Source organism: Cupressus sempervirens, chromosome 6 (genome assembly GCF_028749045.1).
Source record: "Cupressus sempervirens isolate cs-2001-9-10 chromosome 6, ASM2874904v1, whole genome shotgun sequence".
NCBI classification, from domain to species: Eukaryota; Viridiplantae; Streptophyta; class Pinopsida; order Cupressales; family Cupressaceae; genus Cupressus; species Cupressus sempervirens.
Genome location: NC_143123.1, coordinates 303,209,112 through 303,353,290, shown reverse-complemented (window position 1 = coordinate 303,353,290; position 144,179 = coordinate 303,209,112).

Below are 144,179 nucleotides of genomic sequence, written 5' to 3'. Positions count from 1 at the left end.
ATTTAATTAAATCCTTTGCCATCCCCTAGTTGATTAATTTAATTAATCATCTATAGTCCTAATTGATAAATCAAATAACCCACTATTTTTCAATTAATCCTATTCTCCTATCTAATTTCAAAACCCTCATTTATTAAATAAATCTATTTGATAAATAAAGACCTCAAATATAATAGCCCTTGAACTATCCTAAATCCTCCATTTAGCCTAATCCACCCCATCCACCCATACTAACTAAGCTTAGCCACTAACTCACCCACCCTCATTAATACCATCCACTTGCACATCTCTAACATCCCTAATCTAATCCTAACCCAAGCCTAACCCATCCCCTAATCATTTGCACATTCCTAAGCAAGCTTAAGACTTTCCTAAACCAAACCAAAGTCTCCCCTCAAAATATCCCAACCACCAAGCCATGAATGCTCTTACAAAGCCATAAATGGCTCTTACATCTTCACTCATGACTCTTACATACTCAACTACCCTCATCAAACCCTTGACCAACCCATTTCATATCCTCTCACACTCATCCTCCTTGTGACAAGTGTCACTTCCCTATTGGTGCTAAATAAGCACAATCCATGTGCTCCCCTTTGAGTGCATCCTAGCCCTCCCTCACCATCTTGCCATCCTTGCATCTTACCCCTCCATCCCTCAAGCCCTTAGCCTATCAATTGGATCCCCTCCCAAGCCATTTTTATCAAAATCCTTAAGCTAAAGTTACCATGTCAGTTTGAGAAGCCAAATTCATACCATTTTCACATATCCACACCAAAATTCCCAAATCCATCTCCATTGAAGCATTTTTAAGCTTGAGCATACATCTCAAATCCATATCAATGGACACATCTACTAATCAAGTGATCATCCTCATTGAGAGAGCCTATCCATGGCTCATATTCTCATTTGAGGACCTCACTTTGTCTTATCTAAAGTTTATACTAGTTTTGTTAGTTAATGCTTTTGCTTTTAAATGGATTAGTGTTTCTTGATAACATATTAGTGTACACATTTTGGCATGCCTGGTGGGACCCTGCAAGAGTCATTTTAATCTTGTTTAATGCTATTTTCAGATGCTTTTTCATGTTTTGGCTAACCATGGAAAACTAACATTAATGGCAATATCTTTTGTTTGTGTTGCTTTCTGATTTTGCTTGCAGGGTCACATTGAACACCTCAGGAACATGCTCCCAACCTTGTCCTCAATTTTCACCCAGCGAATGGTCAAAAAAACAAAACATTTTGCATCCCCGTGACCCTAGGTTCGCGATCCCGTAGTCTCGAGAATGCACCATCAGACTGGCGGGGACGCGATCTCGTAGCCTCGAGAACAAAGAAAGACCAGTGAGAACACCAAAAAACTAGGTCCAATTAACTCGCAAATGCCATAAACCCAACCAAGGAATCCACAGGCCAACCTTTCAGCAAGAACGTGCCTCAGAACGGCGAGATCGTCATTCCCGCTAGCAAGAACGCTAATTATTTTCTTGTCTTAACTTCTCATAATTTGTAATAAAACTTTGTCCATGGGATCGTCATTCCTACTCGCGGGAACATTGTAAGGGCATAAACCCGTGGGATCGCTCTGTCAATAAGAGCTCTCAAGTTTTTGGCTCGTATTTTTTTTACAGTCTTTCTTGTCATTCCCACAAATAGGAACTCCAGCGAGATCATGAACTGTCCTGCGGGAATGTGGGTACCCTTGTAGGAATGTTGTTTCTTACCTTTTCCCTACGGGAAGGTTGCCTTTATTTGGTTGTCGTGTTTAGTCATTGTCTTGAATTCTTCTAAGTTAGGAAAAATTGACTTGTTTGCATAATCACTAGGTGCAAATCAAACAATTCATTTTGGTGCTTTAAAAAAAAGAACAAACAAATATTTCTTTTGCATGCAACTTAGGAAAATTTGATTTTTGAACACTTACAAAATTGGTTAAGTTAAAAACAAATCAACTAAAATCAAATTAAGTAGTTTTTCATTGGACTCACCTTCTTTAATCACCCATCATTCTAACCATTGGTTGCAATATCAGCACCATATATGGGGATGGGTCTACCTAAGAGAGTGTTAAGTGTTCCATAATCAAATTCTACTTAATTAGCTTTTGAGGGTTTGTCTTAACTTATAAGATTTCTTGAATGTCCAAAAATCTAGATTAAATCAATAACACTCCATTTGGGGCATAAAAATTGAACAAATCTTGATGTGGAGGGCCTTCAGGTGTGCACTTGGAATTGAGTTTTTACATACATCTTTATTTTGGACTTAAAACAAAATCACACTCCATCTTCAATGCCTTAAATAAAATCAATCGATACTTGACACAGAGGGCCTCTGGGCGCACGAGTTTACGTTTTGTTGACCCTAAATCTTCTTGGTGTATTCATTCTTCGATCACTTCTCTTTTGTTGGCATATTTCAAATTGGAATTGAACCTTTGAATCTTAATCACATGTGTTTTCAAAAGTCTAGATCAGAAAACTTAAGCATTGGTTGGGAAAGAATTCTATCTTTTAGCCCAAGATCATCCAAGTCTTCTCTCCCCTAGTCATCTTTCGAGGCCATCTAGGGTGCATAAGATTAGGATCCAAAATCTTGTTTAAGTTTTAGGAGACCTGCTTGGGGATTTCATCACCCCTTGGGATGACCTCAACTCCAACATTCTGATGAAGTATAAAGATTAGGAGGTGAATCCAAAGACACCTCTCTTGGGATCAAGATTTTGTCATTTGGGCTAAGCCTTAAGGAACTTTATACCCTTGAGAAGTGAAAGAGGAGAAGTGGGTTACCACTCCTCTTGGCTATGTGACATATTTTTGGTTTCATCTACGGATTTGGGCCTCATGTACCTTGCATACATCGAGGACTCTCTAGATAAACCAACTATCAACTTTGTAGCCAACCATCTAGGATGTTCATGTGCTTGAAGTGATTGCTCGAAACATTTGTAAAAACATACACACTCCTTGGCACAAGTATCACATTCTAGGAATCAAAAATTCTATTTGGTTGTTCTTATCTATTGTTTGATCTTTTACTTTTTGAATGAATGTTACCAAACTTGGTCAATCCTAGCATAGGGCATACTTAGCATAGTCACTACCTCCAAAGAACCCCATGGTTGTGATTCTTAATCCTTGGAAGTATCTCATGTCAAGCCATCCTAAGACTAAGTTTAAGAAGGCTAAGCTTCCTCAAATACCAGCCTATAAGGAAATCAAAGCAAAACATAAGAAGCATACCCCCAACCCTAGGATTACTAAATTGGATCAAATTGAGAAAGACAGAGTTGAAGTAGCATTTCAAACTGAATGGGACTACAAAGTCCAAAACCTAACCCTTCGACGTGGTGTTAATACAAGCCTTATTGACAACTCTATTGTTACTCATTCTGATTAGGTCCTTCCTTTTTCCACACACACTTATACACTTATAGGTTTAGTCTCTCATCTAGTAATTGCACTATCCCATTCAAGCATTTGAAGTTAGACCATCTCCTCTCATCTTAGGTTGTTGAAGAAGAATCCTCCATCTAGATTGTTAAAATCTCAGTGTTATTTCCTCACTCACTTAGAAAAATCTTTGCATCACATCTCTCATCATCCCGAGTATCCTTGAAACACAACACTTTGCTAGGAATAGGTTGCTTTTGGTGTCCCACATCTACTTGAGCCAAATGTTAGGGTCATACCTTTTGCATCACCATCACATTTACCACATTCATTTTTTTTGGAACACACAGGCTTCTTGCACTTAGCATCATATCCTTTTAGCACCCTTACTATCATCCCTCACTGCATTTAGGAGAAGCATCCTTTCATGCCACCCACCACACATTTTGGTAGGAACACACAGAAAAAAGACATGGATCCTAGTCATAGTGGTAACACATCTCGAGCTCGGCCATACTTTGTGGTATCCATGACACCATCAGACCCACCATCGCAAATCCCAGAAGAACCAAGATCATCTATAGATATTGAGGCTTTCATGAACCAACCTGGTCATGCTACTATCGTAAATGCCATCATAGATCGCAACAAGGAAACCATCATGGCAAATTTCTTATGAGAAAATGTTGGTTTCTTCGAGTTTGGATGTCCACCACCTATCAATAGAATAGATCCTACTCACCCATTGTTTGGATGGCAACCACCTTAGGTAGAACCAGTGGACCCAAATATCCCCTCGACCCAGGTGCCAGTTCCCATTCCACAGAACACTCATCCCATTCTCACTCAACCATTAGTGCATACTACATCTCAACCAACCTCAAGTATACCATTTGCATCTGCTTCCACCACTCATTTTTCTGCTCCACTAAATCCTCCATTTGCATCTAGCAACACTACCTTTTTGTTTCCACCCCATATTGCATCTAGTCCATTTGCTACTCAAATACCACCATTAGGGTCCAATACCTCATCCTCCATTCCACCAAACATCACCATCAACCCCTTTGTAACTAGCCAAAGCTCTTCAGCCACTTTTCCTTTGGGACCTTGGAATTTTTCTGCAACATAGGCACCTATCATTAGTCTTCCCCCCTAGCATTGCAGTTGCGTTCACACCTTCGACACTTTCATCCACCACTTCACATAGCTATTCACTCCCACCCCTCACCAACTATTTCTCCATGCCACCTCTAGGCAATAGCCCAAATCCACTGCCACTATAGTTCTCTATAGTAAACACTTTGCCGCAAATTAACTACCTTGCACCTACTCCAAATCAGTCCTACTTTCAAGCAGGTGTGCAACCCACATATATTGGGCATGGTATATATTCCTCAAGCATAGCATAGGGATCATCTGCATTACCACTATTCCAGCTGCAATCTTCACATCAGCAGTATGCCCAAGCACCCACACAGAACCACCTCATAGGGCAGTAACCTCATAATTATCTACCACACCTACCTCAAAAAATGCAATAGTATGAACAACCCACATCCCAACAAACCATAGCATCTACTCCATCGGCTATGCAAACTATTTTTCCATAGATGCCATATGGTCATCAAAGTTCTCCATATCACACTTCAAATTTTGACACATATCCCACACGGGGGGCACTTGGATCAGGGGCACCCACTCCTCCACCTGTAAAGTCTAAATGGGAAGAGATTAAGAATGCTCTCAAAGCCCTTAAGGATGGGACAAACACCAAAACTTTCAAATTTGAAAATGATTTCCCATACCCTTTTGATAGGACTATCACATTGACTCCATTTCCTAAACATTTTGAGATCCCCAAGTTTGACAAATTTAGGGGGAAGAGTGATCCAGTCACACATGTTAAGGAATTCTATATGCATTCTTAGGAGGTGGCTTATAATGATGTGTTCCTCATGCGGCTCTTTCCCAAGAGCCTAGCAAGATCAGCCTTGGAATGGTTATGTCGCATCGCTCAAGGTACTATTAAAACTTTTGTAGAACTTTCTGAGGCCTTTGTTGCTCAATATACCCTTCTTGTTGAGACTAAATTATCTATAGTGGACCTTGTCCACACTAAAAAAAAGGGAGGAGAGAGTCTTATAGAGTACTTGCAACACTGACAGATCCTCACAATAAGGATCTCTTGCACCATCCTTGAGTGCCATCTTTTCAAGATGTTCATAAACAATGCACACCCTAGCTTTTCTCATCATATGGTTATGAACTATTTGCAAATATACAAGGACATCAAAGAAAAAGGAATGGGCCTTGAGCAAGACCTCATTAAGGATGGTGTCATCAAATTCTACAAAGAAAATACCCAAGACCATGGGTTGAGCAATGAAAAAACTTGATATTGGAACAAAAACAAGAATACAGTGATAGATGGTGCCATTGACACTCAACAAGTTCATATTTTCAGGGAAGCTACCAATGTTTCCACCACATTTTTCCAACAACAAAATTATCAACAACAACCTCCTGCGTATCACCAACCACCCGTGCAAACTCATCAAAAAATACAAGTTCCTCATAATCAAACTAATGCTATCACACTATCAGTAGGTAGTAAACCCCATGTTTAGATGCAACCACAAACATACACCCCATTGGGGGAACCTTTTGATACAATTTTCAAAAAATTGGCCAAAGATAACCTTGTTCAATGTCCACAAACACAACCCTTGGAACACAATCAGTCTAGATCATCCTGGTACAAAGATAATGAATATTGCAAATTCCATCGTGTTAAAGGGCACACTACCCTTAAATGCATGCAACTTAAGGATTATGTACAGGACCTCATTGACTGAAAAGAGATCATAGTGGGGGCACAACCCTCACCTAATGGAGGATTAATGATGTATCAAAATGCTTCTCCTCCCCATAACACCAACCTGGGAAAGGCACCTGCAAACCCTCCTGTCAACAAACCTAACAATGCTTTGAGTAAACAAACTGAAAAATGAGACACATCTCAGAATTATACCTCGGCATACTTAGAGTATGGTAGCTTAATTGGTTGCATATCCCAAGTTGAACCATCTATCAATGTCATCAATATCAAAGGCCTAGACACGCAGTGTGTAGTTGCTACCCATTGGATATGACTCAATATAGCTAGTCCACCTATATCCACACAAATTAGACCACCATCAGCATGACCACCTCCATCTCAAGCATCTCCATTAGAATCACCTTCACTAGGGCCAGAATATAACATCTTGGAACACCTTGGGAACACGCCAGCCCAGATCTCCATCCTAGATCTCTTACGGACAAGCCCACTTTATCAAGAGATCCTTGACAACACTCTACGTGAGTCATGCATCCCCTTTGACATAAACGCCACTGATTTTTGTAACTTGGTTGGCCATCTTTCAACCTCATGTGCCTTATCTTTCAAAAACACTGATATCCTAGCAGTTAAACCCGATCACATCCTCCCACTTCACATCACTGTTATGGTTTCTGACTTTGCAGTTAAATGTGTCATGATAGATAATAGATTGGCTCTAAACCTATGTACTCTAAAGTTCATCAAGTAGGCAGGATATACGAAAGCAGATATCATCAATGAGGTGATCACCATCAAGGCATATGACAACTTAGAGCGTACTACTGAAGGAACCATCTTGCTCCCTATCAGAGTCATCCCAGCCACTCAAGAAACACTTTGTCATGTAGTTAATCTTAATCTTCCATATAACATCCTCCTCAATCGTGCATGGATTCATGCCATGACGGCTGTTCCATCCACATATCATCAGTGCATCAAATTTCTGCATAATGGCATTGAGATAACCATCCACACAGATCTTGAACCCTTTGCTTATTGCAATGCGGTTGAAGCTTCATACACCAATCATTAGTCTGAGATTGAAATTGGCACCACCATGGCCATCTCCTCTGGCACCTACCATGATCTGAACACCATTTTAGCCTCCACTCTCTCCATAGTTAATATCAACTACCAAGGTTGTGGTGAGTATAGTCTCACAGATGCTTTTGCTATTGGCGCTCTACCACTTGACCCACATACTCAAGGACACCCAATACATCAAGGGCCTATACCAAAAACTACCTCTCGGCTCCACCAGTTGGGCCCTACCACTTTTGTCACCAAAGGTATCCTTGATGGAGTAGAAAATGCACCAGACATAAACACATGGCTATACAAAGAGCCACCTCCTAAAAGTGAAGCACTTCTTGATCACTTTAAATAGAAATATCCCTAGTCACATCGCTTGGCCACTGAACAATGGGATTATCAAGGAGGTGGTTTAGGCTACCAAGAATCAGGCATGAGACAACCTATAGAAGCACACCAAGGGTAGAAAACTAAAGGCTTGGGCTATGGACTCCCCACAACTGGGGGCACTACAATGGAAGGACATGCCTTTATGAACATCCAAAACACTCTTGTTGAGGTTGAAGACATCCCTAAGGAAGTTGAAAAGAAAGCTTACGATGATAATCTCCTTAACAAAATAATCCTCAGAGCCTCGGTGCTCTACCAGTTATCCCTTAATCTCATCGACCTCCCCCTCGCTCACCCCGAACTGATAGATTGGGACCAACCAAGTGTCATTCATGTTGATGAGTTTTCTATCGGGCACGTGCTCCTTAAATTCATGGGGGTAGAAACACCACATAAATGGCCACCTCCACCATCGGTGTATGTCTACAAGCTGGATCCTATAGGTTACTTCAAGGAGGAGGAAATCTCTAGTCACAAAAATGAAACATTAAAAGAAACAAAAAAGAAAAAAAAAATCCCATGGTGTAAACTCCTCTAGAGCACCATCGGGTGACTCAAAAAATGAAACAAAAATAAAGGACATATCCCACAGTGAAAACCTCTCAGAGGCACTTGAGGATGGAGATTTCATCCTCCCCCCACATGAGCATCGGCCTCCTATATCTTCAGTTTTGACAGAAGAAACTCGGCCTATAGATATCAGTCTAATAGAGATACCACATATCACATACATCGTAGCCTCTTTACCATCTGAACAAGCAGAGCTTCTTCTTGAAGTCCTCCATGAAAATATAGGCTGCTTTGCATGGTCATATTAGGATATGTTAGGGTTGGACCCCAAACTAGTTGTACACCATCTGGCAGTAGATCTAAGGGCCAAGCCCATCAAATAGAAACTCTGAAAAATGAAGCCCAAGGTGGCTTTATTAGTCAAAGCAGAGCTAGAGAAGTTGTTAGAGGCCAAAATCATTTGACCAATAGATTATTCTAAATGGATTTTTAATATGGTACCTATTACCAAGCCCTCTGGTGATATTAGAATTTGCACCAATTTTTGAGATCTTAATAAAGCTTGTCCAAAGGATGACTTTCCATTACCAAATATTGACATGATTGTGGATCTCACCGCAGGTCATGAACTCTTGTCACTAATGGATGGTTTCTCTGGATATAATCAGATTCATATAGTAGAAGAAGATCAGCATAAGATAGCATTTACTACACCCTGGGGCACATTCTACTAAAATATGATGCCCTTTGGGTTAAAGAATGCCGGGGCAACCTATAAGCGCACGATGATGGTCATCTTCCATGACCTAATCCATAAGATACTTGAGGATTACATAGATGATATTCTAGTCAAATCTCTCAATGCTCTGGATCACTTGTCTCACTTTGAGGAAGTGTTCAACCAACTAGAAGAATATTGTCTCATGCTAAATCCAAAGAAGTGTATCTTCGGTGTTACTTCAGGAAATCTCCTAGGCTTCATTGTGTCACAACGCGGTATTGAGATTGACCCTAAGAAGGTCAAAGAAATCATGGATATGGCTCCTCCTAAGACACTCAGGCACCTTTTTTATTTACAAGGAAAACTCCAATTAGTCCGACAATTCATTTCTGAGCTTGTTGATAAGTTTCAACCTTTCACTCACTTGCTTAAGAAAGATTAAAATTTCCAATGGGACCCAGCTTGCCAATGCAATTTTGAGCTCATCAAACAATACTTAGCTAATCCACCTATTTTGGTTCCCCCAGTTGTATGGCACCCACTCATATTGTACATCATAGCCACTCCCACAGTATTAGGAGCTCTGTTGGCACAACTTGATGATGTAGGAAAGGAACGAGCCATTTATTACATCAGCCAAACATTAGTGGGCTATGAGCTCAACTACATACTAATGGAAAAGGCATGCTTAGCAGTAGTATTTTCCACCCAAAAACTATGTCACTACATGTTGAGCCATACTATACAACTGATATCAAAGATTGATCCATTAAAATATATGCTCTCTTGTACAGTACTCACCAAATGCCTGGAAAAATGGGTAATGCTCCTTAGTGAGTTTGACATTCAATATGTTGACAGAAAGGTTGTCAAAGGCCAAGCTATTGCAGATCACTTGGCCGATGCCCCCTTAGTTGCAGATCAACCACTCATCATGGAATTTCCAGACGAATACCTCTATTTGATAGAAAAACAATCACTCTGGAAGCTATATTTTGATGGCTCCTATACATATCATGGTTCTGGTGCGGGCATACTCTTGGTTACACCTCAAGGAAATTATATCCCTAAATATTTCAAGCTACAATTTTGGTGTACCAATAACATTGTAGAGTATGAGGCCCTTGTTGCAGGACTAAAAATTACCATTGAATGGAATATCACAGAGCTTCAGGTCTATGGTGATTCTTAGCTTATCATCAAACAAGCTTTGGATGAATATCAAACCAAGGATGACAAGTTACTACCTTACAAAGATCTGGTTGATCAACTAAAGGAGCATTTCACTTAGATCCAGTTCATACAAATACCTAGACTCCAGAATAAGGTAGTTGATGCTATGGCTACTATTGGTTATCTCTTGGAAATACCACACAAAGCTATGCAGTATGAATTCTTGGTTGAGCAACTACATGAACCCGCATATGAGAATGATGAATCAACATGGGTCTGTATCTTGGTTGGTCCCCAATCTCCATGGTTCCATGAAATTCATGCTTACCTACTAAATGGTATCATATCCCCTCACCTCACACGAACCCAATGCCAAAACCTTATTCGTAAAGCTTCTCATTACACTATCATTGCCCAAACCCTAGATCATCATGGTTATCATGATACTCTCTCTTGATGTTTAGATCAAAATGAGGCTATGATGGCTCTCAAAGAGGTACACAATGGACTTTGTGGTGCTCACATGAGCGAGATGGTGTTAGCAAAGTAGATCCTTTAGGCTGGATATTATTGGCCTACTCTAGAACAAGATGCTTGTGAATTTGTGAAACAATGTTTACCTTGTCAACAACATGCTAATTTAATCTGGGCTCCAACACAGGACTTGTAACCCATTGCACCACCATGGCCTTTTGCCTGCTAGGGATTTGATCTTGTTGGTCTTATTGCACCACTTTCTTCAGAAGGGCACAAGTGGATAATCACCGCCACTGATTATTTCACTAATTGGGTTGAGGTAGTCCCCCTTGTTATGGCCACAGGAGTTCAAGTGTCCAAGTTTATATTGTATCATATCATATGTTGCTTTGGCATCCTAGCTACCATATTCATAGACCACAGAGGTAATTTTGAAAACCTAAATATGGAGAAATTGTGCACTTCCATCCACATCCACCACCACTTCTTGAGCCCATATTTCCCACAGGGTAATGGTCAGGCTGAGGCAACCGATAAAACCCTCCTCAAAATCCTCAAGAAAGTTGTCAATGACTCCGGGTGTTATTGGCATTTTCAAATTAATCCTGCCCTCTGGGCATACTGCACTTCATTTCATATAGCCACTGGCACAACTCCATACTCCTTGGACTATGGTGCTGAAGTAGTCCTGCCTATTGAGGTTGAACTCCCATCACTTTGAATTTCTCTCCAAAGACAGATATCTAATGAAGAATATAGAGTGGCTCAACTTACTCAACTTGATCTCCTTGATGAAAAAAGGCAATAGGCCTACGACCATCTCATGGTCTATCAAAGTTGGCTCAAGTGCAATTTCAATAGGAAAGTCCATCCATGTAGTTTTGAAGAAGGTGACATGGTCCTTAAAGAGAATATGAAGGTTCAAGATGACAGAGAAAAGAAAGACAAGTTTGAGCCCACCTGGTCTGGTCCTTATGTGGTCACGACATCATTTGGCTCAGGAGCTTATCAGCTATCTACCCTTGAAGGTGATGTCCTAAATGATCCTACCAACATTATTCACCTCAAGAAATTCTCCCACTAAGGACAAAATTTACAAGTCAAGGAAAGAAAAAAGGCATAAATTAAAAATAAAGCGTCCAATGGTGAAAACTTGGCAATTCAAGCACCTTGGATAGGTCCCTGGTGAAAACCCAGCAAATAGGGGCCAAGTGTACTACAACTCTTCCATTATCTATCACTGACACACACCCCTTTATCACCCCTCCATATTATATCACTCCTCCCACCCACTTTTCCAAGGTGTTCCTTATCGTTATTAGCCATGCTTTACCACTGCATCCTCTAGCACTTTGCACTATGCAAACATCCCACCTCATTCCTATATTATAGCATCCCGTGTATCATACTTGCTATATCCTACCATTGTATTCTATTAGATCTTCCCTATCACATGCTTTTTTATCCTTACCATATGTAGCATATACAACCCATATAATGTGTGTCTCATACCCCCTACACTAACCCTTGTCTCCCATATACCATACCTATGTGAATATAGCAGTATCCGAACCCCTGTACATAAATCACGCTTTACATAAACCCACCTCAACAAAACCATGTATTATAACAATGCTATCTCCTCATCCTGAGCTTTCCCCCATCACGCATATACCTACTACTATGTTTTGCTACCCAGTCTCGAGTTCCCATGTCCTTCACCAGTCTCACTTGTACATACTGTCCAGGTCTTGTTGCAACCCATTAGTAGCTCATCAGTTGATCTCTTTGGCAAAAGGTTTCTTTTTCACTTTGCAGAGTCTTTTGTTGTTTCTCTTTTTGGTTGATTTTTTCCACGTACCTTTCTTTGTTTCCTCCTCAAGATCGCCATGTTCATTTCATATCATGGTGTGTTTTGACTAGAGCAACTAAGGAGGTTGGTTTTGATCACAGTCTTTTGCTGCTTGAGAGTCAGTTGATATTATCCTTGCATATTTCCAACATGCTTTCATGTTTTCGATAAAACATGATGCACTTGGGTAATATCATTTGTTTGTGGATCATCCAGCATAATTCCAACATTGATCTCTCTGGGACTCATGTATGATGTTGGGGCAATCCTTGCGTGCCTGTTTGAGTCCATCCTATGGAATTTTGAGGAAAAGGCCTTGATGTTCTTAGTAACCTTGGTAGATCCTTAACAATCCTATATCAAATTAAGTGTTCACACTACATAATGGTACTTCCTCACGAAGCACCCCATGCTCAAGCTTCCTCCTCCTTGCCATCACCCCTCTCCCTTGAACTATCACTCTTTCCACCCTCATAATCATTTGATTCAAATCCTAGAACATAAATTCTTATCTTATTCTCATCATGATGTGATCCCTATCATAAGTTACTTACCTAGCTCTAAAATCTCTACTATCCTCTTGACTGTGAGTTTTTTGGTCACTCTTTTTGCAACATTATTATCCTTAGAGTCAGTATCTCCTATGATCACTTTTTCATATCGTAGAATGCTATCATAAGTCAAACATTGGTTATCTTATTCCACCATCATTATTTGTCTTGCATCTCCTAAAAACTCGTATGTTATATTATCATATCTTGTATCCTTTATCATATCACAAAATATTATGCATTCAGTCTTTTTATGTTGTTCTTGCATGATTATCATAAATCCTAGGTGTATCTTTTAGTTTGTGTTCTTTTAGCATATCATAAATTCACTGCTCTCTCTTAGGGTTCATTTTAGCATAGTCATTCATCATTAGATTATGGTTCATTTTAGCATTGTCATTCATCATTAGATTATCAATCATTTAGTGTAGTCACTCATCATTAGATTGTGATTCATTTTAGCATTATAGTCCTTTATCATTAGGTTAGGTTTCATTTTAGCATTAAGGTTCATCATTAAAAGTTGTACTTCATTTTGTGTATTTTCATCTTTTATTTTGTCAAAATTATTTGTTTTAATCTTTTCCCATCTTTAGTTAAACATATCCTAAGTGTCATGAGATTATATTCATTTTTCCATATCATAAATCTATTGTTTATCCTTTAGTTGGTAATTCATTTTACATTTGTCACTTGTTTTTATAGTTTGTGCTTATACAACATCATACCAAATACTCTCCAAAGAAATCAATTCTCCGGGATCACCTCACATCTATCATAAAGCAACATCACATTATCATGATCATATCAAAAACCTATCATACTACATGATATCTATCATACAAAAAATCTCATCACATCTATAATATCATAAGGAAAAACATGTCATCAAGGATCACATCAAATCACATCACATCTGCGATATCATAGATCAAAATCACATCACATCAAAATAATATTATACCATGTATAAAATGTCATCAAAAATCACATCTTGCATCACAAACTGTCAGCACAATCAAAACATCATAGCACATGTTGCATCCTGTATCACCAATTGTCAGCAATATCATCAAAACATCACTATCAACCACTATACATAAACCCCACCAGTCCATAACACATATAACACCAGAATCATCATATCTATATATCAATGAAAAAAATGAAAGAATAAAATTCCATCAATGAATAATGTCCATATAGTACAAACGGGTTTGAGCCCGCACAAAATCTCCATGTGTCTCAAAAATAGCCTATATATATAGAGTACTCAGTATCCCAAAAAGACACCTGCTCATCGATGGTCAACCCATCATCCCTGCATCATTAGTCTCCTCCTATGCCCCTCTCCCAACCCCTGGTGCTAGTGGTGGTGGAGGTGGTGGCCCCATCAGTCCTCCCCTTGTCCCAGAGCTCTCTGCCTCCTCTCCCATCCCATGCCGCTAGCTCGACCCTGCCCTCTGACTATGGCCATGCATCAGGACTCGCCTGCACTCTCCCCCCAGTGCTCCATCCACTCTCCCCTCCTCCCTACATCCCTATGTGGGTACCTACTATGCCTAACCAAGTCAGCCGCTTGTAATGCTCAATCTGTGATGCTCATACTACAACATGGTACCTCCCCTAGTAGAACCCAACCCTCTCCCTCAACTCCTCCATCTCTTCCTACAGTCTCTACAGCTCCTCCAATCCCCCTCCCACTGCCACCTCCACCACCAACCTATCTCGCTCCTACTGGAGGGCATCTAATCTTGCCTACACCCCCTACCGCTCCACTGTCATAGCATCCAACCTCTCCTCCACCCGGCCCACCTCTATCTGCAACCTCCCCACCTCCACACCTTCCTTGTCTGCCTGCCCTTGGGCTGTATCTCACTCCTATCTAAACTGATCTTGCTCTACCTAGAGTTGATCTCTCTCCTACTAAGTGTCACAGAGCAACTGGCTCATCACTATGTGTGCCTACTCTAGCGAGGTGTACTGGCCTGCCAATCTGTCATCTCCTCCCCTAGCCAATGATCCTCCTGCCTCTCCCCCTATTGCCCTCTGTCACCCCTGTGCCTCCTCTCCCCTCTCCTCTGCTCCCCTCTCCTCTACTCTCCTCTCTGACTCTGCTCTCCTCTCCTCCCCCACCACCCTCCTCCTTTGATGAGTGGTCTCCTCCTCCTGTGCAACTGCTACTACACGCTGCTACAACCCCCTCACCACATATCACCCCTGTCGGGCTACTCGAGCTAGCTCCCCTGCCATCACCACTGCCCTCGTACCCTATGCTCTCCCCATTGGTCTCAGCCTCACAAAAGTATGTCGATACTCCTATGTGGAGCCCACATCTGCTACCTCATTGAACCAATCCCACTACTATGGATCTAGCTCTCACCATGCCTTCAACAAACCATCCCTTTGCAGGTATGGCCCGTACATCAACACTAGCTTACGTGTAACCCATTGATACCAGTGCGGATCTCCCACTGCCACCTGCTGCCACCCGAACCATCGCAATGCCCTATCCAACCTGTACTACTCTGCAATGTGCTCCCATCTCCTAAACACAAAGCATGGGGAAATGGTGTAGGGGAGCTACTCTCCCTCCTCTGCCCATGGTCCTAGGCCCATGTATGGCCTCCACATCACTACTACTATCTCATCAATCTGCACTCTCCAGTAATCCACTGAATCCGTGTGGTGATATGTCAAAGGCTCTGCCCAACTGTATGCCATTGGCTCCTTTGGCTGCCTATCCCTATGTCCCAATGGCCTGAGCACTGCAATATGCTCCCATGCCCACACCTGTAATAGTGTCGGGAACCCAATGCTCCTCCCCTATCGACCGCCACCCTAGTACACTATCTGATGGAGGTCCTAGTATAGCTTGGCCAACATCAAAGAACCCCATGCTATTGGGCATCCTGCATCCAGAATTTGCATCACCGCTAGAATCAATGCCAGCATCACACTTGTACCACCTATATTTGGGGCAATATACCTTGACACCAGCCTTAGCACATAAAAGTAGATCTGCCTCTCTACCATCACCCGATCCAGGTGCTCGTCCAAAGCAAATTGTCCCCTCTGGATCTTGTACTCCACTCTGAGCCCCACCAATCTCTACACAGCTACCTTTACTATCATCTCTCTGATTGCCATGACTGGCGTCCCCCGCATTGGTAGTCTGAAAATGCAGTATACATCCTCCAGCATCACTGTCATCTCCCCTGTCAGTAGGTGAAACGTCACTATCTCACTGTTCCATCTCTCGCATAGCGCTGTAACCATCGTCATGTAGGTACGGGTATGGGGAAACCTTGCCAGGTGGCCTAGCCCGATCACCTTGACCCGCACCCTGTCTGCTAACATCAGCATCTCTCCCACATGAAACACTTCTACTCACTGCTCCTATGACACTAATGCATCCAACGACCACTACACACCACCAAAACAAATCCAATCATCAATTTTCTATCTCCTTGTTTATCCTACACCCTCCCTTCCCTCAACCCCAACTTTTTTTGACTTTATTTTTCTAAAAACCACATTTTCACGAAAATAGTGTTCCCGCAAAGCTTATCATCCCACGTTCCCGCAAAACTATATTCCAGCAGGATCGTGATGTTGACTCTGCTCTAAATTCCTTGACCTTTTCCCCCGATCCCGCTAGTGCGTTCTCGTGATCTCTCTAGCTAGCGATCCCACCGACCCTTGATCTTGTGGGATCTTGTTCCTACACTATCCTCTTTTAACCCCTTTCTCACTATCCAATGACCTTAACTCGTAGGGTCGTGTTCCTGCTACATGAATCACATTCCTCTTCACAGGGACTTGATCCTACTGACTCTATCCCGTTACCACATGACTTTCCATCTCAGGATCGCTTTCCCACAAAAGAATATTTAAACCCCCGCATCCTCCCACTCAATGCTATGTTTCACAGGATCGTGATCTTGCTGATCCCACTCACGTTCCCACTAGACCCGTGCTTGCAGGATCGCATTTCCACTTTTACGAGAATGATATAACACATGCATAAAAAAAATCACGAAGAGGTTTTAGACCCTACTAATCGATCAAGCGTCCCTCGTACTTGTACTCATCACACTATGTTCGTTTGGTGCTCTGGTCACCCAATACCCACTATCATAATCTCTGCTGCAGAGCTCCTAATCAATAATATCTCCTCCTCAATCTGACTACAAATGACCCCTTCTAGCCCCCTCTTTGCCCCTTATAGACCACCTCGGTGCCCTGCCTACCCCTCTTGGTCATCCCACCCTTCCAAAACACATTCTCATCCTGCAAAACCAACACCAAACACCTTTGTACACTTGTAACAAATCTTGATTAGCTATTCCACTACATCCTTTAGCTCGATCTCTTGCCCCCAAGGTGTTCTCCCTCAACTTAGGTACTCTCTGATGGATCCTTGTAGGATATAGGTTTCCTCCTGTCTGATCTTGGTCCGTTAGTACCTCATCCTACCCATCTCGTTGGCAAACTGTTCTCTTTTAAATTTTCACTTTATTTTTGATTTGGCTTCTTCCCTTTTTGGTCTTCACATATCTTTTCCAAACACTCTCCTTTTTCCCTCCTCACGGTTGCCATGATCTTCCCTATCATGGTACGCTGTGAATGGGGCAATCTGAGCATAAGGTCTTGATCTGATCTTTTGTTTGTTTTTCTTTTCTGCTTATGGGTTACCCAATATTGGTTCCACGCTACTTCCTCTGGGATTCATGTGCAATGTTGGGGCAATCCTTGCGTGTTTTTTTTGCGTCCATTTGTATGTCCTCTGGAAAGTTGGTAAAAAGGCCATGTTGTTCTTAGTAACCTTGGCCATTAACCAACATTCCTATATTAAATCTTATGCTCAACTATGTGGTAGTACTTCCTTTCATCTCCATTATCCCCCATCCACATCGCTTTATCTTCTCATCATCCATCCCTTCCTCCTCATCTCCTTTTATTGTGCTACACCCCTTCACTCCTACCCCCCAATCCTGGATTGTCCTATGCTTTCTTCCTCTTGTGCATTTGACCTCCCTTTATCATTCTCCCATCATGAGAGTTTGTGCTAATTTTTCCCCTTCTCTTTGCCAATCTGTGTCTTTGCTCGTCCTGAATTCTTGTATTTTTCAAGAAGCCATCGACCCTCGTCCTCTCTCCCTGTCGCCTTCTTGAGGGGGCATCTCTAAGTCTAGTCTCTCCTCTTCTTATATGATATAGGAAACCTTGTTGCTAAAACATCTTCCTCATGTCATCTTCATTTGAACTTCTTTGAAATAGTGTTGTCTTAAAACTATGTCAAAGAGGGGCAAAATGTAGACACCTAAATTTGATTACACCACTTTGATAATCCTATTTAGCTATCTCTAAAGGCATCATTAATTAAATTCTTATTTAATTAAATCCTTTGCCATCCCCTAGTTGATAAATTTAATTAATCATCTATAGTCCTAATTGACAAATCAAATAACCCACTATTTGTCAATTAATTCTATTCTCCTATCTAATTCCAAAACCCTCATTTATTAAATAAATCTATTTGATAAATAAAGCCCTCAAATTTAATAGCCCCTAGACTATCCTAAATCCTCCATTTAGCCTAATCCACCCCATCCACCCATACTAACTAAGCTTAGCCACTAACTCACCCACCCTCATTAATACCATCCACTTGCACATCTCTAACATCTCTAATCTAATCCTAACCCAAGCCTAACCCATCCCCTAATCATTTGCACATTCCTAAGCAAGCTTAAGACTTTTCTAAATGAAACCAAAGTCTCCCCTCAAAATATCCCAACCACCAAGTCATGAATGCTCTTACAAAGCCATAAATGCCTCTTACATCCTCACTCATGACTCTTACATACTCAACCACCCTCATCAAGCCCTTGACCAACCCATTTCCTATCCTCTCACACTCATCCTCCTTGTGACAAGTGTCACTTCCCTATTGGTGCTAAACAAGCACAATCCATGTGCTCCCCTTTGAGTGCATCCTAGCCCTCCCTCACCATCTTTCCATTCTTGCATCTTACCCCTCCATCTCTCAAGCCCTTAGCCTATAAATTGGATGCCCTCTCAAGCCATTTTATCACAATCCTTAAGCTAAAGTTACCATGTAAGTTTGAGAAGCCAAGTTCATACCATTTTCACATATCCACACCAAAATTCTCAAATCCATCTCCATTGAAGCATTTTGAAGCTTGAGCATACATCCCAAATCCATATTAAAGGACACATCTACTAATCAAGTGATCATTCTCATTGAGAGAGCCTATCCATGGCTCATATTCTCATTTGAGGACCCCACTTTGTCTCATCTAAAGTTTATACTAGTTTTGTTAGTGAATGCTTTTGTTTTTAAATGGATTAGTGTTTCTTGCTAACATATTAGTGTACACAAGCATCAACTTAGAAAATTTCTTAAGTGTGTTGACACTCAATTCTCAAAACCAATCTAAGATCAAAAATCTCCTCCTTTGACATGAGTGTCAAAAACACTTAACTATACATAATGAAACTAATCTCTTCGAGTATAATATACATTCTATTTTGCATATATATAAAACTTCAAAATTGTTCAAAATTTTTTGAAGAACTATACACCTTAAACTTTTGTATCTCCCCCTAAGTTGATGTGCCATATCTTTGTAACCAAAATATCTCTGAATAGATTGATGTACCTCAGTTGATACTCCTTGTCTTCAATTATGATACTCTTTATCTGATGTGTTCTTGTTATGCTCTATTTTTCTCTATTTTTCTCCTTGTCTACTTATTTTATTACTCCACCTTTTATTTTAGCTCCCCATTTCACATGTTTCCCTTGCAGTTTAAGTGTCCTTTTGGCTTTTCAATTTCTCCTAATTTGCCTTTAATTTCTCCCCTTAATTTTTCACTTTTTCTTTAATTTCTTCCCATTTTTTGACACTTATGTCAAAGGGTCTTAGACACTGACTAAATACTTAGCCAAGAAGTTCTTTTTCACTTCCATTACAATTCTCAAAGTAGCATCCCAATTTTGTATTGCAAATTCTAAGGATTTAATTTGGATGGTTGTCTCTATTGCAAGGTGAACTAAGCCATCTAATGTAGAAATATTGGGATCTTTCTTCATCACATTCTTTGCATAGGCTAGTTCCTTTTGTAAAATTTCCATGTGAGGGGTGAGGGAGGCTTGCATTTGCACCAATTTGGCTCTTGTGTTAGCATCTTCTACTCTTAATACATCTAGTTCCTTTTGAGTGTGAAGTGGTGTTAAAGTGCTTCTCACTTTGAGCTAGATCTTTAGGTAGTTGCATTCTTGATATCTTAAAGTTCCTCTCCCATTTCATGATTCTCTAGCTAGTCTCTTGTGTGAAGATTGAAGGATCACACAATTTTGAGTACAATGAGAATATGTTCTCAAGTACTATCTTCACCTTTTCAATTTTCTTAGCCAATTCTACTTGTAATAGTGCTATCTCACTGGATATTCTTTCATTCACCTTTGTTTGAAACTTCCTTTCTAACCATTCCATTAGTTTTTCATTAGTACCATGGTCTTCACTTTGCACCTAGTCCACTATGTTTTAAAGTTGGTCCATAATGGGCTTTGTTTCATTAGGTGTCTGCAAGCTAAATGCATCTAAAAAGATGTCCTTTATTTCAATTAATGCTTGCCTCTATTTATACTCATTTCTAAGTATCTGTTGCTTCTTCTTCCTCTCTAGTGTCTCTTGCACTCATTGATCTGATTAATGTTCATGGTTTCATAGTCATACTTAGGAATGACTATTTTCTCATATAGTGTAGGGTCTTCATAGTGAAGTACCCTTGCAACCTTTGTAGAGCTCAAGCTTGGTGCTGAAATTTGAAGTGGTATTTCTTCAATGCTTGGCTTTTGTGGCATTTTTGTTGGAGTCCTAGAGGTTGGCAGATTAACTAGAGTTTGAATTGCATGTTGTTCCTTCTACTTTGGGGTCTTCTTTTCCTTCTTTGATCTTCCTTGATCAATGACTATTATTTGAGGTGGTGCACCTTGTACTTGTGTAGTAGGAACAAAAGTATCCATCTGTCCTATTTGGTCCTTTCTTGGCTTCTTAGTAGTTGTAGTGACTTTAACTATGGAGTCAACCTTAGTTGATGTATCTTGTGAAACTTTCTCTTTAGGTTGTCCACTTATAGTTTTTGGGATGACATAAGATGTTTCTTGTGTTGCTATCTTATCCCTAGTCAAGTCAACTACTACTTTTTACAACTCATCTACACTGACCAACATTGGATAACTACATAATTAGGCTTGTAGAGTAAATTGGTTAAGGATCTTCTTGAGATCCTCTACAGTCAATGGATTTATGTTTTGACCAAAATTGTCAAGAACATCCTTTACTTTTATAGTTTCTATAGGTGTAGAAGTGTCATTTTGAGGACTTGGCGGTGGAAATTGTGTGTCTTGCACACTCTATTCTATTTGTTGCTCTTCAACAGTTGCCATATCATCCTTTTGAGTTTCCTTCTCCACTATATCATCTACCTTCTCTTTTTCACCTTCACCTTAATTTTCATTTTCATCCTCTTCTCCATTATTTCTCCCTTCAAAGGGATCTTCTTATCCTTCTTTTATAGTTTTGAGGCCATAGATTAATTTCTACATTTGAGTTGACTTTTTCACAACATCTTCGAACTTATTTTGGAGAATATTGAATGGTCTATATTTGGGTGCAAATTTCATCCCATGCTTCTTATTAGCCTTGGTTATTTGCCCTTTTGTGATCTCAAACATTACTCGAGCCAATGTTGACTCTCTTATTTCTTTCTCAATATTAAGGCAATAATGCCATTTATTTTCAACAAGGGCCCATTTGTTTCATCAAATTAGCAAAACCGGGTTTTGATTCAAAACCTAGTTTTGTCAAAACCATGTTTTGAATTTTAAAATTAGGTTTTGAAAAAAAGATTTATCCTGTTTGTTTATCCCAGAAGATGAGTGAGAAGATACATCTTCAGCATTTGGTTTGTAAAATTGGAATTGGAATTTAAAAATATTATTTAGATCTACGAATAGAACAATGTCAAGAGCTTCATCCATTCGAAGAGAATTTCATAGTTGTGTTGGGGTTTGGAGAAGCCCATCCAAAGAGGGTATGACTTAGTTTAAAATTTTTTCTAGGAAGAAGAGTATCTATCAAATGATCAAATGACTCTCAAAAGCAATCTCCATTTGTGGCAAGCACGACAAGGTTTCCTTCAGTTGTGATTATGGAAACATGTGCAAATTGATTTCCCTTTGATTTCCCTTTGTGTCACTTGTCCAGTTAGTTCCCTGAATGGCCAACCCATTTTTGACGATGGAGGATCAACTTACAAGTTCATTTTGGGCATGGATCAACACAACCCACATTATGAATTGGGCATGGATTCGATAGAAATGAGTTAGTTTCCCTCACTTATATCTCATAAATAATATTTTGAAATTAATCATTTGAATGAGTAGAAAAATCTTTAGAGCTGAACGAAACCAAAAACCTGTAAAAATGGCAAAAAAAATGTTTGTGGCATGGTAATATGGTAAAATATATTTTAGGTTAACAAAGGAAATGAACTTAAAAAATGTTTTCATTTTACTTTTATTCTAATTCTCAAAAATCCAAACCTTGGATTGAATTCTTACAAGATATGATTAAATCTTTAAACCAACTAGATTTTTGGTATTCAAACCAATCTACCTATGGGTTGGCCTTAAAATCAAAGTGATAATCTTACAAAAGCACTTAATTAGATCCAATATGCTGTTGTAAAAAAACCAGAGATGAAAAATAAAAGCAAATGGAGCTAGAAACTTGATTCAAGCCCCACGGTGGGCACCAAAAATGTACACTCGAAAGTGTCACACTCTAAACCCTTCTATCCAAATGATTCCATGAGTTGGAATGTTTGGATGCCAGCTTAGAGCTCCCTATCCACAAAGTGCAAGAGAGTATATTTCAAGAATAAGAAGGCTCTCAGATGAGTCTTAGAGATACTCTTCTTGCTAGTAAACCATGCAATGGGAGGTTCCAAAGACAAGATGCAAGAATGCAAATGTCCCAAGGAGTTCCTCAAGAATGAAATGCAACTAAAGATTAAACTAGAATGAATATGAAAAGTGTAGCTATTCTAAGCATGGATGAGAGTGTTACAATCCAAATATTAAGCTATGTGAGGTAGATTATTGCAAAATAGAAGCTAAACTAACATGCAAGATGAATCTAAGCTAAAATTCTATGGTATGAGAGAATGTAGACAAGAAATAGAAGTTCTCCACAAAGCTCCAAAGAAACCTGTTAGAAAATCTGCAGCATAACAATATTCAAAATGAGGATGGATTGAGGGGGAAAGCTCTCTCCCTTTTAAAGATGTATGGACGATAGAGATCAAGATGAAGATGGTGGATGATCAACAGTGGAATTCAAAAAGAGGAGTGATCCATGTGCACACACAAGTCAACCAATAGAATATAAGTTGACTTGTCATATATGACAAAAGTCACAAAGCCTTTTCTTTTAATTGCAAAATAGAAAAATGACTTTATGTGTGCACTTTAAGTGGGTTAGAAGAATGGGGTCTTTTATTTAATTAAAAGGGGACTTTTTCTTTTAATCAAATAATGAACTTAGGATAGCATAGTCAAACTATAGGTTATAATCAAATAAATTGATTATTAACAATTTGGTCTAGGTAAATGATTAAATTAATTTAGCCAAAATGTTGAAAAGGGGGCTAATATTCTAGATGACCATTTTTAGGTGATTACATTTGCCCCTCTTTGACTAATGCGTGATCGATCTGGGAACACATTATGTCAAATAAAATCGAAGCCAAGTAGGCGACGATAGATATAGATATCTGATTTTGAAGAACAAAATGTAGAAAAAGATAGCAAGTCCTAAATGTACAGCCTGATAGTGGTAGTACTGAACATTAGGAAGATGATGTTAGGATCTGAAAAGAATTCTAACATCTAGCAAAGTAGATAGATCGAGAGCAAGTGAGAAGGTCAAACAAATGCTCCTAAGAAATAGATAGTTGTAACAATCAGCAATAGAGTATTTCTGCCCCCTCGAGATCAAAATTGAAATGAGGTAAGGGGATGCAAAAACTAGCTAGACATGAGAAAATTAGAATATAGCAATGTCCAAGATGACAGATAGATGATTAGAACCCAAGAATGACTATAAGAAACTGATAAAATGCCCTAGTTTGACTAGAGTTGACCTTGAAGGACACAGTGTAAAATTAGGTCAAATCTAGTAGAAAGATGATTTAGATGTGAAAAGGTGACTAGAAGTAGATATGAAGCATAGAAATGATGAAGAAATGAAGAAATGAAGATGCCCAGTGATGATTCAAAGATTAGACCTCAAAAGGTCAACTAACTGCTCAGAAGAAAGTAGAATTTTTAAAAGATAATTTTAACCATCAAGATGAACTCGAATTTGGATTTTGATCCTGAAAATGAATCTAGGATGTCAAAATTATTAAAGAGGTCAAAACTTTATATAATGTGATGATAAGATAGAAAAGAGATGAAGCGAAAGATTAAGAAGGTGAAAAAACATGAACAAGAAGAAAGTAAAGAAATATATGAAAGGAGTTAGCTGATATGTCTTCGAAAAGATGAAGAGAGAGTTGTCCCCATATGCAAGAGTGCAAGACTAAGCTAGAAAATGAACCTAAAATGCAAGCTAATATGAAAAGTGGTTTAACAGCAAGAAGCACATAACATTTAGACTCTTAATTTCATCATTGAGCATTTATTAGGGACATCATGAGATCATACAACCATCACTAGTATAACTATGAGGATATGAATATGATCGATATCAGATAGGTATGTGGAAATCCAATCTAAGCATCAGAGACATGTAAGTCAAGATAACTACGCGATTAGATTCCCTAAGTTTAATTTAGCAATATTACACCTGTATCAAGGCATAAGCGCTAGGATAAACCCCAAGTGTGGTCTTGTGAAACAGTCAAGGATGATATGTTTATAAGTCAAAGTGTTGAATAAGACAAGCATGAATGCTTACAACACTATAGATAAACAAAGTATACCCACAAGAAGAAATGAAGAAAACATGCCCCATGCCCCCAATCTTCTAGTCAATGACATCCTTGAAAGACTGTTAGGGAGGGAACACATGGCAAAGAAATCATCATAAACAGCACACAAAGTAGATAAAGATCAGCATAGCTTAGTTGTTTAAGTGTTAAAGTGTGTGTGTGTAAGTCACTTGGCCATTTCTTCAAGACTTGATTTTGATAGTGAGAAATATTGCGACATCAGAGACCGTAGGTAAACTATCTAAAAAGTGTTGAGAAACACTTGATGTCAAAGTGGGTGGGGGTAGTGTTGAGAAACATTATTTTGTGAGTTGTCAAAGAAACCCTAATGCACAAGAATACCTCAATAGGCTAAGTAGATGTTCCCCCAAAATGAGGACAAGAAACAATTCCAAGCTAGGAAATGTGTAGCAAAGTAGGTGACTGAGACTGATAGACATGGGTGCAAGGGTTTCAAGTAGTGCTTGTTTCCAAGTTTTTACCACTTGACAAATTTTTTTCAGGATTTTTTTCAATTTTTTTGTATTTTTTAATTTTTTTAATTTTTTTGGTGATACATCAAAGCACCTATTGCTAGGTTTTCACTAAGATGATCATTTTTTAGGACATTTTTTTATTTTTAGGATTTTTTCAGCATCATATATGATTTTTTTGGATTTTTTAGAATAATTTAGAGATCACTATTTCTCAAGCAAGATCACATCATTTTCTCCCAATGTCTAGCAAGGTATAGGACAAGATGGAGAAACAAGCCGATGGATAAGCAAAGATGCATAAGAAAGGAATGTGAAGCAAGTGAAAGTGATCCTCAAAAACTGAATCCTCAAGAGTACCCAAGCTAGGGAAAGAGGTGAAATAGTCATATGAAGCATATTTTGGATAAGCAATGGAAGTAATGAGAAAGATAGCATGTAGGATAAGCAATGAAGCCAACAAGTGAGATAGCATGAAGTGTGTAGTCCAAAAGAGTAGCCATGTCAAGAGACCTATGAGAACCATGTTTCATTTATTATGATCAAGACCAAGGGGTCAACTAGATAGGATAGCGATGGGATAGAGCAATAAAAATAAAGCTCAACATGGAGGCTATGAGGGAATGAGAAAGCACAAATAAAGAATCTCATGGATAAGATAGCCAATATACAAAGATAGCCCAACATTGTCAAGATCAAAGAGAGAAGAGGGGATAGATGGATGATGGAAGAATTACGCATGATGCCTATTTGCCAGGTTTTCATCATGGTACTTATCCAAGGTTCCACAAGAAGTAGTTTTCACCATAGGATAAATTTATTTCTGTTTACTTTTGCTACCAAAGTGCCACAAGAAGTGGTTTTCACCAAGGCACATTTTCATTTTTTTCATTTATTTATAAAAAAAATAAAAATTTGTTGAATTTTTAGAAAGAGCTCAAGCTATTTGTAGATAGTGCTCCTATAGAAAAGATAAGTCATGATAAGCTGAGACCATAGACTGGTATGCTCAAAGATGTTGATGGGGTGATGAAAGAGAAATAGTAGTAGGAAGAATATATTTAGGATAAGAGTTCATGTATAGAAAGTAAGTGTAAGCTTTAGAGGATTTCATGAGGCCGGTAGCTAAAATATTGGACAAGATCAACATTGACACACACCTTGAAGGGTATTGGAATGATGGAGGAATCATGGATGAAATAGCTTGAGATTTAGATGTATGAGGTGGTAGAAGAGATTTGGAAAAAAGTGGAGTGTAAGGCTTTGGAATATTTTTAGGAATATATTTGGAAGAAGATGGAATGGAAGCCTTTGGAAGCTTGAATGTCAACTTTGAAGTATTTTCAATATTCAAGTCTTCTAAAAGAGACTTGGGAATCCATATAGCTTTAGATTTTCCTTTGGATACTTCAAAAAACATTTTGTCAATAATGGGTTTAGGAACCCATATTTTCTTTGATTTAGATTTTTTAATAGTGGACCTTTGTGGTCTCTTTTGTGCGTTCTCCTTCTTAGCATTCACATGTCGATTAGATGGGACATAGTGATATTCATTTTTCAATGGATTCTTATGTTTATTCTCACTTCCAAAGGACTTGGGATTTGTGGATGAATAAGGCTGATATGACTGGTTTAGATGGATAGATGGGTGAAAAGTCATCAAGGATGAGTGTCTTTCTTGATCTTGAGGTATTAGAGGAGAGCTAGGGAATGAGCTAGGAGTGAATGTAGGATATGGAGGAACATAAGGCCCCAATATGGATGGAAGGTTTGAATGCTTTAGCTTAGATGGATAAGGACCAAGGATAGATTTAGGAGATGCAAAGGGATAGTGGGAAGGGATATCAACATCTTTAGAATGAGCAACATGGTCAAAGCCATCAATAGACTCATGAGTACCTTTGATAGGAACAACATTTTTAATAGTATCACTTGAAGCTTGAGCACAATTTTGAAGTGGATATGGAGAAGTAGAACATGATGGGATGCTTTGATCTTGACAAGTAGCTTTGGATAGCATATGAAGAGAAATTTTTTCATAATTTTCAATAAGCTCAAGGGAGATAATGGAAGTGGTATCTTTATCTTTATCTTTCTTGACATATATAGCTTTTTCTTTTTGAGGGTCCTCTTGACATGGAGCCACTTCCAAGGACAAGGGAGAATGAAGAGTGAATGGATTAATATTTGGATTAGGCATAGTAGTGCATGAAGGTTGAGGATGTTTAGGATTAGTAGCATGGAAAAGGTTTGCAGCCAAGTGAAGGTTAGCTTGAGTTTCTTTTAGAGGTAGCCCTTGAGGATACACGTAGTCAATGTGGAAAGCATTAGGTTCTTTATTTGATGGAGGCATGTTGGAAAGATTTGAAGTGTTGGGAGATGCACGAGTGTTGGAAGAAGTGGAAAATGTAATAGAGATGCTACTAGACATAGGTTCATTAATGTAATCTTGCTCAAGAAAAGTATCTTCATCGCATGAATCATTAGAGGTATCAATAATTCCATTATCAATAAGATCTTGGATTTTATGTTTTAGCTCAATGCAATCTGAAGTACTATGCTCATTATATTGATGATAAGAACAATAGATATCCAAGAATGGGTTTCCATATGAGCTAGACTTAGGTAACATGATGAGCTTGTTGCCAAGAAGTTTTTGCAAAGTGTCATCATAAGAATTTTCCAAGGGAGCAAAAGTTCTATTAGAAACATGTCTAGGATCTTCTTTTTGTTTCTCAAGTGAATAGAATGCATTCATGTCTTCATCATTATCTTTGTCAAAGATAGGTCCATCATGAAATTTTGGAATAGGCTCAAAGTAGGTATCACTTTCTTGTCCTCTAAAGAGGTCTTTAGATCTAGAAGATGAAGACATTTGATGTCTTGAAGTAGAGCATGTAGACCTAGAAGAAGAGGATGACCTCAAAGAAAGTGACTCACATGCATGTAAAGACCTTAAGGAAGATTCATGTAATGATGCAATCTTCTCCTCTAACCTTTTCTCAAGTTTAGACTTCATTTCTGTCATGCACTTAGAGAGATGAAGGTAAGAAAGATCATTTGTCTCTTCTAGTTCTTTGTATTGTGCATATAGATCTTGAAACTCTTTAGTGACATGGAGGATATCATGATCATCTAGATTTGGTTGAAGTCTGGTAGCAAAAGTTTTAGATCCCATAGTTTTAGATGCAAAGCCAAGCATAAAAGAGCCTAGAAGATAACTTGATGTTGAAACTATAGGAGGTAGAGTGTTCACATGCCAAGATAGGAAAGAGAGATTAAAGTGACTTGTCAAACAATATGTCCAAGAAACTTATGACATGAATGACTCAAGTCAATAGCTAGGCAAGATGCCCAAATAGCCAAATAAATTGAGCAAGCAGGGTGACAAGTGAACAACTTTCCCAACCCAAGAGTGTAGTCAAGAAATCAAGGTAACCATTTTAGCAAATGGATAACTAGCAAGAAGGCATAGACCATGAAGACAAAAAGACCAAGAGCACTAAGACCAAAGAGCCACTTTAAGCATGTTTAAGCACTAGAGACATAGAAAATAAAAATCAAATGATGAGACTCCCCTTAGCAAGCAACACAAGAAAAATGTTAAGACTTGATGCTTTGACTTGGTTGACAAAGTTTGACAATAGTTGATAGCATAGCAAGTTTGATGTTCAAAAGAAATTTCTTTTCAAGAAAGATAGTGACACATGAAGTAGTATTCAAACAATAAAGCAAGGGAAAAAGCAACCTTGCATGATACAAGCATATGTGAGGTCTTAAAATAAATCCCTAGAACTATTGTCATGTGTATGTTCAAAAGATTTTCACAGGTTTACCACATTTGAGAACACATCAAGTAATATCTACCTAAAAGACATGGTTCATTACTCAAAAACTTGGCCCACGCTTGATGCTCCTTCGCCTCACACCAAGTGGTTTCCCACAAGAGATATTGGCTTTGTCATAGAAGTGCGATAAGCACAACTAAGGGAACACATATGGTGAGTGTAAAATCTTGGGGTGATCTGGGTAGTCCACTAAGATCGATCCTTGCACCAAGAAGTTGAGCGGCTAAAAAAGGTAGTTACTAACTTAAGGTGTTTATATAGGGCTTTCGTTCATAGTGTTCCTGTTGCTCTCAATTATGGGACACCTCACCTTGCGATGAGTAACCAATCTCGCGATCACAAGAGTACCTTAAGCATTCTTGCCTAGTGATCTCCCTATGGTCAAAATACCATAAGCGATCACACTAGGCAAAGACAAACACTATGTCTACCAAGGTTTTGTGTCCTTGATAGCTTTGAGTTTATAGTGGGTTGGAAGAGCTGGGTAATCTGCTTGTCCCCACTTGGGTCGTTCCTCTCAAATTGTTCGAGAGCAGGCCCTCTAAAAGATTCTAAACTATACAAAGAGTGGATCAACTTTTCGAAGTCAAGATTTTTGATTCACCACAAAGGTGAAGAGCATACTCTCCTATTTCAATTATTTTATCCAAAACAAGCCAAGAAGATTTAGTTTCCTCTTACTCTTGAAACCAAATGGTAAGTCAAGATTTTTGATTCACCACAAGGGTGAAGAGTTTACTCTCCTATCACCAAAAGATCCCAATTGTAAGTTTTTATGTGCCTAAAAATAAACAAATAGTATATGCCACACATTTAAAAGTAAATAACAAGAAAAATTTGGTTTTTATGCATTGGGCAACCCTACAAACAATCATTAGTAGCCCTTGTGCATTTGAAGCTTTGACATGCATTCTTTTTATGCAATGTTTCAATTTTTTTTCACAACGATGGAAATCTACAATCACAACTTGTTAGCACCACAAGTTAGTGTGAAATAACATAAAATAATTTAATAAAAAGTGGTTAGCTTCTTCAAATATCCAATTTATCTTCCAATCAAGTGTATGCAAAGAAAGTGCAAACTAATCACAAATGCTCTCATTTTTACTCTTTGCTTTTGATCTAGTCAACAAGATTGGACTTGTTTGCTATGATTTTAGATTCAAAAATAGAAATGAAAAGAAGAGACCCCTACTAAAAATTAGAGAAATTTCCAAAAATGCAAGAAATTCAAAAAAATTTCTTCATTTGCACCCTAGAGACTGATTTTGTCAAAATAGGCTAGATTTATTAAATTAGGTTTTTGATCCCTAATATGACCTCAAAATTCAAAACAAAAAGAAAATAACCCACTTAGAATTTGAAAACCTTTCTGAAAATGTAAGTTTTTCTGAAAAATGCACTGATTTGCGATCAAAAATGACTTTTTATGAAAAACAAAGAAAAAATCATAACTCTCTAAAATGATGTCAAAATGCTTTGAAAATTATATTGAGAAATTTCTAACACATACACAAGCTTCAAAAAAAATTTTAGAACCAAAATCCAAGTGGTTTAAAAGATATGATTAAATCTTTAAACCAACTAGATTTTTGGCCTTCAAACCAATCTACTTATGGGTTGGCCTTAAAATCAAAGTGATAATCTTAAAAAAGTACTTAATTAGACCAAATATGCTGCTGTAAAAAAACTAGAGATGAAAAATAAAATCAAATGGAGCTAGAAACTTGATTCAAGCCCCACGGTGGGCGCCAAAAATGTACACTCGAAAGTGTCTCACTCTAAACCCTTCTATCCAAACGATTCCATGAGTTGGAATGTTCGGATGCCGGCTTAGAGATCCCTATCCATGGAGTGCAAGAGAGTATATTTCAAGAATAAGAAGGCTCTCAGATGAGTCTTAGAGATACTCTTCTTGCTAGTAAACCATGCAATGGGAGGTTCCAAAGACAAGATGCAAGAATGCAAATGTCGCAAGGAGTTCCTCAAGAATGCAATGCAACTAAAGATTAAACTAGAATGAATATGAAAAGTGAAGCTATTCTAAGCATAGATGAGAGTGTTACAATCCAAATATTAAGCTATGTGAGATATATTATTGCAAAATAGAAGCTAAACTAACATGCAAGATGAATCTAAGCTAAAATGCTATGGTATGAGAGAATGTAGACAAGAAATAGAAGTTCTCCACAAAGCTCCAAAGAAACCTGTTAGAAAATTTGTAGCATAACAATATTCAAAATGAGTATGGATTAAGGAGCAAATCTCTCTCCCTTTTAAAGATGTATGGACGGTAGAGATCAAGATGAAGATGGTGGATGATCAACGGTGGAATTCAAAAACAGGAGTGATTCATGTGCACACGCAAGTCAACCAATAGAATATAAGTTGACTTGTCATATATGACAAAAGTCACAAAGCCTTTTCTTTTAATTGAAAAATAGAAAAAGGACTTTATGTGTGCACTTTAAGTGGGTTAGAAGAATGGGTTCTTTTATTTAATTAAAAGGGGACATGTTCTTTTAATCAAATAATGAACTTAGGATAGAATAGTCAAACTATAGGTTATAATCAAATAAATTGATTATTAGCAATTTAGTCTAGGTAAATGATTAAATTAATTTAGCCAAAATGTTGAAAAGGGGGCTAATAGTCTAGATGACCATTTTTAGGTGATTACAATACCTTACCTTTTCCTTTGTTTGAGTTAGAGTTAGATGCCTTTCTCCTTGTTGGGCGGTGCTTACTGACGTGACCAATCTTTCAAACAACTAAAGCATGTAGTTTGGCTCAACCATCTGTTGTAGCTTCCACTAAAATGTGTTCTTATATAATTCCTAGGGATGTGTCCATACTCTTGACAATAGTGACAACTATGTCTTGTGCTTTTATCCCAATTAAATGAATTTTCATGGCTTCTTCCCTTGTTTGATGACCATGTGGGCTTGGATCTACATTTAAAGGCTTTATGTTCATACTTCTAACAATTGTAGCAGCATCCTTCAAATCTTGGTGCATGCATGGTCCTTTTTCTACATTCATGTGCTTGATGACCTTGTTTCTTGCACTTGTAACAATGTGTCATATTCTTTGGCTTAGCATTCTAACTACCATTCTTGTTCCTACAAACATTAGTTGTATGTCTTTTCTTACCACAAAAATGACAAGTGCATTTGGAGTTCTTACCTTTGTTTAGTAGTCTTGGATGACTCTCCTTATTTAGTACTTGTATAGCCCAAGCCCGATGTGTCTTTACTGGATCTAGGAGATTTCAATAGTTGCTAAAAGTACTTGATGGCTTCATTTGGCTTGTTGAGGCTTTTAGCAAACTCCTTCTCTCTTTTTAGGTCATTCTGCAATTGCTCATTTTTCAACTTCAATGTAGTTATTTCAATGTCCTTGACATTCAACTCATGATGGGCATTCATCATTTGGCTCAAGGTATCCAACCACATGTTTGAGATCCTAAACAACTCTGTTGACTTTTCTTCCAATCTATTTGACAAAATTCTTTTTTCTTCTTCAATCATGCCCTTATCCTTAATGGCTTTCTTCTTTTTTCAATCACTACACATAACAATATTGCTTGTGATTCTTGTTCCAACTTGAGGTTTCTAATCTCTTTAGCTTATGCTCTATTCTTGTCCATGATATCTACAATTGCTACATCAAACTCACTTGAGTTATTATTTACAAATAACTTTGTGGTGTCAATCTCCTTGGATTGAATGTCATTCTCAACTATGGCAATCTCTTTTCCTTTTCTTTAGTGAACTCCTCAAGGCATTTCCGACTTCATCCAATTGTTGTAGTAGGAGGTGTATCTCAATATCCTAATTATCAATGGTTTTTCCCAACTTATATACTTCCATCTCAAGATATTTTCTCCAATTTGTAAGGCTTCTCCTAATGAGAACTTAGCTCTGATACCAATTGTTGGGAATTAACAAGTGGAAAATATACTTCTAAGAGAGGGGGGGTGAATCAGAAGTAGTAAACTTTTATCTTTAAAACATTGCATGCATAAACATATGGAAATAACATGTAAAGTAAATGCATCCACATAAACACTTGATACCAGATATGATTACCTAGAAACCCTCCAATGAGAAGGTAAAACTAAGGTGGGGATGACACCCACAACTCTTCACTACTGCAACAATAAAGTTCACCTATTAAGGTTACATATTTTGACCATTCTTATGATCTACCTTGTGAAAGGCCTACCCTATTAAAAGCTTACAAGGATTGTTAGATCCTACCTTGGTAAAGGATTTTAACACTCTATCAAAAGTGTACCTAGCTAAAGGATTTACAAAATATTCACTTAGAATGTCAACCTATTAATGGCTTTATACAATGGTTGTTAAACCAACCTATCTCCATAGGATTTCATTCTTTTAATACAATTGTTAGAAAGTATAGTAGAATGTTTGACCTAATTACTTGCAATATGCTATTGCTGATTTTAGATCCTTGTCTTGTCTAATATGATCCTCACTGATCTAGTATGAAGCTATTTGTAGTACTAATACTCTATTCTTCTAACTAATCTATAGTTCTATCCTTCGTCTAAGTCAATTCACCCCTTTCAATTCCTTCAAACTTCACTATGTTTATCTTCTTTCATGCATTCTCCTTTTCACACACTCTATCTAATACATACTAAATTATGGGGTTTTGACATCGTTAAAGGGATTTCATGACTTAGGGTTAGGTATGAATCTACAATTGAGATTCATCCATCTTTCCTGCTCAAATCTTTCTATTTTTTTGATTTGTTGCATGTTTATATCATAGGGAATCAAATAGATTCAATCTTATCTTTTAATCCTTCAAGATTTATCCATATATTGGCTCAAAAAAGTTTTACATCTTAGTTTGTGAAGGCAAAAACTTTTATGTTGATTCTATGTTTCTTGACACTTACTAATTACTGATGCTTGACACATACTAAATTATATCTTGCTTAGCACTTGAACTTTGCTCAGCATCTATTAGTCACTCAACATCTAAAACTTGCTTGGCACTGTCTATTTACTCACAATCTAAATGACTTGGCACTTGTTGAATTTTTGGCTTGACACATATTGTGACTGAACATCTATATTATACTCGACATCAACTTAGAAAATTTCTTAAGTGTACTGACACTCAATTGTCAAAACCAATCTAAGATCAACACAAAGAATTTCATCTCTCCAAACATTGACATCTCAAATTCTTTCTTCATCTCATTAGAAAATTATTTTCACAATAAATCATGTCCTCCAAATATGATGTCATCAATAAAAAGTTTAGCGACCAATATCTTTCTCTTAGATTCACTTTTCAAGTACAAATTTCTATTATCGTTTATTCTTACAAAACCAATTTCTACCACATGTGTGTAACCTTTCAAAAAATGCTCTATGGGCTTGTTTAAAACCAGAAAATTATGCATACAATTTACATACCATACTCTTCTTTTCAGGATCAACAAATCCTTTAGGTTGTTCAATGTAAACTTCTTCTTCCATGATTTCATTTAGAAATGCAGACTTTATATCAATTTGATATACCTTCAAACCTTTGTAATAATCATATGCATGTAATGTTCTTACTAATTCCAATCTTAAAATTGGTGAAAATGTCACTCCATAGTCAATTTCTTCTTCTTGTGCATATCCCTTACAAACTAGTCTTGCTTTGTTTCTTGTGACTTCAGCTTACTCATTCTTCTTGTTCATGAATACCCACTTTATTTTAATTAAATTTTTGTCCTTAGGCCTTGGTACCAATGTACATTTCTTTCTCTTCTTTATTTTATCAATTTCCTTATCCATTATTTTAATCCAATTTTTATTCTACAAAGTATCTTTAACTGATTTAGGCTCAAACTCACATAGTAAACGTGTATCATTCTTCAACTTGTTTCTTGTCATTACTCCTAAATATTTATTTCCAATGATTTTTCTTGTGTATGGTTCCTTCTTAATTACTTTTATAGGATAGGTTCATATATTATCTCTTCTTATTGTAATTCACTTGGTCCATCTTGCTCATCATCTACAAGTGTCTCCTATTGTAACTCGATATTGTCTATCTGGTGTCTAGCCTCCTCTTTGTGTGACTTGACTCCTACAACCTAATGCTTGGAAACATGCTAAGACTCAACATAGCTTGTTTAATGATGCTCACTAGTGCCAATATATTGATTCTTGGAAGCCTCTTTCTCTAGTTTAGGTAAAGTACTTGGATCTTCTTCATAGATTTATACAAAATTTTGGTAATCTTCAAGTTATTTCTTGAAATCTTTTTCATTATGCAAATTCATCATCTCTAACATCTTCACTTTCCACAATTTTGTTAGTGTTAGAATTCAAGCACTTGTATGCCTTTCTTTTAGTGGAATATCCTAAGTATATACCTTCATCACTCTTTGCATCAAGTTTTAATTTCCTTATCTCTTTCAATATGTAACAATTGCTTCCAAATACTTTGAAATAATTAATATTAGATGCATAACCATACCAAATTTTTAAAAGGGTTTTGTTTGTACCTTTCTTGACTTGAGCTTGGTTCAGTGTATAAATAGAAATACTTACAAATTCTCTCCACTAATTTTGTAAAACATTATTTTCCATCATCAGTGTTCTTTCATGGTCCATGATTGATCTATTACTTCTTTCAGCTATCACATTCTATGGTGGAGTCCTTAGTGCACTCATTTGTTTGTTGATTCCTTTGTCATTGCAAAATATATTAAAATCATCTTATATGAATTCACCTCCTCTATTTGATCTCAAGCACTTAGGACTCTTACCTATTTACTTTTCAACTCTAGCCAAATACCACTTAAACATTTGAAAAGAATCATATTTTTCTTTAGGAAACATCATAGTCATCATTCTAGAGAAATCATCAATAAATAGAATAAAGTACTTGTTTCCATAATATATTTTCTCTGATGGGACCACATAAATTAGTATGAACCAACTCCAAAATATCATTAGAAGAATGTTGGAAGCATGAATGTTGATGATATTCCTATGGGGGAGCATTGAAGAAAAATTATTAGATCATTATCATGATGATATGTTGCATTTATGATTGTATTTGTCATTGATGTCAATGTAGCAGTTTTATGTGGTATCTGAAAGAAGAACAATGAAAAGATCAAGTTGGAATGGATAGATCATTGAGTAATTTTAGTAGTAAGGTTAAAGGCATATTATACTATGTGTCTAGTATATGAAAGTAACCTCAAAAGCATCAGATATTAATTTTAGAAGAAGTTATGCAAGTTTCGGCAAAGATTGTTCTAAGATAGAGTTTACAAAGGCATGTTCTAGTAAACTTGTTATGTCTCCTAGCAGAGTTACTATTCTGAGAAACCAAAGTTACAAAGTAAACAAAACATGTTGGAGATGAGATGATTAAGCTTTCTTGTCATAATTTTACATGTAAGGAAAGATATTCAAGTTACAAGGTGAAAGATTAATGTTGCCACCAAGTGTAACGTGTTATTAATGTGGTCCTATAATAATTAATTGAGAAGGTGTAACAACTAACTCAAGGAATTGTTTTATGGATTTGATATAAAGGAAGGAAATTTTCCTTTATCATGAGTATGGAAGATAAGTTATTGTAAGAAGCACAAAGAGTAGAATGTGAAGTTGAGTGATGTAGAGTGGAAGTGAAGGAAACTTCATTGCCAAGGTTTTATTGTGTGATCCAAAGTTGGATACTTGGATCTGAGGTTTGTGACTTGGTCTACAAGGTCTAATAGTGATTGGTCAAATTGATAGGATAGAGAAAATAAGTTACAATACAATATACACAATTATTCTACAAGGAATAGTTGAGAGATCAGTTGGATAGCGAGTTTAGTGGTCTTGGCCTAGAAGTTGTTTGGACAATGGATCCTTCTATCTTCTACGACTCCTAATAAAGTTAGCACAACTCCTAATAGGGTTGGAATCTTCTAATAGGGATTCAAAGTCTCCTAATAGGGACTCTTGTGTACTAAATGTTGTAATAGACTCTTAATAGGGTCCACCCTCTAACAAGGAATATTTATATTAGTATATCATCTTGTGGGCATCATTCCCACTAGGATTTTCTCTCTAATCAAGGGTTTCCCTTGATAACATATTTGGTGTAATTGTCTATGTGCATCTTGTTATGGTTTTTGTTTACTTTGGTTGAATGGATAATATTGTTTAAGGTTGATAGATATTTTAATTATTGGATAATTGATTCACCCTCACCCCTCTCAGTTATCTTGGTGGACTATTGTTTCTAACAATTGGTATCAGAGCATCAGGTCCTTGAAGATAAAGTTTAACGACTTTGGGAAATCCATGGAAAGAATGTTTAGGAAAGATAGTACTACATCTGATAGAGGAAATTTCAACACTAGGATGGTGGAAATTCTTGGTGAGCTATCAAATTTGTGTAAAGAATAGAGTATTGAGTATTCAGATCTAGAATCCTTCCTTTGTATACAAAAGAATAGAAGCTCAAGCAAAGATAGGTCTAGATCTAAAGAATAAATAAAGATAAAGGAAGGTATTGATGTACTTATGAGGAGAGAAATATAAGGTATGAAAATTTTTGTTTGTTGGACATGTAAAGAATTTGGTCATTTTTTGTCCAAATCTCCTAAGAGATTAAGGAGAAATAGAAAGAGTTTACTTACTGATCAAGTTGAAGAATTTAAAAAAAGTATAGAAATATTCTTGAATGACTATGATAATGAGCCTAGATTTCTTAATGAAGATGAATTAATAGAAGAGACAACTTTGGTAACTATTATGGAAAGTGCAAATGTGAGAGTTGATGAGAAATTTGGGATACAAGAAAGAATAGTTGATTACAATTTAGATGATGGTGTTATTATTAAACCAAGGAATGATGAAGTATTACTTGAGACTAAAAATGATTTGCAAAATGAAGGAGAGCTAAGGTAGGAAAAAATCTTGGAACCTTTAGCAAAGCCAAGAGTTGAGATAACAACTCCTACTTTGGGTAAGACTATGACAAAGAATCATTCACCTAAGTAGATCATTAGAAACATAGATAAATGTGTGATGAAAAGAAGCAGAATCAATGAAGAACTATGTTTAATATCTCAATTTGAACCTAAGAATGTAGATGAAGAATGTAAAGATGACTATTGGAAGCAAGCTATAAAAGAGGAATTGGATCAAATAGTAAAGAATGTGATAGGAACTAAATGGGCATTTAGGAAAAAGATGAATGAACAAGGTGAAGTTGTAAGGAATAAGGAAAGATTAGTATGTAAAGGTTACTCATAGCAAGATGGAATAGACTATGATGAGACCTATGCTCCTATGGCTAGAATTGAAGTGGTAAGGTTATTCTTAGCCTATGTAACACATAAGAAATTCAAAGTATATCAAATGGATTTCAAGTTAGCATTTATGAATGGAGAACTTGAAGAAGAGGTGTACATAGAATTTCCTAAAGGTTCACCTTTGATAGATGACAAGGACATAGTATATAGACTAAAGAAAGCATTGTATGGCTTGAAGCAAGCACCCAAAACTTGGTATGCAAGGTTGGAAAAGCATTTGACAAGACTTGGATATAGAAAATGTATGGCAGATAGTAATCTATATTGGAAAGAAATCGATGATGGATTAATGATTTTGGTAATATTTGTTGATGATATCATATTTGAATGAAATGATAATGAAAGTAACAAGTTTGTAGAAGAAATGAAGAAGGAATTTGAAATGAGTATGATAGGAGAAATTAAATATTTTCTAGGATTCCATATTGTACAGGATAAAGAAGGAATCTTTATATCTCAGACTAATTGTTTGAAGGATTTACTAAAAAGGTTTGCTTTGGAAACATGTAAACCCATTGGAATACCTATGGTAACTATACACAAGTTATCTACAAAGGATGAGACACCTAATATTGAGAAGAAGTACAGATCTATGATCAAAGGATTGCAATATCTGACTCACACAAGGCTGGATATCGAAAATGCAATTGGAATTGTTGCAAGATTCCAAGTCGATCCTAAAGAAGTACATTATGCAGCAATCAAAAGCATATTTAGATACATGAAAGGAACACCCAAGTTTGGTTTGTGGTATGATAATTCTAATAATTTTACTTTATGTGCTTATATTGATGCTAATTGGGAAGATAGTATGGATGATAGAAAGAGCACCAATGGTGGAGCCTTCTTTCTTGGAGGAAGATTGATTTTTTGGCTAAGAAAGAAGTAGGATTGTACCTCACAAATTATAGCAGAAGTAATAGAAAACAATTGCAATCAAGTTGTTTGGATGAAGCAGATGTTGAAGGATATAATGATAAAATTCAACGAACCTGTTGTCATACATTGTGACAACACAAGCACAGTAAATATGTCTAAGAACCCAATGTTGCATTCTAAGAACAAGAAAATTTCTATCAAGTATTACATGTTGAGAGAGAAAGTTGCAGAAAAGGAAATTAGATTGGAGTATGTGAGCACTAAAGAGAAGATTTTAGATATCTTCATTAAGCCTCTTCCCAAAGAGACTTTTGAGTATTTGTGAGGTATTTTAGGCATTATGCCCCTTCCTACATCAAAGTAGAAGATGCAAGAGTACATCAGTCCATTGTAATAAAGTGCTATTGTTTTTATGGACTAAATATTGATGCTTCATGTATGTGGGAAGTACCTATGGATAGAGTCATCTAGGACTCTTATTGGATGTGTTTTTTGAACAATGTCTTTGGATACTAGAGCTATGTAAGAATTAGTTGTTGCAAAGTTTTGATGGTTGTTGAAACCTTTTCCATTGATGTCAATGGGGGAGAAGTTAGGATGAAAAACAAAAAAAATAGTTCAAAAATTTGGAGAAGTATAGAATGGAAAAATAGTTTGATGTAAACAATGTAAAGCAAATTGAGGTATATCAATGGGGGAGAAGTTGAATAAGTACAGCATGAGGTTGGAGAATTATAGCATGGGAGAATGATTGATGAAGAGGGTTTGAAATGAAAGGTTAATAGTCTTTTGCAGTTGGTATTCTTGGAACTAGATGTTTTTTATCTATGTGCCATCAATGCCAAAGGGAGATATTGTTGGAAGCATGAATGCTGATGATATTACTATGGGGGAGTATTGTAGAAACATGATTAGATAATTATCATGGTGATATGTTACATTCATCACAATGTTTTTCATTGATGTCAACATAGCAATTTTTTTGTGGTATCTGACAGAAGAACAGTGGAAAGATCAAGTTGGTAAAGACAGATTGTTGAGTACTTTTAGTAGTGAGGTTAAAGGGAGATTATAATATGTGTCTAGTATATGAAGGTATGCTTAGAAGCATAAGATATTAAGTCTAGAAGAAGTTATGCAAACTTTGGTGAAGACTATTATGAGATAGAGTTTACATAGGCATGTTCTAGTAAACTTGTTATATCTCTTAGTAGATTTATTATTTTGAGAAGCCAAAGTTATAGATGTAAAGAAGAAATGTTGGTGATGGCATAGCTAAGCTCACTTGTCATAATGTTACCTATATTGAAAGATATTCAAGTTGCAAGGTGAAATATTAATGTTATCTCTAAGTGTTACACGTTCTTAATGTGGTCTATAATAATTAATTAAGAAGGTGTAACAGCTCACTCAAGGAGTTGTATTATGGATTTGATATAAAGGAAGGATATTTTCCTTTATCATGAGTATGGAAGATAAGTAATTTTAAGTGGCACAAAGAGCAGAATGCAAAGTTAAGAAGTGCAGAGTAGAAGTGAAGGAAACTTCATTGTCAAGGTTTTATTGTGTGATCAAAAGTTGGATACTTGGATTCGAGGTTTCTAACCTAGTCTACAAGGTTTGACATTGATTATTCTAGTTAAAAGGATAGAGGAAAGAAGTTATGGTATAGTACATACAATTATTTTCTAAGGAATAGTTGAGAGATTATTTGGATAGTGAGTTTAGTGGTTTTGCCCCAGAAGCTATTTAGAAAGTGAGTCCTTCTCTCTTTTACAACTCTTAGCAGGGTTGGAATCTCTAATAGGGATTCAAAGTCTCCTAATTGGGAATCTTATGTACTAAATATTATAATAGACTCCTAACAAGGTCTATCCTCTAACAAGGAATATTTATATTAGTACATCATCTTGTGAGCATCATTCCCACCTAGGTTTTCCCTATGATCAAGGGTTTCCCTAGTTAACATATCTAGTATAATTGTCTATGTGCATCTTGTTATGGTTGTTCTTTACTTTAGTTGAATGGTTAATATTTTTGAAGGTTGATAAATGCTTTAATTATTGGATAACTAATTCACCCCTCCACCCTTAGTTATCTTGGTGGACTATTGTTTCTAACAAAGAATAGGTCTTACTCTTGAAACTAGAATTTATCATTTTTTCTATTTGACATTGTTTGCACATCACTTTATCAGGTTTTCTCAATCTTGGTAATCCTCTTACTCTTTTCATCTTACTAATTCTTACCAAATTATCAAATTTTACATTACATACCTCTTATGCCATAACCAAAGATCCTCAAATTATGCAAATAAACATCTATCTTCAAATAGGTCTAGATAGAACATGTTACCTCTTGTTTGCTCTCCACTTTCAATTAGTTCACCAATAGCATCATAGATCTTTTCCTTCTTATTGTAGGATTCAACTTGATAGCCTAAAGTGTTAAACTATGTCACACTCAATAGATTATATTTCAATTCATCAACCCAATATGCATTCTCACATCTAATCTTATCATTCCATATAATTGATCATTTACTTTTTGCCTAACATGGTGCATCATTTCCAAACTTAACACTACTCCCATTATAATGTTCTAGATTTTCAAACTTACTTGTATCACCAATCATATGATGTGAGAGATCACTACCAATTATCCATCTGTCATTCTTACTTACATGTGAGATTAAAGCAATTTTCTCATTTTCATTAGATTCATCTTTCATTGTAACATAAAAAAATTCTTCATCATTTTCATCAAAATCACTATCAAAACCCTCTTCTTTATCAATGTAACAATATTTATTACATTTTCCTTTGTAGTATTTGTTACCTTGGTTGTCTCTATTGTCTCCTTAATATTTATTTTCTTTATTTTCCTCATTTTCATCTCTATTGGGACATCTTGCAACAATATGACCAACTTTGTTACACATAAAATAGAGCATAGGAATTTTATCTTTGTATTTTCCTTTTCCTCATAGTAGCCTTCTTTCCAATAATGCTTCAAGGTCATCAAGATCATCATTTAATTCACTGTCATTATCCACATGCTTATTCTTTAAAAAATTTCTCCTTTTTGATCCATTAAGGGTTAGTTGAGACTTGGAAGCATATTCAACACTAGAAGGTGTATAATTATCAAAATTTGATAATTAAAATTAAGTGATTCTACCATTTAGAGTATCCAAGGTCATATCATTACCAGTTGTACATCTCAATTCTTGCATTGTAGATACTCTAATTACATAGATAGGAAGTAAATTCTTTAATACTTTACTTATCATAGTTTGTCTCCTTTGACTTCTCTAATTGCATTCATAGTGTAACACCTTGCCAAGGAGCTATTAGAAATAGATAATACTGAGAGGGGGGGTGAATTAGTATTCTACAAACTTTTTCCCACAACTAAATATTGTTAATTACTTTATAACTTGCATATGAAAGTAAACCAACAATGTTGAACAATAAATATAACTGTACACATAGAGAACTCATAACACCATTATTTTTTAACTAGGGAAACCTTGGCCAAGGGAAAAACCTAGTGGGGATGATACCCACTAGATGATTCACTAAACAATAGGATCCTATTAAGGATATTGACCCTCTTAGGAGTCTATGAAGTACATATAGTGTCTCGAGTCCTTGTTAGAGGACTAGGCCTTGTTAGAAGCCTCAACCCTATTAGGATTTTCCACAAACTCATTATAAGTTGGTATATCATTTACAATGTATACAAGAAGAGCCCACTACCCTAACATGCAATTATACAATTCAATTCCTTCATGGAATAGATATACATACAATACTTTCTTACTGTTGTAACTCGCACTTGCTCTAATCTTACATTAGATTTCACATCACATAAGGCTCACGAATGGTTCTCAAAATAGTTCACATGTCACATATAATCATGAAACTTCTACAATATCTATGCATTACACACATTCACTATGCAACACAATTTCCAATTATTTGCACAACACAAGATCTTTACTTATACCTTGTGCATTCACAAATTATTGCTCAGTCCACTTCCATGTCTTCACACACTTGATATAATATAAAATAATATCCACGTTGTTGGCTTAACATGGCTTAGTAATTATTTTGAAACCAAAACAATTCCTAAAGTCGTACAACTTTGTTTTTTTACTATACTTTGTTCTATATTGTTAAATACCAACACATTTAAACTTAATGTAACTTGTGTCATACTAACCATACACACATGTGCATTGGTATACAAGATCATGAAAATGTTACAAACCTTTCCTCAATTGTGCATAAGTTGATTCTTTGTGCATAAGTTTATTCTTTGCACATCATCCCTTTGGCATTGATGGCAATATTTGGGAAAATTGGCTATGACCCAAGATGATGTCATACAAAACAAAAGCAAATAAAATAACTACAAACAAATTTTCTTCAAAGCATAACAAATTTATTCATGTTTCGATGGATCATTACATTCCTTATCACTACTTTACATTTGATACATACATAAGCTTGCCCTTACATATACATTTACATATATACAATTTTACTCTAATAATACTCCCCCTTTGACATCAATGGAAAAGGTATAAAAAACTATATCACAAAAACTTGTTTCTTGTTGTTGATCAGCTCATCATTCTAGATATAAAATCTACAAAATCAATCTTCAATCTATCAAAGTCCTTATTCTAGTTTCCTTTGACTTCATCTGATATACTGATGAGTGTGAAAAGTGCATAGGATGCCACTTCAATAGCGCTCAAGTTAGTATAGGAAAAATTGTCATAGGAATTCTTTGTTGAAAGACATTCCTCCAATTGCCTTTGAAAAATTATGATCTTGGGTGCCAGATGTTCTTTGAGAATAGAGAATCTTCTCATTACCTTCTCCATGTCAAATTCAACGGTTCTAACAACTTTTTGGATTTTCTCAATCTCATTCTTAAAATCTTCAAATCTAATCTTCGGTTGTTGCAATCTTGTAGTGAGTGGCTAAAGCTCACTCATATGGCCTTTGACCTTTGCATAAAATTTAGATAAGTAAGTATAGAACATTGCACACCATTAATAAAACTTCTTACCATCAACAATATGGTGTCTCAATTCCTTGATGTTTCCATCAAGTGCCTTCAAATCATTGCGCACTTAGTGCACACTGTGTTGAATGTTGTTGCATCATGATTATTATGTGCTTGTTCTATTAATACTTTAGCTAAGGTTGTGAATTCCCCATCAAATTTCTTCACCAACTCTTTTGCCTTAGCTTGCAAGTTTGGATTAGCCACAATTGTGGACATTATATTTTGCATGTGCTCCAAAACTTCAGCAAGGGTCTTCTCCAAAAACTTTATAGATTTGTTTTTCTCAAAAAAAATTCTCAAAGTGCCCAATAACTCTTTCTGGTCTTCATCATTAGATGGAATAGGTATTGTTTCTAATGTTCCAACTACTAATACTGCTAAAGATATAGTAGTCTTTTTCATATATTTCTTTGCACTCTTCTCTTCCTTAGCCTCTTTCTTCTTCTTTTGTTCTTCTTTTTCCTTTTCTTCTTCTTCTTTATGTTTCTTATCCTTTTCTTCTTTCCTCTTCTTTTCATGTTCTTCTTTCATCTTCTTTTCTTTTTCTTTTCTCTGCACTCCTTTTTCTTCTTTTCTTCTTCTTCCTCTTCATCATCAAAACTAGTATAGGCAGTGATATTTCCAACAATATTTTCCCCATACGCTACAAAATGATTCTCCTTTGTGTTCATAATTATGTACTTACTATCCACTTGCATGGATTTAATACCCATAATAATGTGAGGTGGAGATAGTGGTTGATGTGTCCCTTTTGCCTCTTCCTCTTCACTAGAAGGTGTATTTGCCTGTACATATATTGACTATCAGCCTTTTCTAGGTAATGAGGACATGTTTTTCACTATAAACTCCTCTATTTCTTTCCTTACCTCCTCATAATTGCCTCCCATCAGAAGAATTTCTCTCCTTTTGTTCCTCAGCAAGGGCTCAATACCCTTTAAAAATTTCTCAGATTCCTCTTTTGATCCAACATAACATAACTTATTTATGGGTTTGATCCTCATATTCAGATCTTCTTCTACTACCCTTCTCTTTCTATCAATCAACCTATTGCATAGGTCTTTAGGAATCTTATTCTAATGCTATCAAATCTTTTATTCCTCATAATCATATTTCTTATTATGGCATTCTTTAATTTCCTCCTATCCATACTACTATACATGCTATAAAATTTATTCAACTAAACAAAATTATCATCATTTATAATCTACATGTTTAGATTCTCCACCTTTGGTTTCTATGTTTTCTTTTCTATGGTTGTCTTGGCTTCCTATGCATCTTTCTCAATAGGTTTATCTTCACTGTCATCATCTGAGCTTTTAGAACTACTCACTTGCATGGTTTTCCTCCTTTTTCAAAGCTAGCTATTGATCTACTTTACTCTTTTCTTTGTTTGAGGTGTATTTTCTTACTTAACCTTCACCAATATCCATGACTTCCTCTATGTAGTAGGTGCTTCCACCTCTAACTGCCACCTTGATTTCTCATATCTTGATCTTATAGGTTGCACTTGCACAATTGATGCATATGGTGCAATGGGAGCTTATGCACATGGTTGTGCCACTATTACTCCTTATGAAGGTCCTACTACTGCAATAGGTGTTACTACCAACACTTCTATCTACCCATTGGCCTTCATCTCCAATGTAATTCCCTTTATCTAATTGAATTCCTATCTAATCATGCTAGATTCCTTAAGTATGGAATATATCTCCTTCTCTAATTTCTTCTTACTCTCCTTGTGGACATCAAACTCTACAATCCTTAACCTTTCATCATATGTCCCCCATCTAGGACATTTGTGTCCTGCCCAAACTCGAGTATGATCTGTGCATACCCTTCAATAAGTTTACCACTCATCTCAGAGCCCATAGGCTCAATGAAATTCACTCTAGGTATCACTGCTTCCATGAAGATGCTTTCAGTTTCCACCATGAAGCACAAATCATCCTTATACTTCTCTACCATAGAGGGAGGTATCCTATACCTCAATTTCATCTCAAACTAAAAATTCTTCATCATTTTTTCAATATCATGTCTCTAAAATTTTTAGGTTTAAATATGTAGCTTTGAGTTACAATCTTCATTGTACACTTGTTTCTATCCCAACTAATTACTCTAGGAAACTTCTTAGTAACATAAAACAATAAATGATTCAATAGGGACTCAAATCTAAATATTGCACTCTTTGTTTTCTTTATCTTTGCAATATTGTCCAGTAGCTGCACTCTGACAATGTTCCACAAATTTATATGTATTCTTTTAGTTGCCATCACATATGTTGTATGAAGGAATCCAGCTAGTACTTTGTTTACCCTTGATCCATGGTTCAACTTGTACCCTAAGATTTTGGTCAATAACTTGACTCCTTTATCCTAAATAGGATCAACCCTCATATTTCTTTTGTCAAACTCGATTTTTAGGTCTATCTCCATTATTTTTTTATGCTTTTATCATTAACAAGATTACAACCTTCATTTCTAAATCATGTGACCTAATGAACTAGGTCACTATCAATGACAATATGTGTATCACCTAACTAGAACATATCATCATGAACTCTACTCAATATAATTTGGGTCCACTCATGATTGTTGAATTCTATGTAGAACATATACTTCATCAAATTCAAATCTTCAAGGTACCCATATTCAAACTTCAAGGATAATTCATTATTACACATGACTCCTAAGTCCTTGTGAATCTCCTTATTACCTATACTCTTAATTTTGCAATGTATATAATTCCTTATATCCTCTACATTTAACACATTTTCTAGAATTGCAAAAATGAGCCTATAGGATCATCTAGTAAAGAAAAAAATGGGTTTTTTCTAGACTCATACCTTGGTCTAACACTAACATCATGCACGCTTTGAATAGCCATTCCTTTATAATAGTAAATATATCAAGAAACTGGATTGAATATTCTGTAAAATACCACAAATTTGCAATTTTAGGGCTTCTGTAACTTTCATCTTCACAAAATATCTTTGCACTTCAATTTTTGTCAAATTGCTCTTCAATTAGCTCAAGAAACTTCACATGAAAAAATGGTACATCAAATCTTGTTTGTGATCCTTAAATCATTTAAAATTGCATTATGTAATAAATGTGTATCTACCACAAACTCAAAATATTATCTTTGTTTATTAGTGACCTTGATCTTATAATTCTTGCTTACTATGATCACATCAAGACTTATGCACTAAACCATAGCTTTCTCTCTATGTCTTCTACCTTCTGTTAACTGCATAATCTCTAACTCACTCTATAACATTAGTTCTAACCACTGATGCTCGGTTGCTATTGCAATAGTTTAATTTAGATAGTTTGAGTCACAAATAATCCATGACTTCAAATTTCCATCAAGTGCATCAAATAATTTCTCTTCTAATATAGTATGTGAACTCTCTGGATTACAAGCCTTCACAAATACTTCTTTGAATTCCTCAACATGTTCCTTGACTACTTCTTTCTGACTGTTGTTTCCTCCATTTTCATTCCTTCTATCATTCCTATTGTTGCTCCTTCTGTGGTTAGGCATTAAAGTTCTCTCCATCCATTCTATAGAGTCTTTATTTGTGTCCAAAGTTATTGCATAACTAACATACATGTAAATTTCTCCTCTAATCGTTCCCATTCTAACTTTCATGTGCTCTGCAATTCCTTGCAATATGTCTAGGATTGTTATATTTGTAACAAAAAAACTACTTTTTCTCACCATCATGTCTCTCTCCATCATTAGATTTTCTTTGTGATCTACTTCTTCCATTACCTATAGTGTTAGTATTCCTAAACATTAAACTATTCTTATTATCATCAACAAATTTGGGTTTCTTACATTCTATTGCCTTATATCCATAACCATGACAATTATAACAATAGAAATTAGTAATAAGTTTAAAAGACTTACATGTATAATATCTCTTCATATATCCAACTTCATTGCATATGAAACATCTACCTTTGAATTCATGTCTTACCTCTTTAGAGGAATCATCTTGCTTAGGTTCTTCAACATGCTCTATTGTTCTAAGTTCATCAAATTTCTTGGTCAATTCATTTTTCTCAACTTCATCAGACCACTTGAAATTTTTCCTATACAATCTGGTTCTATCCTAATCTCATCTTTCTTTCTTGACTTCTCTCCAAGAAGATATCCAATGCTTGTCTTTTCATAAGAAGGTCTTTGATGAAATATTTGTTCATCACTTTTCTCAAAACTTGTGGAAAGTTTCTCTAACTATTGTTTAGCTTGTGTCAACTCTCCTTTCATGATAATGTTGTATTTTTCCAACTTTGCATGCTCTATCTTAATAGAACCTAATTAAAATTTCACTTGACTCAACTGGGATCTAAGGTCTAGATTCTTAGATTTTAGATCAAGTTCACTCTTATTGCCACTAGTCTTAAGACTCAACTTTAGTTCAACAATTTTCAACTCACATTTCAAAATCTCATTCTCTTTCTTGAGATTTTTTGTATCATCATTAACACTAATCTATGCAAATGATTCCTTTCTAGTTTTTAGATCATCAATGTCATCTTTCAATTTACCAATGTAAACTTTTGCATCTTTGTATCTATCTTTCAAGTTATCTCTTTCTTGAGTAAGAAGATCAATCTGTTCAAGAGCTTCTTCAAGATTCTTCTTCAACTATTCAATATTCACTAGAACCATACTTAAGCTATTAAGCCTCTTCAAATTAACTGTGCTCTTATATCAATTGTTAGAAATAGATAATACTAAGAAGGGGTTGAATCAATATTCTACAAACTTTTGCCCACAACTAAATCTTGTTAATTACTTTATAACTTGCATATGAAAGTAAACCAAAAATGTTGAATATTAAATATAACCATACACATAGATAACTTGTAAAACCATTATTTTTTAACTAGGGAAACCCTAGCCAAGGGAAAACCCTAGTGGGGATGATACCCACTAGATGATTCACTAAACAATACGATCCTATTAAGGATATTGACCCTGTTAGGAGTCTATGAAGTACATATAGTGTCTTGAGTCCTTGTTAGAGAATTAGGCCTTGTTAGAAGCCTCAACCCTATTAGGAGTTGGTAGATCATTTAAATGTATTCAAGAAGAGCCCACTGCCCTAACATGCAATTATACAATTCAGTTCCTTTACATAATAGATATACATACAATACTTGTTTGCTAATGTAACTCACACTTGCTCTGATCTTACATCACATTTCATATCACATAAGACTTGTTGATAGTTCTCAAAATAGTTCACATGTCACATCTAATCATGTAACTTAAAAAATATCTATGCATTACACACATTCACTATGTAACACACTTTCCCATTATTTGTGCAACATAATATCTTTACTTATACCTTGCACATTCACAAATTGTAGCTCAGTCAGCTTCCATGTCTTCACATGCTTGACATAATATAAAATAATTTCCACATGGTCAACTTAACATTACTTAGTAATTATTTTGAAACCAAAACAATTCCTAAAGTTGTATGACTATGTTCTCTTCTCTATTCTACACTGTTAAATACCAACATAGTTAAACTTACTATAACTTGCATCATACTAACTGTTCACACATGTGCATTGGTACACAACATCACACAAATTTTAGAAACTTTTCCTCAATTGCATATAATTTTATTCTTTCTGCATCATCTTTACTATTAAGATCTATTCACTATACTCCTACAAACTGTCTAAGACAATTTTTTGTCTCTGAATGCATAAATGAAATGTTGAGTATATGTTGCCAGAAATGACAACCATCAAGACATCTAATTGACCATATTGCCAAAAGGAACCCAAAATAAATTAACCTAAAGTTTCACTAAGTTTTCCAAAAAAAATTTAAGATTATAATAACAAAAGATAATATAGCAGAAGCAATAACTCACAAACATAAAAATAATCCATAAACATATTACATCTCTTAAGGGCTCCATGATGTTGAGTCACATTCATAAGTTTTATTAATACTAAATCTAATACATAATGATTCCACATCATAGAATAACTACAAGTATGGCTCTAATTATATAATATACAATTACATAAGATGCCACATGGCATAACCAAAACGCATAATCATCCATTTTACAAGTCACAGGGTATGAAAAGCTCAAAGAATATACATCATGAATAAATAAAACATTTCATAAGATCTTTGATAACCAAGTATAATACAACATAATATAACCATTTATCAAAAACATAAGATCACGATGAAAGGAACAACTGCACAAGTACATCCAACAACAACATCCAACTGTTAGATCTCAATGGTATAAGAAACACTACCACTTGACCTTGTGGAAACTAAATGGTCCACTCCCACCATGCTAAGGATATAATCTAATGTCCCATACAGATATCAATCCAAAATTCATAACCAACATCTAGGTCAAGGAAAACCTTATAGCAATCTATCTCAAAGGCACCAAGACACAAGTAACATCTAAACCTAGAGGCAACAAAGACATGTAGGAGATCTTCTATGCAAGTGGAAAAGTGTCATCGCATGAGCCAAGTCTAAGGTTACCCTAGTAGCCTCTCTAGACTTCACCTCCCTAGTGTCTCTATGCAGCATCAAAATCCTTTCCTATAGACAAGGCATATTAATAAGGCAAGGTCACAACCAAGCATCCTTTGTACACCCATCCTAGCCTATGCTAGCACTCAAGGCATGGGAAAGTGATGTAGGAGCATCCTGGCTTGCCTTTTTATCCTACTCATTTTTTCATTCTACATATTGGAGCTTAGTTACTATAGCAATCAATTGGATCCGAGTTTCCATAGCACTTGGTGTTGAGTTACTGTAGCACTCAGTTGGTGCCAAGCTAGTGTAGCACTCAGTTGGTGTTGAGTTACTATAGAAATCTAGCATTGACTGAGTGTTCCTTCATGTGCTAAATTACCCAATATATTCAAAGTGACTCTTAATGTACTAACTTACCTAGTGTATCCCAAGTGACACTTCATGTGCACTGAGTTTTCTTGTTTATGCCGAGTGTCAGCATTTGGACATGATTTCAACAAGCTTACTTGCGGAATTTATTTTGATCACAACATTTATGTTAAGATCTTTTCTTGGGATGTGTCCAAACCATTTTTGGATCAGCCTTCCTCTTATGTAATGTTCTAGAATGATCTATAAGCCATTTTGGCAAGTATATATAGAGTGTTTAGGCTTAAAGTTAGGCAAGTTTTTGGAAGGAGATGGAGAATAGAACCAGAAAGTGTGAATTTGTTATTGGATTTTTGAATGTGAATGTATTTGTATTTGACCATAACCCAAAAGGCCTTGTAGCTAGGCATGTATGTTGAATATTTGAAGAATCAATAAAAGTATTTTACTTTTCTTCCTCCTTTGGTTGTTGTTCTTTGTGTTTGCTTCTATTGTGTTAACTCTTGCAAGGTGGTTTGGATAGCTAGGTGAGCCTTTGGCCCCAGTTATTCATCCTTTACCTGCATTAGGTAGTATCAGAGCTTGAGGTTCATCCTTGTGGAGATTGGATCTTGTAGAACCCTAATTTGGATTTGGTTGTAGGAAGGCAGATCTATAGATTTGACCTATAACTTGCAAAGGGTTATGATCTTGTAGGAACCTAATTTGTAAAGATGGTTCATGGTAGAAGAAATATCGATGATGCTATATTGGATCAATTGAGACAAATTGTAGCTATATTAGATGCTATGGAGATAGCTCAAATTAGAGGAGTACATCTTGATGATGTAACTGATGATGAGTGTATGCGCAAAAATTTGGCCTATGCTAACACACACACTTCAACACGGTCTTTATATGCGGATTCATCTCATAATGAACATTGGATTATTCATTCAAAAATCAGCCGACAAGGTGACCTGTTGCTTTCTATCTAAAGGGAATTTCTTGTTAGATATCCTCAGATTTAAGATGTTTAAGCAACCAGACCCTCTATGAACGAAGGATTTAAAAGAAAATGCAACTAATCCATATGAGAATGCAGATTAATCTATAATGGAATATGAACATTTAATCTAAGAATATGTAAAAGAAGATTATGCTAAAATCTATGCATATTATGCTAAATGAGATTAAACTAGAAAATGAATATCTTATGAAAATAATGAGCTCAAATGAATACACAATCTAGCAGCAATTCGATGCAAATTCTCATTCAACCTCTTAAAAATGAAGAGATGGGGGTCTCTTAAATAGACTTTCTTGGAATCCATCAACGGTTGAGATCAATTTTAATCAACGGTTAGGATTAAAGGTGAAGTTCAGTCATAAAGGAAGATTCTTAAATTAGAGGGAGTTAACTAATTTCTTTTGAGTAGAATAAGGAGTTAACTGATTTAATTTGAGTAGAATAAGGAGTTAACTGATTTAATTCCTTTTTGATCAACAGTGAACTGGGAATTTTCTTTTTTGAACTGAAGAGAGATTTTGGTGAGATATTTAATTTAATAAAATGAGATATGCTCTCATAATTACCTTTTCTATTTAATTAATTAGAGACACTTTTCTTATTTAATTAAATAACTTCATTTAATTAATTAGGAATGGCTTCCCATTTAATTAAATAACTTTGTTTAATTAATTAGAAGTAAGTTCTCCATTTAATTAAATAATTTTATTTAATCAATTAAAATAGTTATATTTAATAAATTAAATAAATTTAATTCCATAGTACATTAGCCTTAGGATATAATTTAATTTAATTAAAGTATAAATACTTAATAATTAAATTAAATATTAATTAATAGGTTTAATGTGACTAATATGAGTAAATACTATAGGAATTAAATAATAAGCATGATGAATACAGATTAGGGTTTTTTGCATCTGACAATTAAGTCAAGTAGTGACTAGCCAAATAAGAATTCGCCTAATGGAATAGGACTTTAGGATTGGTCAAAAATAGACCAGAATTGGTATCATGACAATGAGCCAATTTTGGGGTATTACATTTTGCCCCTCTTTGAATGAATGTGTGAGTAGCACATTCAATTCAAAGAAAATCAAAAATCATAATGCGAAAATGAGATTGGTTTCGAAGTTGATGACATGGAGACCAATTGATAAGCTTTTAAGGACTATCTCTAGAACAGAGCTTAATCCCAAGGAATCCAAGTAGAGAACCTAGATACCTAAGATTGATAGCATTTAAAAGACTATCTCCATAACGGAGTGTAATCTTTAAGGATCCAAACAGAATGTCTAGATACTTGAAATTGATAGCATTTAGAAGATTATCTCTAGAACGGATCTTAACCTTCAAGGATCTACATAGAACACCTAGATACCTAAGATTGACAGCATTTAGAAGATTATCTCTAGAATGGAGCTTAACCTTCAAGGATCCAGATAGAACATCTAGATACCTAAGATTGGTAAAAGATAATAAGGTCCAATCATGAGTCGTAGAATCATCCCCAGAATGAGGCTTGATCCTCAGGAGTTAGGGTTTAGACTGTCCCAATACCTGTCCATCGAACTCTGAGAAGAGTTGTTATAAAGTTGATCAATTTGATGAAAAGATAAGATAGATGGCAAAGATGCCAGATAAGAGGGAGCAAGATGCCCTAAGTGATGAGATGCCCCGAGTGATAAGGACATAAGATGGGAACGAGATGCCTTGAGCAATAAGTATTCAATGATGTAATCATCCTGCCCCCTCGAGAGTGAAATTGAAAGATGACACACCAGAAATAGATGTGAAGCAATATAGCAATAGATACAGAAGAAATCTGAGATGTAGCAGAATTTAGAAGAGATCAGAATGATCTAAATAAAAGAGAAGAGATCAGAATGATATAAAGAAAATTCAAAGTTGGTATGTAATAATTGCGAGGTCTGAAAGACCAAGTTTGACCAAAAGTTGAACAGATTTAGCCACGATTGACTTGAGTTGACTTTTTCAAAATAGATTTTGAAAATATGGAGAATGCAGAGTTGAAAGGATGCCAAGAATCACAAAGTATTAGAAAGATTTGGGTTGCACAAGTGTTCGATCGCGTCGGTCCCTAAAATTTTTAAATGCATTTTTGATGCTCTTAGGTGTGTTAGATTTCGAATTTGATTTCGAAAATGGATTCAAAATGGTCAAATTAGCTAGGGGTGTATTTTTGCGCAAATTCGAGCACTTTAAAAAATTTGGTCAACAGCTATATAAGGACCCGAGGGGTCATTTTCAATTCATTTGTGTTTTTTTTCTTCTATTGATTTGAGCTCTGAGAGAGACATGGCAGCTAGCGTGAAACATGATCAATTTAAGCACTTTAGACGTCACAGCCGCCCAGCAGACTATGGACCACTAGTGAGTCATCAATTCCCATCATTTGTACTTTCATTTTCACACATTTTAATGTCATTTATTAGAAATTTTAGCATGTTTTTAGGGGGTCCAATCTCTCTTCGCGTGAGACCTATCAACTTTCATGCAAAGACCTTCTTTCTTCACGTGAAAAAATAGGGTGTGATGTTTCTTCACACGCGGCAAGGAGGATCTTCGCACGGGAGAAATTATGTTTCATGCAAAGAATTAGATTCTTCGCATGAGGTGATTCATTTCTCATGCAAACAGCTATTTTCTCGTGTGGACAACTCTTTTTTCATGTGATGGTGTGATTCTTTGCGTGAAGAAAGAATGTTTTAATGCAAAACTGATAGAATTTTGCGCAAAATTCTGTGACAGTCATGTTTAAAAAATTTATTTTCGTGCTCAAAAATTGCATTTTAATTTTTTTTGATGCATCGTTTTGACTTGATACTGATTATTTATTTTGTTTTTTGTTGTTGTGCATGCAGGAGGTTTTTGGTGATGTCACATTCAGGTCTCATTTTCCACCATATGGGGAGCTCTTGCAGAGTCTCGATGATGCTAATCAAGCACACATTGCTCAATTAGGTTTGTCTTCTTTGTACCAAATTCTAGCCATGATGGTGAATCATGGCCTTCTCATTGCATTGGTTGAGCATTTCCATTCGGAGACGAATACCTTCCACTTGCCGATGGGTGAGATGACCATCACACTAGAGGACATATGAAGGATTTTGTAGATTCCTTTCCATGGCACCCAGGTTGTCTATGATACAGTGCCCCGAGCAAGGATAGAGGCACTGTCTATTGTATTTGGGTGAGAGTTACCGAGGGGCAGGGTCATTAGCTAGGATGAGTTTATGCACACTTATGGACCAACACATAGGCTAGCAGCTGTGTTGGCTATATTTTTGAGTTGTTTCCTATGTCTTAATAGAGAACAGCATGGTTTGGAGTGTGGGTGGGGAGTCATGCTCTATAAGATGTTAGAGGCACCGAAGATCTTTGGGTGGGGTCAGTGCATGTTGGCTCACCTTTTCCATGAGATGCACGAGGTCATCTTCCATGAGAAGAATACCATGGCAACTAGAGTATATGTGTTACAGATCTAGGCTTGGGAGCATCTTCCCATATGTAGGTCAATTTTTGAGGATGCTTGAGAGCCCATGGAGCCCTATATTTGCAAATATTGAGGGCATATTACCTAGGTCCACCTGGGTAAGACTGAGTAGTGGAGGATACATCTTGATGACCTGGTGTCTATTTTATGGTGACCCTAGAGAGAGACAGAGGACTAGGATGATACCCCTAGAGAGTTACCATGGATGTTCAATTCTCGACCTCTGGCGGGCAGGATGATATCTGTTATTGAGAGATTTGTGTTCTCATGAGTGTGGCGGTAATATGGCCAACCACAGGACATTTTTGCTGAGTACTACACCTATGCCAGGTTGCAGAAGGATGTTGATTGGGGTTGGCCAGCACAGACGGACCTAGGGTAGTCCATGATAGATATTCGTAGCCTAGCTATAGTTTGTTGGGACTACCTGCCAGAGGTAGTAGATGTCAGGATGATGCTTGCATATTAGGCATTTTTTATTAGCCATATGTTCCCATGTTTTACAGATCCAGTGGGGATGGCAAGGTAGGTAGAGAGACAGGTGCCCTAGTAGCAGTAGGCATAGCCACAGCCACAGCAGCAACCATGGGTCTAGCACTAGGTACAACAAATGCCAATTCCCCCACATTAGATGGGATCAGATACAAGTGTTGCGGGTAGTGGGACTGGACAGATTCAGTGCCGCAGGTAGAGGACAGAGGAGGAGGCCCCTCAGTAGGAGGTTCCATAGCAACAGGTGCCACCATGGTAGGAGGTGCCACCATAGTAGTAGGCACTAGAGATGTTAGATGAGGATATGTCAAATTAGCTAGTAGGTTGGGTGTAGGACATGGTACAATGGTATCGAGAGCAGGTTCGTGTGGCCTCTCGATAGTTGGGAGAGTTACAGATTGCAGTGGTAGTCTAGGATGTGCAGCTGGTGGAGCAACAGTGGGATATAGATCTTTGGAGAGAGTGCACTGAGACTGCGGAATGGAAATTGGAGTTGGCATAGGATGAGATCCAATTTCAGTCAGCTTGGGCAGCATATTACTATGTTGCATATACCAGCGTGATGCCAGATGAGACACTTCAGGTGCAGCACTTTTCTCAGTATGCGCGAGATTCTGGGGGCACATGACCTCTTGCCAGATCAGATATGCCACCACCGCCTCCACCACCTGCTGCTCTTAATCCTCTTAGAGGTGAGGATACGGGACAGAGTTAGATGCTCTGTGGCTGATTGTGATTTTGATTTTTGACTATGTATCGATTGGTGTGCCAGCACCACATGTATCATTTTTGATCAATTATGCTCGAGTAGCACCCATTTTTCTACTAATCCATTCTTTTGATATATATATATATATATATATATATATATATATATGAAATCTTGAGCTGAGTATTCTTGTGTACATGTCATTGTCTATTTTGTTTTACTTTGATGTACATGAGATGTATGTTGTGCTTGGATAGAATGCATATGTATGGACTAACATCTCACATAGTGTTGTGTGTTTTTGCTTGGCAGTGACAGGGATTCCATTGAGGAGTGTGAGTCAATGAACTAAACACTTGTGCAACCATGGAGGAATCCGATACATGTGGAGATGCCTCCCAATCCTTCATTACAAAAGGTAGGAACAAAATGATCATCAAATTTTGTGCTGATGCAAATGAAGTATGTAATGCAAAACTATGTTAAATGAAACCCTAGGTCTAGTTACCAAGCCTTGATATTTAATCATCACCAGATATAGAACAAAGCTCATAGGTCATACAATTCCCACTGACATTGCAATCATGGAAATATGAATATAACATACGTTATTGGTTTTTTGGAATTAAATGTAAGCATTCGAGGCACAAGAAGCCAGAATGACTAGAATATGTGTCCCTTTTAATGTAGCAAGTTAACATAAGCATCAAAGCATAAATGCTAGGATAACCTAAATGTTTCTTGCATAACAGACACACCAAACACATGGGAGATCCATCTTATGCTAAGCATTTATTATTTATTCTATCAGCAATGACCCTTGCATTCGTAACCTGAGAAAAAAGTGCGCTAGATATACTCGCAGTGAACCGTACGTTCACTTAGTAGGACGAGTATCAATATTTACTGTAGCATGAAGAGTTCACTCCAACAAAAAGGGAGAAGAACCAACATTATTGGTGTATTCATATAAAAGGAGTCAAGGTACACATGGCCATCCAATACAAGATGGAGGCTCTTATAGTGGACACCCCTCTTATAGGAATAGATCAACTTATTGGAACTAAAATGCAAACAAAAAGAAAAGAAAAGATCATGCCCCTAATCATTACTTCTCTAGTCGAAGATGAAATCATCAAGTTGCTCGAAGAGACATGATAAAGAAAAGAAAAAAAATCAAAGAAAGAAAAAGTTCAGCATATCCAAACAAGTATATCATTTTTGAGTTCATTTTTTGGGATTGATGTCAAGTGTCAGTGTCCAAAACATGTTTGAAAGAAATCTCTTCAGTAGGGTGATGATAGTAGGCAGACACAGCCAGAAGGATTGGTGACTAAGGTCAAAGAGGAATATTCATGATGAAGAACCCAAGAAGGACTAAGCAACAGTAGACAGACACAGCTAGGATGACTGGTGACTGACGTAAGAGATTTTCCATAAAGGAATCTGGAGATGTGACCTTAGCAATAGTAGGCAGACATAGTTGAAACAACTGGTGACTATTTTGAAAGAGATTTCATGAAGAGAATCTTGAAAAGAGTGACACTGGCGATAGTAGGTAGATGCAGTGAGGACCACTAGTGACTGTCGTGAAGGAGATTCTATGAGGAGAATCTTGAAAAGAGTGACACTAGTGATAGTAAGCAGATGTAGTGAGGACCACTGGTGACTTTTGTGAAGGAGATTCTATGAGGAGAATCTCGAAAAGAGTGACACTAAGGGGAATGCCCCCAAGTTGTGACAAGACTCAATCCATGGATACATGAGCAGAAAGTAGGAAAAGCAAGAAAGTGAAAGCATGAAGGCGACTATATAGAATAGCCAAAAGATGCGCTGCAAGATGGAGTGTTGAGAACAAGAGGTGCCTATTTACCAGGTTTTCACCTTCTTGGCAAGATTCTCTTTTTTGCTATCATGATGCCTATTTCAAGGTTTTCACCAATGGCGCTTATTTTATTTTTTCAATTTTTTTGTATTTTTCTCTTTTTGATTTTTTTTTGGTATTACCAAGGCGCCTATTGCTAGGTTTTCACCAGGGTACCAATTTTTTTAGGACTTTTTCTTATTTTTATGATTTTTTTCAAGACATATAGATATATACAGAGAGCTTGCTGAGATTAAATCAACTATAAAACCGCTTCAGGTGGAGAGTGTTGGCCGGCTCTTTAAGCACCTCTCCTTTAGTTGTGGAAAGCTGATAAGTGCCAGATCCATATACTGTAGTAATGATGTAAGTACCTAGCTAGTTTGGTTCAAACTTTCCCTTTTGCACTTGCTATTGTTGATTCTTAGGGTTCTCTCTTAGGACAAGGTCACCCAGCTAGAAGTCATGTGGCCTGACCCTCCAATTGTAGCTTCATGCCATTCTTTGTTGATATGTTCGCAGATGATCACATGCCACTTTTCATCATTCATCCAATAACATAAGCTCTTGAAGCCGAGCTATTTTGTAGTCATCATCAGTGATAAGGCCTTTCATAGAGATTCTCAAGGTAGGAATCTCGACCTCTATTGGAAGCACAACATCCACCCCATACACCAATGCAAAGGGAGTCGTGCCCATTGGAGTTTTGATGCTTGTGCTATATGCCCACAAAGCTGGATTGATTTGGAAATGCCAGTCTCCCCCTAATTTGCTGACTATACGATGAAGAATTTTTAGGATTGCCTTATTGGATGCCTCAGCTTGGCCATTACCCTAAGAGTAATAAATGGAAGACCAATGTTGTGTGATTTTGAATTTCTTGCATAGTTCCTTGAGGTCTTTATTCTTGAACTGTCCTCCATTGTCAGTAATGATTGAGGACGGTAAACCATATCTATAGATGATGTAGTTTGTGATGAAAAGCACTATATTTTTTTCATCAGCCACTGTGAGAGGTACTACCTCTACCCATTTCATGAAATAATCTGTAGCTATGATGATGAACTTATGTCCATTAGAGAAGGTTGGGTGGATCTGCCCCACCAAGTCAAAGGCCTATTTTGAAATGGCCATGTTGTAGTAGAGGGAATCAGCTCTTTGGTTGGAGTGTGAATGAGATTCCCGTGTAGCTGATACTACTTGTAGGACCTAGCATACTTAATAGCTTCTTGCTCCATTTTAGGCTAGTAGTAACCAGCACGAAGGAGTTTGCAAGCTAGTGTTAGGCCATTGGAATGAGATCCACAAATGCCTTCATGAACATCAATTAGTGCACATTTGGACTTGTCTGATTCTAAACACCTAAGGAGTGTTCCGTCGAGACCTCTCCTATATAGATCATCAGCAATAATGACATAATGTGAAGCATTACCTATTAGATAATGTTTCCCATTTTGAGTTAGACCTTTTGAAATGGTTTGATTATGAAGGTAGGAATAAATGTGATGGTAGCGGGATGATTCTTGTCCTATAATAGAATAGATCATCTTAGAATCAGGGGTGTCATAGGCTAGGTAGTGTAACGCTTCCACCAAGAACTCATGTTGGAGATCATTTTCAAGCATTTGTAGCAGGGAGGCTAGAGTGGCCATGGCGTCAGCTACTTTATTATCTGCTCGAGGAACTTGTTGGAAGGTGATGTGTGCAAAATACTTCTTCAAGTCATCAACCATGCACTTGTAAGAAATTATTTTCTCATCCTTTGTTTGATACACATCATTTATTTGGTTGATAACAAGCTGAGAGTCACCAAAGATATCTAACTGATCCACTCTCCATTTAGCTGCAATTTTCATACAATTGATTAAAGCCTCATATTTAGCAATGTTATTTGTACAAGGAAATAAAATCTTGTATGCTTTGGGCAATGAGTATCTCTGTGGTCTAATAAAGAGTAATCCAACACCTGATCCTTGTTGCGTGAAGGACCCATTGAAGAACATAACCCATGTATGGTGCGTGAGTGTCAGAATTGACTCATTTGGGAAATCAATGTTCATTGGTAGAAGACTCTGTATGGGTGCCTCAGCCAGCTAATTTGCAATTGCCTATCCCTTTATAGCCTTGCGTTCAACATATTGGATGTCAAACTCTCTGAGTATCATGACCCATTTAGCCAATCTTCCTGTGAGAGCTACTTTACTAAGCAAGTACTTTAGTGGATCTATTTTAGCCACAAGCCGTGTAGTGTGGGAAAGCATGTAGTGTCTCAACTTCTAGGAAGCAAAGACAACTGCCAAGCAAGCTTTCTCAATAATGCTATAGTTCTTCTCATAAGAAACCAATGTTCGGCTCAAGTAATAAATAGCTCTTTCTTTGTTGTCTTTATCTTCTTGAGCCAACAGGATTCCCAAAGATGTTTCAGTGGCTGAAATGTATAAAAGAAAAAGCTTCCCATGAATAGGAGGCATAAGGATTGGAGGATTAACAAGATATTGTTTGATCTTTGTTAAGATTTTCTTACAATCCTGGCTCCAATTGAATTTTACACCCTTATGTAAGGTCTTTTTGAAGGGTTGTGATCTATTTGCCACTTGTGAAATAAAGTTGTGAATAGATTGAAGCCTTCCCTGTAGTCCTCTCATATTATTGATGTTTCGAGGTGATGGCATGCCCATTATCGCTCGTACTTTCTTCAGATCTACTTCAATTTTTTTTGCAAAAATGATTTATCCTAGCAACTTTATTGATGTGACACCAAATGATCATTTCTTAGGATTGAGCCGAAGATTGAATTTTTCCATACAATCTAGGATGTGTCCCAAATCTTGCAAATGAGTCTTGCATTTAGTGCTTTTGACCAAGGTATCATTAACATAGTCCTCCATGGTTCTATGCATCATGTCATGGAAAATTGTAGTAACAGCCCACTGATATGTAGCACCAGCATTCTTCAAACCAAATGGCATCACATTCCAACAAAAGGTTCCCCATGCACATGTGAAAGCCATTTTCTCCTGATCTTCTAGCATAATTTTTATCTGATTGTATCCAGAAAAACCATCCATAAGTGAATACATCTCATAGTCAGTCATCATCTCCACGATCATATCAATATTAGGGAGCGGAAAGTCATCTTTAGGACATGCCAAGTTAAGATCACAAAAGTCCATACAAACCCTAATAGATTTATCATGCTTGGAAATAGGAACAATATTGGATATCCATTCACCATAATCAATTGCACAGATGAAACAAACCTTTAGAAGTTTCTCCAATCCTTCTTTGATGAGGAATGCAATGTGAGGGTGCATTTTTCAAAGCTTCTATTTAACTGGTTTGATGATTGGTGCTATGGACAAATGATGCATGATAAGATCAGGATCCAATCCTAGCATGTCAGAGTATGTCCAGGCAAAATTTATTTTCTTTTCCTTAAAAAAGGCAATGAATTGTTCCTTCTCTTTAGTTGACAGTGATTGCGCCAGATGTATCATATAAGGATGTTCTTCTGTGCCCAAGTTAATTGGTTGTGTTGGCTCTATTAACACTGATGATCTCTCTTGGAAGTGATTGGGAAGGACATCAAATATCTCATCCGCAAGTGCCTCAGAGAGGTTTTCACCCTTGGATACGTCTTTATTTTTTACTTTTTTGAGTTTTGACACTGCCACAATGTGGTTTTCACCATCAGACCTCTTGCATTTTTTATTTTTAATTGTGTGACTGAGATATTTGATGTCGGTCTCAGTCATGTTGATACTCTGCTCATTGGTGGAAGATGTTATAGGTTCAATAGTGTTTAGGTAACAGGCGAGAGCATAGTCATTCTAGAATGTGGGGACTTTGTTAGGAGCATTGGGGTTCAAGTCTATGAGCTCGGGATGTGTAAGTGAGAGAGTAGTGGTTGGTTCGATTGCATTCACAATATAGTCATTAAGTGCGTGGACCAACAATTCGAGACCTACGGCGACCTCATCCACAGGTGTGTTCAAACACCTTAGAATACTAATGTCAGGAATTGATGACTCTAGGACACTAGTTGGATCAGACCCCCATGACCTAACCCTAGACATTTCACCCACTTTGATTTGATTTTCATAGACATGCACTTCGTCAATGTCTTTATCAGTAGTGGCTTCTGAAAGAGAATCAAACTCATATTCCCTAGAATTAGTGCTACATGGCAAGAGACTATAAAACTCCCCAACAATGATAGGGACATACTCACCTTCATCCTCTAGGTTCTTACAAAAATACTCAATATGGCATGACTGACTAGATTCTCCCTTTTCTGAATGATATTTGAGTTGCTCAGTATTATCCTCAGAAGAATCACTAGTATCATCCATAGTGCTAACATGTGGCACAAAGTCATCTGGTTCAACAAAGAATTTAGTGAGATCATAAGGAATAGGATGAGGGTAGGAATCCTCATCATCAAATTCTTCCTCTTCAGTATCTGACTCAGCTTGTGACTCATTTTCAGATGAACTCTTAGGTTTGGGGATGAATTGATTTGATCCCAAATGGAAAGGGACCTTCTTAAACCCTAGGCCAGTTGTATCATGATTGCTTTGAGCTATTGCTTTGATAGAATCAATTAGGCCATTGTTATTGCACCCAATAGGGTTGGTTCTCTTGTAACCAAAATGCTTCATAAGCCTAAGACTAGGCCCATATTTCTTAGTAGTGATTTCTCAAACTTTTTCTATTAGGTCCACTGGAGCCTCTTCTCTATAAAGCCATGTAGCAATGGCTCTATTTTCACTTTCATCTTCTAAGGGAACTATAGCCTTGACAAAAGTGCCATTATACTTGGTCTGAGGTGTTAGCACGAATGGCTTCTTTGCTTCTGAGGGTCTCCCATAATGTCGAGGAGACTCTGGGAGAGATGTTAATGACAGCACTGTTTCAATGTGGTACTCTCCCATACCAGTTTCCTTCAGTTTGAATGACTTATCAATTTGTTTCAATTTATTGTCATGATAATCAGTAGACTCATGATTAGCAGGGATGAAAGTTTGAGCAACTTTAAGCATATTGCAAGTGTAGCTAGTAGTGGCAAGAATAGTAACTTCAAAACCATGAAATGGGAACTTGATGCATTGATGGTATGTGGATGGCACAGTGCACATCTCATGTATCCATGGCTATCCCAATGGAATGTTGTAGGCCAAGGGAATGTCAAGCACCTAATAGGTGACATTCCTTTCGACAGGACCAACGCGAATTGGTAAAACCAAAAGACCTATAGACTTTTGTTCCACTTCGTCATACACTTTGATAGTTATCTTTCATCGAGGATCAATACAGTCCTTAGAATAATTTAATTGTCTAAGCAGAGTAGTAGAGACAATATTTAGGCCAGTGCCATTATCAATGAGTACCCGACGAACACGTGTCTAGTGGATCATAACCTCAATGTGTAGAGGCTGATTGTGTGGGTGATTCGGTGAGTTTTCATCCTCCTCAAAGAAGTTCATAAGATAAGGTGAGGTCAGGTGACCTACCATGGATTGGAATTGCTCAAGATCAAGATCTTGAGGAACATTTGCTCAGTGAGGGTTTTGTCCAGAATCTGCCTGTGAGTAGGCGAGAGATTAAGCAACTCAAAGATGGAAATCTAAGCATTAGTTCATTTTAGCTAATTGAGAACACTATAACTGGTTGCGGTCAAGTTCATTGTGGGTTTTGCACCTTTACCAAATGGACTAGCAAGGGCTTTGTCTTTGTGTTGTTCAAGATTTGAAGTAGGAGGCATAGGGCCTTTGAGAACCAACTTGGCACGAGAAGAAGTGATAGCATTAGCATAGTGTTGCAAAGATGCATTATCCATTTCATTGGAAGTAGGGCCCCTAAAGACAAATGGTGTCTTGGGTTTGTCATTATCTTGCTTGCCCTTTATGGTAATAATGTCGCAGTATTCAAAATCTACAAGTTCAACCATGTAAATGACATTGTCATCATTGGAATATGTTTAGTTGACCTTATTGTAGGGTTCTAGTTTCAAAGTCTCTCCTTTTTCATAAGTTGGGAAAGGTTCTTTGAATGCCTTGTGGTTTGATTTTTTGTTATGTCCATCTACCACAAGATCACTAGCATCAATCATGTCCTAGATTTTATGACGCAAGTTTATACAGTTGCTAGTTTTGTGTCCCTTGTTTTGGTGATACTCACAAAATGAGGTCTCATTCCACCATGGTGGACGTGGTTGTGGATCATAGGGATGCAGGTTATCTATTGGTGAAATAAGCTTATGTTGTAGCAATGTTTTGTAAACCACATCCAAAGGTTCTCCCAAAGGTGTATACTCTAGCTTGGGGCATGTTGTCCATGAGTTTCTTGGTTTTTTCCCAAATGTCTTATTGTTAGGGGGAGGTTTCTCAACATTTTTTGCCACTTTGAGGTAGTCTGTGAGATTAAACACCACTTTAGCTAGTTTGGGTGTGACATTGTCAACAACCCCATCATGTACAATTTCTCAGTTCTTGTTGACATGTTTGGTTTTATCCCTGTTGGAAGTGGAAACTTTTTTATGTCTCTCTAAAGAGTGAGCTCACCTTTATTAACCATAAATTCCTTGATATAGATAGCCTGTGTAATCATGTCTTCAAAGGTACGTGGACCTTGAAGTTGGACTCTGTATCCAAAATTAGGTAGGAGGTTATCAGTGAAAATGTCAAGCTTCTCCATTTCTAGAATTTTGTGAGAATCCTTAGTGTATAGTTGTCTCCACCATTGGAGGAATGTGAGAAAAGGTTCACCAACTTTCTGTTTAAGGTTGCATAGATCTCGAATATTGACAGGGTGTTGTATGTTATGAGAATATTGTTGGGCAAATGAATTGGCAATTTTGTGAAACGTCTTGATACCAGGAGGTAAATGTGAGAACCACGCCAAAGCTTGGCCACCTAGGCTTCTAGGGAATAAATGCATGAGGTAGGTTTGATTATGTATAAACTCCATAGACAAAGCACCAAATTCTCACAAGTTGTCTTGGGGATCAGTAGTACCAAAGTGCTTGTCATATTTGGGTAATTCTACACCTCGTGGGAAAGGCGGCATGTTTATGCTTTTGTCAAATTGAAATGGACAAAGAGCATCCAATGTGTATGTCCTTGTGGGTTTCTCTTTCTCATGCATCATCTAAGCCAATTGGTCTTGCATAATTTTCAATTGTTTTTGGAGTTTAGAGGTCTCAGTTTCTTCTTTAGTTTTGACAATAGTTTCTACATTGAAATGAGAAGATAACTTTGCTCCCTCTTGGGCAAGTTTGAGAAAGTATTTTTCTTTCTCTTCATTGAGTAAGATTCCCATGACCTTTTGGAAGTTTTTGTCTCTTTAACATTTGGCTATGTGTTTAGGGAGGATTTCTACTTCTTCTTGTTCCTCATCAGTGTCATAGTCTTTCTCTTTCTCTTTGTCATTCCTAGGTGGTTCTTGATATTGACTATGACTACCATGTTCAAGTTCACGATTAGTCATTATAGGAATGTGTTCAATTTTAGTGTGTTGTGTTTCAAAAGGTTTGTTGGAGAAAAGATCATACATCATGTTTGGGAATGCAGGACCTCTACCTGTCTCAGTATCCTCCTGGTACAAAGGATTCCTAATTTCTTGCAAATTTATAGAAAATATTTGTTGAACTCGAGATGACCTGGTAGGTAAGGGAGATCATGAAGATGCGTCACTAGTCGAATTGGATACAGATTGTGTAATGAAAGGTAAGTGACCTCTACCATGATTATGACCCCTAGCACGACCACATCTAAGGTTATAGGGATAAAACACATTGCCGCTTCTAGTTGTGACAGTCATAGACAAGGACAAGAAGCTAGAACCTAAACAAGGACTACACTAAGACTGAGTCTCAAAAAGGACAAGATAATAGTAAGAATGTTGTTCACTAAGGCACAAATGGTCATATTTAAAGGCTAGAATAGCTAGATATTATGACCAATGTGACACAAAGTATGACAAGCATTAAGACAAGGACCAAAAATTACTTATGAGACGAGACTAGTCAAGGTGCAAGACACAAGTCTTCAGCTAAGTGAAGTGTCACTATTTCAGAACTGTTTGTAGATATAGAGCGATAAAAAGATGTAGAAAAAGATAGCATACAAGTCGTAGATAGCTAAAACAAATCCAAACTAGTAATGTTGACACAAAGTCTCGCGTGAGAAACCTTTACAGGTCACACAAAGAAGTTTTACAGGCCATGTGAAGAAGTTTTTTGGCTCACGCGAAGGTCAATGATAGTGTTTTAATTTTGTGCAAGAAAGTTCACAGGGTCACGCGAAGACTCATGATAGCAGTTTAATTTTGCATGAGAACATAATGATTTCGTGTGAGGACCATATGATTTCACGCGAGACCAAAATGATTTCGCTCAAGAAGGCAAACCAGTTTTACAACAGCAATTGATTTTGATCATTTTAGTAAGCAAGCAGATAAATAGGCACATAGAATAGCAAGTAGGTGATATCAAGCATGTTTGAAATCAATGAGCAAGGGAAAAAGCAACCTTGCGCATGAATAATCAAGTGACTTAGTACGCGTTGATTCCTAAGAGAGCTAATTATGTATGTTTTCAAAAGGTTTTGCAATCATGCATACATCCCTAGAAAATAAAAGTTGGCCTCTCTAAAGTTTTTAGTAATGTTTTGACTCTATAACTTTTATGACTCACAGGGGTGACCTCCAATCCTGACACACTGAGGTTTCAACACAGTCTGAGAACTTAATCTTCAAGAGCTGCTGGAGAGATCTGACAACCCACAATGAACCACACTCGTGGAGATTTCTTCCACAAGGACATTTATATAGCGGTTGTCACTACCACGTCAAAAATGGCTATTACTATGTGAGGTTCCGTCTATGCAATTTTCCCTGTAGAGGGATTGTCTGCTATGGTTAACCCTCTCTAAAGGTGACTGCCTCACAATAGTGTACCACAAGGGGACTTAGCTTCCAGATTCAAGGTTTTGACACCTTTTCACTTTTAGCCCAATCAAAGTAGATAGATTAATTTGACATGCTAAACTAAGAGTATCTCTTAAAGATCTATGATATCAACTCCCAGTGATCTATCAACCTCTCCAGAGAAAGGCTGCCTTAATCAACAAGTTGAAGATTCATCTATCTGCGAGATGCTCAAAGTATCCTCCCCACCTACAAGGAATCTATCGTAGAGAGGAGTTTCACTAGGAACCCACTCTCTCAAGATCCACGAATAGTGTTCATGGGGCCTAATTCCTATGTGTGTACAGATGTTAATTCTCAAAAGAAAATCTATCCAAAAGAAATCAAAGAGCACAAGGTGGTACAATTAATGCTTTAACTAATGTGAGGTGAGTCCAAAGATGTGGAACATTTAACCCCTCACACAAGCCAACAAGAGTCCACAACTTAGAAACTAGTGAGTTCTAGAAAGCACAAAAGGGTTTCCTAGTGGAGCATTTAACGCTTCTTTCTTGTAGACCCCTCCCCTTTAACATGGTGTTGATCTTGCAACCACAGGGTGAAACGAGGGGATAGCAGATTAGCGAGTCCAATAACCCAAGATAGCTAATTAGATCTATCACTAGTAACTAAGCTTGCTAGGTGAAACTAATGGAGATCACAACCTAGTATCAAATTATGCATGTGTTGTAAAATGAGAACATGGAAGGAAACACACACAAGCTTGACATGAGAGATGTTTGTTTTAGGTCCAAATGAAGTGTTATCAGTCAAAGAGAATTACCTGGTAATCCTCACAATGCACTTAGTAGATGTTTTACCTATTTTTAGCAACTTTATCATGCTTTTCCAATTGTCCTGCAAATCATTGTTATGTTGTTCCAAAAAATTAGAAAACATAGAAAAACCAGAAATAGTGAGCAGTTAGCAAAAAAACCAAAAAACATGAAAATCAATGCAAAAATAGCCTCTATCAATAGAGTCTCATGCGAAATTCCTGATAGTGTGCGTGAAGAAATTTTTTGACCTACACGAATTTCTAATACGGCCCGCATGAAGAAATTAGCACCGCATGAAGATTCGCACGCTCAATCACGCAAATTTCTAAAATAGTACGGACAGAGATGAAAATGATTTTAAAAATGCAGAAAGAGGCCAAAAAAATTGATTTTTTCTACCCCACGGTGGGTGCCAAAAATGTATGCATGAAAATGTGGCCTATGCTAACACACACACTTCAATATGGTCTTTATATGTGGATTCATCCCGAAATGAACATTGGATTGTTCATTCAAAAATCAGCTAGCAAGGTGACCTGTTGCCTTCTATTTAAAGGGAATTGCTTGTTAGATATCCTTAGATTTGAGGTGTTTAAGCAACCAGACCCTCTACGAACGAAGGATTTAAAAGAAAATGTGACTAATCTATATGAGAATGCAGATTAATCTATAATGAAATATGCACATTTAATCTAAGAACATGTAAAAGAAGATTATGCTAAAATGTATGCATATTATTCTAAATGAGATTAAACTAGAAAATGAATATCTTATGAAAATAATGAGCTCAAATGAATACACAATCCAACAGCAATTCGATGCAAATTCTCATTCAACCTCTTAAAAATGAAGAGATGAGAGTCTCTTAAATAGACTTTTCTGGAATCCATCAATGGTTGAGATCAATTTCAATCAACGGTCAAGATTAAAGGTGAAGTTAAGTCATAAAGGAAGATTTCTAAATTAGAGGGAGTTAACTAATTTCTTTTGAGTAGAATAAGGAGTTAACTGATTTAATTTGAGTAGAATAAGGAGTTAACTAATTTAATTCCTTTTTGATCAATAGTGAACTGGGAATTTCCTTTTTTGAACTGAAGAGAGATTTTGGTGAGATATTTAATTTAATAAAATGAGATATGCTCTCATAATTACCTTTTCTATTTAATTAAATAATTCTATTTAATTAATTAGAGACACTTTTCTTATTTAATTAAATAACTTCATTTAATTAATTAGGAATGGCTTCCCATTTAATTAAATAACTTTGTTTAATTAATTAGAAGTAAGTTCTCCATTTAATTAAATAATTTCATTTAATTAATTAAAATAGGCATATTTATTAAATTAAATAAATCTAATTCCATAGTACATTAGCCTTAGGATATAATTTAATTTAATTAAAGTATAAATACTTAATAATTAAATTAAATATTAATCAATATGTTTAATGTGACTAATATGAGTAAATTCTATAGAAATTAAATAATAAGCATGATGAATGCAGATTAGGATTTTTTGCATTTGATAATTAAGTCAAGTAGCGAGTAGCCAAATAAGAATTTGCCTAATGGAATAGGACTTTAGGATTGGTCAGAAATAGACCAGCATTGGTATCATGACAATGAGCCAATTTTCGGGTATTACAATGAGGTAGTAGAACCAAACCATAATCCAGAACTTGAAGAAAATCAAGATGAGGAAAGATTGTTGCAAGTGTTTTCTAGGGAAAATTCAAAATCTATTGTAGAATTTGTTTCTTATGATGAAATATTAGATACCAATGTTGTGTTAGATTGGATCTCAGTTATAGATAAGTTCTTTAAGTATGAAAACACTCTTGAGAATAGAAAGGTGAAGATTGTGGTCACTAGATTGAAAGGTCATGCATCACTATGGTGGGAGAATTAGCAAATTGATAGAAAAAGGAGAGGAAAGGAGAAGATTAGAACTTGGCTAAAGATGGTGAACAAGGTAAAGAACAAATTCCTTCCTACTGATTATCGAGTTAGTTTGTTGAGAAAGATGAAAAATTTGAAACAAAAGGACATGACTATGAAAGAGTATACAGAGGATTTCTATAGATTGGACATTAGATCTAGACATGTGGATGATGATGTTGAGAAAATTTCAAGGCACATAAATGGATTGAGATCTGGAATTCAAGATGAAATATTTTTTGTGAAGTTGGAAAGTGTGGAAGAAGCACATCAATATGCCTTGAAATCTGAGGAGATCTTAGCAAAGAAGCATGAACAAAGACAAAGAGGTAGAGGTGAATCTTATGGTGAAGGTAGTAGATCTAAAAGTTTTGTGCAAGATAAAGGAAAATTTGAATGGAAGAATGATGACAAAGGCAAGACTGAATGAAAAAGTGGTAATTCTTACCGAGGAGGTACTTACCGAAGAAGAGGTAATTCTTATTCTAGAGGTGGATTTCATGGTAATTGTTTCAAATGTGGTAAAGAGGGACATAGATCTTTTGAATGTAGATCCTCTAAAAGTGGGCAAGGTAATAAAAATGTCATGATTCAAAGAGATGATGAGGGTCTACCAAGTGGACCTAAGGCTGGAGAAAATTTGATGGTGAGAAGAACCTTATGTAATAAAGGAAGTGATGAGGAACCTATTTTAAGAAGAAGTCTTTTCAAGAAAAGATGTAAGATGGCTGAAAAATGTTGCAAAGTGATCATTGACAATGGAAGTTCTACAAATTTGGCATCAGAAGAGTTTGTTACAAAGTTACAATTGTAGAGGTTGAAGCATCCCAAATTTTATCATGTTTCATGGATCAAATATGAGCATAATATATTGGTAAGTGAGAAATGCCTTGTGAAGTTCAAAATTGGGCATTACTTTGATGAAGTTTTGTGTGATATTATGCCCATGGATTGTTGTCCTTTTTTTTTGGTAGACCTTGGCAATATGATAGATATGTTGTGCATGATGGAAGATTGAATCAATATACTCTTTGGGTAAATGGGAAGAAACAAACATTGCTACCTTTGACTGAAAGTCCAGATGAGGTCAGTTGTACTACAATAAAAGTTTGCATGATTAATGGAAAGCAATTTGAAAAAGAAGTAAAGAAGAAGCAAGTTTGTTTTGCTATAGTTCCTAGAGGACCGAGTGTTGGTAGTAATGACCAAGCAAAAAAATTTGGTATGACATCAAAAATTATAGAATTGTTGAATGAGTATAAAGATATTATTGTTGATGACATTCCTGATGGTTTACCTCTAGTAAGAAGTATAAGTCATTGTAAGGAACTAATTCCTAGAGCTAGTTTTCCAAACAAAGCACCATATAGATTGACACCTATATAAAATGAAGAACTTAATAGACAAGTGCATGAGTTGTTTTAGAAAGATTTGATTAGAGAAAGCTTGAGACCATGTTTTGTGTTTGTTGTATTAGCACCTAAAAAGAATGGATAATGGAGAATGTGTACTAATTCCAGAGCTATTATCAAAATCACAATAAAATATAGGTTTCCTATGCTAAGGATCGATGACATAATGGATTGTTTGAGTGGAGAAAAGTATTTTACCAAGATTGATTTGAAGAGTGGCTATCATCATATTAGAATCAGAGAAGGTGATGAATGGAAAACTAATTTCAAGATGAAATATGGTTTATATGAATGGTTGGTTATGCCTTTTCGTTTGACTAATGCACCTAGTACTTTCATGAGGTTGATGAATGAAGTTCTAAAAATATTTTTGGGTAAGTTTGTGATTTTTTATTTGGAATATATTTTGATATTCAATAAGACTAAGGAAGAACATCTTGAGCATATTAGACAAGTATTGCAGAGGTGGAAAGAGGAAAATTTATTGATTAATCTAAAAAAGTGTTCTTTTATGCAAGAGGAGATTGTGTATTTGGGATTTATGATTTCATCTAATGGATTGAAGATGGATCTAGAGAAGGTTAAAGCAATTTTGGAATGGCCTACACCTGAGAATGTGGGTGAGGTAAAATCATTTCATGGTTTGGCTAGTTTTTATAGAAAGTTTATAAAGAATTTCAGTGCTATTTGTAATGCTATGACTGAGACAATGAGGGGAGATAAAAAAGTAATTCAAGTGGACACATGGAGCTAATAAGAGTTTTGAGACTTTGAAACAAAAGGTTTCTGAATTACCTATATTGGCTTTTCCTGATTTCAATAAAGTATTTCAAGTTGAATGTGATGCAAGTGGTAATGCAATTGGAACTATATTAAGTCAAGAAGGTAAGCCTATTTCTTTCTTTAGTGAAAAGTTGAATGATGTTAAAAGGAATTATTCTATCTATGATCAAGAGTTTTAAGCTATTTTTCAAGCTTTGAAGAAGTGGAGACATTATTTGATTCCTAAGGAGTTTGTGTTGTATACTGATCATAAAGCTTTACAATACTTGGGAAGTTAACATAAATTAAATTAGAGACATATTAAGTGGGTTGAGTATTTATAGAATTTTACATTTGTCATCAAGCACAAGAGTGGAGTTACTAATAGATTTGTTGATGCATTGAGTAGAAGATGGTCTTTGTTGACTAAAATGAAGGTTGAAGTTCTTGGTTTTGATGAAATGAAAGAGTTGTATGATGTTGATCCTAATTTTTTTGAGGCATGGAGAGAGTGCAAAGCACCAAATTTGATAAATTACATCAGTAAGTATGATTATTATTTTATTCAAGAAGGTATGTTGTTCAAAGGTATTCAGTTGTGTATTCCTAAAAGTTCTATGAGGTCGAATCTAATTAAGTAAAAGCATAGTGGTGGATTAGCTTGACATTTTGGAATTGATAAGACATTGAGTTTTCTGAAAGAGAAGTATTATTGGCCGCAAATGTATAAGGATGTTTATAAATTTGTAAAGAGTTGTGGAGTTTGTCAAGTTGCAAAAGGAGTAAGTCAAAATATCGGTTTGTATACACCTATTTTTGTTCCTGAGAAACCTTGGAGTGACATCAATATGGATTTTGTTCTTGGATTGCCTAAGACAGTGAAGGGGTATGATTCTATATTTTTTGTGGTGGACAGATTTTTTAAGATGGCTCATTTCATACCATGTAAGAAGACATCAGATGTTGAGCATGTTGTTGAACTTTTCTTTAAAGAGATTGTGAGATTGTATGGATTACCAAGAAGCATTATTTCTGACAGAGAGTAAGTTTGTTGGTTATTTTTGGAAGACTTTGTGGAAGAAGATGGGTACTGAATTAAAGTTTAGTTCTACATTCTATCCACAAACAGATGGATAGATAGAGGTTGCGAATAAAAGATTAGGTAATTTTCTCAGATGTTTAGTTGGGAATAAGCCAAGTAATTGGGAGATGGTATTGGCACAAGCTGAATTTTCATATAAAAATTATGTGAAAAGGAGTATAGGGAAAACACCTTTTAAGATTGTTACTAGAATGCAGCCTAGAGGTATATCAGAATTGAGAGATGTTGCTAGTGAAGAAAAGAGAAGCACTGCAAAAGAAGAATTTGTTGATTTCATGGAGTCTTTGTATAAGGAAGTGAAGTTGAGGTTGGAACAAAGTAATCAGAAGTATAAGGAGAATGTTGATAAGTCTAGAAGACATTATGATTTTGAAGTTGGTGATGAGGTGATGATTCATTCAAAGAAAGGAACATTTTCTATTGGAACATACAATAAGTTGAAGATGAAGAAATTTGGACCTTGTAAGATCTTCAAGAAGTTTGAGAGTGGTAATGCTTATGAAGTTGAGTTACCTGATGACATGGATATATCTCCTATATTCAATATTGCTAATTTGTATAAGTATCATGAGTCAGATGATGAAGTTGTTGTATCAAAAGATTATCCTAAGAAGCAGATTGAAGAAGTTGAACAAATATTGAATCAAAGAGTTGGAAAGAGCACAAGAGGAAAAGATTACTATGAATATTTGATAAAGTGGAAGAATAGGCCCATTGAAGATGCTTCATGGATTTCTCAATCTGAGTTGGATTCAACTCATATTCCAATATCTCAATGATTCAGGAGAATCATTTCTTTCAACCCTAGTTTCTGAAGTAGGAGCATCATGGGTTGCCTTATTATCTTGCTCATTTTTTCATGCTGCATATTGGAGCCAATTTACTGTAACACTTAGTTAGAGCCAAGTTACTAAAGCACTCAATTGGAGTGGAGTTACTGTATCACTCAGTTGGAGCTGAGTTACTATAGCACTTAGTTGGAGCTGAGTTACTATAGCACTCAATTGGAGCTGAGTTATTGTAGAACTCAGTTGGAGTCAAGTTATTGTAGCACTTAGTTGGTGTCAAGTTACTGTAGCACTCAGTGCCAAGTTACTATAGCACTCAATTAGTACTAAGTTACTATAGCACTCGGTGCCAAGTTACTATAGCACTCAATGTTGACCGAGTGTTCCTTCATGTGACGAGTTACCCAATGTATGCCAAGTGACTCTTCATGTGCTGAGTTACCTAGTGTATGTCGAGTGACACTTCATGTGCCAAGTTTTCTTGTTTATGCTGAGTGTCAATATTCAGACATAATTTCTACAAGCTAACTTATGAAATTTATTTCGATTTCAACTTTTATGTTAAGATTTTCTTATTGAATGTGTCTATACCATTTTTGGTTGGGCCTTCCTCTTATGTAATTTCTAAAATGATCAGTAAGCCATTTTGGCAAGTATATATAGAGTGTTTAGGCTTAAAGTTAGGCAATATTTTGGAAGGGAATGGAGAATAGAACTAGAAAGTGTGAATTTGTTGTTGGATCTTTGAATGTAAATGTATTTGTATTTTTCCATAGCCTAGAAGGCCTTACAGTTGGGCATGTATGTTGAATATTTGAAGAATCAATAAAACTATTTTACTTGTCTTCCTCCTTTGGTTGTTGTTCTTTGTGTTTGCTTCCATTGTGTTAACTCTTACAGGGTGGTTCGAAGAGATAGGTGAGCCATTGGCCCTAGTTTTCCCAGTCCTTCCTTGCATCAACAAAGAAAAACACTAACTCTTATTTATTCATTTCAAACCTATTTAATGAAATGTTATCACTTATTAAAAGAACATACAATGGGTTACCCAGGAAGTTGCTTTAGGGCTCTAGCCTCCATTACAAGCCACAATCCAATGTACACATAGATAACCTAACCTAAGCTCATGAAAAGTACAACTCATAAAATCACAACTTTCACCTCAATTTTATACAAGCAACTAGAAAGAACCTAAAGATAACCAACACTCACCTCAATCCTATATAAGCAACTAGAAAGCACCAAAAGTTAACCAATTGAAACTCAAGGGTTATAACAAGAAAGTCACAATAATCACCTCAATCCTATACAAGCAATTGGAAAACATCAAAAGATAATTGATCAAAACTCAAGGGTTATACCAGGAAAATTACACCATTCACCTTAGTTCTATACAAGAAACTAGAAAGCACTAATAGGTAACTGATCAAAGATCAAGAATAAAGATCGTGACCAAAAAAAAAAAATCATAACATTATCATAGAACAAAAACCCCCTAGCCTCTGGTAAACATCCTGATTGGTCAATGCACTAAGCCAATCCGAAAACTAACACTAGTAAACCATACATCACATCAAGTATATAAAAAAATGTAGTTTCATAGTTCATTTGGTTTTGAAAACATAAAAGTTCAATTTACAAGTAGGGTTCCATTTTTTCATTTCCAAAGTGTCAAAATTACTAAGGTTTTTCAAATTATCAAAAGTAATAAAATTTCCCTAGTATTAGAAATTATTTTCATATAAAAGTGAATTGTCTAAGCAAAACCCGAGTTTGTTAAAAATAATCAATTTGTCCCAATTTACAATTATCAATTTACTTTCCAAATGTATTTTAATAACAAAATAATTAATAAAAGCTTTAATTAAATATTATTATTTAACAATAATTATTAAATTATTAATGATAATTTAATGAAAATAATTATTTATCTATTAATAAAATAATTTATATTAAATTATTAATAAAATATTTACTAATCTATTAATAAAATGATAATTATTATTATTTATAAAATTTAATAATTTATAATAAAAATATTTAATAATATATAAAATAATAATAAAAACTAAATCAATTTTTTTTTTTAAACTAAACTGCCTACTTACCATTCACGCGAACTATAATAAGCAATCACGAACTGCTTAGGTAGTCATGTGCTACCAAACACACACCATCAAAAAGGAAGAAAAGAAAAGGGGAGGTGGGGTGGTGGCCCACCTCCCTTTTTTTAAAATTTAAAAAAAAGTATCGAACACCCCACCCCCCCAAAAGAACAAAATCAAATCTTTTTAATAATCATAATTATCATAGTAATTATCAATTACTGTGATAATTTATATATATATATATATAATATTTTCCATATATATCTAATATAGCAACCCAAATTAAATAGTCAAAAAATAATAAAACAAATCTGGTTTTCTTTTCTAAACCCCTATCTCGATTTTAATCAATCCAATTATGAACCATTGAATTTCTCAAACAAGGGTTTCCAATTTAATTTTATTCACAAACATTTTTGAAGAACAGTAAAATTTAACAAAAGGGTTTCAACCTGAATAAATTTTGAAAATAGATCCATAACAACACAGAGAAGATAGCAAAATTTTGAAGGGAAACTACTATGCAAATCTCAACAAGATCCTACCTCAATCTGATGCTAACCAGATGAATACTCGAAGCTCACAAGATGTTCTCGTCTTCTTGAAAACCCTCTTTCTCAAAATTTGTTCCTCCAAACTTGTGTGTGGAGAAATTAGCTCTAATTTCTTAATAAAGAGCTTTCTCCTCTAGGGTTTCATTTTTTACAAATATGCAAACCCCTTTTCTTTATTATTTTATTTTATTTTAATTTCATGCAACCTTTTTTTGTGTTTTTTATTAAAATAAACTTTATTTAATCTAATTTCTCTCTTTTATTAAATCACAAGATGTTTTTAATAATATATTTATTAATTCAACCACTAATAATATTTAGAGTTTATTATTAAAATGAAACTCCTAAATAAGTTATTATCAAATTAAATAAATATAATTACACCAAAATTAGAACTTTAGTTAAATCTTTTATATTTAATTATTTTATTTAATTAATTTTTCAATTAATTAAATATAAAGAAAAATTAATTTCTTTATTAAAAATTTGTTAAATTAAATCATTTAATATTCTCTAAATTTGATTTAATTTTAACCAAAAATCACAACAAACCCACAAATCCAAATAAGAAAACCCATCTAAAAAATAAAGTACTAAATCAAACTCTGAGGTCAAAATCTTGAATTCATGTCACTTGACAAATTCAAAGGGGTGAATAACTCAAATACTTGTCCTACTTTCTAGGACAATTGACTTAGGTTTAGGATTTGGACTCAAGGACTATCTCCCCTCTTTTACCACTGAGATACTATGATAGGAAACACTCATCCTGGAAATTCAAGGGAGTCAATGTCTGGTACCTACAATCTGCATAAAATTCAAGTATGTACACACACATACAAATCTAAACTAAATAGGCAATGGCAAAGAGTGGTGCATCATGTAGATTCTAACTAGCAGGTGACTCCCGTTGAAGTTGATGAAAGATCAACCCCACAGCTTCCGAGAATCACTTGCATGCAAACACCTATCATTGAAGAGAGAAGCAAAAAGCTATAGAGGCCAAAATTGCTAGATCCATAGATGAGACATTCTTGATGAGCAAAAAAGAGAATTTTATATTACCAAAAATGAATTGGTTAATAATTACAAAGAGAGATCATCCTTATAAAGTAGATCAAAACCCAAAAAAGGTCTAACCTAGGTTCCATAATAATAATTAATAAAAGAATTAATTATTATATGCATAAATTTTAGCTTAAGTAGACTAGAGTTAATTAGGAAATATCTTATTACTCTAACACCGCCCCTTAAGATAAACTTAGGGAGTAGCTAAAAACCTAGAAATTACTATAGAAATTAGATTTAGGTCCTAGTAAATAAGGCCTGATGAGGTACCCAAGCACAACCAAATCTCTGAAAAGAGGAGAAATTGAGAAAACCACATGGGAAAAGCCCTACACCAAAAGGAGATGGAAAAACATGTTGAAAGAAACTAGTGAAGGACTTAAGAAGCCTCCAAACTAGGAAATGTCCCAGAAGATAGGAACAAAATATTATCATGAAGAACACCACTAAAGCATGTAGAAGTTGCAAAGCTTTGTCAAAAATAATTGTTGATCTAAAGAACCTCCACTAAAATAGAACCTGACCAGGTAGAGAATATTATAATCTACATTGAAATAGAGGCACACAAAGGAAAACAACTAAACTTGAAGATACAGATGGCATGAAACAACAAAATTTGAAGAGTTGATCAATCAAACATGGAAGGCAACAACCAAACTAGGAATGAAAAGAATAGTGTCTATATGGTAAATGATCCATCACACTAAAATGCATAGATACCCAGCCATTACATCTGCCTAGTATATAGGAAAAAAAAATGAATTCATAGCTCACTCCATTGAACCAAGAAAGTATGAGAAACCAAAAAAAGAACCCCCCCTAATGTAGACAAGGGTGAGATGACAGGTAGCTAGAAAAGTGGGACAAAAGAACTGCATGCCAAGGAACCATGATCAAGATGCATAAAAGAGTACATATGTGTGTACTGAGGTGAACAATCAATACATGTCATGAGGCTAATGTCACAGAAGGGAAGCTCACTTGACAAACAAAGATGGCAAACAAAGGTAAAACATCAACCCTCCATGGAACTTTAATCAGAGTAGTACATGTACCATAAGGCATAAGATATGGTGAGTCCCAAGAACACAATGATCTGCATGAATGTCCTCAAATGACATTTCTCAAATCAAAAGGAAAAACAAGGAAAAATTACTGAAATGAAATACAAATGTAACATGGCACTTTATATCAGTGTGTTTGCAAGAATGCATACAAATGATTTCTAAATAGACTAGAAGAGACATAAGACTAATACAATATATATTACAAGTCATGAGGAATCATCTGAAGCATGAAATCAATCCCAAGAGTTTAAACAACCAAGATATCCACTAGAATGCAAAAATATAAAAGATTAAATAGAACGTGCTTGGAGAAGAATCTAAAAAAATAACTAACATCATTGGAAAGAGCTCTGAAAGTCCTTTCCAATGATATAAATAATTCCTAAATCAAAGATTGGATGCTTAACTAGATATGCCTCATAGAGTGCAAAATTGTATCCCTAACTTTAACAATAGAAAAATCCATAAAAAATGATCAAAACTAAAAACTAATTATACCACTATGATAGGCTCAAAACTAGCTTTTTGGTGATATCTCATTTTCAAAAAAATAGAGTTTGTATGCCTACAATATAAGAAAAACATGAGGGTAGGTCCAAATAGAGCTTGAAGAGGTAACATGATATGTTGATGTAGTGCTGACATGGTACTGACATCAACAAGTGACAAGCCTAAATTTGATGGTCAAACAGTTGTCAAAGCAAAAAAGATGTCATACAATGAACTCTATTAAAAAAAATTATATCACCAAAAATTCAAAGGGCTGGTGTCAGAAAAAAAATTTAGTGGCCAATAAGAAATTGCACATATTTTCATACATATGCATTAATAATCAACAGACCATAGTGGCTAAAGAAGCCACATTTTTTATCAATTTTCCAAAACTTGAAGGAATCCACCACAGATCACAAAAATAATTAACACATGGGGTTCAAGAAACTCACCAAAAGTCAAATCACCAAACAATTGAAAAATGCACTCCACCAAACACTATGCATGTGCACAAGAAACAAGGCTCACATGAAGACTAAGAAATTTTAGACAAGAACAAAGAGTTGACTAGTGTGTGTCCCAAAAAACAAGGTGCAGAGTTCAATAATTTCATAAAATCTATTGGTGACCTTGGAGAAAATGCCTTAAAGGATGCACCAAAATTAAGGGTGGCTTGGTTTGCATGGGATCCAAGGCATGAAAGAGGGGACAGCCAATAAAATTCAACTCCCAATCAATTTAAATTTCCAATAATCATGCCAAACAATGTACAATGGATAGATCATTGACAGGAGTAAAAAAATACCAATTCAAAATGAGTAACACATCCTATGAGCATAAAGAGCTTAGGTTGGGATGAGTTGGAGGTTGATGAAGCTACAATGGCCCACTCTTCAAAAATATCCATCCAATATGCACAGTTGGAGATACACAGTACTAGGCAGAGGAGAAAATAACAATTGATTCTCAAACTAAAAACATACATGGCCTTTGAAAAAACATTGAGTGCTTGGAGAAAAAGGAGCCCAAGGCAAGCACACATTCAGAGGGTAGAGGGATTTGAATGAGCATTGTGCAAATGATGGAACCATTCCTTAAAATCCCCAAGTCATCTCCTATGACACAAGCTTGTTCCTCCTTAGTTGTGATCTCCAAAATAGGGCACAAAAATTAGAGATGTCACTAGTAAATTTGTACTCACTTTTTGACAAATTTTGGTCAAATTTCAACCCAGGTTGGTAGAAATTTTGACCAATACATTTGTCAAAAAAATTTAATTTTTGCTAGCTCTGATTTGTTATTGTTGATCAAAATTTCCACCAATGTTTGGTAAAAAAAAAAATTAGAATTGGTAAAAATTTTGACCAATTCTTAGTAGAAAACTATCAAGAATTGGTCAAAATTTCCACCAATGTTTGGTCAAAAAAATTTAATAATTGGTGGAAATTGTGACCAATTCTTGGTAGAAATCTATTAAGAATTGGTTGAAATTTCTACCAATGTTTGGTCAAAATTTCCACCAATGTTTGGTCAAAAAAAATTTTATGTTGTATCAAGCAATTGTTTCTTATCCAAGCCATTTAATTTGCAACCTTATAAATCTCTACAAAGATAAAGTTGGAGTAGGGAAAATTTTCTTCTCAAAGGTGTCCTTTGATTGTAAAGTGTCCATTCCATTATCTGTTCAACAAATAAGACATGTCTAGTTCAACAAATAATGGAATGGATGCTTTACAATCAAAGGACATCTCTGAGAAGAAAAATTCTCCTGCTCCAACTTTATCTTTGCAAAGATTTAGAAGGTTGCAAATTAAATGGCTTGGATAAGAAACAATTGCTTGATACAGCATGGAACAAATGGACATTTATGCATAGGACACCATCAATTATGTGAGTGATGTAGATGTAGCCAAATTAATTCAAGAGCTAGCTTGCTATAGTAAGATATGACATCTTATAAGAGACCAAGTTCAAATTACCCTCACTACAATTTAGGGACCCGTAACCACACATGCATGCAAAAATTTTGTGCTAAATGGGCATGGAACCCATGAATATACCTTGATTTTAAATCCAAACATTACCTATCAATAGGCCCACATGAAATAGAACTTACCTAAACAACAATCAAGCTTTACCCAAATAAACAAATAGAAAAATGAAAAACTAAATAACTAAACAACTCTCAAATGATAGTAACTAATAACCTATCTTCTATGATATTTATGCAATGGGTAGAATGGACTACTCTTGCAACAGTAAACTAGATTCAAATCAATAGAAATGTTGAAGGGGAGTTTTACTAGCTATATACAAAAGTGTTTGTCACCTCTACAAGTCAAAAAGTAGACTAGTATGTGTTAAATGCATGTTTATAATGACAAGAGATAACACTCGAATGAGATGCATATTCAAAATGCTCTTGGCACTATTAGACAACCCATATATGCAACAAGGTTGAGCTGCATGAATGTGGGTGCCTATGAATAGAACTCAAGTTTAAATAATAAAAATATTTTCAGTCTTATGTGGCTTGGCTCATATGGCATATAAGTCAACTTAACAGAAAAAAACCAAGTTTTACTAAGAAAAAAAGGTTTAAATGAGAAAATTGTGAATATGTTTGTGAGTGGATAGAATTTAAGAATCCAAAGAAGTTGAAATTGCAAATGTACTCTCTAAATGTTCTCATGAAGAATTGATCACCTCTTCGAGTGAAGCATTTCTAGCTCTTTCTCTTATGCCATTAACAGTCACCTCTAACTGACCTGGTCCTGCAAGTGTGCCCTATAATTCACATCATGAGAACTCATAAATTTAACACTCAATACCACAAATTTATAGATAATGAAAGTAGTGAGAAGGATAGAAAAGGAATATTATAGCCAAGGTATTGGTAGTTGCAAGACCAAGGTCATCATGGCAATGAATTGAAATAATGGCATTCTTAATGCCTAGAGTATTGGCTTTGATGCCTATAATCAATTCATATCATTTAGAAGGAAATAAATACCCCACAATATCCCCAATGCCAACAATGGTGGCTCTTGCCTTGATCACCTCTCCCAATATCTTGTACAAAAAAATTGGAGCAATCCTGCCAGTAGTTAAGTTCATCAATCTATGTGACTTGATACCTCCACACTTTAAGTAGCTCAATAGGCTACATAAAAAAAACTTGAGTGAGCCTCAACTAAAAAATAATCTATGTTTAAGGGACTCGACTAAAATTAGTTGACATGTGGCACTAAATGAAGAGCTTCGGGCAAAGAGATCAAATTAATAAGTGAACACCAATCATTTCAGTTTGGCTACACCCGCATGGTGGTTTGAATTAAGATGCCCCAATATAATCTAGGTATATATATTTTGTACCATATTTGTCAAAATCATATCTGCATCCTAGGAAATGCATTGTTTAAGGATGAAGGAGATTTTTATTTCATGTTGTTCTTGTTTAATACACACTAAACAACATGAATGAAAGGTTGTATATCTCTTTTGGCAGTCCTACAAAAAGCCTCTATCCTAATGAGTAGTTTGATTCTTATGACTTCAAGTCCGTCAAAGTCCTAATGATTACAATAAAATAAATTGCATGAAAAGTGCTACGCACCCTCCTTAGAAATCCTCAAAGATTAGAAGTGTCCTAGTGAAAAATACTTCCCTAATGATGTAACTGCTCTACATAGGTGTGGGTTATGAATTTGGTACTACTTATGCTTTAGGTTGCCTATTAATATGAACAATAATATTACACACTCCAAAGCATGTAATATCAGAAGATCATCTTGAAAGAAAAAGTCTCCCAGCAAGTGAGTTGAAATAAATAACAATGGCTAGAACCATCCAACTGATTTTATTCTCATATATGAAAAAACCACTCACTGTGGGAACCCTACTATTTGTTAGTCTACAATCCTCCAACATTGAGCCTTCAAAAATCCAACTCTCCCAAGCATCAAAATTATGACTTGCAAAGGTAAGCTCCTTTTTCCTATTTACCTGTAATAAAAGCACAGCCAAAGTTAAGAAAATTTTACATATTTGCATTAGACATTAAATCTAGAGATATTTTTCTAAGCAAACGTAATCCAATTATTAGGACTGACAACATCTTTAGAATACAGCATGTTACAATGCAACATAGATAAAAAATAGCATGAAAAATATATAGTGATATACCTATTGACTCTGATCTCCAATGCTACAGGGTGTTCAAAAAAAAAAGGTATAACAATTCTAGGCTAAAGTGTGGTACCAAGATTAAATTAAGGATAGCATAGAGTTCCAAAAAAGCTTGTCTAATAATATGATATATTGAATAATTTATCAATATTGAGTCCTTAATGCATAGTAACATCTAAAACATAATATAATAACCAAAACCAACAAAAGGTTTTATGAAAAAAGAAACCCAAGAGAGAAAATAAAAAAAATGATGGAGGGGTCACACTGGGTATCCAAGCAAAAAGAAATTAGAATCTCAATAACACTAATGAATGCAAGTCCCATCTTGGGTGATTGCACTACCAAATGAAAGCACCCAAATTATATCAATCCTAAGGCCTTTTACCTAATCACCTACCAATTTCTTTGCATAGATATCTTGCATAGTTGCACTAATCAAAAGTAATTTTTTTACATTAAAGCTAAAAACCATGTAAAGATTAAAAATGCCTATCATAGGATGGGTGGTCCATTAATTTCTTTCCATAGTGGAGTTCTTGTACAAAAAATAATTTAAAAATGCCTACTAGAAGATCAAATATATTGTACATAGCACATCAAACAATCCACAATGTACATAACCTATTAATCATCAATTGTATTTAATGGATCAATTTCCCAAATATGGAATCAAATTGTCATTTTGATGTCAGTACTATGCTGATAATAATTTCAAGATGTTGCATGCTATAATGTTTAGTTGTAATCACACTATTCAAGGAACATGAGATTGCTTAAATTGTAATACCAATAAGTGATTAATATAGCACTCAATATGTAGTAGGCTCGAAATTGGAATATATAGTTGCATGTGATATAAGAGTCATCCAAATAGATAAAGAAAGGCTCAAAATTGTAAACTAGATAAGCTAGAATAGAAAATTAGATAGTTCACAATACCACATTACACAAAACATGGCCAAATTTTGAATATCACTTGAAAAAAAAATATACTTGCAATAATTTGCCTCCACCTACTAAGGAATGTAGACCAACATGGTCCCACACAAGATCAACCAAGGGATGAATTTTTTTAGAGAAAATTAGTACATTATAGATATGTACATGTTGTAACTGGTTACTAATTTGAAGAATTAAACTTTGGAAATTTTGAAATTTGATTGGAAAATTTACTATATCCACTTGCCTTGCTTTGGAAAACAACAAGGAATTAGGCATCAGGATCTCTCTTAGTCACATTTGACATGGTGTCTAGATATCAACCACCACTTGGACCTCTTTGTCTAGATACATGGTATCCTAGTTGACCTTTTGCATGTAATGATATAACAAGTCCATCTTTTAGGAGGTCACATGTTGGAGATTAAGGGACCTTACTGATCACAATCTGCTTCTTAGATGTTGTGTCCATTGTTGACCCACCATCACCACCATGTCTATGCCTTGTATCCTTAGGTGAAGAAAACTGTGAACTAGAACTAAGCACTTGCTCTCTTCCACTAATGCTAGCACCCTTGGAACTTCATTTAAGTTATTTCATTACAAAATGCTTGTGTGATGACATTTTACATCTAAGGATTAACAACTTCCCCTATTTGCACAATCAAAAACACTGATGCATTGCTAATCAAAACTGACTCAAAAGAATGCAGTTGGTGGCACTTTATTGCAATTCATTTTTATAAAGAACAAGCACTATAACAATCATTTATGATGCATGGGGATTTTGTAGTTTTTGAGGAAGAAAAATGCCCAAAAGAATGAAAAATAAAGAACATTGGATTCCTTGTGATTTTTTTCTAACCAAATTCAAAATAAAATTACAGAAGTTCTACTCATTTGTAAGAGGCATAAAAAGTTTGTTGGATACTTTGGTGCAAAAATATAAATGTTTGGGCAATGCTTCTAGAAACATGCACAAAAAGGGTAATAGAGCTTGGGTAATGCTTCAAGCAGCATGCACACATAGTAAGAGAGTGCAGCAAACAAGAAGCACTTGGACAAAGGGGTTTCATGGAATGAGGCTACATGCATAGAGACCATTTTATATCCAAAAACTATGAAAGGGGTTAAAAAAGAGTGTATCCTAAATCCACAAATGTTCCAATTGTTGGCCAACACACACACACTTGTTGTATAGTCATGGATATTGTGATCATTCTTGAACTTGAAGAACTGACACCATGTTAAAAATAATGTTTTGCAAAAGGACTGCAAAATAGAGGGAAATGGCCATGAAATACACATGATTTAAATAGCTACATTAAAGATCCCATTACTTCATAAATCACTTCAACTCAATCATTACGTTGTACAAACAACCTTATCATATGTCACTTGAACAAACCTATCATGTACAACATGAGGGACAAATCCACAAAATTAAATCTTAAAATGTTACAATAGTACAAACCTCATGGAACACACATGGGATGAATATACATAATCAAGTATTAACCCTTTCCAACATTCCAACTTGATGATAATAATTTACTAGTCAAAGTCCAACAAATTGGAATGCAATGACTACAAGTATTCTTGGGTATCTATTATAGGTAACCATGGTTTGGAAGCAAATTAAGAGTATTAGTCTTGTAGCCAGGAAAATGAGCTCAATAAACACTTTTGAGATGGTCATCGCTTGATGATCATGGATAAATCATTTTTAGGTTCTCTTACTTGTTTTAGAATATACTAACTATATTTAATATTGATCAACTCTAGAAAGAAACTAATTTGAAAAGAATTATTTTTTGTGGCACTACATCAATACTTTAAGAAAGGACACATGAGAGTGTCTTGTTTTCAAATTTGAACCCAAAACACATAAGGAAATAAAAATTGTAAGAAGGAACATAACCAAATAAATGTAATCTCACAAGGGCACAACCCTCTATACTAGACTCTATTAGGATATAATATGACCAATCAACTTATAGGGTGATTTTAGAAAGTTCTTTACTATTCAAAACATAAGTTGAACGTACCCAATATATACCTGCATCACTTCTGGTGTATTCAAAACTTTTACAAGTGACCACATCAATGCTCCATATACTTTCATTAGCTACAATGACAATCAATAGATGGAATAAAATAGATAACAATACAAACAAAAAACCAAAAGCATATAGTTTTAAACAAAATATTAGTAAGTACATAGATTAGGAAAGTGAAGCAAATTATGGATCTCTAGTCAAGCATTATCTTAAAACTTTACAGGACATGGCAAAAAGGACCCAAAGCTTTCATATTCAATTTTAAAAAGTAAATTGAGCAATGGCATTGCTATGCTATAGCTAAGAGATAAGTTGGTTCAAGAATATTTAAAATATAGATTATTACCTCTTTGTTTTGTCCTAATGTTTCTCTTGCTTGCCCACGTCTTTTCCAAGCTTCGCTAGTTGATGGATTTGATTGTATTGCCTTACCAATGCAAAACCAAAAAATTGAATCATTCAATGCAGTGAAAATAAAGAATTGATTGAGTATTGATTTCCTACCCTTTTCTTTTACAATTTGAGTTGGAAGAAAACAAATCCATTGAGTATTGATTGAAAACTAATCCGCAATGTACATCTACAAGCCATATCGACATGAAAGGCTCTTAACTTGAATTTGAACCTCAGTCTTTGCTATTATAAATAAATTTTCTATTATTTCCACTAGAATGGAACCTAATGAATCATTAAAGTAATGAAGTATTTTTAAGACTTATTCTAGTCATGGTGTTTACTATTTGTGTTTTTAGCAAAGCCAATTTAGTAAATGTGGGACACAGTATCACCTGTAGCATATTAGTGAAGATATGATGTTGGAGTTAAAAATAAATTTAAGAAAATTTTGAAGTTATGATTTTTTATGTTTATAAATTATTTTTGATATAAACAAAACAAGCTGAATTAGAGGTCAAGATTATGACAAGAGTTTCTTAGAGTTCTAGTGCTTTGGCATGTTTTTTCTATTCAATAGAAAATGCCGACATTGAGGTTGAGAATTCTAGGTTATATTTATTTTTTGTGTTGAATAATGGATGGTATTAAATTTTGCAAGCCTATACCAAAGTTAATTATGTACTTAATTTTAGCGCCTTACTATTAGCTTGATGGGAAAATTGATAACACACTATTAGCATTATGTTATTTTAGTTTTTTGATCTCAAATGAATGAATTTCAATAGGGTTCAAAATGATTTGAGCACTCAAACCTTGTTTCAAAAAAATCCCCACCCATTTTGACAACTAGAATGCAACCCAATGAATCATCAAAGAATACTTGTCAAACATTTCTACGGTTTTCAACATTTTTTATTTGTATTGTTTCGTAAGCCTATTTAGGCATATGAGTGAATGTATGAAGTTTGATTCAATTTTTTTTATGTTGATTAAATTAACCTTAATTCAATTTCACCATAATGACAACACTCAAGATTATTGTTGAACCTCAGAGCTTTGGTGTATGTGGTATGTTTATTTTGTTAAAAAAATAGGGAATGTCATGGCCGAGGCTTATAAATTTGGTGTTATACATGTTTGTAGTGTTGAGTAATAGATGCAAGCTATTTTTCCAAGTCCATTTGAAAGAGTCCATTGAGGAGTTATGATTTATAAAAAGAAGTCAATACTTGACCAACTTCTAAATAGTGCCTTAGGATTAAAATGTCTTTCCTATTGTAGTACTAAAAAATGGATGCATCATTTGACCATGGGTTTGTCTATGAGCACAGTGTTTGATGCAAAAACATACAATGACCATGAATTAAAGAGCACAATCAATCATGTAACTTAAAGAACATTGTGATATTGATATCATGATTTAACTCTATAGTTTTTGAGTCAAACTCACACACATGATTCTTGAGTAGTGGTTCACAAGAACCCATCTCTTATGAGAATGGATGAAATTTTTAACACTAATTGCATCTAGGTGATGCTCACAGAGTTCAAGCACCAGAACTTCTAGCAGGGTCACCTATCCTAGTACTACTCTAGCTCAAGCACACATAACCACAAAGTTTCCTCCAAGGTTAAGCCCACATTTCTTGAACCTCCATGCTCAAGTACGCTTGAGCTAGAGTGGTATTGGAATGGGTGACCTCCCAGGAATTCCTAGACCTTTGTGACCATCACCTAGATGCAATGAGTGCTAACTGTTCCATTCATTCTCATGAGATATAGGTTCTTGATGAAACATGGATCAGTGTGTTTGACTCAAAAACTACACACTTAATTCCTGATAGCAATATCATAATTTGACTTACTATGGAAAAATCTTCTATGTATCAATTAAGATATTATCTAAATCAATTGCACAGAGACAATAGTTTCTCAATAAAAAATAGCTCATTAAGAAACATATGTTGTCTAAGCTCATTCTCATGTCTATTGTACTGATACAATTTGAGCTTCATAACATTGATCTAAAAGTTGCACTTAAAAGAAAAATACTCTTTGCAAATAGAACTCCCAACCTTAAATCATGATATTTGCAAGTTCAAAATATGAGTTCTCAAACTATTTGCCTAAGTTCTTTCTCAAAATAGCTATTATCTTCAATTTCCAAAATTTTCCTACATCAAAATCTTTGAGTTTAACAATACCAATTATTTTTTTTAATCTTAATTACATGGCATGTTCTTTTTAGAAAATTCTTCCAACAATTCCAAGTTTCTCAATCACCTTTTTTTCACTTCCTCATTTTCATACTCATCTACTTTTTTACCTCTGCAATTGTTTTTCATTAACTTGTAGATCATTGGTTTGCTCTTCATATTGCCTATTATTAGCCCTTAGTTTCCACTAGACATTTCCATGCTTTTTGATCATCACCCCTGTGTTGGTAATAAATTATTTCTCTACTTCCTCCATGTCACCAACCATATACTTTACCTTCTATTGTGTTCATGTCTTGGTTTTGAGAATGATCTCTTCTATCTTCAAGACTATATGTTGGCTTTGTTGTTATTTTTGTCTTATCTACTATTACCACCTTAATTTTTTTGTATTTATGTATCTCCATTTAATGACATTAGGGTTGACTCTTCCAAATTTCATATGATTATAACTTTCTTTCTTTTTTAGGTAAGGAATTTTCAATTCATTTTGGAATCTTGTATGTGTTAACTATAATAGCGATAATTGGACACCATTTGAGAATTTTCTTATAGTTCTTAAGCTTCACACATTTAAAAATAATTCATTACCAACTCATCATTTCATAATCAGCATTTGTTCTTCACAACCCTTATTAGTTCTACACATTCCCCTCTCCATACATTTTTTTGTGCAACTTTTCCACCACACATATATTTTCTTAAAGGTCTCAATTTGTTTAATCTTGATAAGCCATTGAATTGGAAAATTTTTCTATTCAACATAATTATTTGATGAACTTTATATTTATTTGAATTTGTTGTCATGCCAGTCACTGTAACCAGTCGTTTTGTGTTTATATTTGCTATTGCAGTAAGGGTTGAGGAATGATTAGAGTCATTCCATGAATATTTAGGCATAATTCATGGATTGATAATTGTTGACTTGTAATATATAAAGCTAACAATGCATATGCAGAACAATGTGGATCTAAGTGATCACAGTGAAGAACAGTGAGGGAATACACTGAAATTGGGTACCCGAATACAATAGTGGCTAGTCTAGCCAATCAAAGGAGGTCTTTCGTGTTTGGGAACATTATGTGATGTTCATTAGATGATGAATCCATCTTCAATTTTTTGCAGGAAGGTCTAGCACTAGGAGATTGTGGAAGCCCTAGATAACAAGGGTTTTAAGGCACAAATTAGGGGTTTTGATGTTGCAGCCCCTTTGGAGTTAATTCCTTTTGCATACGACCATTTTAAAGCATAACTAGTCCCTATTCAAAATTTGGGTTTGAGAAGAGGTCAATAGGGGGTACTTCCTTTGTTAATTTGAGCAATTTTGTTCATTAAAATAGGGTACTTGTTGAGTTTAGTAGTGTTTGTCCAAAGTAGTTACATAAATTTTTTTGATATGTTATGGAACTATATAAAGGGTGTCTATAAATGATAATATCTAATCAAATGTTTTGAGAAAAGCCAAGGTTATTTCTACTCCAAGTCTATTGCAAGGCTTTTAGATAGCCTTTTAGGCCTTTTGGGTCAATTTGTGAGAATTTCTTGAACTAGGAAGTGGAAATTGAAGTCAAAGCCCTAGAATCCCTTGAGTCCAATTAATTGGGAGTTTTTAAGATCACAATCATCAATTAGGAATATTGTAGAAGGCTTTATCAAGTCAAGTTTCTGAAGCATTTAAAGATTTTGGATAAGCCAAGTGCCTAAACCTTTGAAACTTTTAAATGAACTTATTGGTGTTTTGAATAGCTTCCACTCTTTCACTGCATCAACAATAGAATGGAGTGATCAAACACATAAATAGGAAAATTGTTGAAATGGCTAAGTGTATAATGCATATTCAAAATCTAGCATACCATTATTAGGCAGAAGTAGTACAAACTACTATACACATTCTCAATTGATGTCCTAGTGACTATTTACAAAATACTACTCCTAAAGAGTTTGGATTGGTCTTAAGCCTACTATACACATTCTCAATTTATTTCCTAGTGAGTTTTTCAAAATACTACTCCTAAATAGTTTGGATTCGTCTTAAGCCTGCTATTGATACAACAAGCTCTTCTCCAAGTCAATCTTTTGATTATCCATGAGAAATGCCTTGAACTCATCTACAATGGTTTCATAAAATTATCAATGAAGTAAAAGAAGATGGAAAAAAAATGCTCAAATAAGACAAGTTGTAGAAAGGAATAGCCAAAGTTGTTGAGCATGCAAATTTTGCCTGAATCCTAAAATTCAAACCAACCCAATTTAAACAAGCCTCTAGGTAAACCAAAATGGGAAGTTGCTATGAAAGTAGAACTTGATGTCTTGACAAAGAACAACACATGGAAGCTTTGTGAATTACCTCATGCAAAGAAGCCTACTAGTGGAAAATGAGCACACAATGTAAAATATAAATTAGATAGACCCATTAACAAGTTCAAAGCTCCACTTGTTGCATGAACATAATAATGGAAAAGGATTTGTAAATTACTAAGAGAGATCAAACTGACCTTGCTGGTTTTGACGGTTGAGTTGACTAGCTATCCCTAGCTCTATGGCAATGGATTGAAACCTCTATCGCACTACACTAGTACAAGAACTATTGAAATGCTACAAAGAAAGGAATGAAGAAAATATATCTATATGGCACACTAATGAATCTTTCCTGCACTCATACCTTGCTAACTTAAAAAACTCAAACCCTAGTTACTTCTTTATCTTTGCTAGTTTTTGCAGCTTTCATGATGAACATCATAATCTTCTGTAGCTTGTGTGTTGTTGGATCATCTCTCCATTTCCTCAATGTCTTCATCTCACTCACAAGCCCTATTACTTGCGAATAAATGAAATTTTTTGCTTGCACATGAATGGATGAAATTTTCTCTTTTTTACCCCCAAATGAAACTTTTTCTTTCTTTGTTATAACATTGAGTCAATCAAAATTCAACTTGAGAAAACATAGGTTGGTCAAAATTTTGATCAAAGTGGGCATATAATTATTACTTTTCGACCAATGCAGGAATGAAAACAAAAAAAGGAGGATTCATAGCTTTGGTCAAAAAAATTAGTAGAAAATAGGAGCAAATGTACTAGTGCATTGAATGTCTGATGTGCTAATAACACTCCAATGATGGTGGTTGGTGTTAGAGCCCAAATGCAAACAAATCGCACAGGGATCAAAGAATGGAAATATATCCAAAAAAATAACTTAGTGCTCCAAAATCAAGGGTGATGGGGATACAACCTATAGTCCACAACGTTGTTCACTATGCAAAAAGTAACATTGGAAAAATGGGAAACCACATTGGTTTCAAACACCGTGCCCAATGAAAAACTATCCAAACTTTGCAACGCACGGATCATAGAAAAAAGGGTGCCATAGTTAAGAGTACATTGAGACTATTTGAAGTAGTGCCCAAAAAATAATGAAGCACCCAAATTCAAAATTGCCACCAAATGGCCTTTAGTGGCACATTAATTAAGAAATTCTCCCAAAACAAGTGGAATACTAGCCCACATGGTTCAACACCAAAAACAAAGCACTCTGAAGCAAAAAAATGACAATGCACAATCAGAAGTGATGGACCCAAGGATAGTACTTTTCATATAGAGAAAAGATGAGTGTTAGGCCCAATAAGGCCAAAGAGATAAGGACCATCTACCCAATTACAATTGAGCTTTTACTTTCAAAAAAATTGTTTTTCCACATGCACTCCTTTCCATGTACAGTCCCCTCTTTTTTAATTAAAAATTAGAAGACCAGAAAACCCAACGCTAATAAAAAAATTCCAATAATAATTTTATCAAAAAAATATGGCTAGCTAGATTTGCATGCCCAGGTCAAAATGACTTGGGTGCAATAAAAAAAAAATTGATAGCATCCAAATTAAAAATATTTTATATGAAAATGGGGGTTTTCAAGTGCTCTAAGCTCAATGGTGATGTCCATTTGGGCTCAAAGTTATTCAAAAACTTAATATTCAAACCCTCTAAAAGAGAAAACTCATCTAAAAATCGATGCCAAATCTCTCAAGAATAGAATAGGGGCATGAAGATTTGGTGCTCTGATACCATGTTGAAGTTGATGAAGGATCAACCCCATAGCTCCTAAGAATCACCTATGCGGATACACTTGTCACAAAAGAGAGAAGCAAAAAGCTATGGAGGTTGGAATTGCTAGATCCATAGATGAGACATTCTTGATGAGAAAAAAAGAGAAATTTCTATTATCAAAAATGAATTGGTTAATAATTACAAAGATAGATTATCCTTATAAAGAAGATTGAAATTCGAAAAAGGTCTAACTTGGGTTGCATGATAATAATTAATAAAAGAAATAATTATTATATGCCTAAAGTTTATCTTAAGTAGACTAGAGTTAATTAGGAATTATCTAATTACTCTAATAACTTAGACTCCCTTCTTCAACCACATAAAAAATGTCAAATGTAAAGTAAAACATACAAGTATACTATACACATGCAAGTATGGGGTAAGTAACCATAGAAACTACATATAAATCATCCATCTAACTATCATTATGAAATAACTGAAATCACTATATGAATATACATGTATCATAATTGAAAGAATAATCATGAACATGTGAAATAAATAAGTATCAAGTAGCTCATCAAATATATAAACTGAGTATGAAATAACATTCAATCAAATTTGGTAACCAAATACTGCTAATCATAAAACATAACCATAAAACTAGCCTAAAACAATTTGGCAATAACACATGAAAAGTAAACTAGGAATAGTAATTACATCCACCATCCCTAGACTTAGGCTTACTCCTAGAAGCCTACAAGAAAGATAAAACCCTAGCACTCACTGTGCAGGTCCCATTGGGCCCTTTCCTTTGTAGGAGGATAAGACTCCACTGGAAACTCCCTCTGAGATCTACTCATATCTCCAACCATGGGTTCTAGAGTTGTAGGTCTCTGATCTAAGAAATATGTTTCCCATTAAGGACAATGGGATGACTTATGTCCAAGTTGTCTGCATGAAAAACATTCTCCAACAAAAGTCCCCTACACTCTAGGTGCACTAGACTGTCAAAAACTACCCCCACTAGCAAAAGAATGAGTACTTTGCATTGGCTAATCATACTGATTATGCCTATTGCGATGAGAGTATTGAGAATCCCTAGAGTGTGAACCACTACCACCACTCTATGTTGGAGGATAAGATCCCCCCTATTTTTTTTTTTGATTGCCTCCTAAAGAAGTAGGCTTCCTATTGCTACCTATTCCTTGTTTACATTTGGACCCTCATGCTATAGGTGCTCCCACAAAACCACCGTGTCCCAAGGTGACATTTTTCTCTATAAGGATAGCTTGATGTACTACATTCTTGAGGATTTTAGGCTAGATTACCTTAACACCCCTAATAAAATGGTTATTCAAACCCTGAATAAAATTATGTATCATCAATAGAAATTTGTGACTGGCTCCTAAATAAGGCATGAGCTCATAGAATTTATGCTCATACTATAACATGGTCATAGTATACTATCTCATATTATGGAGCTCATCAACCCTCTACTAGTGTCATTCCTCCTATAGGAAGCGATCATGGAAGTTCTCAAGGAATAACTCCCATGTAATAGTGTTCATGTTCACACCTTTTTTTTTAGTCAATGTTCCACTATGTAGCCCGAAAGAGATCTAGGTGGGTGATGGCATATCTTGATTTGACATAATAGTCAAAATCCTACATAGAAAAACATATATCTAATGCAATTAACCACTGCTCTACCACATATCATGAACCAACCCTAGTGAATGGTTTTATCTTGGACCTCTATAGGTCCCTCATTTGAGCATCCTTAGTTGACCTCTATCTATTACCATAGAGTTCTCTCCAAGGTCTCCTAGGTCTCCACCTCTCCTCATTCCTAGAATAATGTGATTCCTCCTAATCATTATCCTTTGGAGGAGGTAGGTTCTCTAAGATTGTCCTCATCATTTGTCTCAAATTAGTCTCATCTAAGTCAACATGCTCTTCTCTATGGCTCTCCTCTCTATTTTCCTCCCGAACAGGACTCTCTTTATGAGTCAGAAGAGAAATATCATGTCTACCTCTCCCATGACCTCTACCTCTTCTAGTACTATGACCTCTAATAGTTGATCTTATCTTAGACACCATCCTCCTATAACACTCAAGAAAGAACAACAAAAATGCTCACAAAGTCAACAAAGACATACCACCATAAAGTACAATCATAAGAAATATGTTTGAAATCCAACTCAAGAGTTATTAAAAATTTTCCTTTTTGTATGTTTCAAGTATCGAGTTTGAAGTTCAAAGTGTTCAATTTGTAATAGATACATATAGTTGTTTAACTTTTATTTAAGTTTAACTAGATGTCATCTAGTGGCATTCCAATATACCCAGAGCTCCCAATGTAGAAACTTGGGCTTTGATACCAAATGTAATGCCCCACTAGGGAACCCAAGACAAATTAACCTAAAGTTTCACTACATTTTCCAAACATTTATTTTTAAGATTATAATAACAAGAGATAATATAATAGAAGCAATAACTCACAAACATAAAACAATCCATAAATAGATTACATCTCTTAAGGGTTCCATGATGTTGAATCACATTTGTAAGTTTTATTTATACTAAATCTGATACATAACAATTACACATCATAGAATAACTACAAGTATGAATCTAATTAAATAATATACAATTACACAAGATGCCACATGGCATAACTAGAATGCATAATCATCCATTGTACAAGTCACAAGATATGAAAATCTCAAATGATATTAATCGTGAATAAATACAACACCTCATAAGATCTCTGATAACCAAGTACAATACAATAGAATATAACCATCCATCATAAACACAAGATTAGAATAAAAGGAACAATTGCACAAGTACATCCAGCAACGCCATCTAGCTATTAGATCTCAATAGTATAAGAAACACTACCACCTGACCTCGTGGAACTTAAATGTCCCACTCTAGCCTGTACTAAGGAGATAATCTCAAGTCCCATACAGATATCAATCTACATGTCATAACCAACATCCAGGTCAAGGAAAACCTTATAGCAATCTATCTCAAAGATACCAAGACACAAGTAACATCTAAACCCAAAGGCAACAAAGATGTGTAGGAAATCTACTATGTAAGTGGGAAAGTGTCATCGCATGAGCCAACTCTAAGGTTACCCTAGTAGCCTTTCTACACTTTGGCCCCCTAGTGTCTCTATGTGGCATCAATATCCTTTCCTATAGAAAAGGCATATTAACAATGAAAGTTCACAACTAAGCATCCTCTTTACTCCCATCCTACCATCTTCTAACACTTAAGGCATGGGCAAGAAAAAAAAATTGACTCTTATTAATTCATTCTAAACCCATTTAATGAAATGTTATCACTTAGTAAAACAACTTATAATGGGTTACCCAGGTAGCCTCTTTAAGACTCTGGCCTCCATTGCAAGCCACTTCCCAACATACACATAGATAATCTACCCTAAGCTCATTAAAAGTACAACTCATACAATCACAATTTTTGCCTAAACCTATGCAAGCAACTGGAAAGAATCTAAAGATAAATTACAATACTCACCTCAGTCCTATACAAGCAACTAGAAAGCACCAAAAGATAACCAATCGAAACTCAAGGGTTACAACAAGAAAGTCACAATAATCCCTTAGTCCTATACAAGCAATTGGAAACAATCAAAAGATAATTGATCAAAACTCAAAGGTTACACTAGCAAAATCACACCTCAGTTTTATACAAGCAACTAGAAAGTGCTAACAAGAAACTAATCAAGAACTCATCATAGAGATACATAAATACATCAAAATGGTTGAGAAAAAAGATCGTGACTGAAATATAACCATAACATTGCCACAGAACAAAAACCCTCAAGCATCTGGTAAACATCCTAGATGGTCAATGTTCTAAATCAATCTTGAAAGCAACACCACTAAACCATACATCACATCAAGTATATAACAAATTTAGTTTTATAGTTCATTTGGTTTTGAATATGTAAAAGTTTAATTTACAAGCAGGGTTCCAATTTTCCCTTTCCAAAGTGTCAAAATTACTAAGTTATAAAATTTCCCTAGTAATAGAAATCATTTTCATATAAAACTAAATTATCTAAGCAAAACCTAATTTTGTTAAAAAAGATCAATTTTTTTCCAATTTATAATTATCAATTTTCTTTCCAAATATATTTTAATAATAAAATAATTAATGAAATCTTCAATTAAATATTATTAAAATTCAACAATAATCATTAATTTATTAATGATAATAATTATTTGATTATTAATAAAATAATTTATATTAAATTAGTAATAAAATAATTACTAATCTATTAATAAAATTATTATTATTTATAACATTTACTATTTAATAATATATAAAATAATAATAATAACTATTTTTTTTATAAAACTAGACTACCTACTTACCATTTACATGGACTGCAATATGCAGTCGTGGGCTACCTTTGCAAGTCACGAATTGCTTAGGCAATCACAGTTTGCTTGGCAATTATGTGTTACCAAACGCAGACCATCGGAAAGGAAGAAAGGAGGAGGGGGAGGTGGGGTGATGGCTCACCTCCCTTTTTTTTAAATATAAAAAAAATTTATCAACCCCTCCCCCCACCCCCACAAAGAACAAAATCGCATCTTTTATAAATTATAATTATCACAGTAATTATCAATTACTATGGTAATTATATTATATATATTGATAATATTTCCCATATAGAAATGATATAACCTAGATTAAATAGACAAAAAATAATAAAACAAATCTGGTTTTCTTTTTTAAATGCCCATCTCAATTTTAATCAATCCAATTACGAATTACCAAATTTCTCAAATGAGGGTTCCAATTTATTTTTGTTCACAAACATTTTTGAAGAGTAGTAAAATTTAACAGAAGGGTTTCAACCTGAATAAATTTTGAAAATAGATCTATGCAAACACTAAGAAAATGAAGAAATTTTGAAGGGAAACTACTATGAAAATCTCAACAAGATCCTACCTTGATCTGATGCTAACCAGATGAATACTCAGAGCTCGCAAGAAATTCTCATCTTCTTGAAAACCCTCTTTCTCAAAAAAATTTCCTCCAAACTTTTGTGTGGAGAAATGAGCTCTAATTTCTTAATAAAGAACTTTTTCCTCTAGGGTTTCATTTTTTGGAAACATGCAAACCCCTTTTTCTTTATTATTTTATTTTATTTTAACTTCATGCAACTTTTTGCATTTTTATTAAAATAAACTTGATTTAATCTATTTTCTATGTTTTATTAAATCATAAGATGTCTAAAATATATATTTATTAATTCAACTAATAATAATATTTAGAGTTTATTATTAAAATGAAACTCCTAAATAAATTATTATTAAAGTAAATAAATATAATCATACCAAAATTAGAACTTTAATTAAATCTTTCAAATTTAATTCTTCTATTTAATTAATTTCTCAATTAATTAAATATAATTTAGAATTATATGTTTTATTAAAAAAAAAATAGATTAAATCATTTAGTATTCTCTAAACTTCGTTTAATTCTAACCAAAAATAATAACAGACCCATAAATCCAAATAAGAAAACCCATTTGAAAGACAAAGTACGAAATGAGACTCAAAGGTCAAAATCTCAAATTCACATCACTTAGTGAATTTAGAAGGGTAAATAACTTAGATACTTGTCCTAATTTCTAGGACAATTGACTTAGGTTTAAGATTTTAACGTAAGAACTATCTCCCCTCTTTTACCATTGAGATATTGTGATAGGGCACACTCATCCTGGCAATTCAGAGAAATTGATGCTTGGTACCTATAATTTATGTAAAATTCAAACATGTATATACACATGTAAATATAAACTAAACATGCAATGGTGGAGAGTGGTGCATCATGTAGATCCTAACTAGCAGGTGACTATGACTACCTCCCTCAACCACATCAAAAATGACAAACATACAAGTAAACCATACACATGCCGGTATGGGGTAATTAACCATAGAAATTGCATATAAATCATCCATCTAACTATCATCATGAAATAATTGAAATCACTATATAAACATACATGTTTCATTATTGAAAGAATAATCATGAACACATGAAATAACTGAGTATCAAGTAGCTCATCAAATATATAAACTGAGTATGAAATAACATCCAATCAAATTCGGTAACCAAATACCACTAATCATAAAACATAGCCATAAAATTGGCCTAAAAGAATTTGGCAATAACATGTAAAAAGTAAACTAGGGGTAGGCATTACACATGGCCTCCTTGATTTGGCCACACTACTATGCAACAATTTCTCCTTCTTTCATTCTTATGTCATCAAACTTGCCTCTCAAATTTTTGACTTTAGCACTTAACACATTTATGTCTCCTTTGTGAATTTGTGCCATCTTATCCCACATTTTATTTGTATTAGTGCAGTCCTTTACATCATCAAACTCAACATAACTCATGTAATATGTCAGATCTATCATCGTTTGATTATGCTCCTTCTTCTCCAACTTTATCTGCTCAATTATCATGGGTCTAGGAGCTTCAATGTATTCATTGTTCAATTAGTATAGTTTGTAACATCCAACTCCCTATAGATGCAATCTCATCAAGAATCTCCATGCTAGGAAGTTCTCTTTATTCAACTTAGGTACCTCTCTCTTGTACATCTTGATTTTTAGCTTAATTCCCTTTAAACTTACCTTACAAGCACCAAAATCTATGATACCAATTGTTAGAATATTTATAATAATTGAGAGGGAGGGTGAATTGGTTATCCTCAAGTCCAGATGTACCAATTCAAATTTTAACAACTTAGGAAACTTATTCAAGCTCATAAATCCACTTGGCCAATATAGAAACTCATTAGTGACTTAACTTATTAATTTAAACTTTTTTTTCTATCTAGTATATGTAAAATAATAGAAATTAATAATTAGTAAATAGCATGCATCATGAAAATAATATTCAGACATGTTTGAAACCAAGATTTAATATGGAAACCCAATTTGGGAAAAAATACCAAGTAACATGCTACCACTTTTTTTGATCTCTGATTTAGTGATCTTACATCATGGGAGTAATGATGGTCAGAGTAGGAGCAGCAAGTGAGAATGGAGGAGTTCAAAATTCAGATGCAAAGGGAAGCAGAAGCATACAGTATAGAGCAAGATCATCTAGTAATGGAGGCCAACATGGAATGACTAATGGGGATTTCCAAAAAGGTATTGATCCTACTGGTGACAATGTTCCTAGAGATAGGGGGAGGTCCATATGAATAAATGGTTAGCTTTGTTTGGCATTAAACTGGCTGGTAATTCCACATTACCCCCTATGAAAAACATTTTGAATGCTACGCTAAGTTCTTTTGGGTTAGAGATTCTAGACCAAATCATAGGTTTGAATATATCTCACATGGATAATATGCTCATTGGGCAGTTCTTGGGAGCTACACCAAATATTGAGATTTTCAAGGCTTTTGTCAAGAGAAAATGGGTTCGAAAAGGGCAAGTTGATGTGGTTTCAATGTCCAAAGGAAGCTTATCATTTGGTTTCTCATGTGATGAAGATCATGGAAATATTTTGTGTAGTGGACCATGGCTCATTAGGAAGAACACTATGATCCTACATAAATGGCAACCCAATCTAAGCATTTAGGATGAAATGATAGTTCAAGCACTGATTTGCATGAAACTATCAAGTATGCCTTTGGAATTTTGGGTGGAAGATGTCTTTTGAGGCATTGCAAATAGTTTTGGAGAGCTTCTTTCTATGGACCTAGTTACAGTGTCGAGGAAATGAATGACATATGCACAAATTTGTGTTGGTGTCATTCAAGCTGTGGATATTCCTAAATGAATTACACTACAATAAAAACTAGGGAGATGGGTGCAGATGATTGAATATGAGTCTATCCCTTTATCATGTTTCCATTGCAAAAAAGCAAGATGCTAGGCAAAGAACTGCCCTAGTAGAGCTAGTGTTTCTAAGAATTTCAAGAGAGAATGGGTCAAAAAGGGTATCAAGGATTATGATCCTAAGGGTTATGAGAAGAGAAATGATATTAGTAGAAATTATCATCATATGGAGGAGAACATGAGTGATTCTAGTAGAAATAACTAGAAAGCGGATGATTTGGAGAATAATGATTATGATAATGGTGACCCATCCTTGATAGGTCAAGCTTCAAGTTTAGATAGGGAGTACTCTATGAAAGCTTCTCAGATTGTGAAGGATGCCTATGATGGAGAATCCCAAAGAAGAGTAGAAAATATTTTAGTTGATAAAGGGATCTTTGGTGTGAGCATCTTTGAGAGGGAAATGCTAGGTGCTAGATGTGAAAACCCTATCACCATTAATGAGATGGACTTTCAGGATACCCAAAAGTGTAATTTTCTTGGAGCTGGTCTTTCTGAGGGCTCTTAGGCTATTTCCATGATGAAAATGAAGTCACCCCAAAAGATGGTAACACCAAAACTAAATGAGGTCTACACCCCCAAATGGGGGGATGCAAAAGATATTGTTTTGGCTTTACAAGGAGAGGATGAAAGTACTGAAAATGATTGGATGGTCCTTGTTGACAAGAAAAGAAATAAAAATAAGAAGAGAGAGGACAATCAAAAGAGAAACAAGGATAATGTGGTTGTGATTAGAAATATTAGGAGCAATAAAAAGCAGATGTTGGTTACACTCACACTACATTGGGAAAGCATTCAAATCAAGAAAAAAGAACCATGGAGGCAAATAGGAATATAGTGGATGGGAGTCAAAGAACCATCCTAGAGTTGGGATCATTCCAAAAGAAATGAAGATCATCTCATGGAATGTAAGAGGGTTGAATAATCCTCACAAGTAAGATATGGCTAGGAATATGATAAGAGCTAATAAATCAAATATTGTGCTTCTTCAAGAGACTAAGATGCCTAAAGATAAAGTTGAGAATTTTTTTTTAGTAATGGTAAAACCATAGGGGTTGATGCTAATGGAGCTTTTGGAGGGATAGTTGTGGTGTAGAATTGTAGTAATATGAAGGGGAAAATATATCATAGATTAAAAATATGGTGAATGTCAGATTTTGGAATACCAAGGATGGTACATCTTGGGTCCAAACTAATGTATATGCTCCTAATACAAAGTAGGGAGAAAATATTTTTAGGCTGAAATATCTAATCAAAGGAGGGACTTTTCTGATTAGGTATGGGTTATTATGGGATATTTAAATGTTATAAATGCTTTAGAATAACTAAGGAGGGGGGGGGCGGGGGGTGAATTAGTTATTCAAAGTCCAAATGTCCTATTCAAACTTTTCACTAAATATAATGAGCTCATTCAATTATTTATTCATCCAAGATTTAACTTATTTATTCAGAAAGTTACTATAAATCAACGTCCATCATAACACATAACACGGTGATTTACATGGAAACCTAATTTGGGAAAAACCACTAGTAACATGCTACTCAATTCTCACACTTCTGAAGTGATGCCCTGTGAAAGGCCTACCCTGTTAAAGGCTTACAACACACTGTTAAATTTGATCTTGTTAGAGGATTTAACCTCCTTGTTAGAAGTGGGCCTGGTTAAAAGACTTTAGAACATTCACTTGGAATGTCACCTTGTTAAAGGATTTACAAATGGTTGTTAGGCCAGCCTAAGTCCATAGGATTTTTTAGATCTAATAAAATTGCTAGAGAGTACTAGAAAATCTTGACCTGACTACAACATACAACTTATCTTGCAGATCTCATATCACTTCTTAGCTCATATCCTTTTCTGGCCTTCAATCTCTACAACTCTGACAGCTTGCCCTCCTTTCAAGCTTAGTCTCCTTGAGTCTCCATACTCAATGTACCATTGCAATCATCTCTTCATGACCACTCATAGAAGTAGAGCCTCTATTGCTCTTTCTTCTCCTAGATGTCTCCTCCTTGAATCCCTTCTAACCACTTCAAAGATTTGGCTCTTCAATAGCTCTTTGCTTCTTGGTCTATGACTCCTTAAATAGAAGTCTTGGAGTTTCTTTTCTTGCTTGATTCTTCCATTATTTAATTTCAATTCGCATGGATTAGGTAGGATTCATTGCATCTAACCCATATTATATTTCCTCAAGAAACTTGTTGAATATTCCTTTAGAATTTCCCCAAAAATGGTTTACATAGGATTTTGTGCCACCAACTCATTATCCTTATCTTCCAACTCATTCACAAAATTCAATGTAACCATTATGTCAGCTTAGATTAGGTGAATCTTCATCATTTGAAATAATGTAGCAGCTTAACACTATTGAAATACTAGTGCTCAGCACATACTATGTTACTCGGCATCAACTGTGTTTTTCCTTATGCTTGGCACTTGAAGATCACTCAACACCAACTAAGAATTTTCCTAAAGCTCAACACCAAATCTTCATTCCCCACTTGAAGATCACTCGACACACACTAGAATTTTTTGTTACTTGGCTCCTACTAAGAATTTTCTTGGCTTCAACTAACTTGTTTGGCACCCACTAAAGATCTTAGTTTAAGCTTTGCAATCAACCTTGTTACAACTTCTTCCTCCAATGTTTTTAAGTGTGACCAACCTTTGTATCCTTGAATATGTCATCAATACATCATTTAACCATTGTCTTAACTGATCCTTGCACTTCATTAGAACATCATAACTCAACCTTTCCCTTAGGGGCTCTTGTTACATCTTGTTGATCAAATCCTCTTCATCAATCAACTAAGTGATAGTACTTGGATCTTATAAGCAAATGTCATTCCTAAAAGTATCAAGTTTGACATCAATGACAAAAAAATGATTGAAAACATTTTCTTTCTTCTTCCCAACAATCTCCTTCTTTGATCATCAACAATGAGCTTTTCAATTAGATTTCCAACATTAAATACCCCTTTGAAAGAAAATGAGAAAATGGGAGGAATCTAGCCTAATCTGGATAGCAAAATTGATCTCATGGATTTCATTGATGAGCACCAACTTCATGATATTGATTTACAAGGAATAAACTATACCTAGACAAAAATAAGATCCAAAAATGATATAATTCAAATTAGACTTGATATGATCCTAATTAGCAATGTTTGGTTTCAAAACTACACATGCTCCTTATCAACTTTTGTGAGAGCAAGTATTGATCATTATCTTATTTCTCTTCTAGCTGATCTTGTTTCTATGAAAAGGAATTTCCCCTTTTATTTTGAAAAAATGTGGACCTTACATCCTAGCTTGGAAAATCTTATTAAAGAAATGTGGTTGATCAAGGTTGAGGGGAAAACAATGTTTAAAGTTGCAAAGAAGTTGAGAAATATTAAAGAAAACATTAAAAGATGGAATAAAGAAAATTTTGGTAACATTTTTTACTACAAAAGGAAGATTCTAGAGGAGTTGAAAGAAATACAAGATAGTATCTAGAGGAATGATTATAGAAATATGGCTAAGGAGGAGAAGGATGCAAAATTGGTGGATTTACATGATGTTATCACTAAAGAAGAGACTTTTTGGAGACAACATTCGAGAAATATTTTTTTGAAAAAAGGGGATAGAAATACAAAGTAATTTCACATGACTACTATGAAACATATAATGGCTAAAAAAATTTATAGACTAAAGGTGGCTGAGGTTATTACTGAAGAAGAAGAAAACTTTAGAGGTGAAACTATTAAGTATTTTAGCGAGTTATTGAAAAATCATATCCACCTTGATAAGGTTAAGCAGAAAGACTTCTTGGATTATTCCTAACATGCTGAATGAAGACCAAAATAGAGTTCTCACTGCTATTCCTTCCAAGGAGAAAATTCAAAAGGTTGTCTTTTCTTTTGACGGGGACAAAGCATTGAACCCAGATGGTTTTCCCTTTTTGTTCTTTCATACCTGCTGGCATATCATTTAGGAAGATGTTATAAATGGAGTTAAGGATTTTTTTGGGTCTAGGAAAATTTGAAAGAGTTGAATGGAACTTTCATTGCTCTGATACCCAAAAAATAGAGGGTTGATAGTATGGATTAGTTCAGACCTATCAATCTTTGTAACTCTTTTTATAAGATTATTTCTAAAGTTCTTACCTTAAGGATTTTAACTCTTCTTCCTTTCTTGATCTCAAGATAGTAGAATGGCTTTGTTTCAAGAAGAAAAATCCTAGATTCTATTATTTATGTTCATGAGATAATCCACTCTTTGATGAAATCTAAGAAAGAAGGGTTCCTGCTGAAATTAGACTTATCTAAAGCCTATGATAGGGTTTATTGGGGTTTTTTGAGATTAGGGTTGCAAGATTTTGGTTTCAATAATACATTCTTGGATATCATTCATATTTTTGTCTCTTCTACTACTATCTTAGTTTTGGTTAATGGGTCCCTGACCCCTTTTTTTCAAGCTTCACATTGTTTGAGACAAGGTGACCCTTTATCCCCTATTCTTTTTATCTTAATGGTGGATTTCTTTGGTAGATCCATTGATATAATGGTTCAAAAACATGAATTTGTCTATCTTAGACCTTCATCTAAGGATCAAATATGTTCCCACAAGTAATTTGTGGATGATTCTATTGTGATGGAAGAAGGTTTAGTAAAAAATGCTAGAAATATTAGGAAGGTTCTTGATAATCATTGGGATTCTATTGGTTAGCTTATTAATTGGCTTAAAAGCTCTATTTATTTTATAATTTTTAATGAGAATAGGAAAGCAAAGATCAAGAGAATCATGCGCTATGAGGTTGGTAGTCTTCCAAGGTCTTATCTTGGTTTTCCCTTTTGTCTTGATCCCCTTGACTTCTTTTGAAGATCCTTGATAGATAAAATTTATAACAAGCTTGTGATTTGGAAAAAATCTCTCCTTAGCCAGGCTAGTAAGAATATTGTATTAAAAAATACTATTTAGAACATCCCTCCATATGCCCTTAGTGTGTTTAAGATTTCTAGGAAATATGCTAATATTATTGAGAGAATATAAAAGAATTTCCTATGGATAGGCATGGAAAAAAATAAAATATTGGCTCACATATCCTGGGAGAAGGTTTGCAAGCCTATTAGAAAAGGGGTCTTGGGGCTCAAAAGAATTAGTAATATGAATGATTATTTGTTATCTAAACTTTTTTGGTGATTTTGTAATGATGATGAAGAATGGAAGAATATTTGGAATAACATGGATAATAGGAGTCTTCACCATTTTATTAACAATGAAAATATTCAAGGTGGATCCATTATTTGGAAAAATGCCCAAAAAAAAATAGATGATTAATAAGGGGGTGAGATGGAAAGTGGGCAATGGGGAGAATGTCCTTTTTTTGGGATGATATTCGGGTATTCGATCACCCTCTTAGTAATGAACCTCATTCAAATGACTATATGATGTAGTTCAAGTTGGGCTTTGGTTCTTATGTTATTGATTATTGGGAAGATGGTAAATGGGTGGACTTTTATAGAGTGGACTTATCTCTCAAGGATTTGAATATGATGTTGAATGTTGTTTTTTTAATTGAATAGGAGTATTCCCTCATTTGGAAGCCTAAACCCAATGGATTGTTCTTGATTTCATCTCTTTATGTTCATAAGTTTTAAGATTTCCATGAACCTTTCTGGGGTAAAGCCTAGTATAGGGGCATGACCCCTAAATTTAACATCCTTTTTTGGTTTTTGTTGTAGGGTAAAATTCTCACCGTGGACTTTTTTTTTTAAATGGTTATTTCTTGTCAATAGATGCTACTTTTGTAAGGAAGAAGAGGAATTCATGGATCATATGATTTTACATTAATTGTATGTTAGAAATTTATGGGATAAGTTTCTTAGACTTATAGGTATTGAGTGGGTTTTTCCTAACAATATTCAAGATTTTTTTACTGCTTGGAAGTTTCCTTCTCACAATATTTTTATTATCAATCTTTGGAATTTTCTCCTACTTCATTTGTGTTGGGGGTTTGGAAAGAAAGGAATGATAGAGTATTTAGAGATAAAGAGTCAAACTCTAACCAGATTTCTTTCAAGATTAGGAAGGTGGTGATAGAGAATATTAGGATTAGTGGTAAAGATCGGGAGCCTAAAGGTGAATGGGAGACTATAGTCATTAAAAATTGGAAGATGGATGGCTTTCATCATCCTCACTTGCAAAACAACCTCAGAAGCACTGCTAGATGGGATTGTCCTCCTAAGGGATGGTATAAAATCAATTTTGATGGTGCATTGAAGGGAAACCTTGGGATTGCATGATGTGGTATCATTATCAAAGATTAAAAATGGTTATAATAATGGGGCTATGGAAATCCCTATATGTAAGAAATCTTGATGAAGGGTGCTCCCCTTAATACCATAATCATAACAGAAACAAAGAAACAACAAAAAATGTGAGAACAAAATATGGACTTCTTATTAGCACTGCAAATGTAGAATTATAGAATTTTCAAGTACAATATGCAAACCCACATGGGCACCTTCATTATTGTAATCTACAAGACAAGCTATGAACTATCACCTAGAGTTGTCCTAGAAAATGTTAGACCTTTCTTAAATAGGAAATTTTATGCCACCCAGGAAGGTTCTAGATGCTCAAACTTAATACCTAGGGCTGAAAAACCCTAACAATACATATAGAATCAAACTAAATACATCTTTGACAAATTATTTTAGAAATTTCAATAGTCCAACTTTCAAAGGTCATAACTCTCAAATCGTTGCATTCCAAGCTCATATGATAAACTTACTAAAAAAAGAAAGCTCCCATAGATAGTAACCACCCTATTTATTAGTCCTTGGTAAAAATAGAAAAGACTAAAATGAAATTATTTTTGGGTGATACACAATTTCTCTTACAACTAGGATGCTCCTACATTAGACACTTGGGGTAATTTGAGAAGTGACTCCATCACATCTTAGGTGTTGAGAGGAAAACCAAGATGGTTAACCTCCTCCCTTGCTAGCCATGATGAATCCTCTACTGGCCTCCCTTTCCATTTGACTAGATATTCCTCATAAGTTTTGTTCCTTGTACTTTTTTCGACATGACTATATATTATCTCCTCAATCTCCTTTCTAGTCAAACTAGCTATTGAAACATTCCATTGCACTTCTACAACTTCATCTCCATCACCTCCTTCATAATACTCTATCAAATCTAAAATATTAAATACTAGTGAAATATTTAATTTAGTAGGCAACTCCACTTGATAAGCATTTCTAGAATCATGCCTTTTTACTATCTTGCATAGTCCAAACTTCTTTATCTTCAACTTATTATATGTACCCACTGGAAAATGCTCCTTCCTCAAATGAACCATGACTTCATATCCAATCTAAAATTCCTTATACCTCCTTTTTGCATCTACCTTAGCCTTATACTGTGTATTCATCTTTATGATGTGCTTCCTCACCTCCTCATGGATGTTCTTCAAATGTTAAGCAAAATATTCTGCTTCAACACTACTTATCTCTCCTTTATCCAACTGCCTCAATTTAGAAGCATTTCTAGGACTTCTCCCGTATACAATATGGAATAGTGATTTACTAGTACTCCTATTGACAAAATTATTATATGTAAATTCCAACTATGGTAAAATCATATCCCATCCTTTTGGGTTGTCTCCAATGAAACATCTCAACAAGTTTCCCAAACTATGATTCATAATTTTTTTCTGTCCATCGGCCTATTGATGATGTGATGAACTAAACTTCAAATCTATCTTCAACTTCTTCCATAATGTATGCCATAAATACCCAAAAAATTTGGCATGTTGATATGAAACTATACTCTTTGGTAGACTATGTAGTCTCACCACTTCTCTAAAAAACAATTCCGCCACATGAGCAGCATCACTAGTCTTCTTGCAAGGAATAAAATGTGTCAGCTTTGAAAATCTATCAACCACCACAAAAATAGAATCATGCCTGCACTGTGTCTTTAGTAATCCAAGAACAAAATCCATGTTGATATCCTCCCATGGCTTCTTTGGTACAAGTAATGGCTGATAAAACCCTTTATTCTACTTTAGTCCCTTTGTCATATGACATACTCTACAACTCTGTACAAACTTCTTCACATCTTGTTGCAACTATGGTTAGTTATAATTCTCAACAACCAAAGCAATGGTTTTATATCTACCAAAATGTCCAGGCAATCCTCCACTATGCTTCCCCTTGATGAGATTCTCTCTCATTGAACTTTTGGGAATGCACAACTAGCTTCCTTTGAACAACATACTATCCTAGATCATAAAATCCAACCACTTTTTTCTATCAAGCGTAACAAGTTCTGTACAAGCCTTCCACGCTTCACTAAAATCAAGATCATCTAGATACAAAGTATTGAGGTCCTTGAACCCTGTTAGAAATAATAAAATCGAAATGAACTAAAATTAAAGAATTATAAATTAATCCAAGAGAGCTTGTGATGAACATAATTACCATACTTTAAAGAGCTTTCCAAGATCAACACAAGAATGGAGGCACAGATTTTGAAAGGGGAAAGCAAGGAAAACCCCTTGTGAATTATATGAATGAGGCAAATGCCTAAGAATGAAGAAAGAGAGAGAAGGAGACAATGTGAATCCATAGGGCTCATTACATGAACTACATCATGATTGTGTGTTAAGAATGAGAGAGAAGCATCTCTTATAAAGAGATGAGAGGAGGAGTTATTTGTACCTCCCATGTGAATGATTGCCACATTCATAAGTGTGTGCATAACAAGTGTCATAATCCTCTTAAGGAGGAATAACTATTTTCCTTAATAAAGGAATTACAAAATATACTTTTCCTCACATGTGGACTAGAGGACAAACAACATAAGGGATACCTTAGTTTATCCCATTTATTAAATACAACCAAGGAAAGATTAGCAATTCTAACAAACCCAACGACCTCTATCTACATTTCTGTTAGCAAAATTTGTCTTCTACTAAGAGCATATGTAACTCTATTAGAATTTCCTCTACTTTGTTTCAAAAAAAATTTATAACTCTGCAAAAATTCAACTCACTTTAAATGCCTTTGGTCCAATTTTTCTTGACTATTCAAATATTGCAAAGCTTGATGATCAGTATACAAAACAAACTCCTTAGGAAGAATATAGTGTCTCCACTTCTTCAATGCTTGAACTATAGCATAAAATTTCCTATCATAAATAGAATATTTTCTTTTTGCATCATTCAATTTCTCATTGAAATAAGCAACAGGTCTACCTTCTTGGCTCAAAATAGCCCCTATTGTAGTATCACTAGCATCATAATCTACTTGAAACACCTTGTTAAAATCAAGAAGTGCTAAAACAAGATACTCAATAACTAGATTAAAACTCTTATATGCTCCTATAATCCACTTAAATTTTTTCCTATCCCCTCTTATTATTTCATTCAGGGGTCCACAAATACTACTAAAATCTCTTATGAACTTTCTGTAAAAACTAGCTAACCCATGAAAAGATCTTACCTTAGTCACACTCCTTGAAGTAAAAGATCTTACCTTAGTCACACTCCTTGAAGTAGGCCATTCAAAGATAGCCTTCACTTTCTTTGGGTCCATCTTTAGACCTTCTACTAAGACTACAAATCCTAGGTACAACAACTCCTTTACAAAACTACACTTGTTTAGGTTTATCAACAACTTTTCTTCCCTCAACTTATCGAACACCTTGCGAATATGAATCAAATGCTCCTCCAATTTCTTACTAAAGATCAATATATCATCTAGGTGAACAATGAAAAACTTACACAAAAACTCCTTTAGTACTTCATTCATGAGCCACATGAAAGTGCTAAGTGCATTCATTAACCCAAAAAGCATGACTAACCACTCGTACATTCTTTCCCTTGTCTTGAAAGTATTCTTCCACTCATCACCTTCTTTGACACAAATTTGATGGTACCCACTCTTCATATCTATCTTTGTGAAATAATCAACCCCACTAAAACAATCCATAATATCATCCATCCTTAGTAATGAAAATATGTATTTGATTGTGATCTTGTTGATAGCATGAGAATCTATACACATCTTCCATTCTCCATTCTTCTTTGGTGCTAATATGGTTGGTACATCACATGGACTCAGACTCTCTCAAATCAACCCCTTCTACAACAACTCATGAACTTGTCTATTCAACTCTTCACTTTTTGTTGGTGTCATTCTGTGCACTACCTTGTTTGGAAAATTGGCTCCTAGAACCAAATCTTTCGGTGACTAATCTTCCTCATTGGGGGCAATCCATCAGGTACATTATTTGATATAATATTAGAAAACTCTCCCAATATATCTGTAACTTCTATAGATACTTCCTCTATTTCTTTTACACTATCTTTTGGAATTATAGAAAAACACACATGCTTATTCTTCATACCTTTGAGAAACTCTTTTCCATCAATAAAACATATTCTATCAGCACTACATACATTTTCTTCTTTATCCTTCAACGGTTTCAACTTATGTTTCACTCCATCCTTGCTTAGAGTGTAGGTATTTTCTTTCCCATAATATACAGCATGCATGTCAAACTACCACAGCCTACCCACCAACATATGAGATATGTCCATATGTATGATATCATATAGTACCTCATCCTAGTAGCTTCCAATCTTGAACTTCATAGAGCACTACTCATTGACCATGACCTTGTGGTCATCTTGCACCCAAGAAATATGATATGGATGTAGGTGTTTCTATCTCTTTAGCTTCAACTTCTATTAACTAAGACTTCTCCTCTTTTAACATCTTTAGAATGTAAGGATCTGGCATCTTCATCAACATGTGCAACTCTAGTCTAGCTTTATGTTCTTCAATCTCTCCTTCCTCAGTGCTAGGTACATTCAAATGCTCTATGTCCTTCTTCTCTGTAGTGAAAACATTTCTCATAGAAGCCTCCTCTTCTAGATCCTTTTCCTTTGCCTCTTCCTCTCTAATCTCTATTGTTCTAATCATGGAAATGATTGGAATTGTTTCCCCTCTAGTTTTCACTACTACTTCTAGCCTCATCTTTTTTCTTCTGACCATCATTATGACCTCCATAAGATCATCCACCAGATCTTCCACCATGACCTCTTCTACTTTTCTTGTTGTCAAAATTCTTTGTTAGTTTCTCCTCAACTTTTAGGGAAAAATTATATGCCTCCTCAATACTATTCATTCAAACTAGACTTAGCTTGTCTTGAATGGTTTACCTTAAACAATTAAGATAACAAGTGACTTTCTCCTTATCAACTTCTATATGGTCAATTCTAATGAGAACTCAATAGAACTCTTCACTATACTCTTAAACATATTTTCTTGCTTGCTTCAACTCTTGCATCTTCTTCAATAGATCAAGCTCATAATCCATGGGAATGAATTATCTCTTCAATTTAGCTATCGCGTAATCCCATGTGGTGATTTTATCCTTTCCCTTTCTATTTTTCTCCAACTGAACCTCCTACCACTAGATCTTCGCATGTCCCTTCAGATTTTCCTTTGTAAACTTGACCTTATCAGGATCCTCAATATCTTCACATTCAAGGTACTTCTCTAGTTCATTAATCCAATCAATTAGCTCCTCTAGGTTAACATTTCCCAAAAAGTGGGAACCTCAAACTTAGGTATTTTTCCAATCTTGGAGATGGCCCTAAAAAGCCTCTCTTCCTTTGGGTTTAGAACTACCTCTACTTCAGCATTTTCTTCTACTTCATCCTCATCCTCACTTTCATCTCTTATAGGAAGATTCATTCCTCTACACATTTTTTCTTCTAATGCTTGCATTTGTCTTAGGAGGGCTTGGAAACCCTCAAGTGTAACACCTATAGCTCTTTTGCCACACTCTCTTTGTGGAGGCATTTTTGCACTTCTACTAAAACACTAGTGCAAACTACCTCACAATCAGCAATTTGTCTACATGCCTAGCCCAAACCATAGTCCTAGTGTGAACTACCTCACAAATTGGTGATCTATCTAAAGACTCAAGAATTCTAGCTCTGATACCACTTGATGAAGGGTGCTCCCCTTAATACCATAACCATAACAGAAACAAAGAAATAGAAAATGCAAGAACAAAATATGGACTTCTTATTTGCACCACAAATGTGGAATTATAGTATTCACAAGTACAATATGCTAACCCACATGAGTGCCTTCATTACACTAATCTACAAGACAAGCTGCGAACTATCACCTAGAGTTTTCCTAGACAATGTTTGGGCCTTTCTTAAATAGGAAATTTCATGCTGCCTGGGAAGGTTGAAAATGCTCAAACTTAATACCTATGGCTGAAAGACCCTAACAATACATATACAGTCTACTAAATACAACTTTGACAAATCATATTAGAAATTTTAGTAGCCCAACTTCTAAAGGCCATAACTCTCAAACTGTTGCTGCAATTGGCTATTATAACCACTTTTCAAAAATGCAAGCTCATTATCTACAAGTTAGAATGGTGCAATCACCCTTCCATCAAGTTTCTAGACCTCGTCTAGGCACTCTAAGGCCTCCAACTGTGAGCCTAAAGATTTTTCTACAAATTTATCCACCAAAAATCTGCATTAACTTCTCTGATACTTAGGCTAAAGCAATTATATTTTTATAGTAAGCTTATAACTCTAAAATGAATCTTCCTATAGAAAATGAGAACATTCCAAACTCATATGTTAAACTTACTAAAAATAGTGAGTTCCCATAAATAGTAACCACCATGTCTACTAGTTCTTATTAAAATAGAAAAGACTAAAATGACAATATTTTTGGGTGATGTGAGATTTCTCTCACACCTAGGATGCTCTTGCATCAAATCTAATCATGTTGTGGAGGCTAGTACAGCTCTACATGACCTCAAGTTTGCTAAGAGCAAGAATTTGGAGAATATATGGTTTGAAGGGGACTCTTTAAACATTATCAACCACCTTAATAAGGTTACTACCCCTTCTCAAACTATTCATAATATTATTTTCAAAGCAATAAATTTGATTAATTATTTTGATGTTTGTGTTATTACCCACAATTATAGAGAAGATAATATGGCAGCTAATTAGGTTGCTAACATGGCCTGCAAGAATCACATGAAGATTGTGTGGCATAATGGTAATGACATCCCTATTGAAGGCTCATCTTTGATGGAGTATGACCAAATTGGTAGTAAATAATCAAAATTAAACTATGATTAATTTCACTTTGGGGTATAATTATGAGGTGAGTTGGAAATGATATTTCTTGATGGGGTACATTTACGATGTATTAGTCACTTTATGCCATACGATTTGTGGGTCTTTTTGGAGAATGGAAGAGGTAGCTTTTTCTTTGAGGCCAAGACTATGAATGTCATTTTTTTTATGAGACTAGTATTTTTAATAGAAATAGAGATATGGGAGGCAAGAAGAAGTGATGCAATCCCAAGAATTGTTTGGAGTGGAAGCAAAAACCTAAGGTTTGGATTATTCTGGAAAGAGGTAGGATTATAGGCTACCTAGAGAAGCTTAAGGGAAGTAATCCTTCCATCACTAGATAATTCATCAAAATCTAGAAGAATGCTAGTGTTCTTGTGGGGAATCAATGTATGGAGGTTTTAGAGGATGTTATTACTAAAGCTATGGGTTAGGATATGGAAGAAATCATATTTTTCAAACACGAAATGGTTATAGAAAAAGTTGTGGATTCTTTTATAGAGTTAGACCAGGAAACAAAAAGGTTGGTTAAAAATAATAACTACTACTTTAGCCCTAAAATCATTTCTAGATCTTGGAGATCTATTTTTTTGTTTTGATTGAGTATATTACCCTAGATGAGTGCTATTCAAAAACCCATGGTCATCATTTCATGTTGGACAACCATTTTGGGCATTGGCTAAGGGTTAATTTCCCTTTCTACCCTATGCAGTCATTGGATAGCACTATTCTGAGTTTACAAAATGACCCAGATGGGGACGATGCTTGACATGAAGAGCTTATGGCTTAGATAATGAATCTATCAAAAATGAAGAAAGTGGAAAAGTGTCATATGAGAAGGAAGACTTTGGAGGATTATGATACAAAAGGGAGTGAGTCTGATGAGGATTATGAGGGTGAGATGAATGAGGAGGAGTATCATTTGGTGGAAAAAAAGAGGAAGATTTTTGCTACCCATGTCTCAACTTCTAAGAAAAGGAAGAAGAACAATAATGAGATGGATTATGATATTGATTTGGGGTATAATGAGGAGATTGTGGGAAAAAAGGTAAGAAGGGTAAGGGGGAAAAGTTGATTGCATAACCTCTATCCTATATGGGGGCTATGAACACTAAGGGTCAAAAAAAGATGCCCAAAGGGGATATGGATTTAAACCTAAAAGATAATCCTAAGAATGTTAATGTGAACCCAAGGGATGAAAGTCTATGACAAAGCTTTGATATTAAGCATCATGGGAATGACACTGGTGTTTTTGGTAACCTAGGTCTAATGAGGAGAGATATTAATCTGATTAAGGATCAAATGAAGGATATTTGGAAAGAATTTGATCATCTCAATAAAATAAATAGAGGTAAGAGAACCTTGGGCCAGCACCTGGATAGACTTACTAATCTTATTGGTATTTTTGAAGATGTCACTAATATGATGAAAATAGTTCCACCCATAGAGGAGACAGTAAAAAATACAGAAAAAATGGTGAAAGATCTACAAAATAGGTTTAGCAAGCTAGGAAGAAGAGTCATGGGGGTTGAGAAAACTTTGAAAAAGATTTCTGAATAGAGTTGCTTGATCTTAAAGGCCATTGTTGCAAACATCAAGATTCTTTTGGAGAAGCTAGAAGAAGGGAGAAAGGACCAAGGCAATAAGAGATGAGGGATGATCAAGGACCTAGTAAATGTACTAGGGAAAACTCAAAGAAACTTGAGGCTATAGAAGATAAAGAGCTTGATGAGTTAAGGGCTTCTAAAGCTAAAATGAATGTTCTAGGTGATTAGGTGGTGGACCTAATCAAGACTTTCTAGCTAGTATTTTGTTATCTTTTATTTGTTTTTTTATTGTCTTTTTTGTTTGCCCCTTTTGTTAAAGGTTTCTTTATTTTTGGTTGTTTCTTCTAGGGTTGTTGATGCATATATTTTTTTGGTGCTTAATTCTTATCTAATTCACTCTTTGTAAAAGGTGTTGGGTCCTATTAAAAATGGTTTTTACTTAATCAAAACATGCTACCACTTTTTTACTCTTTTGAAGTGAGCTCGTTTAAGAGTCAACCCTGTTACAAAACACACTATTAGGTGTGACCCTATTAAAGAATTTAATCACCCTATTAGGAGTGGGCTTGTTAAAGGATTTTGGATCATTCTATTAGAATGTCACCTTAAATAAAGGATTTACAATATGACTATTAGGTCAACCTTGATTAAAGAATTTTACTCCATAATGGTTAGAAAGAAACAACTAGGTTAGATATGTTAAAATACAAGTCACTTTTAAAATTCAGATCTCCATATGGCTCATTCTTGGTTCATTGATTGGACTTCATTGTATTCTCCATCTCTTATCTTCTTGGAAAATCTTCAAGCAATCACTCTTCACCAATTTCTCACTTTTCCTATGTTACTCTAATTTTTACAAGTTCTTCATAAGTTTGCCTATCAACAATCATAAAACATCTATTGTTCCTCCTTAAATAGGAAGCTTTGATCTTTTGTTTCTTAAACATTATCATAGATCTTAGGTTATGATCAGATTCATTAAATATATCCATCATTTCATCCTTCTACTCCTTTCTTGAAACTTATAGAAACTTCTCCTTGAAGCCTTTCCTTAGATTACTTAACAAACTCCATTCATGCATTAAATATGCCAACTCATCAATCCTCATCATTCACATATTTTGACCAATCTGGAAATTCAACTATGTCAAACTCAAATCTCAACTCTTTCAAAAACTATATTTTTTGGCAATCAATTATCACTGGGTTCTTCAACTTGATCATCACTTAGTAGCTTGGTGTCTATTATTTTGTCTTGCTTGGTTTACATTGACTCTATCAATCTTCACTACACTCGATCACTACTATCATTTTTTGTTTTATCTCGCTCAATAACAATTGTCACTTGGTTGATATTGGTTGCTTAACTATCTCTTAAGTTCCTTAATCTCCTGCTTCATTGACCTAGTAAAATTGTTACTCAATCAAGCTTAGTGTTTTACTCTCCCTATCTTTCATCAATCATCTCTTCTAGACTTTAACTCAATTGTTTTATTTGCTTGACATAATGATTAAATAACACATTATCATGTCAAAGCCTGACTAGTCAAATGCTCATTGGAGTTCTATCATACTTGACCTTCTTTTCTCAACAATATGACTAGCTCATCTTGCTATGTCTTCTTTTTTAGATCCTCTTCATCAATCAATTGATTTGGCACTTTACACCATTAGTAAATATATTGCCAGTAAGGTTTTACATCAATGACAACATAAAAATTGTTCCATTTGTAGTTTCCAATATCTTTAGGGTTTATGTTGCTAAAAAACCTAAAATATAATTATTTTATTGAATTAATTAATTCATGTATATGTAACTTAATTTTTCATTAAATAAACTCTTTTATTTTATTTTTCCACTTTTTTATTTAATGAAAGCACATTAAAAGTAATTATTTATTATTTTAATCAATAAAGATATTAGAGTCCATTATTAAAATGAAACTCTAATTTAATCAATACCAATTAAGTAATTATAATAAAGTAATATTTGATATTGATATTTACATTTTTTAATTCAATTTAATTATCTAATTTTAATCTTTTAAATTAAATGTATATATTCAAATAATTTCCAAAGAATTAAATATCATCTTATTTTAATATTTTCTCTTTTTTAAATAAAAACATTTAATAATTTAAATATTAATGATTAATCCAAAATCATAAATAAGCATTCTACCAAGAAAATTACAAAGTTGGGGCTACATAAAACACATAAGGAAAACCAACCAAAGCAAAAATCAAACATATGCATAGAAATACTCATGGATTTAAATAGGTTAGACAATCAGATATGAATCCTCCTTGCAAGACAAGTATTTAGGTTATGGTTAGGATTAGATCTATTCAGTGACTTCCCATTCTTACTATTTAGTTATGGCGATAGGGCATGCTTATCCTGACAATTCAAGTCAATGTTTGTTACCTACAACTTGCATTAAAGTGTTGGAATTACAAGTGTGAAAGGAGTAAACTTCTTGAGGGGGGGGGGGGGGGGGGTGGGGGTGGGTTGTGAATCAGGAGTTTAAACTAGGATCCATAAACTTTCACTTTTTATACATCACATGCATAATAAACTGAAATAACATATAAAGCATATTCATTAATTATGTGAACATGTAATCAAACACACACACTTAACACTAGATATGATTACCCAGAAACCCTCCAAATGAGAAGATAAAATTGGGGTGGGGATGCCACCCACAAATTGTCACTACTACAACAATAAAGTCTAGCCAATTAAGGTTACAATGGTTTGACCATTAATCATGATTTTCCTTGTGAAAAGCATGTCCTATTAAAGGCTTACAAAGACTATTGAGTCCCACCTTGCTAGAGGATTTCAACACCTTGTTAGAAGTGTGCCTTGTTAAAGGGCTTTAGGTCATTCACTTGGAATGCCACCCTGCTAAATGATTTGGTAAAGCCTATTAGGACTACTCTACCTAGGAGATTTAACTGAAATCACCTATCAAAATGTCTCAGCATAGATCTTGCGCTTTGCACTTGCTTGCCTGATAATAGATCACCTCTATCCAATCTCTGACTAATCCTTCATAATCTGATGTATCAATGCTATATCCTCTATCCTCTATTCTTCACTTAACTAATTCTGTAATTCACTCTTATTGCTAAGTCACCTTAGATGCTCTGCAAATTGTCTTGTTTGCTCCTCCAATTCAATCATTCACCCCTTTGCAATGCTCTCAACTTTGTTAAAAAATTAGGGCTTTTTCCTCCTTAAGAAGAGTAACGTGGCTTAGGGTTGGGTATGAATCTACGAGTAAGATTCATCCATTTTTCCACTTAAACCTTCCCATTTTTTGATTGGATACATGTAATTTTCATAAAGAATCTGCATATAGATTCATCCTTATCTCTAAGGATCTAAAACCATCCTTAGGTCAGCCAAAAAATGGTTTGCATTGTTGTTTGTGCCATAACAAAGAAATATGTCCAATCTGTGTTACTTGGCATATGTAGTCTATGATGCTTGGCATACATTGTTCTTACTTGACATCTAAACTACTCAACATCCACTATTTACTCAACACTTTAATCACTTGGCATGGTCTATCTTCTCGGCACTTGAGTGACTTGGCACATGACTAAGTCAGCACTCATTGCAACTCAGCAAGGTCTAATATTTATATGTTGTACTCGGCATGCATTACTAGTTTAGGATGAACTAAGTAAATGTCTTAAATGTGTTGACACTCACTTGTCAAAACTAATATGAGATCAACAATCTCCCCCTTTGGTATGAGTGTCAAAAACACTTGAATATACATAATCAATCTAATGTTCTCAAGTATAACATATCCATGACTCGACTTATATACAGAACTTCAAAAATTTCAAAAATTTGCAATAACATATATACCTCAAACTTTATAACTCCCCCTAAGTTAATATGTCTATTCTATATCCAAAATATGTTCTCCATTCTGAGTAGATTTTTCTCTATGGATTGATACTCTTTGACATCAATGCACTTCTACTCTTTATGCTCTACCTTTGATGATATCTACTCTACTCTATTTCTATCTCTACATTGTATTTCTCAAAAATGTATAATTCTCCCTTTCTTTATTCTTCCACATAGGATATTTTCATCCTTTTTTTTGTTGCTATCTCTTTTTCTATCTCCCCCATAGGATAGTCTCCCCCTTTTATTCTATCTCCCCCTTAGAATATTCTCCCCCTTTTTGACATTTATGTCAAATGGGCTATACACGGATAGTGTGTTTGTCCAAAAATTATTTGTGGACCTACATTATGATTTTTAGAGTTGCATCCTATTTGTCACATGCAACATCTAGTGACTTGAGTTGGATGGAAAGCTCAAAAACAAGGTGTACTAGGCCATCTAGAGTAGAAAGATTGGGGTCTTTCTTTAACAAATGTTTTGCATAACCTAATTCCTTCTGTAGTATTTCCATGTGAGGGATGAGATACACTTGTATATTTATCAATTTGGCTCTTATGTTAGCCTTTTCTATTATTAACACAACTAGTTGACTTTGTTTATGAATCATTGTATTAAAATGCTTCTCACTCTGAGCTGGGTTCTGAGGTAATCTTGTACTTGATATGTTTAGATTTCTCTCTAGGCTCAGAATATGATGTTTGGTCTCTTGGGTGAAGAGTGTAGTGTCACACAATTTGATGTACAATGAGAATATGTTCTCAAGTACCTTCTTTACATCCTCAACCTTTGTTGCTAATGTAACTTGTGCGAGTACTATGTTACCAGATATCTTCTCATTGCCCTTGCTATAGAATTTCTTTTCTGACCATTCTAAAAGTTTGGCACTTGTATCAATGTCTTTATTGTTGACCTTCACCACTATGTCTGATAATTTTTCTAATGGTGGCTTTTTTTTTTTAGCAATAGGCAAGTTGAGTGCATCTAAAAATATGTATTTGATTTCTTGTAGTGCTTGCTTTTTCCTACATTCTTTCCTAAGCATTTCTTGATGCTTCTTCTTCTCTAAAGCTTGTTGTAAAATACTTATTTGATCTATTGTCATTGTGTCATAGTCAAATTTAGGAATTATTATTTCTTCATCTAAAGTGATATCACCATAGTGAATTACCAACTTTTGAATAGCTTGAGCTTGGCACTGAGATCTGCAATGGTATAGCTTTTGTGCTTAGCTTCTAAAGACATTTTGTAGGAGAAGTGCCAGATTTTGGTAGAGTTACTAGTGCTTGGATGGCTTCTTGCTCCTTTACCTTAGGTGTTTTTTCACCTTATTTAGACTTATCTTGATCTATGACAATGATTTGATGTGCACCTTATGTTTGTGCTTCAAGTATAGATGAATCTATCTATCTTGTTTTCTCTATTTTTGTCCCTTTTTCTTCTTCTACAGTATGTTTTTGTTCAATTGTATCAACTTTAAGATTAGTATCAACCTTAGTAGATAGTGCCCATTGTTGTTTGAGTGAAAGGTTGTACTTGAGTAACTAAAGGGATGGTAAAAGGTGGTTCTTGTGGATTCACTTGATCCGTTGTAACCTCAATTATTGCCTTTTGAAGTTCTTCTACACTAACCAAAATTGGATTATTACATAATTGTGCTTTTAGTGTAGATTGGTCTAGAATCTTCTTCAAATCATTTGCAATTAATGGATTGATGTTTTGAGTTGATGCATTAGGAACATCCTTGACAATTATGGTTTTTGTAGTTACATTTGCATCACAAGGGGGACTGACACTTGGAATTTGTGTGTCTTGCACACTTTGTTCCTTATGTTGTTGTTCAATTGTGGCCATGTCAGTATCTATCTTTCCAATCTCCTCCTCAACTATATTTCCTTCTTCCTTATTTTCTTCTTTTTCATCCTCTTCTTTGTCATCTTTTTCATCATTCTTACACTCAAATGGGTCCTCTCCTCCTTGTTTTATAGTAGTTAATCCATAGATCAATTTTTGCATTTGTGCGGATTTCTTTACAACATCTTCAATGTTATTTTGAAAAATGTTGAAGGCTCTATATTTTAGTGCAAACCTTCCTCCATATTTCTTTTTTTCCTTGCCATCTTTTGTTAATTATGGCATTACCTAGGCTAACTTGTTGTTTCTCTAATCTACTTTTCCAAATTTAAACAATAATGCCACTTTTATTCAACAATGTCATATAGGCCCTTTGGTATAGTGTTATCAAATTCAAGTGGAGTGTTCTTAAATTTAGGCATCATTACATACACTACCTCTTCTACTATATTATTCTCCTCTCTTCCAAGTTTTTCAAAATCAATTATCCTTTAAACTAGATAAATCTGCATTATTTCCAACATTTTCAGACACATTTTTAATATCAGAGAGTGGTTTGTGACTTACCACTTTGAATTGACTCAAATCATCTAATTTAGTCTTTTCTTCATCTAATTCAAGTTGTGCAACATAATTTCTTTCTATTTCTTATACGATTGGCCTCCTTATTTAGTCACCTTATTCTTTTCCTTGGCCTTATATATATTTTCACGTGTGCTAGCTCTGGTGGTAGGAGCAGTAGGCTTGGTTGGGCTTGGCTTTGTAATTTTATTTGCCTTAGTCACAAGTTGTGCCTTGGCCTTTCTCTTCTTTGACTCAGCATGTGTTGATGCTTCCTTGGCTTCTTCTCCCTTGGCACCTTCTATTTCTTCTTCTTCCTTATCCTCTCCCATGCCTTGGGTCAATGCTAGAGGTCCATGTATTTTTTCTAATTCTTTCTCTTCATCCTCTTCGTCTTCTTCCTCTTCTTCCTCACCTACACTTTCATCAAATTTTGCCTTTATCTTTTTCATCATTTTATCTTTCTTTTTAAGCGTGGAGGCAATTTTCAACTCCATTTCAATCTTCAATTTCATCACATCATAATTTCAAAATATTTTTGTTGTTGTGTCCAGTTCCTTTCCTAGAAGCGTAGTTATTATTGTTGATACTTCATCAACATTGATCTCATATCCAAGTGGTCTTAACCATCTGACCCTCAGTGTGGTAGCCTATATAAAGGTATAATTAGTATTAACAAGAAAGCATATATCAATATAGTGTTGCTCAACTAATGAAATAAGTATCCTCATCCTGTGTTTCATTGACTTCTTAGAGTCCTCAAAGTAGCTAGTCATCAATGTTTCAAAATTTTCTCCCATTTGTACAATATACTCATTGATTTGCACTTGTATTGACTTATTGGTCTCCCATCCAACTATACCAAAAGAGGGAAATGTATTTTGTACATAAAATAATATACAGATAAGTATTGAACCAAATTTGCATTGTGCACTTTTGGTTTTCCTTATAGATCCTAAGTTCTCCATCAATTGTTACAACTATAGCTTAGCCAGATCATAGGTATGATCTTTCTTCACAATTTTATAGCCAACAGCTACTGCAATATAGGGTACACTACTCAATCTACTAGACTGATAGAATTTGTGTGAGATTATCCTAACAACAAAATTTAGTAGTGGATCAGTGATAGTGTCAATTGTCATTCCTCATTTGTTCCACTTTGCCCCTATGTTCCTCTCTATCACTTTCATGGAGTCACTCCTTAGAGTCTTGGGCTGATCTAGGGTTGGGTATCCATCTCTTTGATATCTTATTGGTCCTCCTTCTAGCCATAGGAATCCATCATGTATTTAGCATAAGACAATTATAGTCCATTCAGTCTTGAAAATGGTAGGAAAATCTAGGACACAGGTCAAACCCTTCCTTTCGATTATTTTGAATTCTTCTTTTAGAGCACTATTTTTACATAGTCCATTATAGGCTTCTCTGATTTCCATGTCTCCTATTCCTCCTATTTTGCAATTGTAACACTTCCTAACATTTTGTACCATAATAGCATTTATTAGGATCATGGATAGTATGCCAGAGGGATCTTTTTTATATGATATGTCATGGATGGACTTGAATATTGGCTATTTGACCTCATTACTAACTAGTTGGACATTCAAAACCTCTTTCCCTTCTACATTCTTTTAGCTAGATTCCATTCTATAAAACTATGGTTTGTGTACAATAAAAAATTGTGTATCTCAAGTTGTGATAAATACCTTGAAAATTTTGTAGAACTGGTGTGGAATTTTCACTAAAACATTTTTAGTCACTTCAAAAAAAAATTTGAATTGCCTTCTACTCTATTTACTCTTTCTCAAATTTGAAATGACAAAAAATGAGTGAAAAAAGACCATATATCCTTCAAAAACCCTTGCAATTAATGCTTAATTCTTGTACAGTTGTAAACTCAGCATTAACTTAATTTTAGAATCATTTAGCACCCATTGATATTACCATCACTTGGTAACTACTATAGACTCGACATCAACTAGCTAATCTGGTAGCTCGGCATCAACTAGCTAATCTGGTAGCTTGGCATCAACTAGCATTCCATTCGGCATCCATTGAAAAAATTTCATGCCCAACAACAACATGAAAACTTAAAAATTTAATCTTGAATTTTCAACATCTTGCATCTTCATTCATGCTAATGTGGTGCTTTCATTACTAAGTTATTTTGGAATTAATGTATGGTATAATACTTTAAATATCAATCTCACATACCTCTTGTTGGCTTAGTTTGATGAGATGTGACCACCTAACCTATTGCGTGAAGTGATCCCTTCTCCATTTGATGTACTATAATCATCTTTCTTCTTCCTGTTGGAAATATTCAAGATATGATAAGTTACTAAGAGGGGAGGGGTGAATTAGTAACTTCAAAACTTTTCTTTTAATTTGCCATAAATCCATCTATACTACTGCATACATTAGTAATGAAAGATAAAACATTCATCACAAAAAAGAACACAATGTTTTGGTGACACAAAAACCTTCCAAATAGAAAGTAAAACTAGGGTGCGGATGGTACACAAAAAACTTCACTACTATAATACAAATTTGGCATGTTAAGGCTTACATTAACCACTTCTAGTGATCAGCCCTGTTAGGAGCACAAAGGACTACTAGGTCCACCTTGCTAGAGGATTTACAAACATACAATGAAGTATGCACTCGGTTAGGAGATTTTTACAAAGATTGTTAAGTCTATCTTGTTAAAGGATTTGGAAACTAATTCACCTATTAGGATGAAGTAGTGGATCTACTTACAACTGATTGTTGATAAGATCCTTTATGCACTGATCATCTTATGTGATAGATATGACTTTTTTGCTTCTATATTGACCTTGTTGCATTCCTTAAACTGTTGTTGATAATCCTTCACATGCACTTCTCAAAAATTACTTCAATTATATTTCAATACAATGATATCTTACAATACATCTTACATATATACCTTTCCAATTAACAAAACTACAAGGTTGGCCAAAATACAAGCGAATAACACATTACAAAGTCGGCCCAATAGTAAATAACTCAGGTTCACTGAACTAACTCGGTGACCTTCTAATACTCGGAATCCATTACATTACATGGCATCATCATGCACTCAGTAGAATTGAAGGCTTAGTCCATACTAATCAGTTGATGTAGTTCTAAACTTGATGACCACTAGTGACTTGGTAGATGTAGTGTCACTTGGTAGATATTACATGTTGAGTTTACCTTGCTTCACTCAGTAAACACTACTTCTTCCAATGCTCAATTTACACTAAATTTTCATGACAAAAACTTACTACTCAGTAGACACTATGAAGATCAGTAGACACTAAGAGGCTTGGTATAAACTATTGTTCTTCACATTGCCTATATTCACTTGGTAGCCACTATTCTGCTTTGTGTAAACTATTGAACACTTCGAAGCTTGGTTAATACTAGAATGCTCAGTGAGTGTAGGAAACTAAGTGTTGAGCTTAGTAGCTATACTAATATATATAAGTGTTGTCACTAATGGAAATAATAACTTAATTCCAACAATCTCCACCTTTGGCATTAGTGACAAAACACTTATAAACCAAAACATATGTACACAATCTTACTAAATTTTGATTTTTCAAAATTGATCTTTGTAAAGCTGTTGTATATACATTCCTACATATATCTCCTTGATGAAAAATAATGTATATACAAAGATACTTATGTACATAGCTATACACATATAGATGCTAACTCTATTGAGTGCTATCTCCCCCTTTTAATTATACTGATATTTCTCCTTATATACAGAATTTTCCCCTCTTTTTCCTTTTTTTGTTTATACAGATATCTCTCCCCCTTTTTGAAAGTAATGCCAAAGGGCTGCATATACTATCTATATAGTTACACCAAAATGAGATAGAAATTCTTGATGTACATTGAGAATGAGGGAAAATGGGTTATCCCAATTCTCTTACAAAATTTGATAGGTGGAGAGAGCAATCTGAACTTCTACTGATAATTAGATCATGTGATCAGCCACTGAGAACTTCTGATCCTGGACCAATGTTTTGCAATGAGTAATATATTTTTGCATTATATTTATTATTGGCAAGACCATGTTCTTAATATCAATTAGGTTTTCTCTTATTCTTGCTTATTCTCTTAGAAGTTCTGCCTACAAGTTTGCTAGATATTTCACCTTGGTGTGATGAGAGGAGCTGGAGGAGGGGTCAGTCTACAACTTTGATGCACTTGATTGCATATCAACATCAATCTTATTTAGCTTCTCCTTTATTTCTTTAGTAAAACTGAAGACATCACAAAGTTTGGCAAAAAGTGATGTTGTACTATTCAAAGAATTTTCAAAATTACCCAAAAATGTGGACAACTCTACTTGTTTTATTGTAATCTGCTGAGCAATATGCTCTAGCACCTTGTTATCAAACTTCCTTTTAGCCTTTTCAATTAGTTTCTCTTATCCAGAGAAGTCCTCATTATATTTATGTGCATCCTCTTCTAACTAAATCAAAATGTGTTGAGTGGAATCTACTTCAACACCTACAGCTTCTATAATTATATTCTTGGCATTCTCAATTATTCTATACTCCTTGTCCCTTTCAGACCTTAACTGCTTCTATGTAGATTTCTTCTCTATAAGTTGACTTGCTAACCTCATCTCTTCAATAGTAGCAATGTCAAAGTCAATCTTAGGTATTACTATCTCTGTCTCTAAGTCAATACCTTCTTCAATTCCCTTTCCAGTGATCAAAAGTTTCAATGGTTGCCTTTGTTCTACTTTTGTGATTACTAGTTTGACCTTTGAAATAGACACAATAGTGGAGATAGAAGGGCTAGCAGTGAAAATTGGTAAGGATTGAATACCAATAAGAGTACTAACCAAATCAAAAACTAAAACACTTCCCAAAAATAGTGCCACACTCGGTAGAATACCCATAGAAATATCTAAACTAACTGGAATCAAAGTGGATGCAAATAATGCTGATGAAAACAAAATTGTAGAGCTAACTAGAATTGATGAAGACTAAATTATAGAACTAACTATTGCACTTACTGATGATGTAGAAGTAGAGGGAGCTAACTTGATAGTTGAAGAAGTAATAGTCAGCTTGGTGGATGAAGTGTTTGATACTTTATTTGAAGATATCTGGAGCTGGGAGGTGGCTGGTGAAAGTTGAGCAATTAATGTTACTATTGTGCTCACAATCTCACTGATGGAAGTTGTCTCCATAGATGTGACAGTATGTGGTGGAGTGTGAGGAAGAGATGTAATTACTTCGGTTGCTATTCTGACTGGATCAGCTTCATCCTTTTCCTCCTCTATTGCTTCTTCCTCTTTTTCTTCTTCTTCCTTCTCTTTCATTAGAGCATGTGATTCTCCTATTGTAACTATGATTGAAGGAGTATTGTCATCATCATCATCATCATTGTCATTTTTGTCATCATCTTTAATTTCAACAATTTCTTCTGATGGCTTGTTGAGATGATAGATATCTCTCCAAATGTCTAAGGCATGCTTAACCACTAATTCTATATTCTTCATTAATATGAAGCATGTGTTAAGCTTTAGAATCATTCTATCCTCATGCTCTTTTATTACCTTCTTCACTTGTGCATCAGTCAGATTTGGTACCAACTATCTTAGCTATTGTTCAAAGATGTCCTTTACAATTTGCACCGTCCTCCCCAATCTGACATTGATTTTAGCAAAAAGATCTGTATGGATTTGAGGTTTTATTTTTGCAAGGGAATATTTCCAAATACTCATCTTTTCCACAACTAATTCCTCAATCTCTTTTTGCTCAACTGGAGTCCAAGTCTCATATTTGAGAACTTTGAAGTTGTAAATTCCTACTCCAACTCTTAGTTGTTTCATCTTTTCCTCAAATGTAGGTGTAGAGCGGATAAATACTGGTTCACTTTTACCTTTCCTAGATCTTTTGGTGAACACTACAGTTGGTTGCTTCTGAGGTTTTGTGATAATAACTCTACCTTTCTTCCTTTTTGGTTCCTCTTTCTTTGATTCTTCTTCTTCTTCTTCATATTCCTCCTCTTCATCCTCACCCTTGCCCTCGGTAAGCATTAGAGGACCTTCAGCTATCTTTAATTTAGCAATTCTCTTCTTGCCTCTGCTAAGAGCTTGAGGAATCTTAATACTAAGCTCTATCCTCTTCTTGGATTCCTCATATGTTCCAAATGAAAGAAGATTAACATTTTTTGGCTCATTTACTAATGCCTCAATGATGTCTCTAGCTTCATCAATGTTAATTTCATAAGGAAATGGTTTTACACATGCCACTCTTGATATGACTGCTTAAATGTACACTCTATCATAGTCCACCATGAAACATATATCATCCTTGTAGTCTTCTACAAGCTTGGGTGGGATATGGAATATGTTGTTCATTTTCTCCTTGAATACCTCTAAATAGTTATCCAACACCCTTTCAAAATTTTCACCCATTTCTTCAATAAATTCATTTATCCAATAAAGAACACAGGTGTTTTTCCTCCACATGATTGTGCCCTTAGATGGAAAGAATTTTTTAACATAAAAGAATAAGAAAATAAGAAATGAACCAAACTTGAAGGAATTATTCTTGGAAGTCTTCACACTGTTAATGTTTTTGTTTAATTGCTTCAGTAACACATCTAATAGATCATATTCAAGGTTCTTCTTTATAACCTTGTATGCTAGGTCAACTACCTCACAAGAAACATTGTTCGACCAACTAAAGCTATAGATTTTTTGTGCAATGATGTGGATACCAAACCTAAGCTCTATGTTAGTGACATTGTTTATTTTCAAACCTCTACTATCCCACTTGGTTAGGGTTTTCTTTTGCAGTTCCTCCCGACCTAGAGTTTTGGTTGTCTTAGCTTTGCTTAGCATTGGTAGACTTGTAACCTTGTGTATCATCTTCTTTGTAATCAGAATGGGTTGCTCCAACCATAATTTCTCATTGTGGAACCAACTCAATATGTACCTTATCCATTTTACTTGGAAATTCCACGATATGTGAGGGATATGAGTTAACCCTTTCATTTCCAAATGCTTATGCATGGGTTTCAAAATTCCACCAACACACATTTCAGTTAGGGCATTATCCATTTCTAATGTCCCTAATTCTTGAATAGTACATTTAAAATGAGTTCTTATATCATTAATTAAGAGTACCTTCGATAGCATTTGTGACTAAGCATCGTAAGGATCAAGTGATTCAACAACAGTCGAAAGGAGCTTGAAGTTTGGTGCTTTCCATTCAATGCCCTTAACCAACATTTTGGAACCCTTCTTTGGTTTAGTGTTGCTTCCACTGGTAGATGCCATCACTACTCAATAGATGATAGAATTTGAGAAGATCTTGCTGCTAAATCACTCAAAAACGCTGTAATGCTCTTTCAAATGGCTCTACTCTTCAAATGTTGTGAATTTCATGAAAAAATGAAGTCAAAATTACCCCTTTTATTGAGAAATTTTCATAAATGCTTGGTGTCATAATGACACAGTGCGTGGAAGACTATCATCCACTAACCTAACTCATTAAGAGTATCAACTCGGCCAACAAACAAAATTTCCTTCACTCCCGACCTCACTCAATAAGGTCTTCAACCAACTTTCCTTGATGAAGTTTGATGCAACTCGATGAAAGATAACCTTTCTGTGATCCTTGTGTATCTAGAATACTGATTGGATCATTTTCTATATTTTTTGGAATTAGTTATCATTTTATTGCCAAGTACAGCTCCAATACATTCTTAGGAATTTAATTTGAGAGGATGGAGTCACCCACTTCTTGAGTGACTACACTTCCATGATTTGAGCTTGTATCCTCAGTAGATTTAGGAATCCATTACTACTTCATTTGTTTCCTTATGTTGTCAGCCCTTGCTTTCTTTTCATCCTCAACTTTACTTGTATGCATGTAGTTTTTAGCTATATGACCAAGTTTAGTGCATGTGTAATACCTTATAGAGTATCTTTTTTCCTTAGGTGATGCCTTGCAAAATTTATGCTAGTGTATCCATATTCTCCATAATAATGACATCTATACCAGGTATTGTAGTTCCATCCAAATATTGCCTTTACAAATTTTTCAGCTAGATTGAATGATTTACATATGCATTGAGATGCCTTGTAACCATGCTTTTTGCATTTGTGACATTTACCTTCAAACTTTGGTTTCTCCTTGCATTTATTAGCTTTGTGACCATGCTGACTGAAATTATAGCACTTTCCATTGAATTTTGCTTTTCCATTGCTCTAGCATTTGTTTGATGTATGACCAATTTTCCCACAATGATTGCATGAGGGTTTTTTATTCCTTTTTGCACCTTGCTTGGAAAATTCACCTTCATCTTTGTTGTATCCAATTCCTACTTTACCTTTTTTCTAATGAAGATTGTGCTCATTTTGCTGATTCAATTGATTTATAACTTCTTGAGATTTCATCATTCTCTCATTGATTTGTTTTTCAGTATCTAGGTCATTCTTCAGTTTTTAAATGATTTGCTTTTCAGATCTCAATTCTCTCATTGTTCTTTCATTAATTTATCTTTCAAATTTAGATCATTTCTTATTCTTTAATTTTGTTCTTTGAGAATCCTGATTTCTTCATTTGCTTCAGTGATTTGATCAATAAGGTCTTCATGCTAATTGGATTTATTTTGTTCTTCATTGTTTCTTGCCTCCAAGTCTTCATTTTTCTTATTCCTTTGTTCCAAGATTTCACACATTCTTATTGACTGAACTTCTTGTTCTCTTTTCAATTTTCTTACCTCTTCTTGTAGAGAGCCATTCTTTGCAAGGAGTTCTTTTACTGCCTCATTAGCTTCATCTGAACTGCTTGATGGGAAAAAGTCTTCAATCTTTTCTTCAACATACTGATGATCATTCATTTGTCTTGCAAGTTCCTTCCTTCTTTTTAGGGATTGGGAAAGATTCTCTTTCGCTTCCTTGAGTTGAGCTATGGCCATCTCCAGATCTAGCTTTTCATTTTCAATTGCCTTGTCAAGTCTAAATATCTCCATTTGTCCTTAGATCTTTGCTCAAGCTATTAAACTATATCCTAAGAACCACAATGATCCGATACCAATTGTTGGAAATATTCAAGATATGATAAGTTACTAAGAGGGGAGGCATGAATCAATAACTTCAAAACTTTTCTTTTAATTCACCATAAATCCATCTATACTACTACATACATTAGTAATGAAAGATAAAACATTCATCATAGAAAAGAACACAATGTTTTGGTGACCCAGAAACCTTCCAAATAGAAAGTAAAACTAGGGTGGGGATGGTACTCACAAAACTTCACTACTATAGCACAAATTTGGCTTGTTAAGGCTTACATTGATCACTTCTAGTGATCTTCCCTATTAGGAGCACAAAGGACTACTAGGTCCACCTTGTTAGAGGATTTACAAACATATAATGAAGTATGCACTCGGTTAGGAGATTTTTACAAAGACTATTAATTATACCTTGTTAAAGGATTTGGAAATTAATTCACCTGTTAGGGTGAAGTAGTGGATCTACTTACAATTGATTGCTGATAAGATTCTTTATGCATTGATCACCTTATGTGATAGATATGACTTTTCTACTTCTGTATTGACCTTGCTACATTCCTTAAATTGTTGCCAATAATCCTTTGCATGCACCTCTCAAAAATTACTTCAATTATATTTCAATACAATGATATCTTACAATACATCTTACATATATACCTTACCAATTAACAAAATTGCAAGGTCGGCCAAAATACAAGTGAACAAAACATTACAAAGTTGGCCCAATTGTAAATAACTCAGATTCACTGAACTGACTTGGTGACCTTTTGATACTCATCATCCACTACATTAGATCATGCACTTAGTAGAAGTGAAGGCTTGATCCATAATAATCACTTGATGCAGTTCTGAACTCGGTGACCACTGGTGACTCAGTAGATGTAGTGTCACTCAATAGATATTGCACGTTGAGTTTACCTTGCTTCACTCGGTAAACACTACTTCCAACACTCAATTTACATTGAATTTCCATGACACAAACTTACTGCTCGATAGACACTATGAAGATCAATAAACACTAAGAGGCTCAATAAAAATTATTGTTCTTTACATTGCTTGTATTCACTCGGTAGCCACTGTTCTTCTCGGTGTAAACTGTTGAACACTTTGAAGCTTGGTTAATACTAGAATGCTCAGTGAGTGTAGGAAATTAAGTGTTGAGCTTGATAGCTATACTGATATAGATAAGTTTTTTCACTAATGTCAATAATAACTTAATGCCAATGCTTCCATTTCTTATTCATCTCATTCTTGATGTGTTCAACATCTATCTTGCTTTTGCCTTTATCAAATGTACAATTTGGTGCCTTTGACCTAGTTGGACAATGCTTACTAATATGACCAGTCTTCAAATAGCTAAAGCATGTGGTTTGACTCAACCACCTTTTTTAGTTACCATCGAAGTGAGTCCTAATACAATTCTTAGGCATATTTCCATATTATTGATAATAGTGGTAGCTATATCTTGTATTGTAATCCCAATTGTAAGAGTTTCCATAGCTTCTTACTTTTGCTAGCTTGTTTGATGACCACATGTACTTGGATCTACATTCAACGGCTCTATGTCCATACTTCTGATAGTTATACCAATATCCTTCAAATTTTTTCTTTTACATGGTCTTGGTTCTGCATTCATGTGCCTAATGACCTTATTTATTTCACTTATGACAATGATCCATGTTCTTAGGCTTGACATTCTAATTTGAATTGTTTTTCCTGCACACATTACTAGTGTGTTCTTTCTCTCCACAACTATGACAAGTAGGTTTGGAATTCTTACCTCTGTTGTTCCTTTCTTCAACAACTTTGGATGATTCTCCTTCTTCAGTACTTGTGTAGCCCAATCTTGATGTATCTTTATTAGATCTATGGGATCTTAGTAATTGCTCAAAGTATTTGATGGCTTCATTTGGCTTGTTGAAGCTTTCAGCAAATTCCTTTTCTCTTTTCAAGTCATTTTGCAATTGTTCATTCTACAAATTCAATGTGGTTATCTCAATGTCTTTCACATTCAACTCATGATGAGCATTCATCATTTGGATTAAAGTATCCAATTGCATGGTTGAGATCTTGGTTAGCTCTATTGACTTCTCTTCTAGTCTGTTTGCTAGAATTCATTTGTCTTCTTCAACCATGGCTTTGTCTTTCATTGCTTTCTTACTTTTTTTAGTCACCTCACATAGCAGTATAGCTTGTGATTCTTGCTCCAACTTAATATTTTTTATTTCTTCAGCTTGGATTCTACTTTTCTCCATTAGATCCACAACTGCTGCATCAAATCCACTAGAGTTACCATCTGTAAATAGCTTGGTGATGTCTATCTCTTTGTATGGTGTGTCATTCTCTGCAATGGAAATTTATTTCCTTCTCATCAAGGAACTCTTTAAAGCATCTCTAGCTTCGTTCAGTTGATTTAGTATAAGATGTATTTCAATCTCCTAGTTCTCAAAGTCTTTCCCAATTTGTAGACTTCCATTTCAAGATCTTTCCTCTAAGCTACAAAGCTTCTCTTTCAAAGAACTTAACTCTGATACTAATTGTTGGAATTACAAGTGGGAAAGGAGTAAACTTCTAGGGGGGTGAATCAAGAGTTTAAACTAGGATCCATAATCTTTCACCTTTCATACATCACATGCATAATAAACTGAAATAACATATAAAGCATATGCATTAATTTTGTAAATATGTAATCAAACACACACACTTAACACTAGATATGATAACCCAAAAACCCTTAAAATTTGAAGGTAAAACAAGGGTAGGGATGACACCCACAAATCTTCACTACTGTAGCAATAAAGTGTAGCCAATTAACGTTAAAATGGTTTAACCATGAATCATGATTTTACCTATGAAAGGCCTATCCTATTAAAGGCTTAAAAATAATGTTAAGTCCCACCTTGTTAGAGGATTTCAATACCTTGTTAGAAGTGTGCCTTGTTAAAGGACTTTATGTCATTCACTTGGAATGCCACCCTGTTAAAGGATTTGGTAAATGATCAAGAGAGTTTAGGGTAGACTACCTAGTCTATGCCACTAATCCATGCTAGGATCTTGGTGTTATCCTAACACCTAACTTGGTCTATAGGATTTCCTACAACTTAGAATATCCCCTAACCTACCCTAACCTTCCCACCAGGTGAAATGATCAAATCTTGCTCCATGACTTACTTGACCTCCTAGGAGTGCAATTCTTCCAAAATGCCTATGTAGGTCTATTAGGGTTCCATAGTAACCCCTAGTCCAACCAAGGTTTTGATGAGTTCTAAGGTACTATTGGAACACTTTTAGCATGCTTGAATGGATGGTATGGGTTTATACCCAATTTCTTGGTTTCTTCACAAAAAGGCTACTAGAAGATCCCCTAGTTAGGCCTCCACTCAGATTTATAGGGATAATAACTTCTTACCCTTAGAGATTCATCGAACCTCACCTTAAGAACATTTTTTTCACACAATCCATACTCAAAGATTCTTCAGGTTTTAGGCCACCAAAAGGTCATATAGCAATGAAAAAAAAATTGAGGGTTTTGAGGGCTACCTACTATCCTCAACTTTCAAACACCTTATTCAACTCACAAAAAATTATCCTCTTCAAGAAAGAATCTTCTTATACCCCTGTTAAATCCCTCTAAATGGAAAGTCTTGAATCCTCACATTTTTCTCTTGAGAACTACTTCTTTGATGATTTCTCCTAGTCGAGCATTGCCTAGCTCGCCTAGGGCTTTGTCAAAGAATTATTTGCACACATTTTCTAGGCCCTTTTCTTGCATTATGTTACACCTTAGGTTCTTTAGTCTTAGAATCCAAGAGGCCATGGAAATCCCACAGTGGAAACAAGAGCTACAGACTTTTCATTGTAAAGAACTCAAAACTGGACAGCAAATAATGAACTTTAAAGAAATTTACAAAAACCTTCCAAAACTTGATCATAGATCTAAACTAAAGCATGGATAATGGATAATTTTCAATTTAAAAATTATAACATGCAAAAAAATGACAGTAAAAATGTTCTTTTCTACCAAACAACACCAAAAACCAGTAAAAATGTATAAAAATCAATCACAATCTATTGTAGCAGTACAATACCATACAAAAAAATGACTTCCAGCCCATGGTTAGGGTTTTTATAGCCTTAAATAATCTCCCCTTTTTGTTTATGAATAGGTTTTAGGCTTTATGTTAAGCCATTTTACAAATTAGACCTTTTCTTTTACAAAGGAAAAAGTTGTTACAATTTTTTTAATGTCCGAGTTACATTACTTGTTTCCACATTTAGAGACCATTGCTAAGCCTTCCCAAAATCCTTGGGAGTTAAAATGTCACCAAATTTACTCATCTAAGAGCTCCAAGCTCTTGATGCCATCTATAGCATATGGTGACAACTTTTGCAAAATATTGTAGTCTAAGAATTTTGGCCTTTCAAGCAATTTATCCACCTTGGGAGGTCTTTTAATGCATACATATGCCCAAAATGTATTAAAAAATCCTAACTCAATCTTTCACCAACATGGAAACACAAAGAACTCAGAATGATTCCAACCTAATGCCAAGATATCATTCTCAACAAAGACCAAAGAGGAAACTTTTTGAACCTATCCTAGCTCAGACACACAAGCATGAGCTATATGCTCTTATTATACTCACATACTTCTTAAGAAAATTTTATCACAGAAAAAATGAAATGGTGGGAGTCTTGGAAGGGTGCTTCTACACCATACTCCCCCCCTCAGCACAAACTAAAGCACTTTGGGTCAAGAAGAGTTGGATCAATGCCAAACATCTTGAAATATCCTTCCTTAACCTAGGTGGCTTTAGATTCAGGTTGATCCTTCCATTTATTAGATATTCCATATAAACTTGATGTCTTTTAGCTTTCTTCACCTTGGATTCCAATACTTTCTCTACTTTGGTTGGCTTCTTCTTGGGCATTGCATTAGTATCAAAGGCTTGTAGAACTATTGGTGGAGTTGCACTTTGCTAACTGATTTCTCCCTTAAATCTAATCAACCCTGCAACATTAACTACTGGTGAGATGGCTAGGTCTAATGGAAAGTCCACTTTGTAAGCATTATCTCCATATTTATCTAGAACCTTTCATGGGCCAACTCTTCATATTTGGATCTTAGTGGGCATACCTTGCTACATTCTTGCTTTATTGAGGTGGACCATAACATAGTCCCCAATCTGAAACTATACTTCTTTCCTCTTCTCATCCATTTTGGCCTTGAGTCTTTGGTAGATTCCAACATAGTTTACTTCACTTGTTCTTGAACTTCTTGAATAGTTTGAGTGAAAGCCTCAGCTTTTCCACTCTTTAACTCCATAGGACCTAAGTCTCTTAACTCACTCACTCCTCTACGGCATCTATCATGCACTATCTCAAAAGGACTCCTTCCTGTGGTCCTATTAACACTATCATTATAAGCATGTTCACTCTAAGAGATAACAAGATCCCAAGTATACCCATAATATTTTGTTAAGCACCTTAATAAGTTCCCAAGCACCTTGTTTATGACTTCAGTTTGACCATTAGTTTGAGGATGGTATGCTAAACTAAAAGAGAGATTAGTTCCCAGCCTTTTCCATAAGGTTTTCCAAAAATGACCCATGAACTTGTTGTCCTTATTAGACACAATACTCAAAGGGAGTCCATGAATTTGAACTATCTCCTTGAAGAAGAGATGTGCTATATAACTTGCATCATGTGTAGTTTTACATGGAATGAAATGACTCATTTTAGAGAATTTTTCTACGACAACATAAATGTTGTCCATACCTAATTTGGTTTTAGGGGGTCCAACCACAAAGTCCATATGTACACATTCCCAAGCCCTATTTGGAATTGGCAAGGGTTGATAGAGTCCTGCATTACTTGAACCTCCTTTAACTCTTTGACATATTCCACATTGCTCAACATATCTTCATACATACCTTGCTAACTTAGGCCAAAAGTAGTATCTCTATACTAACTCCAATATCTTGTTTATGCCAAAATGTCCACTCAAGCTATCATTATGCTTCTCTTGAATCTGATTTTCCCTCATGGATCCCTTTGGTACACATGGTTGGTTACCTTTAAATAACAATCCATTTTGAAGGGTATAATATGCAAAATCACTATGAAAATAATTCTCAAACTCTAGGCATACCTTGTAGGCTTGGGAGAATTCTTCATCCTCTTCATACAAGTCTTTAAAACCTTCTATTCCAATGCTTTGTAGCTACATTTCTTGGATAGTCAAAAGCTTCCTACTCAAGGCATCTACTACCTTGTTGAGCTACCCCTTCTTATGCTTGATTGTGAATGTGAAGGATTATAGATACTCCATCCACTTCAAATGTCTATTACTTAGCTTCTCTTGAGTAATGTAACTCATAGCCAGATTATATGTAAAGAAAAAAAATTCCTTCAGTAGGAGGTAATGTCTCCACTTCTTGAGAGATTATACTAATTCATACAACTCCAAGTCATAAGCTGAATGTTTCTTCTTGGCCTCATTAAGTTTCTCACTGAAGAATGCCATAGGTCTTCCTTCTTGACTCAAGAAACCCCCTACTACTACATTACTTGCATTACATTCAAGAATGAATGACTTATCAAAAGTGGGTAAGATTAAAATGGGTTTTGTAGCTACCTCTTATTTCAATGTTTGAAATGATTTCATTTTTGCCTCGGTCCATCTAAACTTTGTTTTCAGCCCTCCTTTAATGATGTCTAGTATTGGCACACAAATCCCATTGAAGTTCCTCACAAACTTTCTATAAAATTGTGCCAAGCCATGAAAACTTCTCACTTCAATCCCTGTTCTAGGAGTAGGCCAATCCAATATTGCCTCCACTTTTCTTGGGTCCATTTTTAGATTACCCTTGGACACTACAAAGCCCAAATAAACCAAATTGGGCTTCATGAATACACACTTTTCTAGATTAAAGGCTAGTTGCTCTTCTTGGAGTCTCTTTAGGACCAACCTTACATGTTCTAGGTGCTCTTCTTTTATCTTGCTATAGATGAGTATATCATCTAAATACACTACCACAAATCTACCTATGAAGTCCTTCAGAACCTCATTCATTAATCTCTTGAAAGTACTTAGGGTATTTGTAAGCCCAAATGGCATTACAAACCATTCATACAATCCATCTATGGTTTTGAAAGTGGTCTTCCATTCATCACCCTCCTTGATTCTAATTTGGTGATAACCACTCTTTAAATCCAACTTAGTAAAGTACATAGCACCTTCTAAACAATCCATCGAGTCTTCTATTCTTGGAATAGGGAATCTATACGTGATAGTGATCTAGTTAATAGCCCTTGAATCTATACAAAGCTTCCATTTTCCTCTCTTTGCTGCTAAGACCACTGGGACAGCACATGGACTAATGCTCTTCTTAATCAGCCCTTGATCTAATAATTCTTGCACTTGTCTTGCCACTTCCTTATTCTAATCTAGAATAAGCTTATAGGCTACTTTGTTAGGCAAAGAAGCACCAGGTAAAAAATCAATTTGATGGTTGATTGCTCTCTTAGGTGGTAATACTACTGGTGTACCATCTAAAATAATATGCTTAAAATCATCAAGAATTTGCTGCACTTGAAGAGGTATGGGTTGCAATTTAGTATCATCCTTTGGCTTGCCCATAATGGCACATCCTATTGTCTTCTCATCCTAAAAGGCCTACAAGAACTCTTTTCCACTACTAAGTAACACACTAGGTGTCTTGGAAGCTTCCCCTTCATTCTCTATTAAGGACTAAATTTTGAAAGTCCTTCCATCTTTCTTAAAAGAAATGGCATTTTCTTCTCCATCATAGATCACCTTCCTATCAAATTTCCATGGTCTTCCCAATAGAAGATGGCATGCATTCATGGGTAAAACATCAAAAAGTACTTTGCCTCTATAAGCTCCAACAGAAAACTTAACCCATGTCTACTCATTAACAAGTACACTTTGCTCTTGATTCAACCAATTTACCTTATAAGTATTTGCATGGGGAACCTTTGTAAGCTTTAGCTTCTTTGTTTCCTCCTCTGATATAATATCATCTATAGATCTAGAATCCACTATAACCTTGCAAACTTTTCCTTGAATCTTGCACCTAACTCTGAAGAGAGCCCTTATCTACTTGGGTTCACTTGGATTGGGCTACCTTATGAGTAACACTTCATGGTGGGAAAGTAGGAGCTGCTCCTTCTTGCTCCTCTTCAACTATTTCCTTGAGGTCCTCTTCCTCTACCAAAAGATCCCCTTGTGCTAATTTCAAAACTTTGTTCCAAGAGTCTACTTTCCCCTTGATTTCTTGATTTACCACTTCTACTAGAACCACCTCTGGAATCTCTACCTCTTCCTTTGTTCTTGGAAGTACAATCCTACTTTATTTTTCCTTTCTCTTCTACTTTTAGGGCCATTTGACAACATTGATGAATAATTTTAGGAGCGACAAGTCTCATTTCTTCTTGAATAGACCATTTGAGTCAATTTAGATATCTTACCAACTTGATACTTTCATCTTCCACCACTTTAGACCTCAAGAATAACTTTTAGAATTCTTCAGTATAAGAGTGTACATCCATGTCATTTTGCCTTAGATTTTGTCTCCTCCTATGCAACTATATTTTAGAATCTTCAAGAATGTAGGCTTGTTTGATTATAGTCACCATTCCTTTCCATGAAGTGATAGGACCTTTTCCTTCTTTTTCCCTCTATGTTTGTACAAATTTCCACTAGGTGAGAGTAGTGCCTCTCAACCTTGACTTTTCCACATTAACATTTTGAGCATCAGAGACACCATCACATCCAAAATGGTTCTCCATTCCTTTAATCCATTCCATGATGAGATCAGAATCCATCTTGCCACTGAATAGAGGAATGCCTTCCAAGGCTTTACTATTTATTGCTTTGATTGCCTTCAAGAAAGGCTCTTCTGGTAAAACAAGGTCTGGTATTGGAGTTTCTTCTTCCAACTCAATATCTTTCTCTTTAGCCTCCTTCTCTTCTTTCTACTACATCTTGTCCTTTACTTTATCTATAGTGTCTTGGACCTCGCTCAACAACTATTCCAATTGTGTCAATCTTTCTCTCAAAAACTTGTTGTCTTCTTCTTACTCTTCTACCTTCTTAACCAATTTAGAATTGGTAACCATTTTGTTAGAATCATTGGATTCACTAGGTGACTACATTCACCTTGTTTTCCACTTGCTTTGTCCCACACCTTTGTAGGCTCTGATACCAATATGATTGGGAGAGTTTAGGGTAGACTACCTAATCTATGCCACTAATCCATGCTAGGATCCTGGTGTTCTCCTAACACCTAACTTTTTCTATAGGATTTCCTACAACTTAGAACATCCCCTAACCTTCCTTAACCTTCCCACTAAGTAAAATGATCAAATCTTGCTCCATGACTCACTTATCCTCTTAGGAGTGCAATTCTTCCAAAATGCATATGTAGGTCTACTAGGGTTCCATAGTAATCCCTATTCCAACCAAGGTTTTTATGAGTTTTAAGGTGTTATTAGGACACTTTTGGTATGCTTTAATGGATGGTAACAATGGGTTCATACCCAATTTCTTGGTTTCTTCACAAAAAGGCTACTAGAAGAGCCCCTAGTTAGGCCTCCACCCCGATTTATAGGGCTAATAATTTCTTACCCTTAGATATTGATCAGACCTAGCCTTAAGAACATTTTTTTCACACATTTCATACTCAAAGATTCTTGAGGTTTTATGCCACCAAAAGGTCATACAACAATAATGAAAAAATTGAGGGTTTTGGAGGGTTTTGGAGGGTTTTGAGGGCTGCCTTCTATCCTCAACTTAAAAACACCTTATTCAACTCACAAAAACTTCTCCTCTTCAATAAATAACCTTCTTATATCCATATTGAATCCCTCTAAAGGGTAAGTCTTGAATCCTCATACTTTTCTCTTGAGAACTACTTCTTTGTTGATTACTCCTAGTCGGGCATTGCCTAGCTCGCCTAGGGCTTTGTCAAAGAATTATTTGCACACATTCTCTAGGCCCTTGATTGAATTATGTTACACTTTAGGTAATATAGTCTTAGAATCCAAGAGGCCATTAATCCCATGGTGGAAACAAGAGCTACAAACCTTTCATTATAAAGAACTCAAAACTGGACAACAAACAATGAACTTTAAAGAAATTTACAAAAACCTTCCAAAACTTGATCATAGATCTAAAATAAAGCATTCATAATGCATAATAGCAATGTAAAAACTATAACATGTAACAAAATGACAATAAAAATGTGATTTTTTTTTCAAACAACACCAAAGACTAGTAAAAACGTATAAAAATCAGTCATAGTATGTTGTAGTAGTACAATTTTGTACTAAACAATGACTTCTAGCCCATGGTTAGGGTTTTTCCAGCCTTAAATAATCCCCCCTTTGTTTTATTAATAGTTTTTATGCTTTATGTTAAACCATTTTACAAATTAGACTTTTTCTTTTACAAGGAAAAAGTTGAGCAACTTTTAAAAGTTGCTGCAATTTTTTTAATGCCTGAGTTACATTACTTGTTTCCACATTTAGAGACCATTTCTCAGCCTTCCCTAACATCCTTGGGAGTTAAAATTTCACAAACTTGCTTCATCTAATACCTTCAAGATCTTGATGTCATCTATAGCATATGGTGACAACTTTTGTAAAATATTGTATTGTCTAAGCATTTTGGCCTTCCAAGCAATTTATCCACCTTGGAATGTCTTTTAATGAATAAATAGGCCTAAAATGTAATAAAAATTCCTAACTCAACCTTTCACCAAAATTGAAACATAAAGAACTTAAAATGATTCCAACCTAATGCCAAGATATCATTCTTAACAAAGACCAAAGAGGAAAATTTTTGAACCTATCCTAGCTTAGACGCACAAGCATGAGCTATATGCTCTTACTGTATTCACATACTTCTTAAGAAAAGTTTATCACACCAAAAATGAAATGGTGGGAACCTTGGAAGGGTGCTCCTACACCAGTAAAGCCTATTAGGACTACTCCACCTAGGAGATTTAACTAAAATCACCTATCAAAATATCTCAACATAGATCTTGCGGTTGACACTTGCTTGCCTGATAACAAATCACCTCTATCCAATATCTAATTAATCCTTCATGATCTTTTGTATCAATTTTGTATCCTCTATAAACTATTCTTCACTTAATTGATTTGACAATTCACTCTTACTACTAAGTCACCTTGAATGCTCTGTAAATTGTCTTGTTTACTCCTACAATTTTATCATTCACTCCTTTGCAATGCTCTCAACTCTATTAAAAATTTAGGGCTTCATCCTCCTTAAGAAGACTAAGGTGGCTTAGGTTTAGGTATGAATTATTGGTTCAGATTCATCCATTTTTTTTCTTAAACCATCCCATTTTTTGATTGGATAAATATAATTTTTATAGGGAATCTACTGTCTTTATCTCTAAGGATCAAAAACTATCCTTAGGTTGGTTGAAAAATGGTTTACATAGTTGTTTGTACCATAACAAACAAATATGTCCAATCTATGTTACTTGGCATATGTAGCCTCTGATGCTTGGTATACACTATTTTGACTTAGCACCTAATCTACTTGGCATTTACTATTTACTTAGCATTTGAATCACTTGGCATGGTCTATCTAGTTGGCACTTGAGTAACTTAGCACATGAGTGACTCAGCACTCATTGCAAATCAGCATGGTCTAATATTTACATGTTGTACTTAGCATGCATTACTAGTTTGGCATGAACTAAGTAAATGTCCTAATTGTGTTGACACTCACTTGTCAAAACCAATATGAGATCAACATAAAGATGAGCATGTACATATGAATATATATCTAAGATAAATAGGAAATGGAAAGGAGTGTTACATTATGTAGATCCTAACTATAAAGTGACTACAACTCACTCCCTTAACCACATTAGATACATTAGATAGAAAACTAAAAAAAACATGCACACCATACACATGCAAGTAGGTAAGTACTATAATAAATCTTGAAT